General features: G+C 32.3%; 3 protein-coding genes across 5 annotated transcripts; 2 read left to right on the top strand and 1 right to left on the bottom strand.

Annotated features, from left to right (window-relative positions):
• Positions 1-27,354: 27,354 nt before the first annotated feature.
• On the bottom strand, positions 27,355-80,414 carry Pgant5 (polypeptide N-acetylgalactosaminyltransferase 5). Of its 2 annotated transcripts, none has more exons than XM_072533867.1 (9): positions 79,886-80,414; positions 75,261-75,503; positions 61,790-61,956; positions 56,334-56,652; positions 55,505-55,682; positions 43,724-43,904; positions 39,589-39,728; positions 36,489-36,722; positions 27,355-36,381 (listed from the first exon to the last, which is right to left on the bottom strand). In XM_072533867.1, exons 1-9 carry the CDS (start codon positions 80,098-80,100, stop codon positions 36,217-36,219), a joined length of 1,842 nt encoding a protein of 613 aa, XP_072389968.1. In that variant the 5' UTR covers positions 80,101-80,414; the 3' UTR covers positions 27,355-36,216. The 2 variants fall into 2 exon arrangements, with proteins under 2 accessions (XP_072389968.1, XP_072389962.1); XM_072533861.1 differs by lacking the exon at positions 43,724-43,904 and adding an exon at positions 52,129-52,309 and having other exon boundaries at positions 79,886-80,413.
• Positions 80,415-81,207: 793 nt separating this feature from the next.
• LOC140442916 (serine/threonine-protein kinase RIO3-like) lies at positions 81,208-87,351 on the top strand. The gene is made up of 6 exons (XM_072533879.1): positions 81,208-81,699; positions 81,827-82,091; positions 82,209-82,375; positions 82,935-83,311; positions 86,209-86,388; positions 86,923-87,351. Exons 1-6 carry the CDS (start codon positions 81,351-81,353, stop codon positions 87,217-87,219), a joined length of 1,635 nt encoding a protein of 544 aa, XP_072389980.1. The 5' UTR covers positions 81,208-81,350; the 3' UTR covers positions 87,220-87,351.
• A 4,012-nt stretch (positions 87,352-91,363) lies between these two features.
• LOC140442925 (serine/threonine-protein kinase RIO3-like) lies at positions 91,364-95,584 on the top strand. 2 transcript variants are annotated; one of them, XM_072533889.1, is made up of 5 exons: positions 91,364-92,016; positions 92,112-92,432; positions 94,170-94,666; positions 95,057-95,236; positions 95,332-95,584. In XM_072533889.1, the coding sequence occupies exons 1-5, from the start codon at positions 91,686-91,688 to the stop codon at positions 95,458-95,460; spliced, it is 1,458 nt and encodes a 485-aa protein (XP_072389990.1). In that variant the 5' UTR covers positions 91,364-91,685; the 3' UTR covers positions 95,461-95,584. The 2 variants fall into 2 exon arrangements, with proteins under 2 accessions (XP_072389990.1, XP_072389998.1); XM_072533897.1 differs by having other exon boundaries at positions 92,151-92,432.
• The last annotated feature ends 7,379 nt before the right edge of the window (positions 95,585-102,963 follow it).

Genomic DNA, 102,963 nt, shown 5'->3' on the forward strand with positions numbered 1-102,963 from the left:
ACCTAACCTAACCTAACCTAACCTAACCTAACCTAACCTAACCTAACCTAACCTAACCTAACCTAACCTAACCTAACCTAACCTAACCTAACCTAACCTAACCTAACCTAACCTAACCTAACCTAACCTAACCTAACCTAACCTAACCTAACCTAACCTAACCTAACCTAACCTAACCTAACCTAACCTAACCTAACCTAACCTAACCTAACCTAACCTAACCTAACCTAACCTAACCTAACCTAACCTAACCTAACCTAACCTAACCTAACCTAACCTAACCTAACCTAACCTAACCTAACCTAACCTAACCTAACCTAACCTAACCTAACCTAACCTAACCTAACCTAACCTAACCTAACCTAACCTAACCTAACCTAACCTAACCTAACCTAACCTAACCTAACCTAACCTAACCTAACCTAACCTAACCTAACCTAACCTAACCTAACCTAACCTAACCTAACCTAACCTAACCTAACCTAACCTAACCTAACCTAACCTAACCTAACCTAACCTAACCTAACCTAACCTAACCTAACCTAACCTAACCTAACCTAACCTAACCTAACCTAACCTAACCTAACCTAACCTAACCTAACCTAACCTAACCTAACCTAACCTAACCTAACCTAACCTAACCTAACCTAACCTAACCTAACCTAACCTAACCTAACCTAACCTAACCTAACCTAACCTAACCTAACCTAACCTAACCTAACCTAACCTAACCTAACCTAACCTAACCTAACCTAACCTAACCTAACCTAACCTAACCTAACCTAACCTAACCTAACCTAACCTAACCTAACCTAACCTAACCTAACCTAACCTAACCTAACCTAACCTAACCTAACCTAACCTAACCTAACCTAACCTAACCTAACCTAACCTAACCTAACCTAACCTAACCTAACCTAACCTAACCTAACCTAACCTAACCTAACCTAACCTAACCTAACCTAACCTAACCTAACCTAACCTAACCTAACCTAACCTAACCTAACCTAACCTAACCTAACCTAACCTAACCTAACCTAACCTAACCTAACCTAACCTAACCTAACCTAACCTAACCTAACCTAACCTAACCTAACCTAACCTAACCTAACCTAACCTAACCTAACCTAACCTAACCTAACCTAACCTAACCTAACCTAACCTAACCTAACCTAACCTAACCTAACCTAACCTAACCTAACCTAACCTAACCTAACCTAACCTAACCTAACCTAACCTAACCTAACCTAACCTAACCTAACCTAACCTAACCTAACCTAACCTAACCTAACCTAACCTAACCTAACCTAACCTAACCTAACCTAACCTAACCTAACCTAACCTAACCTAACCTAACCTAACCTAACCTAACCTAACCTAACCTAACCTAACCTAACCTAACCTAACCTAACCTAACCTAACCTAACCTAACCTAACCTAACCTAACCTAACCTAACCTAACCTAACCTAACCTAACCTAACCTAACCTAACCTAACCTAACCTAACCTAACCTAACCTAACCTAACCTAACCTAACCTAACCTAACCTAACCTAACCTAACCTAACCTAACCTAACCTAACCTAACCTAACCTAACCTAACCTAACCTAACCTAACCTAACCTAACCTAACCTAACCTAACCTAACCTAACCTAACCTAACCTAACCTAACCTAACCTAACCTAACCTAACCTAACCTAACCTAACCTAACCTAACCTAACCTAACCTAACCTAACCTAACCTAACCTAACCTAACCTAACCTAACCTAACCTAACCTAACCTAACCTAACCTAACCTAACCTAACCTAACCTAACCTAACCTAACCTAACCTAACCTAACCTAACCTAACCTAACCTAACCTAACCTAACCTAACCTAACCTAACCTAACCTAACCTAACCTAACCTAACCTAACCTAACCTAACCTAACCTAACCTAACCTAACCTAACCTAACCTAACCTAACCTAACCTAACCTAACCTAACCTAACCTAACCTAACCTAACCTAACCTAACCTAACCTAACCTAACCTAACCTAACCTAACCTAACCTAACCTAACCTAACCTAACCTAACCTAACCTAACCTAACCTAACCTAACCTAACCTAACCTAACCTAACCTAACCTAACCTAACCTAACCTAACCTAACCTAACCTAACCTAACCTAACCTAACCTAACCTAACCTAACCTAACCTAACCTAACCTAACCTAACCTAACCTAACCTAACCTAACCTAACCTAACCTAACCTAACCTAACCTAACCTAACCTAACCTAACCTAACCTAACCTAACCTAACCTAACCTAACCTAACCTAACCTAACCTAACCTAACCTAACCTAACCTAACCTAACCTAACCTAACCTAACCTAACCTAACCTAACCTAACCTAACCTAACCTAACCTAACCTAACCTAACCTAACCTAACCTAACCTAACCTAACCTAACCTAACCTAACCTAACCTAACCTAACCTAACCTAACCTAACCTAACCTAACCTAACCTAACCTAACCTAACCTAACCTAACCTAACCTAACCTAACCTAACCTAACCTAACCTAACCTAACCTAACCTAACCTAACCTAACCTAACCTAACCTAACCTAACCTAACCTAACCTAACCTAACCTAACCTAACCTAACCTAACCTAACCTAACCTAACCTAACCTAACCTAACCTAACCTAACCTAACCTAACCTAACCTAACCTAACCTAACCTAACCTAACCTAACCTAACCTAACCTAACCTAACCTAACCTAACCTAACCTAACCTAACCTAACCTAACCTAACCTAACCTAACCTAACCTAACCTAACCTAACCTAACCTAACCTAACCTAACCTAACCTAACCTAACCTAACCTAACCTAACCTAACCTAACCTAACCTAACCTAACCTAACCTAACCTAACCTAACCTAACCTAACCTAACCTAACCTAACCTAACCTAACCTAACCTAACCTAACCTAACCTAACCTAACCTAACCTAACCTAACCTAACCTAACCTAACCTAACCTAACCTAACCTAACCTAACCTAACCTAACCTAACCTAACCTAACCTAACCTAACCTAACCTAACCTAACCTAACCTAACCTAACCTAACCTAACCTAACCTAACCTAACCTAACCTAACCTAACCTAACCTAACCTAACCTAACCTAACCTAACCTAACCTAACCTAACCTAACCTAACCTAACCTAACCTAACCTAACCTAACCTAACCTAACCTAACCTAACCTAACCTAACCTAACCTAACCTAACCTAACCTAACCTAACCTAACCTAACCTAACCTAACCTAACCTAACCTAACCTAACCTAACCTAACCTAACCTAACCTAACCTAACCTAACCTAACCTAACCTAACCTAACCTAACCTAACCTAACCTAACCTAACCTAACCTAACCTAACCTAACCTAACCTAACCTAACCTAACCTAACCTAACCTAACCTAACCTAACCTAACCTAACCTAACCTAACCTAACCTAACCTAACCTAACCTAACCTAACCTAACCTAACCTAACCTAACCTAACCTAACCTAACCTAACCTAACCTAACCTAACCTAACCTAACCTAACCTAACCTAACCTAACCTAACCTAACCTAACCTAACCTAACCTAACCTAACCTAACCTAACCTAACCTAACCTAACCTAACCTAACCTAACCTAACCTAACCTAACCTAACCTAACCTAACCTAACCTAACCTAACCTAACCTAACCTAACCTAACCTAACCTAACCTAACCTAACCTAACCTAACCTAACCTAACCTAACCTAACCTAACCTAACCTAACCTAACCTAACCTAACCTAACCTAACCTAACCTAACCTAACCTAACCTAACCTAACCTAACCTAACCTAACCTAACCTAACCTAACCTAACCTAACCTAACCTAACCTAACCTAACCTAACCTAACCTAACCTAACCTAACCTAACCTAACCTAACCTAACCTAACCTAACCTAACCTAACCTAACCTAACCTAACCTAACCTAACCTAACCTAACCTAACCTAACCTAACCTAACCTAACCTAACCTAAAAGTTTGGTTATTTTTTAAGTTTGTTATTTCTTTGTTTTTTTGGGTTTTTTTAGGTTTTTTAATAATTTTTTATTATTCTTTTATGCACTGTACATCGTACGGGTAAGCTATGTTATATTGCCATATATCATTTGAAAGGTCTTTTTATTGTCTATTCAACCGTGGTAAAATTTTTCTTCTACTAAACATACCTTTTTTAAAGCAATCGGTTTTAAAAAATTTTATTTTTTTTTTCTTCTTTTTTGCACTGCACCTCGTACACATACGCCATGTTATAGTGTTATATATCATTTGAAAGGTATTTTTATGGTCTATCCGACCGCGTAAAAATTTTTCGGATTTTCCCAAAAAAAAAATTTTCGAGTGCCGTAGGGGCCACACCGAGGGCGCGAAAAAAAAAACGGAAAATTGCTTTGTACTTCTACTTGCTAACCTAATAGATGTGTGAAAGAAGCGCCCCCCTAAGTCTAGCCGTTTCCGAGATCGCCGTTTTCAGTTTTGGTTTTTCTTGTGTCATTTTTACACTTCACCCCGTAAAATTATATTTTTTGAAGTGGTTGAAACATTTTTGTGCCCTGCGTCGCTCTGTGAAAGAATTTTTGCCCTACGTCCAGTAGTTTGCAAAATATCGAATTTTTAATTTTATTTTTGGTCCCTCCCATGTTTTTTCTGCTTTTCCAAGGTTTTTCCGAATTACGGAACAACTTTTGTATACCATTATGTAATCAATTTGATTCCTTGTTATGTTACCTAGTAGACTATGCTATGGTTTTTCCGAAAACAGCGTTGTTCATAAGTTTCTATAAGTTTTTCTCAAAAGTTTGTTTAATTCTACTGCCGTTCATTTTGCTCGATGCCGTAATTTTATATCATTGTGAGCGAATATTGTTTAAAATGCCACTCGTTCCAACTGATGCTGCTAGGGCAGTGGCTTTAGTTGATGTTGGTTACAGTCAACGTCATATCGCTGGTATCCTCGATGTACCCCCAGAACTACGGTACAAAATGCCATCAGACGATTTCGGGAGACAGGAGCGTACAACCGCAGGCCAGGTCAAGGCCGAAAACGATGTACTTCAGTTCGAGATGACCGCTTCATTGTCACTAAAGTATTGAGAAATCGCTTTTGTACCGCTCCTAAAGCTCGTTGGTCTCTTCTTGAGGTGAGAAACGTTAGTGTGAGTAGACAAACGATTAGAAGAAGACTGTCAGAAATAAACTTGAGGGCTTTTCGTCCAGCTCGCGCACCACAACTGCTTCCACAACACCGTAGGGCTAGACTTCATTTTGAGCGAGAATATGCTAACTGAAGAGAATATAGCCGATTAACGAAAATTGATAAAAATCCAATGATCTACAGTTTTTTCGATTTTCCGGCAAAACGGTGCATAATTTCTAGCAACATGTTAAGATTTTTTTAATCAGCAGGCCACCCTTAATCGAAATAATTAAAATTTTCAACAAAATATACACTTTTAATTTTCACGAAATTTTCAGCAAATACGGACATCCAAGTGGAAATTTTTCTCACGAACCTTTAGATGTAGGAAAATTCTGAGTATGGCAGAAGAACAAGCGTTAAATTTTTAATAAGGAAATGTTCATTCGCTTGACTCTCGGACCAAAATTGAAGCCAATATAGCCGATTAACGAAACTAACTTGATAAAAATCCAATGATCTACAGTTTTTTCGATTTTCCGGCAAAACGGTGCATAATTTCTAGCAACGTGTTGAGATTTTTTTATTCAGCAGGCCATCCTTAATCGAAATAATTAAAATTTTCAACAAAATATACACTTTTAATTTTCACGAAATTTTCAGCAAATACGGACATCCAAGTGGAAATTTTTCTCACGAACCGATAGATGTAGAAAAATTCTGAGTATGGCAGAAGAACAAGCGTCCAATTTTATGTAGGAAATGTTCATTCGCTTGACTCTCGGACCAAAATTGACGCCAATATAGCCGATTAACGAAACTTGATAAAAATCCAATGATCTACAGTTTTTTCGATTTTCCGGCAAAACGGTTCATAATTTCTAGCAACGTGTTTAGATTTTTTTAATCACCAAGCCACCCTTAATCGAAAAAATTCAAATTTTAAACAAAATATACACTTTTAATTTTTACGAAATTTTCAGCAAATACAGACGTTCAAGTGGAAATTTTTCTCACGAACCGTTAGATGTAGGAAAATTCTGAGTATGGCAGAAGAACAAGCGTCCAATTTTATGTGGGAAATGTGTATTTGCTTGACTCTCGGACCAAAATTGACGCCAATATAGCCGATTAACCAAATTCGATAAAAATCCAAGGGTACCCCCTTGAAACATTTTTTCCAAATTTTCAAAAAAAAAAATTTGTTTATTGTTTCGGTACATGCATTTGGTCCAGCTTATTCCAAGCATGTGCTTTTTTCTGTTCCCTTGACCCCAGTTTGCCGGAAAAGAGGAAAAATCGAATTAAAAAATTACAGTTTTTTCCATTTTTCGGAAAAACCGTGCATAATTTTTATCCATATGTGTAGATTTTTTTAATCAGCAAGTCACCCTTAATCGAAATAATTAAAAATTTTCAACAAAATATACACTTTTAATTTTCACGAAATTTTCAGCAAATACGGACATCCAAGTGGAAATTTTTCTCACGAACCGTTAGATGTAGGAAAATTCTGAGTATGGCAGAAGAACAAGCGTCCAATTTTATGTGGGAAATGTGTATTTGCTTGACTCTCGGACCAAAATTGACGCCAATATAGCCGATTAACCAAATTCGATAAAAATCCAAGGGTACCCCCTTGAAACATTTTTTCCAAATTTTCAAAAAAAAAAATTTGTTTATTGTTTCGGTACATGCATTTGGTCCAGCTTATTCCAAGCATGTGCTTTTTTCTGTTCCCTTGACCCCAGTTTGCCGGAAAAGAGGAAAAATCGAATTAAAAAATTACAGTTTTTTCCATTTTTCGGCAAAACCGTGCATAATTTTTAGCCATATGTGTAGATTTTTTTAATCAGCAAGTCACCCTTAATCGAAATAATTAAAAATTTCAACAAAATATACACTTTTAATTTTCACGAAATTTTCAGCAAATACGGACATCCAAGTGGAAATTTTTCTCACGAACCGTTAGATGTAGGAAAATTCTGAGTATGGCAGAAGAACAAGCGTCCAATTTTATGTGGGAAATGTGTATTTGCTTGACTCTCGGACCAAAATTGACGCCAATATAGCCGATTAACCAAATTCGATAAAAATCCAAGGGTACCCCCTTGGAACATTTTTTCCAAATTTTCCAAAAAAAAAATTTTGTTTATTGTTTCGGTACATGCATTTGGTCCAGCTTATTCCAAGCATGTGCTTTTTTCTGTTCCCTTGACCCCAGTTTGCTGGAAAAGAGGAAAACTCGAATTAAAAAATTACAGTTTTTTCCATTTTTCGGCAAACCCGTGCATAATTTTTAGCCATATGTGTAGATTTTTTTAATCAGCAAGTCACCCTTAATCGAAATAATTAAAATTTTCAACAAAATATACACTTTTAATTTTCACGAAATTTTCAGCAAATACGGACATCCAAGTGGAAATTTTTCTCACGAACCGATAGATGTAGAAAAATTCTGATAATGGCAGAAGTACAAGCGGCCAATTTTATGTGGGAAATGTGTATTTGCTTGACTCTCGGACCAAAATTGACGCCAATATAGCCGATTAACCAAATTCGATAAAAACCCAAGGGTACCCCCTTGGAACATTTTTTCCAAATTTTCCAAAAAAAAAATTTTGTTTATTGTTTCGGTACATGCACTTGGTCCAGCTTATTCCAAGCATGTGATTTTTTCTGCTCCCTTAACCCCAGTTTGCCGGAAAAGAGGAAAAATCGAATTAAAAAATTTACAGTTTTTTTCATTTTCCGGCAAAACGGTGCATAATTTTTAGCCACATGTTTAGATTTTTTTAATCAGCAAGTCACCCTTAATCGAAAGAATTCAAATTTTAAACAAAATATACACTTTTAATTTTCACGAAATTTTCAGCAAATACAGACATCCTGTAATATCACATAAGCCTTGTAAGTCAGTTGGTCGAGTTACCATGGAAACGAATTAACAGTCGTTATTTTGACAGACTGTAAATTATTATTCTGCCAGTGTAAATATAGTGGTAATTTAAATACAGATAAATAAAATGAGTTCATCGAATAGTGAAGATGAATTTAGTAGCACACCCCCCAATATTATGCAGTTAGCTGCGAACACTACCGAGAACCTATTACCAGAAAAATCTAGAGGAAGATAAATAAAAAGGTCTATCAGCAATTTATGGATTGGCGTACAACAAATAATGTAAATTCATTTTCTGAAAACGTACTCTTGGCTTATTTTGGAGAAATCGCTAAGAAATTTAAACCATCCTCTTTATGGGCAATATATTATATGCTAAGAAGTGTTATAACTTTGAAAAATAATGTTAATATTGAAAATTACCCGAAATTGCGAGCTTATCTAAAACAGCAATCAGAAAGTTTTAAAAACAAAAAATCTAAAATGTTTCATCCTGATGAAATAAAACTTTTTTAAATGGAGCTCCTGATGTACAGTACTTGTTAATAAAGGTATGTTATTTAAAAGTATAACATAAATGTGTCTACTTATACTACTTTTATTTTAAGGTTATTGTAATTATTGGAATATGTGGAACTTGTAGGAAACAAGATTTAAAAAATCTTAAAATTTGTGACATTGATGATTTAAGTACCATGTTATTGGTTAAAATTCCTGATACGAAAACCAAAATATGTAGTTCTTTCGTGATTTCCCAAAATTTCTATAAAATCTGCAAACAATATATAGAAATTAAACTACATATTAGCGATCCGCAAATAAATCAATTTTTTCTTAATTATCAAAGAGGTAAATGTACGAAACAGGTGGTAGGATAAAACAAAATAGGCGGTGTTCCTAAACAAATAGCCGAATAACCCTAAGTTACCAGATCCCAAAATGTACACTGGTCACTGTTTAAGACTAACTTCTGTCACTATTTTGGTAGATGTCGGTGGTGATTTAATGGCTCTTAAACGACGTGACGGATGGAAATCTTCAAAAACGGCCGAAGGATATGTCGATGAATCAATAAATAATAAGACGTCAACAGCCAATAGAATTATAAATTCCATTGAAAGTAATTTACAGACTTTTACATACACTGAAAATACCAATGTTCAAAAAGAACACAACGTACAGTTTACGTCATCTCACCCACTCACCATGTATTATTAAACAACCGCCAAACTCAGCTAAGGGTATAGTAGTTATAAATAATTGCCAAAATTTTACAATTATTATAAATAAATGTTTAATTTAAATTGTCCCCGAATTTTGTTAAATAAAAAAAAATTACTTGTTATATTTTTTATTTTTATAAGTGAAAATAATCGTAGAAAAAGTATAATTAATATTTAAATGGGAATAAGCCACAATTAAAGGTTAAAATACATTTATTGACGTTTCAATTTCCACTTCGGAAATCGTTCTCAAAATACAAACATTAATATATATAAATATAAAAAAAAGTATAGTACACAACTTGAGTTGTAAGCTTGTTATATGCTTGTAAAATTACTGCGCTCGCCGCTACGCGGCTAGCGCCAACTTTTTTACTCGCATGTAATAAGCTTCTTACAACTCTCGTTATGTAATATACTATATTGACCGACTAAAAACTAGTTTATTAAAGCTCTAAGCATTCTCTATATCTCTCCGGGAAAATACTATTTTTGGAGAAAATAGTACTGTTTGATTATGAACTTACCTTAAATTTATAAATGTGAAACCATATTTTCTAGGCTACAACCACATCTTCTCGTCTGTCCCCAAAAAATATCATTTCTCGTAGAATGTAGGTGGTTCAACATCCAGGTCGATTCTCAAACGCGCAAACCATTCCGGACATCTTCTGAACCCGGCGGCGACCAACTTATTCTGACATAATATCCACACCATCACAAAACAGTTCCTATGGGCGTTCCCTTTAGTCATTTAAAAATTTAAATTTTGATGATGGAAATATGGATTATTGGTCACTTTAAGTCAAAGTACTTTACCAAAGGTGAAAATGGACAGTCTGGTGAAGATTGTATGAAAAAAGCAATAAAACATGGTATAATTTGTTTAATTTCAGTCATTTTCCTCTTGTTTCCTCTTATAATTTTCCACTTTTTCTTCTTCTAACCTCTTCTTTTTTCTTTCTTAATTTTGAAATTCATATTTTAGACAACTATAGGGTTATTACCTGGATCAGCCTCGAAGAACTTATCCAGAGTCCCAAAAGACCCATAGATTAGTCATCCTTATTGACCCAGAAACTGTTTGTGATCTCATTTAAAAATCACATACCACATGTACTCTCACTCTTACTCTGTGGAGTTCCTAAGAATTCTAAATATTTAATATTTTATTTTAATACGAAATAACGACAATTTTTGAATTTGACATCAATAAATATTATTATTAAGTGAATCAAATCATTGGTGCAAAAAGTGTTAACTTATTTTAATTCAATAATGTCTTGTTTAATTTTTGACTTGAAATTTTAGTAAAATTTTAACAGGGTGCAGGGTAATACTGTTACTGTGCAGTTTGCTTGCAGTGGTAGGATATTTGCTAAACCGTGCGAGGGATGATGATTTTTATCATCATTTATGCATCAAATACCAAGAAATATTTTCAGAAAATTACAATAAGAAATCTCAGATATAACAAATGTTTCACTGAAAAAGTACTATTCCCTGAGATAAAATATTACGAAAGCAAACTGAGCTTACAAGTAAACTGAGTCTAGATAAATGTATGCAATTGATAACGCATATAAAGAAAAGCAAATTTAAGATGCAAAAAAATGACGAAAGACGAAACAACTAGGTGAAATATAGAGAAAAGTAATAATAGGTATGAACTTCGGATTACTGCTGATTGGAGAATAAAATAGAACATAGAGGAAGTAAGAATATCAGTAAAATTTGAACTTGATAAGGAAGAGTTTTATATTGTGTATATTTAGCTACAAATGTATTAATAGTCATTAGAATAACTAAAAAGGCACAAGCCAAAAAAACAGGAAGCCAAAGCAGTCTTATGCTTGGAGAATGTTCCTGGAGAAGTATGAACAGCATTAAAAAAGATTTTGGATAAAGAGAAAGAAAGTAACTGAATATTAATGCACAAAACCAATGTAGATGACAATGCACGATATAGAATGGTGAGTGGAGTAACAAAAAAAGAAAAAATTGACGGCAATAATTAATACCAAAATAAATGAATATGTTCAACGTCAAGATGCTAATCAACCAATACAATGAATTGTTATACTACAAGCTCCTGGAAGAAGTAAGAGATGAAAAATTAAGAACATCTGGTTGCAGATGTGAATCAATTGTGAATGGAACAATATTGGTATCATCTAAAGGGATGCACCCACTCTTCAAAATTTAACAACAAAAATCATGGAAACGGAAAAACAGGACAGGTATGGAAAAATTGTTACAAATGATGATGCAAAAAAATGGATGAAAATCAGCAAGAAAATAACAGAAAAATTGATGAAAATCAGCGTGACACGAAACAGACAATAGAAGAAAATAACAGGAAAATGGAAAAGCGTCTGGACAAATATGAAAAGGAAGTAAAATGTTGTTCAGAAAATGTTAGGAAAGAAATGGCAGAGCAAGATAACAAATTAATGAAGGAATTAGAAAATTTAGAAAATAAATTAGAGACAAAATTTGAAAATTCTCTTCAAGAAGACAAGAAAAAGATAGAAGAAAAATGCCGAAATAATGAAAAACTAATTGATGATATCAGAAAACAACGAGAGACGGGAGACAAGAGAGAAATACTCATCCAAAGTTCCGGTGATATAAAAAAAATCGGTTGCCTGTAAAGTCGGTTTTACGGGCGAAGATTTTACGTGACAACGTCTTTTTCTCGGTAGAATATTTATTGATATGAATATTATTAAATTGCACAATAGGAACAAGGAATTGAATGAAAATAAGAATTGCATTACCGATTTATTAGGTATTTTATATATTATTTATATTTTATATATTATATTTTTATATATTATTTTATATATTATTTATTTTATATTATATTATTGATCTTATTATTTTCTACAAAATTTATTTGAAAATTTTTTCGATATATCAATTAGTTGCGGAGATATCGATCATTGAAGTTATTGTTTGCTACCAGTATTTTATATATTTATTTTTTTCAGTTATAAAAAATTACTATTTCCAATTGTGTCTACCAAGTATGGTCACATGTATTTGCCTACATATTAAATAATAATAAGTACAGATAATGTTATGTGACGTTCACTTCTGATTATATATATTTTAATATTTTTAATTTTAAAGAATCAATTTGAAAATCAAAACACTTATTCAGATCGAAGGTTCAAATTTTTGCTAAATAAATTTGAAATTAATTAAAATTTGTAAATGTAAATGGTAAAGTTGAAAATTAAAACATTTACTAAAATTGGAATTTGAAATTCTTGCTAAACACAGTTAAATTCTAACTCCGCGCGTGGTGATTGGTCGGTTTAGTTCGTTTGTTTGGTCGCCCTGTTTTGACAGGTTAGAAGTTATAATTTGTTATTTTAAATGTTTGACTAGCAATACGCGCTGTTTCTTCTCAATCGACTGAATTAAGATTGATTGCAGAGTGATTTAAACTAATAATTTACTTAACACTATCAACATTTGTCAATAGTATGACATAACCTATAAACTCAGTTTCTCAACTTTTGTGTCAATCTAACAATTAATCAATCAATCATAGTTTACGATAATGAAATATTAGTGTACAATTATTTACCTTTATTGTTGTAGTTGTTGTAAATGACGAATCTAAGCACTCCACATTTTCACTACAGACACAGCTGACGATACTTTCAACGATTTTCAACTTTAGCGATTCAACGCGCCTAATTCTCTAGTGCCGCGCGCAGCGGACCGATCATGTTTGAGTGGGAGAGATACGCAAGGCATTCGCCGGTCCGGCGGGCCTCTCTCTCGTTCGGCGACTCACTGTAACAGACGTGAGCGGGCGTTACACTTTTTCTTAAATGACTCCGAGCCACAACCTAATTTAAGATATGGTCACGTCAAAATACAGTTTAAATATGGTACGGTTTAAATACAGTAAAAATGTTACACCCAGTAATATTCATAAATAATTTAAAAAACAAAATACAATACATCGGTAGCTTCTAAATAGCAAAAGAAACGATAAAGAACCATCTTAAAGATGAGGCGAATTTATGGCTTGACAGCAAAGAAGAAGAATTTGACAATTGGCATAAATTCGAACAAAAGTTTTTGAATTATTTCTGGGTGAAAATACAACAGCTAGAAATAAACAAAGAATTGCAAAATGGGAGATACCATGATAGAATGGATATTTCAGAAAAAACATACGCTCTACAATTATACAACTATGCAAAACACCTGCAATACAATTATTCTTCCGAACAGCTAGTAGAACTGATAGACAGACATTTTGAAGATACCCTAGAAGATCACATAACTTTACAAAACTACAAAGATATCGACAGTTTATGCCAATTCCTACAAATACGAGAAGCAAAAATGAGAGAAGGAAAAAAAGAAGATCGCAAGAAAATTATAGACAACACGAAAATCAAGACTATAGAAATCGAGGACAAACTTTAGGAGAGATTACACAAAAAGAGAATTTATTCCCAGAGGGGAAAACGAACATTGAGACAACGGAAGAGGAAATTATGAACAAAGAAATCGGCACGATAAAATGTGGAACGAGAGATAGATCAAAGTTGAGAAGTCGAATATCTGCTGGATTCTATAAAGTCCAAGTGAGTAAGTCACAAAAACCATAACTATAAAAAATATTTGCGACACCAAGTAAAAGCAATGTTACTTGGATCTCATTAGATTGTTAGTGTATGAAAGAGAGGAGAGAATTTTGGAGTTTGTTGAACGAGTAATGGTAAAAGAGGGCTGCTCATGTTTTTGAAGAAAGAGTTGCTGGTATGCTGATAGATTGATACTTAGAACGGAGAAGGCTTTGATTGGTAACCTAACATAATTAACAAGGGGGGGCTGTTCTGGTCGAAAGGAGACATCGTCGTGTGTGAATTAAAAGGTCAGTCAATAATTTTTATATTAGAATTTTTTTTGCATGTTTCAAATAAAAGACTCTATACCATCAGAAGAACAAAAATTATTGCTATTTTAAGATAACATAAATTTTATAAAAGTCTTTTTAACGTCAAAGGATAATTATTAATATTGCGTAGTAAATTTAAAAAGTTTCTTTTTATACTATTCAGAATTTTTTTGTACAAAAACATATGAACAAAGATTCCAATATTTCAAAATTTTAATATTATTTCTTTTGATAATAAAAGATATTTGTATTATTTGTATTTTTGTTATTTCTATTTATTTCCTTTCCTATTTTATCCCGAGAAGAAACAATTAAGATATGCTGGAAGCCACGAGAAAATATAAATAGAACCTAAGCTGATTTATTATTTTTATAAAATGGCACCCTGAGATTGTTTGTTTTATGTATGATTTGCGACATTTAGATGATTAATTAAATAATTAATTAAAGTAATTAAATAAATAAAAAGTTAATATAAAAGTAATAAAAAGCAGATCATAATAATCCATAACTATTAATCTGATTTAAAAAACATTGAATTCTCACAAATAAACAAATATTAAGTTAATAACCTGTTGCACCATTGAATTCATTTATTTCCAGTATAATAAATTAAAAACCTATCTAATATCTCCACCAGATTTATACTCTTACCTTTGCCCGTTGATAACAACCCGATAACAACGCCCAACGTGACACTGGATGCTGAAATAAAAAGAAATTTTGTTAGTAATTGATAAAATTTCCTTGTACTTGTAGTATTTAAAAAACCAACTCGTGAAACAGTCATTTATAAGAAATTTTAAAGGAAAGTTATTCTAACAAGATACGTCAAAGACAGACTACCTTAAAAAACGTAAATTCATAGTATACAATAATAAAATAAACAAGAAAAAATTTAATTATCGACGAAATAATTCTTATCTGGGATATAGACCAGGGAGGATCTGTGAAAAAACGATATTATTTGGAAGTCAGTGGTGGCATTCTGATTTTTGCAGAAAAAGTTGTGTGATTTCTTCAGTAATAATAATTGATTTATCCTCCCTCTCAAATAGGTCTTAAAAATTACTAGTTTTTTTTAAATGCTATTTTAAAGCTATATTTTCTTGGGGCATCTTAAAGCCATTAACATTTTCGTTGAAAATAAGCCACAATTGGATTTCGACTGATAAACTTAGCAGCAGCACTAAATATGACAGTCGCTCACACCTATTTTGAACATAAGAACATACACAAGGTAACATGGACCTCTCCAGATAGGAAAACAACGAGTCAGATTGATCACATCTTAATAGATTCAAGGCATGGAACAGTAGACGACTTTAAAATGATATTGCCAATATTGTTGAGTTGCGTTCCTGGGACGACTTAACTTATAAGATAGTTTATTCGATTACATGAAATCAACTTTAACTTAAGAATATCCGTCAGAAAAGATCATAACATGTAATTCGTCTTTAAAAAGACAAATACCTGCCATGATGACAGTAAAATTCTCCTGTTAGTGATTCCATAGTAAATTATGAGGGAAAAACCAGGAAAAAAAACCTCATAATGCTATCCCGACATGGTAAGTATTTGATCGTGCATTTAGTTTACCTTCAATAAACACCAAATTCCGATTTTATATGTTTGTTATTTAAAAAAAAACATAAATGATGTATCCTCTATATGTTACTGACTTACCAATACTGGTATTTTCCTTTTAATGACTTCCTCTTTCAATATGGGTAACCAGATCCTACTACATTCTGCCGAGGAACTCGCGATATAATTGGCAATATCATTTTAAAGTCGTCTACTTTAAAATGTATAATGTATGTCTGAATTGTCAATATAGATGAGTCAGACAAAATTAAATTATTAGAAGAATTTTTCACTAAATAACAAAAAAACAAAATTTGTTTAATTTACTGTTTGTATTTTGAGAACGATTTCCGAAGTAGAAATTGAAACGTCAGTAAACGTACTTTAACCTTTAATTGTGGCTTATTCCCATATAAATGGTAATTACTTCAAAATACCACAAGAAAATAGCTTCAAAACAATATTAAAAAATTAAGGGGATTAAAAATGGAAGAAAATATCTTGTTCATACCAAAGAAATCAAATAGACTCCTTTTCTGCGTTAAGAGGATGTTTTGTACTAAATTTGAGGACTCTTTGATATTTTCTTCAGGACTTATCTTTGTAACGAATATATTTTGCCTACCTCAGGGTAAGATCATGGGGGTAGATAAATTTGGGGCAGAAGCTATGGGAGCGAAGATAGGGCAAGCAAAACAATCGTTACTTATGCGAACGGCACTCAGGGGGTTGCTGGAGAGCTGGGGTCGTGGTTAAGTGAAAGATAAAGGGTCGGATTGGGGAAGCTACAAAAAAATGAAACAAAGGGGTACTTACTCAAATCTCCTGGGCAACTGGGCAGATAAAACAACAAGGAAGGGCTTCTAGCAATTTAGAATAAGGGCGCCGCTTTGAAGGATCCTAAACTTGCTGGAGGAAAGAAGAAAAGGGGTATTCCTTCCTAAAAAGTAAACACACAAAAAAAGGTTAGGAGATTTTTCTAAACTAAATAAAAAATGTATCAGAGAAACAAATCAAAACGTTTATTTTTGTCTCATACAAACAGTTATCAACACATAAATGGCATAAAAAATATACTATATAAATAGTTGCCAAATACAGAATAAAAAAAACTTACATGTGTCCGTTTACAAACTCCAGGTGTTGGAGATACTACAAAAACTTACAAATGTTACCGCACAGAGATTAATCTTTTTTTAAAACAAACAAAACAAATTAATATCGAAACAAATGAAGCTAGCTGTCATATGTTAACATTAAATTTAAAAAAAAAAACAATTAAAATGACAGCTTAGTTAAACCATAAAATTTACAATTTATTAAATATTACAATTCCTTTAGATTTTAATGAAAGCAATTATTAATAATTATCAAAAAAAATTGTCTGTCTACTTTAAAATTTAAAAGGTTAATTGTTACCTTAATTTCACTTGTTTCACTTAACTTTGAAAAAACTTGTTAAACATCTATGGGATTGGAGCTGCAAAGGACATAACTCTCAACTTGAATAAAAATAAACCATTTCCATACGCAGGCAGGAACGATTGAAACAGGAACTTAGTGGAGGAAATCAAGCTATCGACGGGGACATTCTATATAATACTTATTTTACAAAATTTCTTCAGTGCCGGTGCACAAATCTTATAGTGATTACTCTGTTTTAGACTGCCATATTGCAAAGAGTATTATCACCTTAACCGGTCTTAAAACATAACACAAAGAAATTGAATCAATTCGCGATTCAACATCGCCTAAACATATCTTCCCTCTGAGATCTATCGCTTGACTCCCATTGTAGCACGTCTGCTCTGCTTGGGGCTTAAATGTCGACTCCTTGATGCCTTACATTTTACAAATTTCAACGCAAAAATAAATTTCCCTTTACGTCTTACAGCTAGTTTTTGCCTACAAACTTAAAACAAACAATCTACCCTTTTTTGACCTCGTTCTTAGCAACGAACCGACAAAAAACTTCTTGATTATTTACTTTTAAATTAGGGGACTCAAATGTAAACATCAGCGACAAAAACAACTTTTTACCAAAACTTGATATTTAGAATCTCAACTTAAAATGCCATAATATAGGTATTGATCGTTTTAAAATTCATTTGCAAACAGAAAAACGAAAATATTCCACCAAATTTAACACGCTACATCTTTCAAGGAAAACAAAGGACATGAGAATAAAACATTTACAAGAAAGAGAAACCGATCTATTGACCCCAAATTCAATAAAATTTGTTTCTTGCATTAAGAAAAATTTATCTATTAAATTAGATTTTGAAGACTGTATTACTTTCCTTTAGAAACCTTCCTCTAATAAAATTAAATTGTAGGATAATATAATAAGGAGAACAAGAAAAAGAAAATACCGATGTGTTCCTTATGCAGTTAAGTCCCTTTCTACATTAAAAGGTTTTTTTGTACCAAATTTTAAGAATTTATTGCATTCTATAAGACTTATTTTTCAAGAAAAATAAATGACATGAGGATATTAGCAGCAGAAGACGATGAAAAGGACCTATAGAAGGACTTAAAATGTAACACAAGTATTTCCTAGAATAAAAGGAAGTCACGTACTAAATCTAAAGACCTGAATTTTTTTGTTATGACAACCTTTAAGAAAAAGAAACTACATGAAAATATGAGAATGAAAAGTCGGAGAAGAAGAGTTATTGATCCTAAATTTAATTGAGTACTTCCTTTCATTAAAATAAAGTTTTGAACCAAATCTAAAGATTTCAGAATATTTCTTTAAACGTTAACTTTCGAAGAGAAGAAATAAAATGGGAAAATCAGAAGAATAAGATAAAAAAGAGAAGACTCCAAATTCAATACATTTATTTTCTAAATTAAAAGAAAAACAACACCTGTTGACCTTTTAATTTGTAATGTCGAAGATAGTAAAACTGACAATATTGAAAACATTACAGGTGATCCAATTTGAATAATAACTTATAAAGATTTGTATATCTGATAATAAAATAGCAATTTTTAAGACAGATATAAAATATATATGGAATATGTATAAATATCTACATATTTGTGGCATATTTGTGTCAATTTCAAACATATTTACGTACTTTGATAATAAAAATGATATACCTGTTAATACCTACTAGTTAAATTAAATAATTTACCTGATTTAAACTAAAAATTGACTTTTTAAACACTCACTCACTTTCTTACGGCGTTATACAACCTATGCGTTTATTCGTATATTTTATACTAATGCCGAAAAACTTACAAAAAACCTAGGTATGCCCTATCATCAGCATATTTTATGTGTGCCTCACAACGCGTTTTTTGGAAATGGCGAGTGCGCGCGCATGGTCTACCTTGACATAACTGAAGCAGCCGTTGATTGTTCGATTTTAAATTGATTTTTATAATATTTAAGAATATGAACAGGGGCGTGACATAAATTATTTAATATTGGTAGATACTTATTGGCGGCATTAAGTTATAGATATAAAATAATATAAATAACACCATAGTATTCGGTGATTTTAATACTGATACAAAATAATAAGTTTCTGATGTAAACAAACTAAAAAATGTCCTTGTTTCTTTTAATATAAAATTTTTAATCTGATTAAGTGACCTACTATGGTCACGGATACGAGCTTTACGGCGATTTTATATTGTTTTAAAATGTTAAATTAAGTTTGATTTGGGACAGGTGAGTCAAAAGTTGTCTACAAAAAAAAAATTATTGGACTCCAGAAAGGACAGGAATCAAGTGTCTGGTGTTTTAGATATAAATATGACTTTTAACACTTTTTTAAATATTTTCCTTCTCCGTATATGACGCATCAACCACGCAGGGTTATTAGCGTGTATGAATTGTGATAAACAGTTAGAACTTACCAATAGAATATTAAAAGTTACAAAACATAATTAGAAATAAACCTAACTCTGTACAAAGTAAAATATTGGATTTTTGATAACAGCTTGCAGTCTTTGAGAAAGGCGAAAATATTTTTAGTTTCACTCTCTTTAATGTTGATTGTATTTTATATATTTTGCGTTGCACATCATACTTGGGGCACTGCTATAAACAATGTTTTACCGTTAATATACTTTTACACATGTCACACACAGGTTTATTAGCATGTTTTAGTAGGTAGTCGTGTGTCAACTGAGTATGACTAATCCGAAGGCGAGTGAAGGTTACTTGTTCTCTTCTATTGTTAAATTTTGGGAGTTTTTGATGATTAATATCAACTTAGGCGAATGAAGGTTACTTGTTCTCTTCTATTGTTAAAGCTTGATTGGGGAGTTCTTTCATGTATCCTGCCATACTGAATTAATGTTTTCTTTAAATAATGCTTTCATGTCGGTGTGAAGAGATTTCGTATTCTCTATTGCTTTTGGGTTAGTAGGTGCATTTTTTGCTATTTTGACTACAACCTCTTTTCCTTTGATTCCAGTATGTGGGTACCTATATAAAATTAACTTTATTTTCTACATATTTTAGTTCCTATTTAATAAGGAGTAGAGGATGATTACTGTAGAGTTGGTTTAATGCCATTACTGAGCTGAGAGAATCTGTAATAATGATATTTCTCTTTTTATTTTTGTTAACTATCAGAACTAGTGCATTTAGTATCGCATACAGTTCAGCAGAGAACGCTATTGTATATGAAGGTAATTTGTAAGCTTCTGTATAATCTGGTGAGTAGATTGCTGCCCCAGTTTCGTCTTCGTTTTTGGGGGAATCGGTGTAAACTTTGAAACAGCTACCATATTTGCTTAATATGTTAAGAAATTCTTGATTAATTTGACTTGCTGGCGTTTCTGATTTGTTTAGGCGCAATAAGCTGGTGTCAGTAGAAGGAAGTCGAATTGTCCAAGGAGAAGGGGTTTGAATTGCGGAGATATCGTAAGTGTCTGGAAATCGGATACCTATTGTTAACAAGTAGGTATGTAGGCGGTAATAGAAAGGGTGATCAGTTCCATTTGAAGTTTGAAAACAACTTTTAAAGCGGTCAGCGTATACGTTATGTATAACTGGATTATCTTGGTTAGACGATACTGCCGCGGTTTACGAAAGACTTAGATACTGTCTTCTAAACTTGTTTGTATTGGACTTGTGTGGTGTGCTCCTAAAGAAATTCGAAGACCTGTATTTTGAATAACATCTATTGTTTTTAAGTACGTTTTTTTGGAGGAGTTATAAACAATTCAGCCGTAGTCCAGTTTGGAGGAGCGTACTAGGGCCTTGTAGATATGTAGTAACGTAGAAGAGTCGGCGCCCCATTTTTGTTTGCGAGTGATCGTACCAAATTTATTCCAGGCTGCCATGTCTTTTTTAAATATTCTAAATGTATCTTCCAAGTTAGTTTTTGGTCAAAGATCATACCAAGAAATCTAACTTTGTCTACATATTTAAGCTGTCCTCCATTTAAATATAAGTTCTTCGGTTGTATTTGGTGACTTTTCGTACAACATACTGCTTTGGTTTTGAGGGTATTGAACTGGAGACTACTTGTGAATGACCATTCTTCAATATGATTTATGACATGGTTATGGATGGTTGTTTTGTTCTTTTCTCTACAAAGTATAACTAAATCATCTGCATGCCTAGCTTTTACAGGATGTTTAATTTTTGCGGTAATAGAATTCATAGCTACAAGAAACAGAGTAGTGCTAAGGTTCGAGCCCTGTGGTATACCATTTCCTTGATTTTTTGTTGAGGAATATACGCCGTCTACTCTGACTTGAAATTGTCTATTTTTTAATGAATTTGATATGTATTTGAGTATACTACCTCTTATTTTCCATTCGCTGAGCGTTTTTAAAACTGAATATTTCCAAACTGAATCGTAGGCTTTACTAATATTGAAAAATATTCCAATACAATGTTGTTTTATTGCGAAAGCCTCATGTATTTCCGATTCTACATCAATAAGGTTGTCTACAGTAGAACGACGCTTTCGGAAGCCCCTTTGTTCTGGTATAATTAGTTTCTTTGATTCCAAATACCACATGAGACTGTTATTTATTACTTTCTCTAGCATTTTGCACATACTATAAGTAACAGATATTGGCCTATATGTTTTAGGATCTGATTTTGATTTACTTTGTTTAGGAATAGGAATTATTATTGAATATCTCCAGGATTCTGGAAATATATTTTTCGAGAAAATTAGGTTGTACATGCTGAGTAAGTATTCTTTAGACGGGTAGGTGAGCTTTTTTAGAAAAATAGTGGGTATATTATCTGGCCCAGGGTATGAGTTCTTACAGTTTTTCATTACCGTTTCTAATTCATCCATCGATATTGAAAAGTTTATTTCGCTGTTATTTTGATCTTCATAGTCTATGGTAAATTTCTCTTGATTTATTTTGTCTCTTAAGAAATTTGGTGAATAGTTTCCATCGCTTGAGTTTTTTTTATAACCTAATGCCAGTATATTTGATATTTCCTTTTGAGATTTATATATTACATTATTTTGCTCTAACAATTTATCGACTTGAGTGATTTAGTACCAGATAGTTTTTTTACTTTTTTCCCTACAGTTCATTGGAGAAGAACTGTCAATTGTTGAAACGTATGTTATACAAGATTCGCGCTTTGCTTTTTTGATAATAAATCTGGCTATAGCTCGTAGTCGTTTGAATTCTAAAGAGTTTTGTTCATTTTTCTGTCGTTTGAATTTATTAAACGCTTTTTTTCATTGTTGTATTGCTTGTTTGCATTCATGGTTCCACCAAGGAACTTTATGGAATTTACTGGCGAAGTTAATTTTCCCAATATTTTTATCTGCTGAATCTATTATCAGTTTTGTAATAAAATCTACTTCTTCATTCACATTACTGTTTTGATTTATGACATGCAAGTTGTGTTGGATATGGTTTTGAAATTTCTTCCAATCCGCATTTTTTAAGTTCCATTTTACTTCTGGTATAGCTGTAGATGATTCTTCGTTATGAATTATAATAGAAATTACTATCGTAAGGCTCCTGTAATACATCCCATGAAAGTATATGAATTACTGATGGTTCGCATATAGATAAGTCAATAGCAGAACCTTCACCCGATCTTATGTCGAAACGGGTGTCTTGTCCATCATTAAGTAGATTGAGGTTAAATTTTTCCAGAAGGGATTCTATTTTTCTACCGAGACTCGTTAATTTTTTTGAACCCCATAAAGGGTTATGTGCGTTGAAGTCTCCGACAATTAGTCGTGGAGTAGGTATTTGATCCAAGAGGTCCGATATTTCGTTATAGTTAAGTTCTTGGTTGGGGAGAATATATATGTTGCATACGGAAAAGGTAGTTACGTCTTTGATTCTGACTGCAATTGCCTCGAGGTTTGTTTCTAATGGTATTTCTGTACTATCAATGTCGTTCTTTATGTATATCGCTACTCCTCCGCTGGCTATTTTAGCATGTTGTCGATTTTTAAAGAAACAATTAAAGTTTTTTAGTTTATGTACAGTGTTGCTTTTAAAATTAGTTTTTTGTAGACATAAAATCAGTGGTCTGTATTTTAAGATTAGTATTTGTAACATTTCTAAATGGGTGTAATACCCATTTAGATCCCATTGAATTGAACTGCTAAATGTTATTATTATGTTAGTATGTGTCTATAGAGGTATCGCTGTCTTCCTCGATATGGAAGTTTGGATCAATTTGTCGAAGAATTTTATTTCTTATTCGGGTGCATCAACTTTTAATTTTTCTGTCATTTAGTTTAGAGTAAATTTTTGTCAGTAGATCTGTGTCTTCAGAAATTTCATTGTTATATATTTTTGCGATACTTAGTGGGTCCGAAGTTCCTGTGCAGTTTTCGAAGAAATCTATTAGTTGTTCATAGCTTAAGGGATAATTGGAATTTTGGTCGCTAAATAAATCTTCTGTTGGATTCAGCATTTCCTCTAGCGTCTTTTTTGGTTTCTTTTCTTGGTTTAATTTAGTCTTTTTCTCTTTGTTTTTTGGTAATTCAAAGATGTGTTCTGATGAAGGAATTGGGGACGGTGTAAAACGCTCAGAAACTGTGCTTTTTTGTGGTACTGGATCTGTTTCGATTTGATTAATTAGGAGTTTTGTACTTGGTGTTTCATGTTGCACAGTTTATTCATTCAGTTGGGTTTGCTTTTGTTGGATGGTACTAGTAACTTCTTTAGTAACCTGATTGTTACCATTTTCAATTGAGTTCTGACCGACTTCCATATTGTGAGTATAGATCAGGTTATTGATGAGGAAAAAAGACCTGTCGCTGAGAAAGTGAGAAACCAATTGGCAAACGCAAAGAGCACTTTAATTACATTAAATGAAATATGCATTACAACCTATCATGATACATATATATATTCGTACCGCAGAAACAAGACAATTAATAAACACGTTAAGAGAATCCTAATAATAACCAAAATTTAACTTTTAATACACAGAAGAAATAATTATATACAGAAGAGACACAGGATAAACATTAAAATAGCTACAAGAAAGAGAAAATAATGAATCAGTCATATTAATGTAGAATAGCAGAGGATAGGGTGTTTGTCATAGCCTTGAACAAGTGCTCACTTGAAAAAAGAACACAGGTCGTTCAAAAAGGACGGAACTCTAGAAAGAAAATAGTATAGATTTAAAAAAATAGAAGCATAAGCATGTCTTTTCCTACTCTTTAATATTGAAAATAGGTAAATAGAACCTTGAATTAAAATGTAACCTTTGATATCTGTGATAAACCCATCACCTGAACAATGGCGCCGTTGTATGTATGTAGTTGAAATTTTTTACACTTATTTTACCTGTTTATTTTTTTATTATCTATATATGAGTTGCGATCGATATTATAAACTCACTTTCTTTTCACAAACTTATTTATTTTCCATAAAGAGGCTCTTTAATACCTAAAATGATTACTTTACAAATCTGATTCAAAATATCGTCAAAAGTAATACACGGTATGTAAAATTTAAATTTGTAATAAAAAATAAAAGATTAGACATTACTTACGGGATTCAAAGAACGAGCCTTTACGAAGATTGAAGTACTAATAAGACCACCGCAATCGGGCATACCCCGGATAATGATTACTTAATTAATCGGCTAATTCTTCAGTCACCCCTTTAATATGATTTTGTCAAATTGGTCCTTTTTAGGAACAACTATTCTAATAACATATGTCCATAACTGTTAAGTGCATATCTAGAGATATCTTTACTTAAACTTATCAGACATATGCGCTCAATACGAATCTGACTTATTTCTAGTGCAAGAAACACATATAGGGCATAACCTAGTGTATTTGGTATAAGCTGATCGTTAAAAACCACATTATAAATATCGAAATATCTCTGTCGGAAAAAAAGCAAAGAAAAACTCAAAGTAAGAAAGGACAAAACCAGTCAGCTGAGAGAACCTTTCAACGATGTTGAGCTTGGATCCACCATCTACAAATTAAATGAAACTAATACTATATATAAAATTAAACTACCGACATTGAGGATCTGAGCACAAAGCTAATTACGAAATTTGGACCATAAACACTACAATGGCTTATCCGGATGATGAACAACTGTATTCAAATTATGCACATACCCAAAGTCTAGAGACAAGCCAAAGTTGTTACCGTGCTTAAACCTAGCAAAAACTCTAATAATTTTTAAAGCTCTATCGAATGACACCAAAAACTACCACCCGACATCACCTCCGTGATAAATAACGTCTCAATTGCAAAAAAAACAAACATCGAATTGGAAATAATCTGATATTATAAATTAGTTTTTAAAACCGATTTACCGAATGTGATCGGCAGTGGACTTTATGAATAGGGTTTAATATCTCGAGAAATACACTTCCAAATGAAAAAACCGATAAAACACTTGTGTGATAACTTTTAAAGCTCTATCGAAAGACACCAAAAATTACCACCCAATATCACCCCCTGGAGGTGAAAGGGGGTGCAACTTTGAAGTTTTAAATGGGCACCCCTATTTTTTGTTACAGATTTTCTTTACTCATTAAAAAAGTAAGTAACTCCATACCAATTTTTTTTCAAATCGTCGATAAACGGCGCTACAATAAAAAAAAAAGATTTATCGTATTACCGTAGAAAAATTATGAATAGGATTTTTTTAATCAGCAAGTCACCCTTAATCGAAATAATTCCAATTTTAAACAAAATATTCACTTTTAATTTTCACGAAATTTTCAGCAAATACAGACATACAAGTGGAAATTTTTCTCACGAACCGTTAGATGTAGCAAAATTCTGAGTGTGGCAGAAGAACTAGCGGCCAATTTTATGTAAGAAATGTCCATTCACTTGACTCTCGGACCAAAATTGACGCCAATATAGATGATTAACGAAATTTGATAAAAATCCAAGGGTCCCCACTTGGAAAATTTTTGCCATTTTTTGCGGCCAAACGGTGCATATTTTCATAACCACATGTATATATTATTTTAATGAGCAAGTCACCTTTAATCGAAATAAATCAAATTTCAAACAAAATATTCACTTTTAATTTTCACGAAATTTTCAGCAAATACAGACATCCAAGTGGGAATTTTTCTCACGAACCGTTAGATGTAGGAAAATTCCGAGTATGGCAGAAGAACACGCGGCCAATTTTATGTAAAAAATGTCCATTATCTTGACTCTTGGACCAAAATTGACGCCAATATAGCCGATTAACGAAATTTGATAAAAATCACAAAAGCAGGTGTTGGTAAAGATTCCGGAAATTACTTTTATTTTAATTTGAATTTTTATGATTTGAAGGATTGGACAGGAAAAAAAAAGGAAAAAAAAAAAGAAAAAAGGCAAAAAAAAAGAAAAAAAAAAGTAAAAAGAGAAATAAAGGAAAAAAGAAAAAAATAAAACACGAACACATAGAAAAGAGGAAAAAAAGAAAAATAGGAAAAACGAAAAAAAAAAAAAAGAAAAATAGGAAAAACGAAAAAAAAAGGGAAAAAAAGAAAAGGAAAAAAAGGAAAGGATGAGGTTAGATGGTTTTGTTGGGTCAGAATGATGTAGTAAAACCGGAAAAAATAATTAAGAAGAGAAAAAAAAAAGAAATGTTCGTTAGGTTAGTTAGATGGTTTTGTTGGGTTAGATGGTTTGGTTAGGTTAGGTGGTTTCGTTGGGTCTTTATTATTATTAATTAAGTTTATTATTTATTATAAATCAATTATATGGTGCAAATAATTAATTATTGATTATCGGGTAATTTGTAAAATTCTAATTTCTTTACGTTTGTTTACTATAAATATTGCTTATGAGCACGTGTGCTTGATTGTATAGTAATTTCCAGCCACTTCTAGTCTGTCAAAATATAACTAACTTCGCAAAAAAATAATTATTAAATTCATTAGACAGTTCGGACTAAGAATAGCGAACCGACTATACTAGGGATACTACTGATTTAATAAAAAATTACCACTCAATTGTATGTTTGTACCAAATCAGTATGTGATTTATGCAACATGCGATTTCTACTTCTACATAGGAAAAAACAACAGTACTTTCATTAAAAAAGTTTATTTAACTTAATTGTCATAAAGCTGGATTGCACCACCACCTTAGCCTTTAAAATTGATTTAAATACAATAAAAAAATTTCCAAATATACAAAAACAAGATACTACATAAAATTTTAAAAGAATAAACAAGGCTAAAAACTTGTACGATATGTTCCCGAAAGGCAAACTATACTTAGGTCATATATACAAAAAAAAATGATTTCTTTTAAGTTCGTAACACTTCCTACAGCTGGTTGTAGTAGGATACAGAGTTTTCTTACAAAATAAATACAAAATAAACTATCCTCATGAATTCAACAGTTTTCATAAATATTTAAAATTCGAAATAATTCCTTTCATTTATTCCCTTAAGTTCGCAACTAAAATTCAATTTAAAGTATTGTATCTCCACGAATTATTTCGAACTTTCAAATATTTAACGTTTCTATAGACCTCCCAAAAATTAAAATAATTCCATTCGTTTTGTTTCAAGTATAAAGGACTTCTGCATAAACGAATAATTGAAAATATTTTAACATTTTGTGATTTTACAAGAAATTTGTTCAAATTTATTAAGATGTTACAAGAAAATAGCTTCAGAACAGTATTTAGTTCTTTTAAAGTTCAATTTTAACTATGAAAACATTAGAGTACATTTAACCAGCTTACAACTCTAAACGAATAATGGAATTTGCAGAAAACCTTTCGATGTAGTAATGTAGTAAAAGGCACGGTAAACTGCACTGGTAGGTGTTCTCCATAATGTTAAAAACTTTGCAAAATTGTCGTGGAACGTACCGAGAATAAAAAATTTGTTAGTTAAAAATAATATCCAACAGTTTATATAGTTGACCAAATTGTATTAAGTTATGGGCATCAAGTACTACGGTTACCGCCATATCACTGCCAGTTTAATCCCATCGAACACATCTGGGGTATATGTAAAACGTATCATGATAATGACGGTGGATGCAGCGGATACAGTGAAGATTCAGTTAGGGAAATGTGGCAAGAAACTCATAAAACTGCAACTCCAGAATGGACCAAAGCTGTAAATAAATATGGAAAATTAATAGAAGAATGGTGGAGCCGGGAAAATAAAATTAGTGAAATTAATTCAATGATTATAGATTTAATATGATAGTGATTATAGAATGATAGAGGTAGTAAATTTAGTGACGATGATGATGATTTATAAATTAAAATAAGCAGTAAGTACACTATTATAATGTTATTTACAAAATAATTGTACAGCAGATTAACCATTATATTTATACATTCATTATTAGCCAAATAAAATAATATTTAAAATTCCATTTGAATTTTTGCTCCTCATTTTATACAAATTGATTCTAACTGATAATACAGGCAAAAATATTCTAAACAAAGCAAGTAATTAAAAAGATTATGGAGAAGTTCAGTGCAGTTTACCGTGCCTTTTACTACAACGAAAGGTTTTCTGCGAATTCCATTAATTGTTTAGAGGTGTAAGTTGGTTGATTGTACTGTACTAAAAATGTTTTAAAAATAAAGCATTTAGCAGAATCTCGCGGAACTTCAAAATGCTGTCAAATATGGTCAATAAAGGACTTAAGAGAAGAAGGAAACATCTCCCAGCCTTCTGTATTGCAGTTTAAATGACTCTACCTTTAAAATTGTATTACTTTGTCTTCCAACTTTTTTAAAAATACTATCACGATAATTTGTTAATTCATCAATAATTTTAAACTAATCTTTATTTTTCACGGCACATTTTTATCTTTTATGATAAATTTGCCTATTATTTAACAATATTTTCGTTCAAGCCATTTTTTTGTTACAAATTATCCCGAATGTACTCCAATATATAAATTACTGACAACACTACTAAAATTTTTAAGTTTGGAAATAGAAGAAAAATCATATTCATATTCATATCTCAAAGTGATTATTTTAATAAATTTTTCTAGCCAAAAAGATCAGGCAATGCCTTCCACTTTTATCATAATCTATAAAATTAAGTACCCTGTATTTAATAGTTGATTCCATCTAAAACCTAATTAGTTATACTGTTTATAGCTAAAAAAAATTACTGGAATATATAGTTATTACATTTTTAGTATAGTAGAATTGATATAAATTGAAAATTACTCAACATCCTTGGCTTACTGGAAAACGATTCAAGTGTAAAAACCGTGTGATAATGATCGGACATGTTTCACTGACATATTTTTGAGACACGCTATGCATAAACTTTACAAAATTATATATATATATATATATATATATATATATATATATATATACAGTATACTCCCTCTATAACGAACACGGTTATTACGAGTTTTCGCTTATAACGAGATACATTAGATGTCCCGTCAAATTTCTATTGAACTATAACCGTCTATAGCGAGGCAAATTTGGTTATAACGAGAGAAAATAATATCCAAAAACGTGTTTTTTACGTTTTTGGTCGGGTCGTGGCTATAAATAAATACCTTTTCAAACAGCCCCTCAATAAACTTAACTGCAGCCCGCAATAAACTTCTTTACAATGAATAAATACAACTGTTTCACATCTTTAGAAAATATACTGGACCATTTAAGGCAGTTAAAAATGACAGAGTTTTTAAAATTGCAGAAGCAATAATTTATGTTATCCTTGAAAATACGCTTTATACATTTGGAAAAAAATATAAGTACAGATTTTTTGTTTTAACGTATATCATTGATAATAAATGTTTTAATATATTTCATTGAAAATAAAAGTAAATAACTTTTTTTCAAAAACGCCATTCAAACAATATTTATTAGCATCTTATATTGCTCCGAATGGCTTCACTATAGGAAGTTAATGGTTTAGAAAACTACAGATTCATATGTATGCACAGTATTATTATTGTCTGATATAACGAGGTAATTAGTCTGTCATTTCAGTTCTCGTTATAGAGGGAGTCTACTGTATATATACTATCAAAACTTACAAAATCATTGAAACGAAAAAGGTGGAATTGAATGTTCTGAGGAGTGTTTCTGTACATAATTTTTGGAATAGATGGTATAACAACATAAAACATTTCGTAGCATTTTAACGTCAATATAATGTATAACCTAATGTTCAACGTTGATCGAATATGAAGCGACAGCGTTTTGAAGTAATTTCGTCTATTATTTTTGATACAACTTGCATATAATCTTCCCGATATGTACTTTACATCACCTGATCTTTTTAGTAAAAATATCTGTAGATCCCATTAGTCTAAAAAGATACAAAATTGCTATATAAATACTAAAAAACTAAAATATAAATGAGCAAAATAACACATAAATTCATGCTTGTTTTTTTGTAATCGTTGCTGCTATTGTCTAGAATTGATTGTATAAATCAGTTATATTACTTATTCATCGTAAATAAACGATGAACCACAATTAAAACAAATGTATAAGAAATGCAAATTGCTATATAAAGTAGTCTTTATTTATAATGATTCCCTATATAACAATAATTCCCCTATAACGACGAAAATAGTAAACCTTGTTTGGTTCATCATAAGAACAATGTATTAATTCTTTCTCTATACCGATATCGTTCTCTCTTTATAGCGATGAATTTTCAGCGTTCAATAGTGGATGGCAAATGTGTTATTGTGTTTAAAATCCAGACTACTTGAGTCAGGAGTGACAAGGGTTGAGTGACACGCTTTTATTGTTCGCGAGTGTTTCGCACATATGTTGTCATCTATGGACGACTTTTAACTCCTTTTCGCAGCGTAGGAGCGTTGTTGCAAGGTTGAATTAAGTCTGAACAGTTGGCGATTACAAATTAGGAACTTGATAACTTTTTCTTTAGTTGTAAGATATGAGCCGACCAGTTCAGTCGATTATCTATGTGTGTAACCATGTGCTAGAGTTATTAGAAACTTCCTCATGAGACATTTTTAAATTATCATTATTTTTTCCTGATATAACGTATGTCGTATCATCTGCGAATTGTATGGATTTGTACGGAGATATGAATTTAGGCAAATCGTGGACATAAATAATAAACAAAGGAGGTCCTAAGACCGAACCTTGTGGGACTTCATGTTTTACGGACAGAAAATAGGAGATATGACTTTTAGACACTACCGTCTGGTGTCTGCCACATAGATAAGAAGTTATAAGCTTAAGAGGGATACCTCAGATTCCATAGTAATTTAATTTGTGGAGCAACATGTGTGAAACGCAGACAAAGCCTTCGAAAATTCGCAAAGGGAAATTGCTATGCGATTGCTGCGTTGCCCCTCAATTACCTCGCTCACAACATTAAATACCGCGTTCGTAGTAGAACGAGCACTTCTGAATCCATATTGTATGTTGCTAAAGTAGTTATTTGACTCAAAATAGGAATAAAATTGTTGTTTGATAAACTTTTCAATCACTTTCCTAAAAGTAGAAACAATGCTTATGGATCTATAATTGTCAGTTTTTGAGGAATCACCTTTTTTGTAGATTGGTAGTACTTTTGAGTATTTCAGTACTTCTGAAAATACTCCAGTTGATATAATTAAATTAATACGATGAGTAAAAGGTGTTAAAACTATTTAGTAAGTTTCTTTTAAAATTTTGCTGTTAATTTCGTGAACGTCGCTACAATTAGAATTACTAAGAGACTTATTATTTGAGTGACCTCTTCTTCCACAATGGGACGAAAAAAAAGGACTTGCTCGGAGAAGGATAATTTCTATAATTGAAGAGAGGACATCGACATTAATAATGGGAAGAGATGTAATTATATTCTTTGCAATGGTTGTAAAAAATTTATATATTTCGTCTGGAGGTAGATCAGGTTGTACCTAATTGGATCTTGTGTTATTTCTTTCGAAATTTACTATTTTCCAGCAGTCTCTAGGTTTATTACTGGAATTAGTAATAAAACCACAGTAAGCTGACTTTTTAGCAATTTGTGATTGCCGATTATATTCAAATTTTTGTTGTTTATATACATACTTTAAATAAACCGGGATCCTTCCTTAGTAGCATCTGCAAGATTAGATCTGTAAGACCTTAATTCATTATTAAACCATTGCACGGGTGTTTTTTCAGCAGTTTGCCGTACTTTTCGACATAGAAAAAGTCCATTTTGTACTAGCTAGCGCACGTTTAAGCTTCTGTAAACCAGAAGAAGCTGAATGATCAGAAAAAAAGGTTCAAATATGCCTACTCTGTTCTCGGCCCTTGTTCATGAAAATATATAGTACAAAGCTAGTTTACATGGCAGCTGCGCATGCGCGCGTCAAATGATAAAAAGGCTTATTATACTTCTTTTTAGAGCTAGTAGCCGAAAAAAACCGTTCTAAAAATATCGAACCTAGAACAACACAGCAACGAATATTATATTGTCAAAATCAATAACTATCGCAACAATTCCTCTTATTTAAAAGGCTAGATCAAATCCTAGTCCCTCATTTGTATTCAATAAGCAAAATTATTTACAATGACAGCAACACAAATGAAGGAAACGAAATTTTGATAAAATGGTATTTACATTATTAAAACAATCTACAAACTATTTAACTGATTTATAGACAATTTTTTTAGTTTCTTTGATGAATTAAATGATAAAAATTATTAGTTAAATAACTTTTTAAATAATTTATTGAATGTTGAATAGTGACATACGATGAAGAGGGATTCGGAATTATTACTTTTTTGGCAAATGTTTTTTTTTAATAAAAGAAGTTCTTGAGTACGTACATATTAATCACTTGGAAAAGTTTTGATTGTTAAACCATATTGTTTTATTTAATTCATCAAAAACAGTATCGATATTTTTACTGTAATCTTCTTACAAAACATTATAATCCAATTCAAACGGAGTAGATATTTTTATTCGGCCCATATTGCCACTATTTCTTGATATAGTTTTCCAAATTTAGTATTTTTCTTTGATAGAAACGTTTAATTAATATTTTACGTTTTTAGAGTATCAAAATTGACCAGTAATAAAAACTTACATAAATTGTGTTGAAATTATTAGCAAGTAACTATCTATTTCGAATAAGAAGCAATATTATTGACGAAATTATCGTAACTTTTGTTTTATAAGAGCTTAGGCAACTACGTTGATACTAAAGGTCGCTGTAAGATAACTTTCTAGAATGTCTACTTTAAGAAATACAGTAATGAATGCAGTAAATGTTAGTAATGAAGGATTTTTTTCTTGACGCATCCGGCGGAGCTGGTAAGACCTGTTGGTTAGCTGCTACATTGTTAGAAGGTAGACATACATAATAAATATAGACAAATAAAGAATAACAGAACAAGACAATAAACTCGAAAGACAAAATTTTTGTTTTTTTTTTTTATATTAATACGAATTCTTGATTACGTTTATTTTTAGTCGATATAAACTCTTACAAAACAAAAATTATAAATTATAAAGTAATTCTGTCGAGTTATGTTATAGACATTATAGATATTTTCCCACATAATTTTTAATAAAACCCGCCTAAAGCCTGACACTCTACTGGAACTTCTCGATAAATAATAATCTTATAGTTATGGCTTTATTGTCTTGCATTACGACGTGAATATATTCCATAATGTCTGGATACTTCGCCTCTTCAACCATCGCGAGTTCTGATATGATTATTCTGTCTAATAACGCACACCCTAATTCAGTCAAAAGAATTTCTACTCTTCTTTATTTGTTGCTATGCCTTATTTACTGCTTTCCCACGCTGGTTTGTTACATTATTTTTCGACTAGTGGTGAATAGATGAAAAAGAGAACTTGTATTGAAGAATAAGAAGTATTGCAGATAATGATAGAGATGATTTCAACATTTATAATTATCATTGTAATATTTCTCGATTGGAATGTTTAATTTCTCATTTTCATTGATTATAAGATGTGTGAATATGTAAAAAGTCGACAAACGAGATCTATTGGGACAAATATATCAGAAGCAACAAAAGAAAAAACTGTATATTTATAATCCAGTCTACATGCAATTTGTTGCATTACAGCTGAAAGTGCTTTGATTTTTGTTAAAAAGATAAAAGAAAGAAAATAATAAAGCAATTAGATCAAATGTTCCTAGAATCGAAAGAATAGACGATCTAAATGACAAACGTTTAATCGGAGGAAGTGCTATGGAAATCAATTGGTAAAGGGCCTACTAGGGACAAAAAACTTAATGGTGGAATGTAGTACAACAGAATGATAGACAGAAGAAAGAGATTAGGTTAGGGAAAGGGGTAATGGAGATCTAAAAGAGAAGAAAGTAAGAAAACATACAATGTAGCAAAGAGAGTATCAAAGCGCGATGTAGCAACTGCTAAGGAAAGATCATCTGCAAAGTTCTATGAAGAGTTGGAAACACAAACGTGTTGTGATGATAAGTCATCAAAAGACTTGACTCACGTAGTTTTATAGTGTTACACATACTCACGAGTATGTGTGGTTGAGAGGAACAGGAATGATTGGGTACATCTAACTACGACTAAGGAAAACCTACGACGAGTAGGAGAATTTAAATACCTTGGCCCCTACAAAACAGAAAATGGGGCACTAGATCGAAGAATTTCCCACGGGATACAGTCTGGATGGTTTAACTGGAAGCTAATGAACGGAGTACTCTGTGATCGATAAATCGGGGAAGAGCTGAAAGTAAAGATATACAAGAGTGTGGTGAGACCTGCGTTGGTGTACGGGAGGGTTAGGGACAAGAAAATGGAGGTATCTAAACTGAAAAATGTTACGGTGGATGTTGGGTAAGACTAGAAGGGACATGATCAGGGACGACGTGATTATGGAAATGGCCGAGGTGACTAGGGTCTGACAAAAGTTTTAAAAACAAAAACAAAGGACGAGGAATATAGCGGTTAGAAGTTGGGGGAAAGAGAGGTAGAAGAAAACTGAGAAGAAGATGAAAGGACTATGTGGTAGAGAACTTGATAGAAAAATGGGTAAATGAAAAAGACACGATGGACAAAAATAAGGAATGAAAGAATAGTAAGGAGCAGCGACTCCTGAAAAGAGAAAAGCTGAGTAAGAAGAAGAATCAGGCAAATGAGTAAATCTGGAGACTACGAATTTAACACATTAGATTTGAAAATTATATAAACAGTTTTCTGTATATTTTTGTGGAACTTAGAACTATAGTAAAGTAAAATAAGGCATAGCATTGAATAAAAACTGTATAATGTATATATATATATATATATATATATATATATATATATATATATATATATATATATAATATATCTGTAAAGAAGATTTTGCAGCGTCCATCCATAGAACAACGTTATTTACACTGTAAAATCAAATTTACCTGATTGGTATTAACTATTTTTTTATCAATTTCATAGTCATTATCTAATCTACTATGACTTCTTGGTCTGTTCGCACCGATAAATCTATATGTACAAATGGCAGTCATATAAATTTTCACTCCCTAACGCCCTAAAAGTCTTATCAACAGGAAGATCTGCTAATCGCGTTAGCAATCTACGTAAGGAATGACGTAAACAAAAAAAATCTATAAATTAACTAATAAATAATCATTATGGTTAAAAAAATATATACTGTTTGTTCAAAAAATTCGGTTCGACTAATTCAAGATTGGGTCTTTAATAAATAGGAAAAATGTAACATTAGAAACGATAAAAACAAACTTGTAAGGCACAAGTCAAACGCCTTTTTGCGACCGACAAACTATCTTCAAAATATAATCACTTTTAGGTATGTAACGATTTCAAAAAGGCGTTTGACCTTTGAGTATGAGTCCTTTAGGAAGATCGATTGCTTATTGCAACTTGTCCTGACAGATGTGTTCCTCGACTAAATCGGAACATACTAACAAGAATATCACAAGACTTTTGTTGATATCAACAAAGGTTTATCTCGCTTCAATGTTATTCCTAGCTTGCCATTTGAAGTCGCTATTCATGATCCATTGCTGACCGAGGCCGAAGTTGCAGGCTTTGAGAAGAGGAAGATTCACATCGCTGGTATCTGGTTTGGTCAGGCAACTTCCCGTATTGACATGTTTTATAGTTTTTTCCTAAAAAAAAAGAAGCGTGAGTGAACCAATTTTTTTTAAATGTGAATCTTAATATACTTAACAAATTTCAATTCATTACTACATAACAATAAGGAAAAACTGCTTACTTCTTCGTCGTAGGCCCACGCTTGATTGCCACCCATTCCGTGGCATCTAACCAACTTCACGGGACCGGTCCTTGAACTGGCATCCAAACAATTGTCATCCGACATGATTTGTTGCCTTTTCGTGTACGCGAATACCTGGTTTCCTCCCAAATTATGACAGTACGTCATGCCCAAGTTTTCGCCTGACTTTCTACCCATTGTGTCCAAGCAGTTTCTAGTTTCGACGTTACGAATCTAAAAAAAATGACATTATAAAAATCATATGGACACATAAACATTACTTTAAATGTTATTAAACAAAAAAGATTGTTATTTAAAAAATAAGCTAGCTTCATTTACTTATTTGATACTTGGTGATTTTTTCATATCAATTTCATATATATGCACGTTATACACCGAGTTCCTTTTATAATATGACTTAAATATTGTAGGAAGTAGTGTGTATGGTAATAAAAACGGGTCGAAATAATATAGGAAAAAGAGAACATGATGAAAAGGAATTCGGTACAGCAAAAAGAAAGAAGCACACAAAATGTATATAACAATAAGAACACGGGAAAGACGAACATCATTTGAAGTCGCAAGACAGCAGACAAGATATGTAGAAATAAAAAAAAGAGTCCATAAAAATGGCCAAATAGACAAAAAGGAAGAAAATTTCAAAAACAACGAAATTAAAGGGGCTTACGAATACCCAAAAAAGAGAAAAAGTGGGTATAAAGCTCAAACAAGTCTATGTAAAGATAAAAGTGGGCAAATAATCAGTGGCCAACAGAAATTCACAGAAACCTGGACACATTATTTTCAGACCCTACTTGGTACACAAGTAGGCATGGAAGATTAAATGGGTACGAACTACGTAGAAGAGAATGAAGTAGAGAATGGAATAGAAGCTCCAACCATAGAGGAAGTTCTCGACGCTATTAAGGCCCAGAAAAACAATAAAGCCCCTGGAGTTGACGAAATATCAGCAGAATTGTATAAGGTAGGTGGTAACCACCTAGCAAGTCACATCCACGCGCTCATCAAAGACATATGGCAAGAAGAGAAAATACCCGACGACTGGAAGAGAAGTATAGTATGCCATATCTATAAAAAAGAAGACAAACTCCAGTGCAGAAACTACCGTGGAATTTCTCTATGTTCAGCATACAAAGTTCTCACGTATATTATAAACCAGCGGCTCCAACCACTAGCAGAAAATATTATTGGAGAGTATCAGACGGGCTTCCGACGTGGAAGATCGACACTGGATCAAATATTTACAGTTAAACAGATCTTGAGTAAATCATAGGAATTGATGACATAGACATTGATGTTCACAACGTGTTTTTAGACTTTAAACATGCATACGACTTAGTCAAAAGGAACAAACTCTACAATATATTGGCTGAATTGACAATAGCAAACAAGCTAATTAGACTCATTAAAGCCACAATGGATTAAACTCAGGCATATGTGCGAATACAAAACCACGGGACAGACTTTTTTAAAATTTCGCAGGGACTAAAGCGGGGAGATGGGCTGGCCCCAACTTTTTTTAACCTGGCACTGGAGTATGGTTAGGCAAATGCAAACTGGACGATGAAACCTACTGACCAACCGTAACGGTTCAACTGGCCGCTTATGTCGATAATATTATAATATTATGATTACAACATCAACAGGAGCACAGGAAACATACGCAGAGTTAAAAACGCAAACAAAAAGGCTAGGTCTGGAAATTGCAGAAAAAAAAAACAAAAATAATTATACAGACGAGAAGAAATATAGTCCCACAAAACATTATACATGAAGATGACATTGAACCGGTTGGGAATTTTACATACCTGGGAGTAGAAATATATGCCGACGGATCAGAAGATGAAGAAATACGGAAGAGAATAACACAGGCAAATAGAGCTTATTTTGCCTTCTCCCATATATGTATTTCGGTCTAAAAATGTCCACCGAAATACAAAGATGAGATTCTATAAAACCTTAAATTCTACCAATAGTATGCTATGGCAGTAAAGCATGGGTCCTGAAAGAAATATCTAAAAGCAAACTAGACACATTCAAAAGGAAAGTACTGAAGAGAATACTAGCACCTGTGAGGGAAAACGGAATCTTCAGAAGTCGATACAACAACGAGCTTTATCAACTTTATAAGGAAGCACAACTGTCAGACTTCATTAGAATACAAGATTGTAATGGACCGGACATGTGATAAGAATGAGAGAGGATAGGCTACCAAAAAGAGCACTGAATTCTAGAATAAAGGGAAAGAGAACGATTGAAAAGCCAAGACAGCGCTGGGAAGACATAGTAAACAGCGACGCAGAAGCCCTTTTAGAAGTCCGTGTATGGAGAAGATCAGCCACAGACAAGTAAGGTGGAGGCAAAAAATAAAGGAGGCCAAGGCTCAATTTGGGCTGTAGTGCCGTAGAAGAAGATTTATATTATATGTCTATGATAATAACCGTCAGTTTCGAAATTCGCTAACAACTTAGGTTATTTTTGTGAGGACGATTTCCAGAGTAGAAGTCGAAATGTCAAACAATAGTTTCAGAACCTTTTTTGAATTTAACCATATCAACAAAAAATTTTCATAATTGTGTCCAATTTATGACACGTCCATTTATGTCCGATTTATGACTTCGTGTGTCCACGAAGACACTCTGCCTAAACGACCAACGCAAAACCAACTAGACAAAATAAAGTGGTATAAACAAATTGACATTGTTTACTAAATTCTTTAATAAATTATTTAAAATCAGCAATTTAATATGGAGTAATTAGCAGTAATCTACTACCTAATATTCGTTTTTTTCTTCCAAGAGTATAAATTTTTTTCAATAACAAAAAATTTGTCCAAATTATGTCCAATTCTTTTCCAACAAAAACGAAATTAATATAGATAGTACCCTAAATTTTCAAAATCTATTTTAAAATAATAATAACCCATAAACAAATGCCGATAACACCCTCCATAGGCGCCCAATCCCAAACCAACTAAACAGACAAACAACACACTCGTATAAATAATTTCACAGTCACTGAAAATTTGTTTGGAAACTGGCCCAACAACAATCTTGTACAACGATTTGTTCCGACTTACATCTCCGAGGTAGTAATAATCTAAAGGCATCTGTGATTCGGGATAGATGTTTTCCAGATACCACCGGAAGCTCTTGCAATGCAGTTTTTCTCTGAGGTCCTTCCTCGCTGAGATGTCTCCTACAGGTACGTTCCTTGCTCCTGGAGAGAAAATAGATCAAAGATTAAAATATACTTTTTTCATGGTTTTAAATCTAGGTTATTGCAAAATATAAGAAAACCCAAAAAATATGTGCATAATAGAATTTTATCAATAGATAGTTGATGATTAAACTGTACATTATTCTCATTAAATCTACCGTGATAATATAATTTACTTTGACTTGAAGATAATTCTACCTTCCATTGTATATTAATGCAGATAAATATTATACAGAGTGCGGCAGGTAAACGACCAATTGGAAATATCTCGAGAAGGTAATTGAATCATGAAAATTGGAATGAAGAGTGAATTGAATTTGGAGAGTGGATTATTTAATGTAAATATTTTTATCTATTTTCTACTTCCGGTTATACCGGAAGTTGCTTATAACATCGTTTTTCTTTAATGGAACACTCTGTATACTTTTTAATTTTAGAAACATTCACGTTATTCTGAACATTTTTTGTTAATACTTCCCTATACCTATTGAGAACCGTTTTTGAGTTATAATGGTTTTTGTGTGAAAATTACACTTTTCTATCATGTATATAAAGGACACCCTGAATGTGATTCATTATTTAAAAAAATTTATGTTTTTCACTATCGATCTGTATTAGTATTCTCTATACCTATTTCTTGTAGTTTTCAAATAAATAAACTTTATACATTGTTGTCACAAAAAAAAATTTTTTTTTTTTTCGTAGACTATGTTACAACTGTCATATTTTAAGTTTAAACACTGAACAATTAAAAAGATGTTATCAACGAAACTAGGCACTAGCTTATTAATGTAATAAATGTTCAAAATGTTACCCATCAACATCCAATCATTTTCTTTTAATTAAATTTTCATTAGTAGCTCTTGATATTGATTCTTTATTTATTTCGTTAAGAACTTAAAGAACTTTTTTTATTATAACTTCCTCAGCAGTGACAGGTTCAGAGAACACCTTATTTTTAACATATCTACAAATATAGACTAGAGAAACAGATCTTTATTACCTATTCGTTTAACGCTAAATATTTCATCAAACATTCTGCGGACTCCTCGAATATTGTGAGCCGGTGCTCTATCTTGTTGAAATCAAGCCTCATTAGTCTTAATTAGGTAAAGCGTGCAGTGCTGGTACAATTACTTGCCGTAATAAATTTTTAAATCCGTTTAAATTTTCGTCGTTAATCATAAGAGCCACTAGAGATCTTATTATTTTTCACAGCACAAAAAACATTGAACGAAAAGAATGTTTGAAATTCGCAATCTCACGTGAGCTGAGAATTTTTGTCACTGCAGAAGTGACTGTTATGACGCTTAAATATACCGTTTTTTGTAAACTTCGAATCATCACACCAAATAATTTTTTTGTAAAATTTTTATCTTGGCATTTCATTAAAACCCCTTAACAAAATTCTACACGTCTTACATAATCTCCAGGATGTAAATGTTAAGCTAGTGTATACGAATAAAGGGTCCAATGATGTTTTTTAAAATTTTGTGAATTTATTTGAGTGGATACCTGTAATAATTGCTCACATTGCCGTAAGGATGAATTAGCTGCAAATTGGATTAGCTGCAAAATATCCCAAGATATCTATTTGTAAGTCTTTATTAGGCAAATTATTATTAGAACTGTCACCCACTGGCATACAACAAGCTTACTATTAAACATTAACAATAACTAATATTTTTGTCAGAATATTCCATAGGCTACTTGATAAATAAATTTTTTGTGACAAAAATGTATAAGTTAATTTATTTGAAAACTGCAAGAGATATGTATAGGGAAAACTGATACAGATCGATAATGAAAAACATATTTTTCTAAAATAATGAATAACATACAGGGTGTCCCATTTGAAAAAAAGGAATTAGGCTAAAATTTAGGATGCCAATTTTGACAGCACCTTGTATAATGAAAAAAGCAAGTTTATACTGTAAAGGATAATGTTGTATCTGGTTAATTAATAAGTTCCTAAAGGGTTTAAACTTTTATTCAAATTACATTATTAGAGGATATGGAACTTTATATACATGGTAGAAAAGTGTAAGTTTTCATATAAAAACTCAAAAACGGTTTACAATATGTATAGGGAAGTATTAACAAAAAATGATAAGAATAACGTGAATATTCCTAAAACTAAAAAATATACAGGGTGTCCCATTAAAAAAAACGATGTTATAAGCAACTTCCGGTATAACCGGAAGTAGCAAATAGATTAAATATTTTCATTAAATAGATCACTCCTCAAAACCCCTTTAATTTAAATTGCACGATTCAGTTACCTTTAGTCTCGAGATATTTCTAATTGGCCGTTCATCTGTCGCACCCTGTATAGACGTCAACATGGTACTGTATCTTATAATTTGCAAAGACCTATGATAAAGCATGCAATAGTGCAACTATGGCTGTATATTTTGCAAGAGGATTTTACAACATATACAGAGTGAGTTTTTAGTGTGACATTAGTCGATAATTACATTATGGTATAGAATATTCAAAAAAGTTGTTTATAAAAAATGTAGATAATGATATTCCTCAAGCTTGGATAATATAAAGAATTCTACAGGGTGGTTCATAACTACGTGGTAAAGCTAGCATACATATTTTTAAATAGGATACCCTGTATATTTTCTCCTATTTACATTCCTCTCCTAATTCCTGTTTTTATAATGTGAAGTTTCACACAACTGTACAAGCTATTTACCGAGTTATAACATTTGCCATTTTTCTTCTTACTGTGCCTATTCCGTTGTAAAAAAAAAGTTCAAACAGCGTTTATAGTATTGTTAGTGGCGATGAATCTTGAGTTGACTCCAAGGAACCAGAAAATAAACGCCAATCAAATGGTTGCAACTTTTGTGTCAAAATCTTTTCATGTTTTAATGTTTTCAATTGTTTTATAAGATCGATGAAGGGTTACTTCTGATTGGTATATAACCGTTTGTTTACCAGAAGTTATCGCGAAACTCCAACAAACAAGAGCGAATCATCCTACATCAGGACAAAGCAAGTGCTTACACTACCCAGAAGACAATAGAGTTTTTGGAGCTTCAAAACATCGAATTGTTAAACCTTTCACCTTTTAGCCCCGACATAAGTCCCAACGACTTCTTTACGTTACCAAAGATCAAGAATTCCTTTACAAACAGCGATTTTGCAGGTGTCAATTGAAGGCTGGAATAACTGTTTTACCAATTGTTTTGAACGAATGCAAAAGTGTATTGATCTTGGTGGGACATATTTTGAAAAGCAATAAAGTACTTTTAAGTTTATATAATTTTGTCTTTATGGCTGTATGCAAAACTAAAAAGACAAACCCCATATTGTGTACCATAATGGCATTATCCACCAATGTCGCACTAAAAACTCACTCTGGATATAGAATTTACTAACTGCATAAACTAAATTGACTATAAGTGACAAAATAGTGAAAATTGCATTGGTATAAAGGGCCGTGGCTATAAAATTTTTTTGCAGGAGATATAGGACGAGAGAAAAGAGAAAAATGTGAAAAAATACATGGTAGGGTAAAAACATTAGAGATATAACCTTGAAGAATGAAAAACATGAGAACGAAACTGAAGCAAAGAACATAAAAGTGCAAAGTTTTACACTTTTTCTTTGATTATTTTGAACAATACTTCAGTAAATAAATTTCAAGATAATTTTAAGATAAAAATAGCGATAAAGATTACTAGCATCCATTTTTAAATTAACAAAGGTAAAAAGAATAGAGCAGTCAAAAAATGAGTCTAAAATAAATCAAGAAAATTCATTCCATGCATAAATACATTGTATTACAGCTTTTGTTTGTTTTTACATATATACATGTCGCAGCAATAATTTTTACCATAACAATACAGCCAGAAGCCCTATAAACGTCATGCGCAAAGCCAAACCGTCGATACAACAACATACCCTCCACCAAACGCTAAGAATCAACACCACTGGCTAGCGAACATGCTGGCATGCTGTTAAAAAATCTCTTTCAAGACCTGGGTTAATGTTATAGTAGAACTCCTTCCACTGGTCGAGCCACACCTCAGCCAAACGGGCGTTGTTGTGGTTCACGATGCGGCTAGTACCACCCGGAAACGAGTACGGTGTGGATTTCCTGAAGACGTGGCCCACGTGCGAACAGGTCGCTATCTCCAATTGACCACCGCACATCCACACCTGGTTAACGGATCCCAAAGGTGAGGGAAAAACAACATGCGCCATGTTAGTTAACGGTTAATCGAGAACACATGTTATTTTATCAAACAAATAAATTTAAGTAAATGCCGAATCAGTCATTTAAGATCTTTCTTAAGTCATTTAAGAAGTAACAAACGTCAAATTTCAATGCCAAATATAATTAAAAGTCACTCATAGTCGTCATAATGGCATTTATTTACTAAAAAAACAGTAATATTTGCTTAATAAACTTTGAGTATATTTTTGGTGGATACAGATATTAAATAATACTAATATCTCATCTTAAATATTTTGAACAGCTTTAAAATTACTAGTGTGATCACAGCATATAAATTATACAGTTAAAGAAAAATTTATAGTTGGTATTACAAAATTAGCAAGAGATAGTAGAGGTAATGGATTTTGACAAGAGTCATGCCGATGCGGTCCACAAGTTTACCTGTTATTTACAAGGTCATAACTCTTGTCAAAATCCATTAAATACCTATAACAGAGATACTAACATTAGGTTTCCACTTAAGAGACAATGATTAAAATTATATTTTCTCCCGATTGAAACCCGAATGATTCCGATCGAATTTAAAATTTAAATAGCATCCCGCGTTGCCAGGTGTACGATAATTATGGGTTCGACCAAAATTTGTGAAATATGCATAGCGAAATCATTACAATGTATTAAGATATATTGCTTACTTACATGGAACCACAATATATGAGACAAACTAATGTTGAAACAATTGATCCTCAAGATATTACAAAGTTTGTCAACACTAACAACATGTATCTGAGAATGAGGGTGATGCAAAATATTAATGATTTAGATGATGAATTGAAACAGAATTTTCGCGAAAGATGCAGGTGATTCTTGATTACAGCTTGTATGGAAATAAAAAAAGAAATGTTTTTGCAGATCCTGTCATTCGTAAGATATAGATATAGTACGATAATAAAAGTAGCTGTAACAGTTGCCAAAGTCTTTTACCACTAATGTCAAAATTGCCCAGAATTTGTAATACAAACGATAGAAAGATCGAAGACGAATGGAGAAAAATTCAAAAATACCAGGATATTCAAAATTTTAAAGTTTGTCAAATAAAATCAAAATCCCGAGACACCTATAGAAGAATACGAAATTAAACAAAGCAGTTGGCAAGAAGAACAAAAAATGAACACTGGGAACAGTTTACAAAAGGATGGAAAGCGACTTTTACGGTACACAAAAACAAATATACAGATTCATAGGAAACCAACATACACAACGTAACCAACACATTAGTAAAATGACAGTGCGATAATTTAAACAATTTAGGAGGCTAATATTGAAGAAGAAACAGGCTTTAAAGCCTACATACAAGAAGGAAAGTAGAATAAGTCAAATAAAACATTTTGAGGGTAATCCTCTAATTGAGTGATTTTGCATTGTCTGTGTTAGAGATAGTGCAAACACTCCTGACCATGGAGCTGCGCGAAGGCGGAGTCAAAATTCACGTAAAGACAGAAAGGTTCTATTGTAAACCAAATTTCGTCTACAGCGCCGTGGTCAAGAGTATTTGCACTATCTCTAACTTTACCTCATTCAAATGCAAGTTGTGAAAGACAACTTTTAAAAGTAAATTTAAAATCTAAATCTAAAAGCGAATTGCACGAACCGTTTGGTAACAGACACATTGTATGGCATCATGCAGTCATACCAATTAGTTTATCTTCAAAGTGGTTGTTTCCATTTTACACTGTCAGAAATAATAGTTAAAACTATAAAAATAACCAATTTATACAATAAACTTGAGTTCACATTAACTAAATGATGAAGTTTTTTTCTTTTAAATAATTTGTTAATTTCTTGTTCAATATTCTGACTTTGATGGCCTGGCAATACTGCAGTCTTACAAAAATATATCTACGAAACGAATTTGTTTGGTAGCCCCGTCTACTAATCTTGCTATATCGTTTTAAATACGTTTCTCCCATTTCCTGCCGTTGAAAGTGCATACCCACCTTAAATTCGTTCCGATACAGTATAATAAAGACGTACATAAAATGAAAAAAAAAACAGTAGGCACACAGTGATGGGAGTACAGCAAACAAATCAAATATATTATAGCTTAATTGACTATTTTTAATGGGAATAAGCCACAATTTAAGTTTAACATAAATTTATTTTTGACGTTTCGATGACCATTTCGGAAATTTTATAGGAAATTTCCGAAGTAGAAATCGAAACGTCAAAAATGAACTTATTTTAAACTTAAATTGTGGCTTATTTCCAGTAAAAACAGTAAATTGTATTAAGACGCCACAAGAAAATATCTTCAGAATAATATGTTATAACTGCAGTATCGGTATAATGATCAATGTGGTCTTTACAGTTAATAAATGCTTATACGACTTTGATATTGACCGTTATTTAACCTTAAATGACTCAGACGATACATTATTAGTCAAAATAAATGAAATAACGTTCGTTTTTCAACTTAAAAATCACACAATACAATAATTATATCAACTTTACCGCAATAGGTTCCGAAAGTTAATTTTGCTCTTTTAATAATTATATTTTGATTACCACGTCCTGCTCATTATTGCCTTAAAAATCCTTTGGCATACTGACAACATTCAAATCAATGTCGCTCTACAAAATTTTCATTTCCTCAGAACTTTTTCTAAATATTAAATCATTTTATGTCAAGTAGTGCCATTTTTAAGTTAAAAGTCAACGAAACTATACAATTCGACATAAAAAACACCCTGTGTCTGTTACCTGGAACTTTTGGTACACATGAAAGATATTTATTGTGTTTTTTAGGATTTATTTTTATACACAGTGGAACAGCCAAATGGAATAAATTCGATAATAAATAAAAGGGCACGTGTGTTAAAAAAAATGGTTGTGAACTTCGACGGATATTTTTAGCTGCGTATTTTTTGTAACAAAAACTTTTCATACAGGGTGTGTCACATAACAGTGGCAAATAACAACTTTCTTATTTCAAATTTAACACACTGTATTTTTTTTTTAATTAATTAATGGCTTTGAATAATTTGATCCATGCAGCCACGATAATATATTTGACTACTTGAATTTGTTAATGATGTATTAACCTAGTGCATTTGTTAAAAAAAATAGTACTTCGCCTAGAGGTAAATTAAAAATATATTGTAAACAGTATCACAAGAATCAGTAGATTGTCAAGAAACCATACTTTCATTCGTTACATTCAGGGCCCTAACCAACTTAAAGTGAATATTTAGTATCAACAAGGGATTACATAATACAGGGACACTTTTCACGGTAAGGTTCCTTTCATAGCGACCTTATTACAACACAAGACAGGCAACGGCTAGAAGTTAAATATATAACATAAGGATAGACAGTGCTTTTCAAATATTCCCAAAAAATTTGGTTAAGCCTAATATTACGACGAGAGATATATAAAATAGAAGATTGACTCTGAGGAAGAGGTATTTTGTTCTCTTATCAGATTTTCCAATAAATACTTAATAACAACATTCTTATATCTGCACCCGAACAGCCAATGATTGATATCGTCAGTGTTACCATTAGAATCACAGAGATCTCTTTCACTTAAATTCTTTTGTGAAAGCCTGTGAATTTACTGTGAAAGCCTTTAGGCTAAAAGCCTAGATGGAGCCTAGAAAAGAACTAAAATTTTAAAAGTAATAATAAATTAGAAGATAAGTTTAGCAGATGAACAACAGGGTTTTCTTAGTGGAAGATCGTTTACAGATGCAATACTCGTTATAAAGCAAATTACTGAAAAATCACTCAAGTATAATAGACCAGCATTTCTGTGTCTGATTGACCTAAAGAAAGTTTTTGACAGAGTAAGACTCAAAGATATAATCAATCTTCTGTATAATAGAGAAGTTCCCATAAATATTACAAAAACTATCGAAAAGATCTACCAAAACAACAAAATGGAAGTCAGAATAATGGATAACTTACAGAACCTATGGAAATAGGCAGCGGAATAAGACAAGGGGGTTCATTGAGCCCCATGCTCTTCACTTTGATCATGGATGAAATTATCAAAAGCATTAACAAAGGTAGAGGATACAGAATGGGAAACAAAAATAAAAATACGCAGACGACGGAATATTGATAGCCTAAGATGAAGATAGTCTGCAAAGACTGGTCCACAGATTTAACATAAGAGCAAAAGAATTTAATATGACAATCTCATCTCAGAAAACTAAAACAATAGTAGTCAGCAAATAACCAACCAGATGTAAAATAAAAATTGATGGCATCCGTATTGAACAAGTAATGGAAATAAAATTATTGGGAATTACACTGTCCAGCTATGGAGACCTGTACAAAGAAGTGAGTGATAAAGTACAAAAAGCAAATAGACTTGCAGGATGGCTTATTAACAGTATATGGCGAAACAGACACATTAATACTGAGATGAAGTCAAGAATTTATAAAGCCAGTGTAAGAACAATAATGACATATGCCTCAGAAATAAGACCCGGCACAGCCACAACACAAAGGTTACTGGAAACGGCAGAGATGAGAGTACTGAGAAGAATTACAGGAAATACGCTGAGAGATCAAAAGAGAAGTGAAGACAGAAGAAAATTGTAACATACAGTTTATAAATGAATGGACACAAAATAGAACAATCAATGGAATAACCACATAAGCAGAATGGAGGAGACCAAATTGCTTATAAAGTGGAAGAAGAAGAAGTGATGGGAAAGATATAATTGAATTGGAAATAGTTGCGGCCAATTTTTGACTGGCATCCTATGGTCAATGTATTCTCCTAATTTTAAATGTATGTAAAAATGTAAGTTTGATGAACTACGTTATGAACGTAGTTAGCCTGCAGTGGGATCTTCTAAAAGAGATACATGGTGCCGTAGTCCCCCGTGTAGCGAATTAACAGTAAAAATATTTTTTTAATTACCTACATCTCTACACAATAATCACAGCACTACCGGCAATTAAAAGAAGAATTGCAACGTTTAAATGTTTTTGAACGACATATCTTCGTTTATTTTTCAGAACCAACTAATTATATAACGTTGCAAATTAGTTTGTTATTCATCATGTTATTCATCATAAATATTGGCAATATCATTTTAAAGTCTTCTACTTTAAAATGTATCATATATGTCTGAATTAAATAAATTATTAGAAGAAGAAGTTTTTTTACTAAGCAACAACATTTTTGTTTAATTCATTATTAATTTTTGTATTTTGACAACGACACCCGATTTGGGCGTCGAAACGTTAATAAAATCATTTTTTTAGGTCATAACTTGCTTACCTTTGATGGTAGAAACTTAACAATTTCACGTTGAAATATTCAACATGGAATTTGACGAATAAGAACCTATTTTTCAATAACTCTAAAAGTATTGACTTAATGAAAAAACTCTATAGAACGAAAGTTGCTTAGAATTACTGATTTTACTAGAGTGATACTGAACCATAAGGCAAAAGCATCATATTTTTTTTATTTGACATCTTAGCTAGGCGTAACCAAATTCCATGTCAATCCAAGCGATTCTTTAAAATTAGAAGGTTTTTCAATATTTGACCGTGAGTGAATGGACTAAATCTGGAAATAAATTCTGTATATTAGCTTGAAATATTTTAGTTTGGATAAATTCTGGAAATTAATTTGTTTGAAAAGTTACAAAAAAGTAATTTACATGAGATGTAATTTATCACTGCTAATTTTATTATGTATTTAGAGTATTATTATGTATTATAGAGAAAACCTCTACTGTTTTCATTAATCAATTTTTAGCGTTTTTTCTGAAGTAAAATCGGAATTCCATAATATAGATTACAAGCACGTTAAAATTATTTGTGAAAATGCTGAATGCCATCCTTATATTGTGGTCTATTGCACTGGACAATGACCGGAGCCAGCAACTCAAATTTATTTTTCAATCTTGGCAAAGATTTCAATTAATGTCGCCACCATACAGTCAGGTAGTACTTAGGCGTGAGGGGCAAAGAGATGTAAGTGGGCTGAATTTAACACTGAATTCGTTTTTACCTTAGAGTGAGGTATCTATGGGTGGTTTATAATCAATGTCCAGAGGTAGCTATGAAAAAATGACATCAAAACAATAATATTGTCAGTTAATGTCAAATGTATTTTGTAGAATTGTAAAGCTTTACCGTTTGTGGATTGTACAATGGGTCGAGGTAAAGTTATCGATGAGAAAATTTTTCAATCATTATTAGATTTTTTAATTCTAGAAAATCCAATTCGGAAATCGTGAATATGTTGCAATTGCCACGCTATAGTATAAGAAATATAGTCAGAAGATACAAAACTACAGGTTCGGTCGTCACAAAACCTAAAAAGTACAAAAAAGTAAAATAACCGAAGTAGATCGAAGGGCATTAAGACGCATTATAGGAAAAAATCGACGAGAAAAGTATATGGAGTTAAGCCTTTTATGGAGTGACGTTATTGGAAGACACGTTTCTAGATCAACATGTCACCGAGAGGCCCACAAATTATGATTTGGTCCTTACAAAGTAAGTTTTACAGTTGAAACAATTAGTACGAATTGTTATTTTAGGCTAACGAAAAGCCACTTTTAACATTACAACAAAAGAAAAATAGACTAAGATGGTAAAAAGAGCATAAAGATTGGACTCAGTCGCAATGGGATTCAATGCAATGGAGTGATGAGTCCAGATTTGAAGTGTGTGTTGGAGACAGTAGGAGTCGCGTAATTAGCAGGAAAAATGAAGCTTTCCATCCCGACTGTCTGAGGAGAAAAGTCAAATTTCCTGCATCTGTCATGATCTGGGGCAGCATGTCGTCTAAAGGTGTAATAGGGTTACATTTTATCGATGGAATTGTAAACACGGACAAATATTTGAATATTTTAGAACAATTTCTTTTACCGATTATGGAACACCGTTTAACATCAGCGGAAAATTTTGTCTCACAACAGGACGGCGCAGGTTGTCATACCTCAAAAAAGAGTTTAAAATGGATTGAAGATCATGGCATACCACCTCTGGAATGGGTTTTTAACAATCCCGACTTGTCCCCGATAGAGAATTTATGGCGCGAAATGAAAAAAGCTTTGAGAAAACATCCTGCCAGGTCCGTCAACGAATTGAAGGAAAAATTGCAAGAAATATGGGGTTCGTTTACATTAGAATTTTGTCAGAACTTGGTAAAAACTATTCCTGAAAGATTTGCGGATGTCATTAAAAATAAAGGGGATGTAACTCAATGGTAAACTTTCACATTTTTTGTTTGTTAATGTTACATATTCTATGCGTTTTTTTTTTAATTTATTTTTATTCTGTTTAATCAATAGTTTTCATTACGTTATAAAAAAAATTTTATAATTAGAAAATTCAAAAATTTTACATTAAAACTTCTAAAATTTACGCTGCACTTTTATTTTTGTTCTATAAAATTTAATTTTCTTATCAATCTAACGTTGGGCCAACTGATATGGGAAGGAGCTCGTAAATGTCATAGAAAATTATATGATTTAAATAAATCACTTTATTGCTTAATTTTAATTTATACAGACAAATAAATACATTCCATATTAGATCTGTCGGAATAATTAGATTATTAGTTTTACATAACAAAAATATGTACATATATTTGTTAATTACTAAAAGCTTGATTTAACGCAACGCTGGATTTTCTTACCGTAAGAGTGAGTAAAGTGAATATAAACGAAGCAGTTTTTCATTAAGTTTTCATTAAGTCAAAAATGTATTTTCCCCTATCCTGGCGCGATTTATGACATATTTTTTTAAAATCCACAAGCCCCAACACACAAAAAACTTACCCTAAAGCAGAAATACATAAAATATTATTACCCTGTCAAACATAAAAGCAGTGTTAAAGTTGTCTACTTTTACAAAGCTACTTGTTATTTTATTACGTCAAAGTACCAAAAGATCTATATAAAAAAGCAAAAATTAAACTTGTAAGAATTTACCAACTGCTTTTTTTGAAATCTATAGCAGAAAACGCCATATTATTTCCTCTATAGCAATTTCTTGTCATAGATCTAGTAGTAAAATGATTTAAAAAAACCAGATCAAATTCGAATCCTCATGATCTTGTCTTTTTGGGCATATTAGTGAGATACGAAAAACACAAAAGGAGTTAGTTATCTATTGTATAAGACGTCGTTAATAAACAACACTCCCAAAAAAATTTTCTAGTCAAACCTGGATTCATAGCATAATAGAAATCTCGCCATTCGTCCATCCAGACTTCAGCCACTCTGGCGGCGTTGTGCAGAACTATCTTTGTCACTCCGCCCGGGAAAGTGTAGGGCGACTTGTCTCTAAATACATGACCCACGTGAGAACAAGGGATGATCTCCAAGATGCCTCCGCACTGCCATACCTAGAGAATTTTTATTAGACTTTATTAATAGGTAAAATATCGATTGCGGACTAGGACATCTGTAAATAGGTATTAGTTAAGATTAGTTAAGATAGTTTTTTGTTAGACACAGGGTGGGAACAAAAAAAATGCTTAATTGTAAATTTCCGATTCAAATAAAGAAATTAAGTGGATTTATTAGCAAAATTAATAACATGTTTTTCATTGGTTGAAAAAACAACAAAAATTAAAAAAACTACGACATTGTCGTAGTTTTAGAAAAATGTGCACATAACCAGCAAATTAAATTAATTAATTATTATTTTCTATTGGATTAAAATCACAATTTATTGATCATATTAAGAAATAAATTTTATTTACATTTGCTTTGACGTTTCAGGTTGACTAGTAGATTGTGCTCAGTGTATTTATCGTGATCGTTTATGATTAAAAATGGATTCAAATAACGACGAATTTATCTGCATCATCATCTGATAATTATATACCTCCAGAACAACACTCGTCTGCAGAATCGGAAAGGTAAGTTTAAGTAGTTATGAATTTGATCAATTTATTTATTCTAACCTAATTTTCAATAGTGTGCTTTGTCAAGAGTTCGTAAATATAAGATTGTTTATTAATTTTTACGATGTAATTAGGGGTTGCATTACATTGGTGACAAGGCGTTGTTGAAAGATCTATTTATAATATTTATATTTAGATATTTTTAATATAGAATAGAAGACCGGCGTTTACTATAAATCATTGAGTAAATGTGAATTAGGTTGTTTGCATACGTTTTTATCTTAAAATTTGTGTGGCGCTTTCGACACCGAACCTTAATTATGTTTATTGTTTACATTGGACACCCCACAAGAATAAGGAGAACAATCTGCAGCTACCCCTATAATGCTTCCAACTGCGAGTATGCATCCACAATTATAACCAAACGAAAATCGCTGAAGAAAACGTGCTAAAAATCAAGACTGTTGGATAAAGAACACTAGAAAACGTCTGAGGAATAAAGGTCGTGGCATATTATCATGCACGTTGCGTTTCCAGCACAAAGCGTTTAGTTTCCAAAAAATATCATTTAAATGGTTTTAAATATGAACAACGCACACTGGCCGGAACATAGCGTTTCAGGCACTTAACGCTTCCGTTCAGTATATTCGAAAACAATATTTTACTGATGCCGACGGCTACGTAACGAGCCGTAACCGGTTGGTAAGGATAATGTGCATTAGATGTTCGTCGTTTTCCCCTTGTTTATTTAGGTATTTGTTTGATTTTGATACAGAGTATGTATTTAAAAAAATAAGTTTCGAGGCTATTTTGTCATTTATGCATGTGTTTTTATTGCTTTGTGACAATTAATCACGGAAGTGATAAACAATTAGGACTTTTGTACGGAAGTGATACCTCTTCTTTCCAAAAATAGTTTTTGGTTTGATATGTACTTCTCGTTAAATGTAGTATTTTGTTTTTTAACTGAAGGTGAAATTAAATTTAAAACATATTTAAACTGAATCCTATTCATTCTAAAATATCCATAATATTTTTCATCGTCATCAATTAATTCTCTGTATAAAGTCCAGTATTCACATTCCTTCTTCCTTTCTTTTAGCAAACCTTCTTTTTAACACAGTTTTTCATTCTTCATCGTTAAGTAGAAGAGCAATTGCACATAATTTTTGTCGAGAAAATCGAGAACATATCTTCACCGAACCAAACTGAAACGTTCTATGTATGAAAATGTGAACGCGCAGCCCAATTCCTGGAGTGGAAACGCTACGTGCCCGAAACGCTACGTGCCCGAAACGCTACGTGCACGATAATATGCCGCGACCTTAAAGGCGAAGCGTATCGTTCAGTTACAGGCAAAAATTTACCGAAAAAAATTTTCACAAACATATACTGTGGTTGCAAAAAGAGGAAAGGAAACTTATATTTTAATCTTTCTGGAATTTGAACGACTGTTCTAAACAGAATATTTATATTCGGAGCTCTGTGTCGGCTGTGAATGTGAAACGTAAACGAACCAGGGATGGAACCGGTTAATGCAAAAACAATGTCATACGAATACATCTTACGAGATGGTAGCAAATCTGAAAAGGTTTGTAAAAAGTACTTCCTAGGCACGTTCCACCTTACGCACGGTAGAGTTTATTGGTCTTTCAAAGCTAGTCCTTTTTCCTAGGTAGGTAGGTAGTTTCTGAGCTAGTCGATTAATAAAATTGGCATCCCAAGTGTCTTTTTATCGTTACACGATTGAGATTTCATTTTATTGTTAAACGATTGTAGCATACATTGCTATTTTGTTACAACAGTTTGAAAATGAGAGATATGAATATGATAATAGTCGAAAATGAAGGTAATATATTTTTTATTGCAAAAAGGAAGGAAACGACAGCATGTAAGGATATTTATTTACGGAATAACGAATATATTTCTTTGTTTAATGATAAAAAAGCTAATTACTGTAGAAATTATTACATGCCATGCATCGTTAAAACTGGTGCATGCATTTTATCAGCAAATTTGGAATTTTTTTGAATAATATATATAGATAGTTAAATATTTCTGCGTTTCTGATAATTTTTTACAGTTACGTATGAATTATTTAGAATTTTTAACCGATATTTTTGTTTTATGGGAATAGAAATTTTGATAAAGGTGTTTCAGTACCTACAACATTTGCACTAGTTTGAAGCCTAAAACAACAATAAAGTGAACAATACGGAAACGCGATGAAAAAAATTAGCAATAAAATGATTTCTTTTAAAGCTTGTGGATTAGAAATGCTGTATGGCGGTGTTCTTAACACGATTTAAGTCATATAAAGTTACTAAATTAGTCAAAGCAAACATTTTCAACAAGAAACACTATAATTTAATAAAGAATAATGAAATATCTGTAATGAAACACTTAACATCCACATAATTTACTGTGTTTAAATGGTAGCATTATAATTTTTGAGCATTTTTTCTTCTTTGTTGATATTGATTATCTTTCTGAATTCCATTTTGACATAATACTCATATTGTTCTTATTTAAGTATCTCTGAGGTATACACTGCCTCTAGTTGATACAAGTTGTAAAAACATTGTCGTTGTCTGTTAGCTACTATAAACAAAAAAACAATCAATATCAAACGACAAATTCGTTAAATAATCAAACAGCACACTACTATTTTAATTATCTAAAATACTTTACCCTGAAACTCATCTCCAAGTTTTCTCCTCCCCAAATATCCATTCCTTCGTCATAAGACCCTAACTCGTAGAAGTAGTCCTTGTCGATAGAAAACAGACCTCCTGCCATGGTTGGCGTTCTTAAGGGAGCTGTCCGATCACCTCCTCTTCGATCCATTTCTCTTTGCGGCACACGGTACCTAAAAAATTGATATAGATGTAAAATGTTGGATATAATTTATAAAGACTTAACCAAATTAGTTTTTGGTTACGGCTATCATCATCATCAAGGCCTTTCATTGGCTTGCGTTATAATTTTCTTCCACTTATTTCGATCTGTGCATAAGTTCCTCAAGTTTCTTACTTCCAGGATTCTGATATCTCTTATGACCTGGTCCTCCCTTGGTCTTTTAGTTTCTGGCTTCGACCTGGTAACCTTCTTAATCAGTAGATCGTTTTTCCTTCTCTCTATGTATCCCAACCATCTCAGTTTCTCCGCTTTAGGTGCACTGCACGTTATCCTGTATCGATACTGCTTGCTATGTATATATTTTTTTTATTTATAACTACTATTTTTCTATTTTTCGTGGAAGCGAAATTATTTTCACGTATTATTACTTACACACACTGTTACCAAGTCGGATTACGGCTATAAACAAACAATATGTCAGGAAAAAAAACAATTGGAAACGTCTCAAAAAAGATCTTACTGTATAAAATATATTACACAGTAGGCATTTACTTTTTGCAGACTATTCCAAACAAACTGGTCTGTTGTATAAGTAACACTTAACCCATTAGGACATTGAAAAGTGTAATAAGATCAAATACTGTAAATAAAACTTGCTTACCATCTAAAATTCAATTTCCAATTGAATCCACCCCAAGTCATATCGGATGCGGTGATATACTCGAAAGTTTCGTCAGAAATGACGTCGATTATGGGACAGACCACTGTCTTGCGATCTTCCACTATTCTCGCCAACAACGGTTCCAGCCATCCTTCCGTGCATTCGCAATGAGCGTCCAGAAAAGTGATGACTTGTCCTTTGACGTGCTTGGCACCTAATAACCGAGCTCTTATCAAACCAGACCGACGCTCTGTACGGAGAACGTGAACGGGCACTGGAAGCTTTGCGACATAGTCCTCTAGTTTCTTGCCTAGATGCTCTAAACAGGAAAAAATAACAGAATTTAAAAATTTTTATTGTATCTATACAAAAATGCACATGTCTAATGTCGCATCAATACAGATTATGTTGATTTTAAAGGAAACTTGTAAGAAGATAATTACAATAGAATAATAATAATATAATAGAAATACAATAGATAATAGAAATAAACTATATAATCATAGAGCACAAATTAGAGAGATAAATAAAATTCAAAGGAAGGGTATAATCTTGAATAAACATAATTTGACAAACGAATTTTTACAAAAAATAGGAACATAAGATATTTTACCATGTAACGTTATAAAAGTCACATGTTTGTTATGTTTCTTTAAATAATTATTTGATTTCAATTTCTTTTGATTTCATTTTACTATTTTTTTTTCCAAAAATAGTTGCTCAACCCATCTATTTACTAAATATTCTGTCATCTAAATTCCAATTTTCATTTTCACTAAATATTCTAATTCCTTTATTCAGACCCTATTATGTTCTATGAAATAATAAAACATATATATTATTGTAAATAAATAAAGGCAGAGAATGCAGATGCATATATGCATCTTGGATATATATTTGTAAGCTTTTGTAAAGAGTGCATCTGAGATTAACAGCGAGGTACAAGAAATATTTGGAAGAAGTCGAGAATTTGTAGTTCCTAGAAAATGGTAAAGTACTTACGACTGAAAATTTGAAGACGTTGAAATGAAGGAAGAGAAGGAAGATTTGTCTCTTGGTATTCGTACTATTCTATTTTCTGTCATTCATTCGATGTGTTGATTCCATTCCACTTTTCTTATTTTGGTCCACGCGTTTATTTCCTCTATACCACATCTCGCTCGTATTTCCTCACTTCTTACTCTGTCTCTTAGAGTTTGGTTTGTTATTTTTTGTAAGACTTTCATTTCTGTTGTTTCCAGTAGTCTTTGTGTTTTTGCCGTATCTGCTTTTGTTTCCGCTGTGTACGTCATTATGCGTCTGATTATTGATTTATATATCCTGGTTTTCGTTTCCGTTGTGAGGTATTTGTTTTCTCCAGATTGTGTTGTTGAGACATCCTGCTGCTCTGTTTGCCATGTTCACTTGTTTTTGTACTTCTTCTTCCACTTTTCCGTAGCTTGACAGTTTTATTTTTAAGTATTCAGTTTTTATCACTTACATCGTTTACATCGTCTCGGTCCGCTGATATCACTATCGCTTTAGTTTTCTCTGTTAAGATCTCCATGTTGTATATGAGCGCCGTATCTTCGAATTCTTTAATTAATCTTTGTAGGTCATCTTCATTTTCGGCTGTTATTATGGCGTCGTCGGCGTAGCATATTTTTTTTTCCTTTTCTCCCATTCTATATCCTCTTCTTTTTTTAACTTTCTTTATGATTTCATCCATTATCAGATTAAATATTAATGAGTTCAGCGAATCTCCTTGTCTAATGCCAGTTTCATATTTGATAGGTTGCGATAGTTTTCCTTTACATCTTACCATAGCTATGTTATCTTTATATATATTCTTAACGGTTTTTACTAAATCCACTGATATTCCCTTTTCATATAATAAATGTAACGCGTCCCGAATTCTCACTCTATCAAACGCTTTCTTCAAATCTATCAGACATATGCTGGTTTGTTGTATTCCAGCGACTTTTCTTTTATTTGTCTTATTAGAAAAACTGCATCCGTGCATGATCTTCCTGTCCGAAATCCTTGCTGTTCCTCTTGTAGAGATATTCGTTCGTTTATTTTTGTCGCTATTATTCGTTTGTCGATATTTGTTTTGACCGATGAAAATGAAGGAATGTGATAGATGGAAGGGGATGTGGAGCCAAGAGAATTTTTGGCAAAGAAAAAAAAAAGGCAGTGGATTCCCTATAGCTGAAAGGAGCAGTTGTGTGCATAAAAAAAAACAAAAAGGAAAAAAGTGTCGGTTTTCTTTAACCTAAGCCTTGCAGGCATCCGTTAAAGTAAAAAGTAATTTTTTTGAGTAAAAAATAAATTCAGTGATAAGTGATAGCAGTTGTAAGTACTCAAATGATAGTATCCGACATCATAAATGAAAATTGTTCCTAGGTATACAGATATACCTATATTTCTTTCTCACAATATTCTCCGTTTCGAGGATTTCGGCTTTTGGGCTCCATCGAAGTCCACATAAAGACTCCAGTGTAATTTGGCATAAACTTTGACATAAAAAATTTCGTAATTTTTTAAAATTATTTCTTGCAACCAGTTATAATTCATTATTGTATCTATACTGGGTAACTTTCTATTTTAAAATAACTTGCGGTATTTTTTATATTCTTTTTACATTTATTTATATACTGGTTTCATAGAATTGTTTGTTTTTACATTTTGTTCTAGTATTAAAAATTTGTGTTTATTTCTTTGGTATAAACAATTTTTCTTAATATACGGTTATATTTTATTTATCCACGAGCTTCCTCTGAGTATTGGTTTTGCATTTTTGTGATTGGATGACGTAAAACCCTGAGATTATTTATCAATTTGAGCTAGTCTTTAAAAAAAATTAATAAAGCTTTGATTCACTGATAGTTGAAAATAAATATAATTTTTTTTAAATAACTATATTAAGAACGTAAGTAGAATAAAAACAATATAAATTTCTATGCCTCACTTCAATAGACGGTATACCTGTCATTTGGCAACTCTGCCCTGTCATGTCACTTCAATGCTGAAGTATGGATAATTCAATAGAAAGGGAGATTAGATTTTATAATTCTAGAGTCTTTTGCTTATTTAAGTTTTATCCTTGTATCTTCAGTTCCTTAACTTTTCCTCGTCACCCCGTATCATTTTTATCTCTTAATCGTATTGATAAATTTATCCATCTCCTTTCAGCGCTTCGATGGCTCATTTAAGTTATTATTTCAACAAATAGTTCAATATATAAAAAATATAATAGTGGCTGCAGCTGGCCAATTCATTACACAGTCCAGGGAACCTGCAACCGCCGAAGAAACAAAACGTCTGTGACCACTGATTTTAATTTCTTGCTCTGATTTATCTGTGAACTTGTTAAACGGATATTTACGTTGAATGACGTGACTGCGAATTTGAGACTTTAAAAAATAAGAGGATAGAAACCGGTGGGACGTTACACAAGGGTAGCAGCGTGAAAAAGGATGAAAATTACATTGACAGCTTTATGAAGAAACTAAAAGTACAGTTACAGTAGGAAATATAAGCAAAGTTACAGTTATGTAACACTTTTATTTCTTACTAGAGATAGTTAAATTAATGCGCATCGCTAAGTTTTTGTATCATTTATTTAGGATTAATAATTGTTGAAAAAATTGTTAGTCGTAGCCCTTGAAGTCTAAGATCCTACTGCAGGATCACTACGTTCATAACGTAGTTAATCAAACTCATATTTTTACATACATTTCAAAATTAGGAGAATACATTGAAAATAGTCCAAAAGTAGTCGCAAATATTTTTAGTTAAATTAGTAGTAATTAGTTTTTGAACAAAAATGTTATTTCTTTCATTTAATTATTTATAAAGCTGGTTCCTAAAAAATGATATGACTCTTCAATCATATTTTGTAGAGAATTGAGCAGTTTATTTTGAAGGATACTTATTACTTACATACTATCACTGTAACGGCCAAATCTTAAAATTTGTCAGATAACTTATTCTGTTCAACCTCAAAAAATAGCTCCACATGCTAGAAAAAAAAACTAAAAGCAAGAATTGTAACGAAATTAGAAGATGGTTGGTCACTATCTGCCGTAGCGAACCATTTTAATGTAAGCAGAACAGTTTTTAATATTAATAAAAGATGGAGAGAACAAGAAACTCTCGAAAGCAAGCAATGTTCTGGAAGACCAAACATATCTACCGCTCATGAAGATCGTACGCTTTTGAAGAGATTAGAAGAGAATACTTTTGAAGATGCGAAAACTGCAAGAATTATGACACAGTTTCCGGAAGGAAAGACAACAACTTAAAGGCGCAGAATTAGAGCATCGCGTCTTAGGTACCGAACTGCAGCAAAAAAACAAGCTCTTACACCACAACAGAAGCAATCAAGACTTATATTTGCTTTAAACCATCAGCTACAAAATCAAGATTTTTGGGATAGGGTAATATTTACAGATGAAAAAAATCTTCTAAAAAGGGCAAAATTGGGGTGTATAGACCAAATAATATATTTAATCCTCTACATGTTGATCAATATCGAGCAGCTGGTCATTTTAGCGCCAATGTATGGGGATGGAATTCATCTAGAGGAATGGGAATGGTATGGCGTATTGATGGCAGGTTTGTTGGGCAGACTTATCTGAACATTCTGGAAAACGTCATGTTTCCCAGTGTGGAACAGTTGTATCCAGAAAATAATTTTATCCTCCAACAAGATAATTGTCCTGTTCACACTGCAAATATAATAAACCAGTGGCTCCACAATAACAACATCCAAACGTTACCATGGCCCAGCTTCAGTCCAGATTTAAACGCAATAAAGAATGTGTCGGGGTTATTATAAAACAGTTGTATCAGCGTAATTTTATACCTCAAAATGCTGAAGAGCTGTGGCACGGTATACAACAGGTTTGGGAAGAACTCTCTGATTCACGCATATGGACCGAAGACTACAAGCTGTTATCAATGCTGATGGAGATATTACAAAATATTGTATGTATATTACAAATACACTGCTCAAAATGATCAAATCTTACTAAGAATCGTATCAGTTTATTTAGGAACCAGCTGTATATGCATTTTTATGTCAAATAAAGCTAATTTTTTTTCTTAATATGATGATAAGGTTACCTGAGAAAAACTAATCAGCGCTTAAAAACGTCAAGTATCAAACATAAAATAAAATAGAGCTAGCGCGCAACGCCACTGGTTTGAAGTGTCAGTTGTGTGAGTTTTTAAAGCATGCGTCGATAGATATATAATAATAATACATATTATCACTTATCAAACCAGTGTTGTTGTGCGCTAACTCTATTTTACTGTATCTTTGGTATCTCGCGTTTTTAACAGCTGGTAAATTTATGAAAAAATGTGAGTTTGATTAAGTAACTACGTTATGAAAATAGTGATCTTACAGTGGAATCTTGTACTTTAAATATACGTTATTAAATGGAAAAACATTATAGCCAAATACTTACTTCCTTCACTGGCGTCATCTACGAGGATGATCTCCTTCAAGAGAGGTCTGGGCGATCTGTTAATCACACTCCATACTGTTCGTAGCAGAGTAGACCAGGCTTCGTTGTGAAAAACTATAACAATTGACGTTGTAGGAAGAAGATTGGGATAAGTTTTACTACGGCATCTGAAAAAATAAAAAAAAATGATTAAGTACTATGTTTTATGCTAATACACTGCGCGTCACGAAAAAGAGTCCACCTAAAATTTTTGCCATTTTTTAATTTTTACGAATCATACCACAAAGTGATTGTCATTAGATGTTTTTGTAATGTTTAAGAATATGTTCTAAAGCAGTATGCAATAGTACCACCTCTATTGTGAATTACACTCCTCATTCGATTTGGCACTGAATTGATCAAATTCTGGATGTCGTTTTGGGGGAAAAGCTTCCCATTCTTCCATGAGCGCCAATCGAAGCTGCTCACGATTTATTGGAGCAGGTATTCTGTTTCTTACCCGTCGTTTAAGGTGTTCCCAAACATGTTCAATCGGGTTCAAATCTGAACTTTGAGCCGGCCAGTTCATTTGTGGCACACCGACAGTTTCCAGATATTGCGTATTACCATCCTAGATACGTGTGGCCGCGCGTTGTCTTGCATAAAAATAAAGTTTTGGACAAACCCAGCAAAAGGCATTACATGCTCATCTAGAATTTCGGTAATGTATCAGTGTGCATTCAAGGCTCCTCTATCAATAAATACGAGATCAGTACGACCCCCGAATGAAATGTCTGTCCAAAACATTACCGAACCTTCTCCAAAAGCAACACGTACTCGTCGAATACAAGCAGCATATCGTTCCCCACGTCTTCTGTATGTTTTGATACGACCATCTGAGCCATAAAGAACCATCCTGGATTCATCACTAAACAAAACATTTTTCCAATCTTCTATCATCCAATGCTCGTGGTCTCTAGGAAACTGTAGTCGGCGTTGTCGATGTGCTGCTGTTAACAAAGGTCCTGTTGCTGGACAGCGAGCCCTTAGACCAAATTCCCTCAACCTTATTCTCACGGTAGAAGTGCTTAAAGTCCACCCGTGAGCATTTTGAAAACGGTTTTGGATTGATCTAGCCGTAAAGAACTGATTTTGCAAAGAAGTCCGTTGTAAAGAACGGTCTTCTCTGGCCGTCGTGATTCTTCTCGGGCCTGATCCTGGTCGTCCTTCGTGAGATCCAGTCTCTACGAATCGTTGGTAAATTTTTTTGCAAGCTGTCTGGCCACTTCTCTTTGACTCATTCCATTACCAATCAAAGTAACAATTTGAACAGATCTAGCAAATTTCTCAACCATAAAGTCGTAAAACTGATATCAATTCTGCAAACTTATTACCCTTAACTGACCTGTCGGCACGGTTTGTCGGCGCCTAAAAGACGCTAAAAGTGTTTCTGCATTGTGGGAATTTGGTTACAACAGAATAAATTATATAAACTTAATTATTGAAAAAGTCTTACAAAATTCTAGGTGGCCTCTTTTTCGTGACGCGCAGTGTATGAAACTGAACTGACAAGAAGGTAAAAGGACTTTTTATCCTATCGGGACTTTAAATTGGCTGAAATATGTAATTAAACAGAAAGGCTCTTGGCAATCCAGGTTGGAAGGTTGGGAAGGAGGCCAACAACGTAAAAATTATACGTTAGGAAACATATAATTAGAAATCCAGCTCGAAATATCCTACCGAGCTGTAGAACTAGAGTTTCTGAAACTGTTTTCTTGTGCCATGTCTACATTAAATATTATATTTATATGTTAATAAGCCATAATTGATTGTATTGATAATTATATTTCACATATAATATAAGTGGCTTAATCTAGTAGTAATCTATGGTAAAAAACTGCTGGTAATAAACATCAATAAAACGAAATATATAAAAATAATGAGGGATCTAAGGTTCCTAACAAAAATAAACCGCAGAATTTTCACGACCAACAGGTCGTGGGCCCAATACCTTTTTCAATCCTCAAATATATCGAAAAATATAAAGATAAACTGTTTTTTACGACAGCCCTTGCTCTGTGCCTGATCGAACATAAGGTCGGCGCTCGATGAAGATCTACGGCTGTTTTGGGGTAGAGATTCCACTGGATCTGAATTCGAAGTTATGGAGATATTGTTACAGTATTTAAAATTTTTATTATATCTACAGGATTAACGATATAATGTTTTATTATGTATTCTGACAGGTTTTACGGTTGTCGATCAAATTGTTAGTATCGCTAAAACTGAATTAAGATTATCGTAAGTCGTAAATAAAATGGAATATCATTTTAAAAATCGTAAAATTGAATTGCCTGAATTAGAAAATACGTATTAATCATAATCTATTATGGCTTTTATAAGTATAATAACCTACGCCTACAGAAGATAAGCAACGGTATTAAAAAATATATAACACTCTAAATCTAAATGCATATAAATAGCTTTGACGAAAACCAAAATCTCAGACAGTGGCACTTACGGTATTAAATATTTGTTTAGTTTATTTTTTGTATGAATGACAAAATGTTAAGAACACTGAAGTATCACGTAAATACAATCATAAGAGAAGATCACTACTAAAGATAAGATCTTAAAAATATGCTGAATTAAAATGGAAGGGAGACATTTGTCTAACGATGAATGACAAAACAAGTGCACAACTGATGACGAAAATATTGAAGTGGAAAATAAAAAAATGAAGAAAAACAAATCATAAAAAATATGTAAATATTCATTGAAAGATACACTGAATAATGAAAGATTTCATTCCTCAACATATCAGGTATATTTCGGAAAGTATCTAATTCATAAAAACTCAAAGCTGTTTCATCACACTTTTAATGCGATATTTCCGTCTTTTTATCAACAAAAGTTATCGAAAAAACATTTTCGATAACTTCTAGTGGTTTGGGTGCGATAAAGAAGACTGTTGCAATAACAAAGTGATAAAGAAACACAGAAACTGATTAAGCGTTTCAAAATTACTTATGAAACTAAAAATACTGAACTTTATTAAGAAGTCTACTGAATGGATCTGCATACGAGCGGTTGTTATGTAAGTATTGATATGGCAATTTCAAATTTGACAACGGCATCAAAATGTTTAATAGAATCGGACATATGCTCCGATCACAACCCGGTTATTTTGTCGACAAGAGTGAAATTAAAGACTGTCAAGAGCCCTAGTTCCAAGAAAATTATGGATACAAGGCGGCTCAAACAAGAAAACGCATATGTGGAATCGAAATTTATAATTAATAAGAACTTAAGAAAAGTTAAAAAAAAACTCTAGCTATTGGTCATACATGGGGAAAATGTTAGAAAAGAAACTCTCAAACTACTTGGAGAAAAAAGAAAACCTTGGATGAGAGCCGAAATTCTTGAACTTGTGGAAGAAAGAAAAAAAACATAAAACAAAAGAGATGAATAAAAGAAATAAATTCAGGAAAACATCAGAAAGAAAATTCGAGAGGCAAAAGAGAGGTCGCTCACCGGAATATGCAACGAAATAGAAGATCTAGGTAAAAAGTATGAAAGCTGTAATTTACAAAAAAAACGACGCACTTGTGGCACTTAAGGAGTGCCGACAGAAGTGAATACTTCTTTTAAGGCGTTATTACTATATGTGGGTTAATGAACCATGAATGAGCACCAATATTGCCGTTTAAAGAGCAAAGTTCCTTCGTACATATGGAAAATCTTAATAAAATGAATCCAACAGACCTTGTTTTTTGAACGAAACGGTAATTTATTCAAAGGGAAATTAAACAATTTCCTGGTAAGATACCAATGTTAAAAGTGTGCGTAAATTAGAAGGGTAAGATGGTAAATATTTTATAATGATTCACGCTGGTTCATCGAGAGGATTTGTTACTGCAACAAGTTTATTTAGTTTCAATCTAAGATTTAGATCAAGTATGGCGCAAAACGCACAAAACCTGAATTATTACAAATTGCAAAAATGAACAGAAAACAGAATGTAAATTGACAAAAGCCTATCTATCTGAAAGACCATATTATTCAGTAGAAGAGTTTCTGAACGAATAACTAAGAAATTACAGTACGTTTAAATACAAGCAACTAAAGTATTTTTATATATATTTGGGTATCACATGCAGCAACTTAAACTTCCTAAGGTTTTATTATGCAATTTGCAATTTAGTTAAATTTTGCAATGGATTGTATATTTTATTATCTTTTATTTTGTGATATTGAATTTTAGTAAATTTTAATTGTTATTGTTATTTGTTTGACGTTTTGTAAGCTTTGTCCATAAAATTGTATAATTTTCAGTGACAATGAAGCATATTTCTATTATATTCTAAATTTTACTAAACTAATGTAACACAGAAATTTGGGAAAAATGTGTGAAACATACTCATGAAATTGCTAAAAGTGGTACTTATATCCGAGAAAAAAATATGGTTGACATTAACATTAAACCTATCATAATGTAATACACTGGTAATAATGAGTAGCTCAGATTCTGACAGTGAAGAAATTCTAAATTTATGATTATCGATGCTTAAAATAAATAAATATTTAAAATAAATTGTTTTTTTACCCAGCTCAAAAATTTCCTATTTATCAATTTATTTATTATACATAGATTTATTATTTGAATTTTATTGTGTTAATTTTTGTATGTACATTTTTCATTCAACTTCGTTTGATAACCCGTTACTTACATACCCGTTACGAGGCTCAAAGCTCTTCGATCAATCTCCTCAACAGTAGTAAAAACAAAGTGATTAATTACTTCTGAAAACCGTATTTAACACTGAATAAACAAAAATATCAAAATGATGGAGCCCTAAAGTAGATTTCTATTCAGTTTTTTAGATAACCCATACATTTGCTTATATGCAACGAAAACACTTTTATTTCTGATTACTAAGGTTTAAATATTTATTTACTGTATATGTTATAGATGTTAATCGACAACCTGTAGGTTTCCAAAAATTGGAAAATCACGTTCACAAATAGGTATATACCCAGTTTTCAAAGTGGCAGTGCAATAGATGAAATAAAAGAGAAGTATAAAAACGTCCATTGTAATATTGGCCATTTTCTAATTCTTATATAAATCGTTTGATATATTAATAAAATTTTATCGATCAATTTTAAACGTCAAATGAAAATTTAACAAAATATACTTCAAATACATCTTTAAATAACGATTTTATTAAAATTATTGATGTAATTCGACTATGAATACTTGGGTCAATAATGTAATTATTTGTGGGTCAATACACTGTATAACTTTAATTGAAAATACCAAGCATCAGCAGTTAAAACAATTTATTTAATAATAAGGATTTGCTTACAAAATATGCCCCAATTTATTTATTTGACCTTGTTTTTTTCTTGGTAAAAGATAAAGTAAGCAATACCTGTAACATAAACAAAAAAATAGATCGTTTCACAATGTAAAATAAATTAAAAATTAAAAAATATTAACAAACATGAATTATTGACTTTTTATCTAAATAATTTTATTAATATGTTAAAGTTCGACATTATACTCCAGTTATTAAAGACGAAAATGACACTAAACCTCTAATCATAGAGTTTTGCTGAGAATGTTAATTTTAGGACCTCTAAAAATACGCCAAAAAGTTTACTACTCCTACTACCCCCGAACCCCTCGGCTTTCTCCTAAAACCACCTACCCCTCAAGTAGGAGGGAAAAACGGAAAAAATTGATTTTCCAAGAATCTGTATCGTAGAAAAAAAATGTTTTAAACAAGAAATGTAGCTGCGATAATTTTGAACTAATGTTTATTGGTTTTTCTTTCTCTCAGAAACAACGCTTGAAGTGACTGGAGATTTTGAATGTCTAGTTATACGTGCGATATCAATTTTTTTTAAAATTGGTATCAACTTTCGTCGTAAAAATTCGATATACGAGCCCCTTCCCATATCAGTTGGCCCATCTATGGAATTTGCAGTTTAAGTCGATTACCATAAACAAATTATACTCTACATGTTTTTATAATATGTTTTCATATTAATGAATATGGCATTTTTATTAATACTTATTAAAAACATTACCCTTATGGTTTTTTATTTACTTTCAACAATAAAACAAAATTCACTAAACCCTGGTTATGCATTTACTTTATCGATGAGAAAATTTGTTCAATCATTATTAGATTTTTAATTCTGGAAAATCCAATTCGAAAATCGCGAATATGTTGCAACTGTCACGCTATAGTGTAAGAAATATAGTCAAAAGCAGTAGGCGCACCTAGAATTTTCCTGTGGGGGGTTTAGGTTGGGCACCGAAATTTTTGTTATGCTACCTCCATTTTGAGTCCTTAAAATTTGTGTCGGAATAGTGCCCTGGAGGGGGGGGGGTTATCCCCCAATCCACCTCACCCCCTGGGTGCGCCACTTAGAAGATACAAAACTGCAGGTTCGGTCGTCACAAAACCTAGAAAAGTACGAAAAAGTAAAATAATCGAAGCAGATCGAAGGTCATTAAGACGCATTATAGTGAAAAATCGACGAGCAAATTATATGGAGTTAAGCCTTTTATGGAGTGACGTTATTGGAAGACACGTTTCTAGATCAACCTGTCACCGAGAGGCCCACAAATTAGGATTTGATACTAACAAAGTAAGTTTTATAGTTGAAAAAATTAGTACGGATTGTTTTTAATAAATTTTATTTTATTTTAGGCTAAGGAAAAGCCACTTTTAACATTACAACAAAAGAAAAATAGACTAAGATGGTCAAAAGAGCATAAAGATTGGACTCAGTCGCAATGTGATTCAATACAATGGAGTGATGAGTCCAGATTTGAAGTGTGTGTTGGAGACAGTAGGTCATTCGTCATTCCCAGTAAAAATGAAGCTTTCCATCACGACTGTCTGAAGAGAAAAGTCAAATTTCCTGCATCTGTCATGATCTAAGACAGCTTATCGTCTAAAGGTGTGGGAAAGTTACATTTTATCGATGGGATTGTAAACACGGACAAATATTTGAATATTTTAGAAGAATCTCTTTTACCGAGTATGGAACACCGTTGAACATCAGCGGAAAATTTTGTCTTCCAACAGGACGAAGCAGGTTGTCATACCTCAAAAAAGAGTTTAAAATGGACTGAAGGCATACCACTTCTGGAATGGGTTTCTAACAGTCCCGACTTGTCCCCGATAGAGAATTTGTGGCGCGAAATGAAAAAAGCTTTGAGAAAACATCCTGCCAGGTCCATCAACGAATTTTAAGGAAAAATTGCAAGAAAGAGGGGATTCGTTTACATTAGAATTTTATCAGAACTTGGTAAAAACTATTCCTCAAAGAATTGTGGATGTCATTAAAAATAAAGGGGATGTAACTCAGTGGTAAACTTTCACATTTTTTTTTGTTAATATTACATATTCTATGCGTTTTTTTAAATTTATTATTATTCTGTTTAATCAAAAGTTTTCATTACGTTATAAAATATTTTCTATAATTAGGAAATTCAAAAATGTTGTTCGATGCATTAAAACTTGTCCCAACTAATATGGGAAGGGGCTCGTACACACATCAAAAATGTATAAGGAACACAATTTTTTTTTTATCTCATATATACATCAGATTTTATTGTATTGTAAAAAGTGACATACCGTTATAATGTCTGATTAAGATAAGCGCGCTCTGGGTCGGAACGGTACGATACAGACAGTACGCACGCTCAGTACATTTTTAGGGGACTGAACGCACTGATTCGGTCGGTAGGAACAGATCTCTTCCGAGCTTTGTGCTAAGAGTGTTGGAAGAAGAGTTGCTGAGTCTTGGCAAAAAATGTTAAGAAGAAATTATTGTAAATTTCATGTTAATGGGAAAAGAAGAAGTAAAGGCAAAAAGTGAAAGGAAAGCCAGATTTGGGATTCGAAAAATAAATAGTAAGAGATTGAAACTAGGGGAGTTTCATACTCTATTTCCAAGTTCTTCCAGTATTTTCAGGAAATATATCCAGAGGATGACCCACATGAAATTCGAAGAATTCGGAGAATTCATCTCAACTTCAGTTTAATATGATTCCTCCATGATGAAATAATCAAACAAAACTCCACCGTACATCGTAGAATCCGTTCAATGTGCTCCGATCATTAAATTATTTGCAAATTTAATTCGTAAACACACACTATTTACAAAATCACTCAAGCCGGTCCTGTTTAAACTACCGAATGAAACAATATTACTTCCTAAACCGGTGTTTGACACAATTAGTAAGTTAATACATTCACTAAACAAGTTCCGAATTTTTTCGTATATATGGGTACTGTTAAATAGATACAATTTCAGCAATAATAGGTCAGAGTTTAAAAAAATCTTATACCTACAGGTTTTTAAAGGTTCTAACTCTAACTTCTAAAAGGTATAAGTATTATGAAATTATAATGGATAGAATGATGACAAATCCTTGAACACGTACAACTGATTTTTTTAACAATCATTAAAAGTTTAAAAATCATTTTTTGCCTATAAAACATTTTATAGAAAAATGGTTCAAATAAGTTGCAGATCTTAAAAAGGTCTTTAATTTGTGAGTTTCTAAATTAAAATATATAAACAATTGGCCGAAATAATTGCAAAAACCCCTTAAACCTTTTTGCTGAAAATTTGCACAGTTCATCTTTATACAGGGATCGGCACAAAAATCATTACTTCTATTTTTTAAGCTTACTCTGTCGATTTTTCACTTATCCATTTATAGCATTGCAAAACATTAAAATATTTAAATTATCTTTTAAAGTAAGATAACTTAAAACCCCAAAAATTGGAGTTACCTAATTATAGTACTGAGCCCACGATATGATAGATCACGTGATTATCAATTCAAAAAGGAGGGCAAATGTAGGTTATGATATGTTTGAAAGTATAATAAGGGTCAGAATATTAAATTTCAACAAAGAAATAGGGTCCAAATATGGAAGGTAGCATATAGAAGGGCTCGAAGATAAAAAAAAATAAAGAATACACAAGGAAGTTAAATGTGTCGATAGCAATTAAAGTAAACTGTATACCCAAGCTTAATAAAGTCATTCAGAGCGATGCTGGGAATATTTATATTCCACTATGCATCAACAATTTACCCATATAAATTACCATCATTCTTGTACTTATTGTGTCAAATACAAAAGAACCTTCACCAGCAAACTATAAAACAAAGCAGGGCATGAAAACAGAAATGAGGAATGGGAAACCTGTATATATATTTAGGGATTCTACAGTATTCACTGCCTTCCCTCGCTCAACCGTTTCCATCTCTCTCTGTTGTTCCATTCTCCATCGTTTAGTCCTCTCTTACTCATGGCGTCGTCTACTTCGTTCCTCCAGGATTTTCGGGGTCGTCCTCTTTTCCTCCTTCCTATGGGGCTCCATTCGGTTATTCTTTTTATCCATCTGCTGTCGCTAGCTCTTCTTACATGTCCATACCACTTTAGTCTTTTTTGTTCTATATATGTTAGTATGTCTGTTTCTATTGATGTTCTTTGCTTTATTTCGTCATTACTTCTCCTATCCATTCTTGTTACTCTGCAGCATCTTCGCAGGCATTCCATCTCTGTTGCTATTATCTTACTGCTGTTTTTCTTGTTTATGATCCAATTTTCGGCCCCATATGTCATAATACTTCGCACTAATGTTTTATAAATCTGCGTTTTTGTCTTCATATTTAGGTGTCTATCCCACCATACTGAGTTAAGTTGTCGGATTGCTGTTCTTGTTTGTCCTAATCTTTGTGTAATTTCTTCCTCTGTTGTTGCCTTTTTCGTGATTATGAACCCTAGGTATTTGAATTTATCCTTTCCTTTGATTGTTACGTTGTCATCAATCTGTAGATTTTCTATGTCTTCTTCACTTGTAGATAGGTACTCTGTTTTCGCGAGGTTAATATCTAGGCCAGCCTTGGTATATTCTTCTTGTAGTTTCTTCATCATGTAGCTGAGGAAACCTGTACAAAGCCATAAAATATGCATCCAAAGAAGTACTAGGCAAGGAGAATAAACAAAAAGTGAATAATGGTTTGATGAAGAATAATTGAAAGAAAAAACAAAGCATAGGGACATGAGACCAGGTAAGTAAAAGCAGAAGACAAACAGCTATGAAAGGAAGAGGAACAAGTCCATAAAAAAAAGGGGAGAATATATACAGAGAACTTTAAGAGTTACAAAATCTATGTAAAAGAGCAACAGTGACAAGAAAATCCTACAAGAAAATAAGCAAATGATGATTGGAATACCATTACAAAAAGGGGGAGACTATTTGGAATACAGAAACTACCACAGAATCATCTTTCTGACCACAGCATATAAGATACTGAGCAACATAATTCATGGGAGTTAAGACCATATGCAGCAAAAGTTATAAGCAAGTACAAATGTGATTTCTGTCAATAATAGACCAGATATTTTTTCTACAGTAAATTTTGAAAAAAAAAATCGAATGAAATATAAACACACACACAATCTCTAAAGTCTAACACAGAAAAAAAAAATATGGATTCAAAATGAAGTAACAGAGTCAATAGATGTGAAAAAGGAATTATGATAAGGAGGTATAGATGAGACGGAGATAAAATGAATTCAAAGAAATTACAAAAGGGATTCGAAAACGGATTACTGTAAGTGTTTAAATTGATGCCCACCTTGATCTATGCATTAACTGCAACTTTTTGCAACGGAGAGATCCGTTTTGTCCGATTTTCAAATTCTTCTTTAATTACAGTTTGGAGGTCGGAAAGAGTGAGTGGTTCTCTTGCAAATACGTGGTGCTTGACAAGGCCCCACAGGAAGAAATCATAATGGTGTCAGGTCACATGGCCGTGCGTGCCACTCAACGATTCCTCGTCTGCCTATTCATTCTCCAAAATGAACATTAAGGTACTCCCGCACACATATGCCGCGTAATGTGGCGAAGCTCCATCCTGCATGAAATGATAGATGTTCGCAAGTTTTGGATCGTTGTCCATTTCCCCAGGTAAATCTTCGGGCATTTCCAGATAACTTTGGCCCGTCAAGTTACCCTCAAAAAACTACGGCTTCGTTTCGAGAACGTTGACAGACTTATGCCGTTCCCCGTAATATTATTTCGTGATTGAACGAAGGAATTGAAGGAAGTGAAGAAAATGAAGTTTAAAGTTTTGAAATAAGTTTGAATGAACTGCCGTTTCATATTTTTTAGCATTTTTCTGATTCTCATCGTTTTTAAAACATTTTTTTCGCATAAAACAAGAATGAGTTGATCGATTCAATCGCGAAACAATACTATAAAGTTAAAGTGTGCAATGATTTCTCAAAAAATCGTGCCTACCGCAGTGAAAAATAAAGTTTCTGCAACTCTTCATGCAATTATAACTTCTGATCTACTTAAAATAAAAATCTGGTTCGACTCTAATTTACTCTCTTTTAACGTGGATAAGACAGTAGCATTATCCTATAAAGGAGCTCTTCAACCCTTGCTTCTTAATAACACCCAGATCAGTATCGTTGATTCTGTAAAATTTCTTGGTATTTTTATAGACAGCAACCTTAAATGGTCCCTTCATATCGATTTGTTAAGTAAGAAACTATCCTCAGCCTGCTATGCAATAAGATCTGTTTCGAAGGAAATGAATTTTCATCTTCCAAAATAGCATACTTTTCTTTGTTCGAGTCTCATCTTCGATATGACTTTCCTTTTTGGGGTTCTAGTACAGCTGTCCAATCTGATGTTATTTTTAAATTACAAAAAAGAGCAATACGGTATCTTTTTGGCCTTAGTAGAATAACACATTGCAAAAGTTACTTCAAAAATCACGGGATTTTAACTCTTCCGTCTCTATAAATATATTCTAGAAACTGTTTTTCCAGCAAGACCTAATCATGGCTACTCCACCAGAAATTCAAGCTTTGATGTGTACTTACCGATTCCATCCACTGAGTTAGTAAAGAAATCTATATTATATTCGACAAAAAAATTATACAACCATCTCCCTTTGCAACTTAAATCTACAACTTCTTTCCTAAAGTTCCGTAAATTTACAAAGGCCTATCTATCTGAAAGACCTTATTATTCAGTGGAAGAGTTTCTGAACGAATAAGTAAGAAATTACAGTACGTTTAGGTACAAGCAACTAAGTATTTTTATATATATTTGAGTATCACATGCAGCAGCTTAAACTTATTCGTAAACTAGATCGTAAGGTTTTATTATACAATTTGCAATTTAGTGAAATTTTGCAATGGATTGTATATTTTATTATGTTTTATTCTGTGATATTGACGATTTATGTAATTTTAGTAAATTTTAATTGTTATTGTTATTATTTTTTTTTACTTTTTGTAAGCTTTGTCCATAAAATTGTACAATTTTCATTGATAATAAAGCATATTTCTATTTTAGTCTAGTAAAACGCGTTTGAAATTTTTAAACTGAGCTCACTTACCGCGCGGTATTCAAACCTGTATAACTCCGGTAATATTGATCGAATTTACTTCAAATTTGGTGTGAATACTCTTGATGTAGTACCATATGTTTTTTTTAAGGATTTGTCATCAGCTATCCCTCATATACCTTTTAGAACCTTCAAAATACACAGATAGACTGTGGTATAACTTGAAGGATTTCTGTTAGTTTTCCATTTATTATAAGATATTTAAGCAACAGAACAATTTAACTAATAATATAGAAAATAAACTGTTATTTTGATTGTAACTAATAGTTCAACAATTCGCGTTGAAATCCAAATCTCTTGCACCGATAACCTCAACAGAAACCGACAACTTTTTAATCCACTCTCTGTAATTAATCCAAACAATAGGCTGATATTATGAATGAGTGACTTTGCAGGCAGAGGCCGATATTGCTACAGAATGCAGGTAGTTGGTTAATTCGTATGACCTTTATAATGCGTTGGATCATATAGTATCGACTTTCACTACCATGTTCAACCTCTAAAAAAAATCAGGTAATGCACAAATTGTTGGTTAAATCGAAATTCGCGTTGTTTGTTTTCAATCGGGACATTTAAATGGAAAATTGCTGCTATTAGGAACTCAAATGAGCGAGTGTGTATACAATAGGGTAATAATTCAAGTGGAAATAATAAAGCGCTTCAAGGTATAAGCTAATTTTTTGCAATGAAGTAGAAATCTTAAACCGAGGCGAATCTGGTATAAACACCAGTATTCGTAAGGTAGAGTTAAAAAAATATGTTTTTTTTTATCTTTTGAGCAGTGTATCTTGAACTGGCCCAAGAAATTGTTAATGATCGTCCTTGAACGTCCTACTACCTTGTCTTAAAAAAGAAAAGAGTACATTTGAATAAATATATATGTTGATAAAAACTGGTTTGTAATTAAACTATAAAAAAATCACCAGATCTTTTTTTCATACCTGCTATTAAACTCTTTTCTGTTATTATTTAAAACAACTAAAGGAGAATACTAATTTTGTAATGCAATTTTCTACTCACCCTTCTAATCTCACATCTGATAGCGATCTGTTTAGTGATATCATATCACTAGCTAATAAATTAAATTGATTTAATTTGAACTTCTCTTTCATTAGTGCTTCTTGCTCTGGGGGAACATGTACTGGTTTTCCCATTTCACCTACTCGACCTGAAACGGAAGGTACTACGGGTGCCGGCCGCCATCTTCGCAATGTTTTTACCGAGTATGTCCGGGATACCCCGCCAACACCGTTGTTGATGTTTCTGAAAAGAAAAAATCTGTTACATACAAGATGTACCTCATAGCATCAATAATCATATATCCTAGAGGCATTATTATACACAACATGTAAAAGTATATACTTAAAAGTTTGTAAAACAGTTATTCCAGTCTTCGGTTGTTTTAAAGGCATGGATGGCTTCTCCTGTTGACTGGAATCGCTGCCCACGCATTGAATTCTTGATCTTTGGTAACGTGAAGAAGTCGTTGGAACTTAGGTCGGAGATATACGGCGGATGGTTTAACAATTCGATGTTTTAAAGCTCCAAAAACTATATTGTCTTCTGGGCAATGTGAGCACTTGCATTGTCCTGATGTAGGATGATTCGCCGTTGTTTGTTGCTTTGTCGGAGTTTCGCGATAACTTCTGATAAACAAACGGTTATATACCAATCAGAAGTAACCGTTCTTTGATCTTCTAAGGCAATTGTTGCCACATGACCAGATTTTGACACAAAAGTTATGACCATTTTCTTTGACACACTTCGAGAACGGATCACTTTTGTTGGTTTTTCCTCATCGTGAAACACCCACACAGCGTATTGCCGTTTCTTTTCTGATTCGTTACTGATAAACGTTTTTTGAGCTTCCTTTGATAAATCGTTCCAATGTTTTTTAACACCAATTGACACGAACCCCTTTTTGCTCTTCTGTGAACAACTGATGGATCCAATGGAAAACTAACTTCGTAACACCCAGTTCTTCATGCAGGATCTTTTGGATCGAGGTCTTTGAAATGCCCAAAGTTGCCTCTATCTCTCGGTGTGTTACACAGTGGTCATCCTTAATTAGCTGACGAACCACATCAATGTTTTGCTGTGTGACTGCTGTTTTGGGTGGACCTGGCCTGGATTCGTCTCCGAGACTGGAGCGACCACTTTGAAATTCACAATACTAGTGGAAAATAGTTGACTGGTGTGATGCTTCATTCCTAAACACAGAATCCATTTGAGTGAGACATTGCTGTTGGGATAAAAATAATCATAAAGTACACTGAAAATTGAGTAAGTGTCTTTATGTTAAGTAGTATCTCTTTTTTACTATGTATATGTTATTATATGCCAATGACTGCATTACCTTGAATGAGTACTTATACCTTGGTCATCACGATGCTACAGCTCTTAAAGAGCTTCAATCTTCTCAAGAATTATGTGCTTTTCTGCTCTGTCCCTTGCATGTGTTTTTCAATTGGCAGCAATCTGTGTTCCTCCATCTATCTACCTTAGCTTTGGTATGCCCCATCTTCATATTCCCACTGGCTGAGCTATTAAAATCTTTTTTATCATGTTCTACTCTAGGGTCTGGGCTACATGTCCTGCAGATTGATTTGCTTGGTTATGTTGGTATGTTTGTAGATATTTTGTAGTTCAAAGTTATATCCACGCCTCCATATTCTGCTTTCACATACCGCTCCAAAGATTTTTTATAAAATACATATTATGTGAAACTGGGGTCTATCAATGTTCTAGAGTGTTATAAGAGTTTCTTGAGATAGGCATTTTTTATATACATACTTTGATACACTGTGATATCACCTATTTGCAATTATGATCCTCATTTTTAATTCCCCTAGATATATTAAGTATTTGACCATTTTGAAGTTTTGGTCATTAGCAATAAAATCTACTTCAACATTTCCTGCTCTCGTGTTTGGGTTAGTTTTCATCAATTTGATTTTATTTTGATTTATATGCAATCCCATTCATTCTTCTTACTCTGGTTTGTGTTATAATATCCATGTCATCAACATATGCTAAAATTTGGACTGATATATTAAATATGGTTCCCCTAGTGTCTATATTAGCATATCAAATGACTTTTTCAAGAATATGTTACAAATTGACACACTAGTGTGTCTGTCTCCCTGTCCCTTACTTATTTGTTTCAAATAAAGTTTTTTAACTGTATCTATAACCCCAATAACAGTAAAATGCAATAAAGAAAAAATCAGTTAGGTTCCAGGATACATAAATATAGACATAAATAATAAACTTATGAAACTTAGGTAAAATAGGTATCACAATTACAGGTATCTATGTTTTTTATTGTTTTCATTCAGAAGGTAAGAGAATATGACTATTCATAATTTTACAAATAAAAGCAGCTCCTGAAATATTCCACAAATACTAAATGGTGGTAATGATAGTAGTTTCTCAATATTAGTATAATCATGATTAACAACAATATTCTATGTGCACCTATGGTGAACAGCCTCTAATGTGTCAATATGACATTGAAAGTAGAGTGACCTAACTATACAACAATATTCAAAGATGGATCTTACAAGGCAACAATAAACTAAGCTAATTGCATTAATGGAAAAATACCTACAATGTCTTTATATGTCATTTTAATGGTGCCAAACCCATGTAATTTAGAAGCCTTTATGGATATTAAGTATATATATTCCACCAAGGAAAGTTTTTCATTTAAAGTAACTTCTAAGTCTTATGGAAGGGATATACTTAAGAGGTTGCTCATCAATGAAATAAGTTGTTCCAATCCTCTTCACATTTCAAGTGAAACTGATACAACAATACTTATTAACATTTAAATGAAGACCATTCCTACAACTCCAATTATTGTATAAACAATCAAGATCAGCTTGTAAGACAATTGATCTCTAAAATCACCAACAAACACCCAGAATTTCAAGTCATCAGCGAAAACTTAACACTGACCACTTAAAAAACAGCTCACGATATCATTAATTAATAAGTTAAAAAAAATACATGATGTGTGTCCTCTCTGAGGAACACCTAAAGTGACCATTACCAGTAGACCTGGTGAAAGATTACCAGTAACCTTAACTCTGACTATGATCTGAAAACAAATTTTTGATCCATTAAAAAAACTGAACATGAAATGCCACAGAAAATAATTTTACAACAAGAATTTGATGATCAACATGATCAAATGCTTTACTGTAATTGGTATATACAGTATCCACCTGCTTTTGACCCTCAATTTGCTTTATTAGTTCAGACTGACAGTAAACTAAATTAGTAGCTGTACACCTTTTTGCACAAAAACCATGATGAAACTCTGAGATAAGTCCACTGCACAAACAAGATAGCTATTAAGCTATCAAAGTATTGAATAATTTAAGTATTGCAATCTGAATGCATATACTTTGATAATTTTCAATGATTTCTCTCTAACTACATTTGAATATTGGCACAGCAAAACTCTCCTTTCAAACATCAAGAAATAGATATAAAGGTCCAAAGGTTTTTAAGAGAATTTAGGCAATCAAAAATATCAATGAGAGTGATTTCAGAGATATTATACTTTATGCCAACATTGTTATTAATGGGGATATTAGGAATCTGAAGGTTTTTAACCCCAGGGGTATACACAGTTTGAAAAACAAATTATGTGGCTGATCCCTGTAAAACATAGAATTTGGCAAACTGTGGCTAGAATGTTTATCATTAACATATTTCCAAAATTATTTAGGACTTTTTTTCAACACAGTATCTATACCTCTAACATATTGATTAATGCATTTAACTGACAAATGTTTTGAATTTTGTCCTAAGAAAATATTATAACAAATTTCATCAAATATAATAGTTGAAACATTAATATCATTGTGAGCCAAGCAATGCTGTCAATTAATAGAGAAGCTAGTCTTGAAGAATTAGATTTATTTGAGATTGTTAAACAAAATTCATAGGCAATATGACATAGACTTGAGTTCAATATAAGATCACTGGCTTTTAAAACATTTAGTTCCCTATAGCTGGAAAAATCCAAATTCAATTCCATTTCTCTCATTTGATATAGATTGACATTGATAACATTTTACATAACCAAGTGTTTGAGCAACAAAGACAGCTGGATGTTCTCCTGAACAATGAACCAATACACCCTACTCATCATTATGAAACCCATGAACCTGTCACAAAATGTAAAGCTATTCAATACAATCTTCAATCATAGAAAAGTAAGTTGATGTTTGGTCTATATATCTACTAATATTAAAACAATGACTATATTACTGGTTAAATAAAAATTAAATGTGGAACACAAGAAAGTCTAAAGTAGAATCCAAACTTGTAGGTCTGTTGAAGGTTAATATTATCTTCAACTTGGCCAGTGAACATGGCATAAGCCTAGTTGAGAAAACTACAATTGGATACACTGAAAAATAAAATAAAGACAAAAAGCTATGTGAAACAAGTTGGAAGATCAGAAAGCAACGAAAAATAAAAAGTGAAATAAAATTGATAGAAAATTAAGAACTACAATAACAACCTTATTACTCAAAAGGTGCGAATATAAGAACTAGGAGGACATCGCTTCTTTAAGAAATCATGTCGAAAGACTTTAAGATCAAAATATGAGGAAGTAAAGTACTCACCCTTCTTGAGGTTCATTTAAAGTATCTTCCTGCTCTTTTTCATTGAAAATAGGATCTTCTACTAAAGCTTCTGCATGTATATTATCAACCTTTTTACAACCACCTCCTATACAGTCGGAATAAAAGGAGAGTACCACTACATCTACCAAAAACCAGACTAAGGAGGTTATGAGGATAACCCTGCATGTATGGATTCTTAGTTTGCCGTATAACATTTTTTATTAACTTATTCAGTCCTGCACATCACACTTTTTTCCGTTAAGAAGTATCACAGATTCTGTTATTAAAAAGAAAAAAAATGTACTTAACGTCAAGAAAATGTAACATAAACATCCACGAAAAATTATTGTTTATATAAAAGTATATTTAAATGCACTTGTACATAGTCTATCAACTAAAAATGAGATCGTTTATGTTAGTTATTTGTTTAATTATCGCTCGCTTCATTTTCACATACGACCTAACATTTTACTCGGAAAAATTGTACATTTACACGTCGCACATTCTGCGAAACCACATACCTGACATCTGTCAGAAATTAAGAATGCTAAAAATTCAGGGAAGGGATATGGATTGGTCTTCTGGGTCGTGTGCTTTGACAAGTTGAAAAAATAGTGGGTTTATGGTAAACTAATAATGGTTGTTATTCAATTATATATTAGTTAAAAAGATAAGTGTATTCTAATTTTCATAAAATTGTTTGCTCGTTTAATTGATTATTCCAAAGTATTATTCAATATTTACGGTAAATACTTACCCTATTAGCACGCAACCAATATTACTTTATGTCAAATAGTATAATACCAATGAAAAAACCATGGAGTTAGAATTTAAACTCGATGGAAAAAACTCTTTATTTTATCGAATACAACTTGTTATAATTAGCATGAAATAAATAATATGATTAACTAGCTGCAAAATGCGAATAATATTAAACTTCGCACTTTTATATAACAGTGTTATAATAATATAATAAGTAATCATATTGGAGTGTATGTAATAGGAGGTAGATGAGGGTAATAATAGTCGATCTGTATCAGGTAATATATATTCTTTATGTCGATAATATATATTCTTTATCTATGATCTGTATATTAAATGTAGGCAGACAAGTAAAATTCTATTCTATACTATTCAGACACGTAACCAACAAAATTATAATTGCCAGAATGATTTCCAATCTCCGATAGGAGCGGAACATGAAAAAGAAGAAAAAGTAAAATTTTTATTAATGTTCTAATGTTTTTAGAAATGTTAACTATCTGTTCAATTTGGACTGGCTAAATACCATTGACGAGACCTTCACGATTGACAACTACAGAAGAAGCTTTGAAAAGGGTACAGTTGATCTGTCAAAACTACACAACTTGCTTTATATTGCACAAGATTAATTAATTTTTTTGAAAACAGCTTTAATACAGTATTTTATTCTTATCACAACCAAAGTAACATTACACAAAACAACATGTCGTGTCCATGGGCAAAAATTGAGAAACCAGAACCAGTAAATTTGGAAGAAATAATGTCTGAAGAAGTCGCCAGAGAACTGCAAGCCAAAGAAGACAAAAAACTTAATCGAGAAGTTAACGAACAGTTAGAAAATGCTGAACAATTACCTACTGATATTCCTTCTGATATTTTAAAAGCTCTGTCTGATGATGCGTTTGATAGCGATGAAACTATCGCAAAGATGCTCCAGATGCAGTATGATAAGGAGTATGATGATCAATTGAAGAGAACGGAAGAAAAGTTTAACGGGTCTTCGAAAGTGTCGATATCATTTGATAATTATAGAAGAGCTCCTCTCAATGAGGGTAAGTTGTCATAGTCTATTTATGCCTATAAAGATGTATCTAGCATAAACCATTTTTTTGATACAAACAGTTGTATTTATGTGAGATAAATATTAATATAATTTAGGTTTTATTTGTTGATTTGCAGATTTCATTAGTGATTCGGAAGAAGAAGAAATTGTAGATGTCAGGGAAAGGAAATGCTGGGATCGATTTGAAAGTTTAGAACGTGAATTTGCTTCCATACCACAGTGTGGTTATAAAGTTCAACCAGATGGACAGATGGTAACAAAACACGATGTAGTGATGAGTGGAAGGAAGAATGCTTGTAAGCTGTTGTCATTTCCACCTGAATTTCAAACAGGGGATGGAGAAAATTTTGATTTGAAGTTATCTAATAAAGTTTTTAATAGGTACATATATATTTTTATCTAACTTTCTTATTCTTTATGGCATAAGAAAATGTTTAAGCTTTTTATGATTGCTGTAATTGTTTTTTCAATATTCAATATTATTGTATAATTTTTTAGTTTAAAGATGTACTCTAAGCATGAACAGGCTAGAAGACACAAGGTGCATGATAAAAAAGAAGACCAAGCCACTGCCGAATTTGGTGTGGATGAGTTTACTCGTCTTCTACTGTATAAGATGATCAACAATCAACTTTTAGAAAGGGTCAATGGTGTCATTAGTATAGGTAAGTTTAATACCAAACATTTGGCTCTATAAGAAACATATTTGTTTTTTTTTTTTTATTCACTTATGTTCATGTTCACAAAGTTGTATCTGCAAATAAAAAATGGTTTTTTCTTCACATTTTCATCTTTTAGTGATAGCACTATAGTATTAGTACAGTTTTCTATAATGTTCTGTACCAAGGCTTTATATTTCTCACAAATTGTGCTGTTTATTATTCATATTATAATCTTTTATTGAGTTCAAGCAACATACTATATGATTAAATTTAAAGTGGGCATTTCATTGTTAATGAGTTTGGTAGACTTGCACATATCTGCATATCTGTTTAGATCAAAAAATTGGCTAGAAACCTCGGCCAAAGTCATTTTTACTGATAATATTAATTTTCCTGAAATTCTTGGTTCATACAGCTTTATATTTTACATGACAATGTTGTAAAATGTTTCTTCTAAATTCGTTTTAATAGCTTTATCCAATTTTGGTAGTGTTGCATTAACAATTCTCATTTTAAAATGTCAATTATAAACTTTAAAGCTTTAAAAACTTATGATTTGTAGGTAAAGAAGCAGTAATTCTCCATGCAGATTCAGACCCTTCATTTCCATTTGACAGTAACTTGCCAAAAGAATGTGTGATAAAAATCTTTAAGACTACACTGTCTGAATTCAAACAAAGGGATAAGTACATCAAAGATGACCACAGATTCAAGGACAGGATAGGAAAACAAACTGCTAGGAAGACTGTCTATATTTGGGCTGAAAAGGAAATGGCCAACTTGATGAGACTTCAGAAAGCAGAAATACCTTGCCCAAAAGTAGTGACACTTAAGAATCATTTGTTAGTGATGTCTTTTATAGGAGAAAACCACAGGCCTGCTCCAAAATTGAAGGATGCTGTCATGTCAGATGCTGATTACATAATTGCGTATGAACAGGTACTATATTTTTGCATAATACAAATGAATCCTATCAAATTAATATTTAGGAATAGTATAAAATGATCATAGCTATTAAAAAATAGACAAAAGGTATGAAAAGTTACAAGATGAAATAAAGGTTATATAACAAAAGATAGTTTAAATTGTTTAGCTTCATGTGCACCACACTGATGCACAAAATGTTTTTATTACTGATCATGTGTACCAATTTGGCCCACAGTTTTATTGTGTTTAAATGTGGCCCCTGTATGTTTGGTCTGAGACAAAAGAAGTGTATCAATGCTTTGGGGCTAAATATGTTAATATATTGTCTAACAACATCTTGAGATGCAAGGGCATCTCAAACTTATTTGTACTGTGCCACCCTTGGAACTTTGTCATTATTTTATGACGCCCCTCAATCTAGCATCCAAAAATACTGACCAATTCTAGTTTTTATTTAAATATTTATCTAACTGGCTGACTAATGAGAAGTATGTGTTTACTTTTCTGAGCATAACTTCTTGTTGTTTATTACTGCAACTGTGGAAAAACTTGTTTTGCACAAATACGAAGTTGCAAAATGTTTAATACAGTGCTGATGGTATGATATTTATGGGAAATTGAGCTCCAAAATTCAAACAGTTGGTCCTTAACATATTGAATTTTTAGGCTGGAATCACAGTCAACTCTATTAGTTGTTCTTATTCCTTTGTTGAAGGTGTCGATGGTGTGAGTGACTAGAAATCCAGTCATATAGCTCCAGATTATTAGGAAAATATTTTTATAGTGTTCTCTTAACATTATTAAAGGGAGATCGAGGATATCTATGAATTTTTCTTATAAAGCAGGTAAACAGTCAATTACTTGATTTTATAATTTTCTCTTTCATAAGAGCAATTGCTGAAACAAAACTTTAAATTCTTCACAAAGCTTATGGAAATGTTTTGATTTCACAGGTAGTGTCTTAAGGTAGTTCTCCACTTTAATAATGCTATCTTGAGAAACCTAATTGGGGTGTAATGTTCTTTGCTGCTTAGGACCCTGTATGTATAATAAATGTGTTCATTTTTTACTTGTAGCCTTGGTTTTTGTACAAGAGCTTTTAATCCTCCATGCTGTCCAGACATCACTTGGGCATTTGAATTGAAAATCTTAAATAAATCAGTAGCTTTACCAGTTTAGCATACTTTTTTGCAAAGCAACAAATGTTCACATACATTTGTTTCTTGTATGTAACATATCAATTGAGCATCGTCCTTACTATCAGTAGCCTTATCCAGTTGAATGGCAAATAAATCTGAAAGTTCCCCCACAATTTGCTCACTAATATCTTCTATCATTTCGTGAATATGGCAACTAATTGTATTGTTTGAAAGAGGTACATTTTTTATTTCTTTAGCTGTCGATTATCTAATCATTACTGATACAATACAACTGTTAGAAGTAAGATGAGTTCCTCAGTAATAAGATGTGGTTTCTTACATTTGGCAACACAATGAGCTATGTAGGAGGTGAGCAATGCCTTTTTTACAAAAGTCTTTCTGCTTACCTTTTAAATGAGTGTGCATTGATTCTAAATGCCATTTTAGTTCATTAGGAAGCATACTTTCAGTTGCCAGCGCTTTGTGACAAACAACACATTGGGGAAGTTTTACATCCCCTTTAGTAATGCAGATAAATCCAAAATTCAAATAGTCATCATATTTCCTATAATTCATCTGTTACTTAAAGTTACACTCCTGCTTTCACCTGAGTCTTTATTTCATTTTCTATTTTTTTTTTAATATCCGTAGTCAATATCAAAACTCCGCTTTTGTAATTAAACAAAACAAAAGCTTGACTGCGACGGTCCTGAGACAATGCGGCGGCGCCACAGGGCGTCGCGACGCACAATTTGGGAAGCTGTGTCTTAGATAATATTTTAAAGATCTAGTTTTTTTACCATCCGAGTTAGTTAAGTTGACTCAACTAACAATGCAAAACATAAGCTCATGCTTTAGAATTGGAGGAGAAAACTCTACATTATTTGACATTAACAATGGTCTAAGATAGGGGGATGCTTGTTGGAAATATATGTTGGCTTCTAAGAACCTCTGAAATATCTAACAAAGAATTCACATATCTTGGATCGCTAGTAAACGTAACAAACACGACAAACAACAAAATAAAAAGACCATAGCCATAGCAAACAGAACTGTTCATGGTCTCCAGAAACATTTAAAAAATAGGAATATAAAATGTGAAGTAAAGCTTAATATATACAAGACCTTAATAAAACTGTCTTTGATATATGGGGCTGAAACGTGGACCTTATCTCAAAATGATAAAAGACTGCTAGGTATTATTATTAAATGGACTGGACACATTGCTAGGATGTCAGATCGCGAATACAAGAAGAGATTAACATTTTCAAAACCAGAGGGCACAAGAAGTAGAGGATGACCATGAAGGAGATGGATTGATGCTGTGGAAAAAGACCTACAGATTCTAAGGGTCAGAAGATGAAGGGAAGTTGAAAGAAATCGACAGGTGTGGCGACTTATTTGTGAGCAGGCCAAGGTCCACAATGGATTGTCGAGCTACATATGATCTTGATGAATATTTTTGTTATTTTACCTCCTTATATATCTTGACATTGTAAAACCAGCAGCAGAAAATGACAATTGTTAATCACATTTTGTTCTTTATACAAAAAGTACATTTTTTAAGTTTTACAGCACAGGTTTTTTAAAATCTACATAAAATATATTCTGTTTTGATATTTCAAAACAAAAGTTTGTTAGCGATTCATTTTTATTTCTGGTATATTATTTTATTTTATTTACTTAAATAATATCTGTCCATGTTTGGTTGATGCTATAATAATTACTGCACTTTTAACTTATTGAAGCAACTTCTGTTTAATTTTTTAGGTTACCGGAAATATGAAGGCTCTCTATGACAAGGCAAATTTAATACATGCTGATCTATCAGAATATAACATCTTATGGTACCAAGACCAATGTTATTTTATTGATGTTAGTCAATCTGTAGAACCTAGCCATGAAAATGCATTCCACTTTTTGTACAGAGATTGTACGAATGTGACAAAAGTATGTAATATGTTTATTATTTTTTGTAAATCTAAAATACTCTATTTGATAGTTGTGACTGTATACATTCAGCACCTTTTATCTGTTGTTCTCCCTTGATGGACAAATGCAGTGATGCAATGATGTTAATATCATGGAAAAATGTAATTTACTAGTAGCTCAAAATAAGTACACTAAAAACGAAATTGCACATAGACATACTAATTTTAAATGACTATGCCCTGAATGTGTCTCTTCCTTATTTATAATAAAACTTTTGAAATTTCATTGCAATAGGCTCGACCTACGTTAATTTTAAATTATCTGTTTAGAAGGGAAAAAATTAAGTTAATGTGTTAACAAATTAGGTTAACTAATGGCATCAGAAAAACAAGATCTGTATAGGTACTTCTAATATGTTTGCTCAATCCTAATTGTTGTGCTATATTATGTTTTGATATTGTTGATACTTATTTTTCTTCTATTTCTGACTATTTCATTGCTTTTCGGCTTTTCTGCTTTTGGCATAAGTAAATATTTTGTTTTTTGTTTTAGTTCTTTTCAAAGAAAGATGTACCAGATGTTGCTACCCCTGACGAATTATTTACTTCCATAACAGGCTGTGATTTTAGAGACCAAATTGCTCTTGCTAATATAAGAGAATCCTTCAAAATGAAACCACATCTAGTTGATAAACCCGGAATAGAACTAAGTTACAATTTTAACACTGCTTGGGAGAAGACGAAAGTAGGAGAAATTTCTCCTGTAGTATCTGAAGTAGATTTGAATATTAAGAAGGTCATATCTGCTATACCAGATGATATATCTTTGGTGGAACCACCTAAAGCGTAATTTTTGATTTGGTTCAGGGAGGAAATAGAAAAAACAAAAAGGAATTTACCATCTAGACGTTGATACATATTTTTAAATATTGTGTGAATACTCATTTGTGTTTTTTATGCAATAAAAGGGATTTTACCAATAGTCGTTTTTTCCAACAGTTGTTACATATTTTGCCTGGCAAATAGGTCCCGGGTCTAACCAAGAGTAATGAATTATTCACATGACTTTGCGATAGTGTTAACCTTCAAAAGGATACTGTCAAAATGTCATGTCGCTCAGATTATTATTTACCGAGTTACATTCGTTAAAGTGACGCTACTTTTGTGACTTTTATAAACAATGGATTCAAAGTAATTTGGTGTGTTGACTTATCACTGTTATTAGATGGAAACAAATACCGTCCAAACTGAGCAATGGCCCAAAAAATGTTACCGGGACTCTTCTTCATCTATTACAGTTATTAAACGATGGTTTGCAAAATTTAAACGCAGTCGTACCGACACCTGTTGATTTATTGTCATGTTTTATGTTATATATTATTGTTTTATATATTTTAATAAGTGTAGATACTGTATTTTAAGTGTAATTGTTATTTTTATCATATATGAATGTTATAAATTGAGTAATTTTGTATGTATTAGGGCTTTCCCTATTTTTGAATCAATAAACTTCTTCTTCTTCTTCCTAATGTAATGCTGAATGTTCTGAAAGGCCATATGAAAATCGAAAAGCTGAAAGTTATGGAAAACCACAAAGTGAAGTTGCATTTATCTATTTTTTTCGAACAGACATTAGTCTGTTAGGTTAGTAATATAAATAATATAGATAATTAATATAAAAAAAATACCAAAGAAAGTCTATTTATTGAAATAGATTATATAAATTATAATTTTAAAAAGAAATATTGGACACATTTGGTTCCAGTGAAGATAGCCTCAAACCTCAAATGAGTTTGACAGAAGGTAATATCGGTGCCTCGGTGCAAAGAATATAGAAGAAGCGTCTATATTCTTTGATCGGTGTTTGGCAGTGTTGAAATTTACATTACAAATGAAACATATGCAATCAAAAGCAATAAGATATTTAAAAATTAATGCTTTAGAATTACCAAATAAAAAAGAAAAAGTAAATAGTTTTAAAAGAGTTTTTAAAACTACATAGTAAAATGCATTGAGTTAGATTCTAACTCGATGGTAAAATGTCAGTATAAATAAGTTAAAAAGACAACACAATCTGGCAACTGGTGGTTTAACCAAGAATGTAGACCAATGAGGTATATTCGCGAGGAACCGCAAAGTGGGCGACGCCTGGTGGTAGATTTCAAAAGCATCCACTTTGGGAAAACCTTGAAATTGTCATTATTTTGTATATATATTAGCGACCGGTTTATACTGTAATTAACAATGACTTCGGGTTCAAAAACCTATTGTAGTGTTCCTCAATGTTCCTCCTATTATAATTCACAAAAAAAATTCCATACATAAGTTTCCGCTGGACGAGAATATGAGAAAAGTTTGGCAATGCATTTTGCGAATTGACAAACTTATAACCAAGTACATGACTGTGTGCAGTTACATTTTACTGAGAACGATTACTTTCCAAGTGTTATGTTTTAATATATTTATACTTAATTTACTTTATAGTAACACCTGAAACTAAATTTAGAAGACTAAAGACAAATGCTGTTCCATTAGCTAAATTGCCCCTACGGTCTCATGAAGTTATTAGTAGAAAACGTAAGGTGTAATTTACAAAATATAACGTGGCCAGCTCCAAAAACTGCCTCACCCTAAACTAAAGATCTCTGCCGATCTTGCAACCATAATTAAGATAATGTAAATTTTACTTCCCGTGTTTCAGACATACTGTAGAAAAAAAATATATTATTTTTATTCAGGTTTGGGAGTCAATTGCCGTATGTATAAAGTCGAATCACAAACAAATAAACTTTGAAGAACGTACTCCAACTTTTACTTTGGCAAAACACACGTGTAAATGATTTATATTAAACGTTTTATAGCTTAGAGATCAAATGACAAAATGATTTGTTTTCCCGAAGTTATCGTCCATCTTTGAAATCTTCAGAGCTCACTGTCGGAATTGGCTATTGCGAGTAGGAATAGACGCAAATTGCTAACCTATCAAAAAAGAAGAAGATTGCCAAAAAAAATTTCTATTAATTAACTGCAAATAATATCAAAAGAAACAAATATTAATTCATTCGTGTTTTATATAAATTGTAAAATTGCAGAATCCATAAAATAATATAATAAAAAACAGGTGTGGCAGTCCAGTGGGACTGCCGGTAGAAGTTATACTTCTATACACGCGTTCGCTGTTACAAATTTTTATGGGAGTCAATCTGCACAATCATTACATATGTAATGCTATAGGTAAGAGAGAGCAGAAAGAGAAACGGAATAAGGTATATGGTGCATCTTTTGCTGTATATAAACAACGTTTGACTTGTAATAGGAGGATTTCATCAAAATATAATATTTTGATGAAAATGTATATTTTAATTTTCATATATGTATGAAAAGAGTTGAATGCAAAAAAATTTTTTTACACATACTCTGCAGTAAAATTCATTGTTTATTTTGTTATTAATATAAAAATACAATACACTGCAACATAATAATTCAATATAATAATACAATACAAATTAAAATGCAATAGTCATAAGTATTTAAAAATGACAATATACATAACTTACTTACGCATATAACTTCAAAAACTGAGCAATGAATCATCATCATCATCATTTTGGCTTTACAACCCTGTGTGGGTCCTAGCCTCCCCAAGAATTTTTCTCCAGTCGTCCCTATCCATCGCCTTCCTCCGCCAAGCACATATTTCCATATTTCTCATGTCTTCATCGATGTTATCTAGGAATCTTGTTCTGGGTCTTCCTCTTCTTCTTTGACCAATAGGTCTATCAAGGAGCGTTTTTCTAGCTGGGTCGGTTTGCTCCATCCGCATTACATGGCCTACCCACCTCAGACGTCCTATCTTTATGTGTTTTACGATATCTGGTTCCTGGTATATCCTATAGAGTTCGAAGTTGTATCGTCTTCTCCAGACACCATTTTCATTTACCGCTCCATAGATGCGCCTTAGTATTTTTCTTTCGAAACATCCTAACATGTTTTCATTGCTTTTTGTTAAAGTCCAGGTTTCTGAACCATATGTTAGGACTGGGCGTATTATTGTTTTGTAGAGTTTTACTTTTGTATTTCTTGATATTGAGCAATGAATCGCTGTTGTAAAATTTTTATTCTAAACTCCATTAAAAATTTGTAAAATCGTTATTTTTATATAGATAAACAAAAGTATCATTTTTAATCCTACCCTATTATCGAATTTTTCGTTTCCAACAATAATTTTTTCAAAACAATTTTTTTTTTTTTTTTTGGAACGGGTTAGAGTATTTTTTATATACACCTGTTTGTAAAAATCTGTTCAAAATACATTTTATTGTTTTAAACACAGTAATTAATATTTATATCGCAGTGCTCATGCCAACTTCGGGTTTCATGCAGACCACGGTTCTAAATCATCTGCAAAGTGTCTACTGCATGCACAATATGTATTCTTAATTCTTTTTTGTCTTATGTCAATAGCGTGCTTCTTATTCTAGGTCAGAGCCGGACTAGGTTACTACATTGTTATATAAAGGCTTTACATGTTCAAAACTGACTTAACAATAGCTGAATAAAAGAAAATTTAAACAAAAAGATACATCAATCTTACTTGCAAAAAATATTTTTTAACTCTTAAAGTTTAGCTCTTGAAGTTAAAAAATAAAAAACTAGTTTACGAAAAAATATATCGAAAACAATAGAATAAAAATTGGAACAATAGAGGCAAGTTCTTGGAGAAAAATAATTAAAACTTAGTAGGACAAAAACAGTGTAACTAGAATGTTCATTTAAAGATAGAGTTACTACTAAAAATAAGAGGATAATTTTGGATCATGAAATGAATAGCGAAAAATTCCAAATATATCATATCTCTGGAGTTTTGTATTCTTGTGTACTCTGGTGACGTAACTCAAGCATCCCCACCCCAGTCGGAAGAGGTAACCGTAGTAAGTCTACGAACCGTGAACTCAACCCATATAACATATACATTATAAAGAAATGGCAACACTGCCAACGCAATATTTCGTTTTGTGAAACCAAGTCATAAGATAAGCACAAAATATTGCTTTATGATATGAATTTATATTTATGAATTTCAAAATTTCTTTATATTGCACAACAATGAACAATGCCTAATCATATAATATTTCTATTTCTATGAAAACGATTCGAACGCGGTATAGAGGTGTGTGATGTGAACATACTATTTATTGCCTTAAAACTTGATTGTTCTTAGTTTAGTATTAGGTAGCTTAGCCACCGAACAACTGGCTTAGCTTAGTAAATTAGCATAGTATTTGATAGTATATTCAAAGCATATATTCTTTATCTATGATTCAAAGTATTAGTGCCCAAAGCAATATGACGTCTCCATGGGCAAAAATTGAGCAACCTGATCCAGTAAATCTGGAAGAAATCCTATCTGAAGAGGTAGCCAGACAACTGCAAATCAAAAAATACAAAAAAATGACTCAAAAGAATAATGAAGACTTAAAAACTGCAGTAGAATTACCTGATTGTCTAAAAACTGTGTTTGATAATATTTGTGATAGTGAAGAAGCTTTGGTCAGGATGCCGCAGACCCATTATGATGACCATAAAGTAAAATTAAATAAATCTTCTACATTGCTTTATAATTCTGGAGAAGATTCTATTAATGATGGTAAGTTGTAAATTACTTAATACTCAATCTATTAATTGCTATTAAGCCAGGATACCACTTTAAAAGTTGCTGTAATGCTTTTCCTTTATTACTAGATTTCGTTAGTGATTCTGATAATGAAGAAGAAATTTTAGATGCTAATGAAAGAAAATTCTGGGATAGATTTGAAAATTTAGAACCCGAATTGGATTTAAAACTACAGTGTCTTAACAAAGTTCCACATAAAAGACATACGAATGATTATGAAGTGATGAGTGAAATACAAAGAGTCTCAAGATTGAAAATATTTCCACGTAAGCATTCAGGGAAAACCAGTAAAACTATCGAATGCTGCCCAGAAAAGTTAACATATGCTATACTTTATAAAATGATAGAAAAACAACTTTTGAAAAGCATTAATGGTATTATTGGTGAGGGTAAGTTTAGTATGACAAATTTCGATTTTCAAAAAACAATTTTATTCAAATTTACTGATTAGTTGAATATTTAATGTACAATATTCTAAGTACTAATTAAGTTAAAAAGTTATTTTTAATCTTACATCATATACAATTATTCATTATTTTGTCATATTTTTTTATTCTTATAATCTATCTTTGATAAATTTATGTTTAGGTTAGGTTTTGCAGCTGTTAACACTTTCAAATAATAACACTGATTTGACAAGTAATAATATGTATAGTTCTATATAATATATTGGGGCATGCTTTAAAAACTCACACAACTGACACTTATTTATTTAAATTATTACTTTGAAAAATCATGACAATACATAGTTTTCATGAATTTGGGGGTTTGCCAGAACATTTCAAACAATATTTTCAACCCAAAACCTCATATTTAAATCTAAAAATGGCCAATTTTTGAATTATGACATTTAACCCTAGATATATTCCAGATATTCAAATATGAAGCATATTTTATATGTGGTGTCACCAGGGTATTATAGAGTTTTATAATTGTGCTTATTCTGAAACTTTTGCTATTTCTAATGACAAAACCGAAAGCATGATAAGCTCTGTTAGTTATTTCATAAAAGTGTATATTCAACTTCATGTTGATTTGGAATTTAAGATCCTTCATAACACTCACTCTCTCAACTTGATCATCATTAATATAATAATGTTCAATAACACTATTGAGTTTTCGCGTATATGAAACTGCTGCACACTTTTTAACATTAAGAGTCATTTTTGAATTGTTAAACCATTGAATAACTGATCTTAGATCATTTTGCAATTTGACTGCATCTTTCTTATTAGAGATTGTTTTAAAAAGTTTAAAATCATCGGCATACATTAAGCTGTTACAAGATTTAATACAGTCTGGCAAGTCGTTAATAAATAAAATAAAGAGCAATAGTCCTGGTTTGCTCCCCTGTGGGACTCCTGAGGATGACACATATTGGTGAGAAAAGCAATTACCTACTTTTACTGTATTCTTTCTATCTTACAAATAAGATTTTAATAAATTAATAGCTTTTCTTGAGAAACCAACCTGTACTAGTTTATTTAAAAGAATACAGTGATTTACCTTATCAAATGCTTTTTCACAATCAGTATACAGAACGTCCAACTATTATCCTGCCTCAATAGCATTAGCAATATGTTCAGAGAGAAGACAGAGATTAGTTACTGTTGACTTGTCTCTTACAAAACCATGCTGGAATTTACTGATTTTACTCTTAACATGCTCATATATATCATCATAAAAAATACTTTCAAAAATCTTAGCAATACTATTTAACAGGCTGATAGGCCTGTAGTTTTGAATGCCATTTTTTTTATCTTTTTTATATATTGGAGAAATTGTTGCCACTTTTAAAATATCTGGAAAATATTCCTGTTCAATCGACATATTAAACAAAAACGCTAGAGGTTTAGTAAGTTTTTTAATACTATTTACATCTAATTCTGTGATATATTTAAAGGTAAAAGAACCCCACTCAGTACTTTGAGAATGACAATGTGTGCAGTCAAATGTATCATACACTCATGCAGAATATATAGCAAAGGCACTCGCAAATATATTATGGACTAGCTTACCCAGCAAACTTCAAATGGCCTTAAAATTAATCAATATTCTGTAAAAAGTTCAATAACAATCGAGCTAATACATGTGGCAAAAGCTATAATCTAACAAATGATTTTTAGGTAGGGAATCAATAATCCTTCATGCCAATTCAGATCCCTCATCCTTTTTGGATTCTAACTTGCCTCAAGAATTTGCCATAAAAGTCTATAAAACAATCCTATCTGACTTCAAAGAATGTGAAAAATTTGACGAATCAGATCATATATTTCCGCACAGAAAAGGAGGACGAGCTTCTGAAAGGATTAGAAGTATTTGGGCTGAGAAGGAAATGATCAACCTGATGCTAACGCAAGAGGCTGTAATACCCTGCCCAAAAGTAGTAACACTTCGAAACCATGGAAGACAAGTTTCCACAAGGAATATAAGTATTTGGGCTGAGAAGGAAATGACCAACTGGATGCTAATGCAAGAGGCTGGAATACCTTGCCCAAAAGTAGTAACACTTCGAAAACATGTATTGGTGATGGAGTTTATTGGAAAAAACCAAATACCTGCTCCAACATTAAAGCATGCTAGAAATTTGAAAGGCATTGATTGGAGAAATGCTTATAATCAGGTAATGTATTGCTATATATTGTAACATATAATCAATTTTAGCTTTAATTTAATAAATAATAATAAATATAATATATCAATGGTTAACTATAAAAACCTTATAAGTCAAAATTTACAACTTTAGGAGAGCAAAAAAACTTCTAGTACCTACATATTTTTTCTTTCTGAGGATATATTTAAATATTACTTTGGAAAAAACATACCAAAACATAGTTTTCATGAATTTGGGTTTTCCCAGAACATTTGGAACAATATTTTCAACCCCAATCCTCATTAATAATGTCCAATTTTTGACTTATTAAATTTTGACATTTAACTGTCAAAGTACAAATTTGAAAAATTGTGTGTAATGTTACTTAATTTTATTGTAAGTCTAACAATATTCTTTTAGGTGATTGAATATATGAAAATTCTTTTTAACAAGGTAAATTTGGTACATGCAGATCTAACCGAAGATAATATATTATGGTACGAAGACAAATGCTATTTTATTGATGCCAGTAAATGTGTAGAGAGTAGCCATAAAAAAGCAATATTATGTTTATATAGAGATTGTATCAATATAACAGACGTAAGTAGTGGTAATTTTCCTCACTGTTTGTGGGAAAAAACTGCATAGTTTACACAAAAATAACATAATCACCAAAAATAATGTTTTTTTTTTAGTTTTTTTCCAAGAAAGATGTGGCCAGAAAGATACCAGATGTGGCCACACCAAATGAGCTGTTTTGTTTTATAACAGACTTTAATTTTCACGACAGGGTTGCTCTTCCTGAAATAAAAGAATCTTTATAGTAACGTTAGAAGTGTCTTTAAATTTTATTGTTTGGCTGTGAAAGTGCTGTTGTAATTATTTTTCACCTGAAAAGCTATTTATTAGGTTTAGTATAATTTTGTTCAATATATTTTGCATTTTTAATTTTGTGTATTTTATTTGACTTTGAATATTTCTATTAATATATGTATGTATATACAGGGATGAGTACCTAAGAACCGGCAAAATAACGCAAAAGATAGAAAACATAATACATTGTGAAATAAAAAGAGATGAAAGTAGTAGAGGTGAGAAATTATCGATATAAACCTATAATTTACTTTACATTACATTAGAATTATCGAAAATTTCCCACCTTTAGATGTTAGCTTATGAGCTGGTTGACTTCAGTCATAGTAATATGTATCACGTAATGTAAGTAAAAACAGTTTATAAGTATGAATATTTTTTTATCCAAAATTAAAGTATTGATCAATAATAAACTATGATTTGAGACGCCGCATACATTCTTCTCAATACAGAATTATCATAGCTTGTTATTCTGTAGTCGTCAACACAGAATTAATTATCAAATTACTACTAATTAAACTGTTTATTTACATTTCCTTTATTGCCTTCAATTAGTTTTTACTTTATGCGAAATTTAAAAAATGTTAAAGTTTTACGTCATACTTGTAATATTATGACTGAAGTCAACTAGCTCATAAGCTAACGTCTAAAGGTGGGAAACTATCGATAGTCCTAATATAATGTAATGTAACTTGGAGGTTTCTCCAAGTTACATTACATTAGACATGTTCAGATGACAATCCTGATAGCTACTGACCTACAAGAAATGCAAACCATGCTTTTAGAACTACATACCGAATCTTCTAAAATAGGACTGAAAATGAATTTAAACAAAACAAAAGTCATGCACACCGAAGACACCGTGACAATAATAAACGATAAAGTTATAGAAAAAGTTGAAGAATATATATACTTAGGACAAAAAATAATACTAAATAGGGAAATTCAAACTGAAGAAATAAAAAGAAGAAGAAAGTTAGCTTGGGCAGCATTCGGTAAACTGAACTATATACTCAGAAATCAACAAATTCAATTACATCTTAGATCTAAAGTTTTTGATGCATGCATTATTCCGATATTAACTTATGCGGCACAAACATGGACAATCACAAAAAAGAATATGAATATACTTAGAGTCACTCAACACGCGATGGAAAGAGCAATGCTACGTATATCACTTAAGGACAAGAAAACAAACACATGGATAAGACAGAAAACCAAAGTCACCGATGTGGTGCAAAAATCATTAAAGTTGAAATGGGGATAAGCTGGACATGTAGCTAGGAGCGATCTAAACAAATGGCACAGATCAATTTTAACCTGGAGACCATACCAACACAAAAGACCCAGAGGCAGACCTCCTATGAGATGGACAGATGATCTGAAAAGGACTGCCGGGAAAAATTGGCTACAAGTAGCGTACAATAAAAAACAATGGACAGGAAGACTTGAAGAGGCTTATGTTCAGATGTGGACGTGAATGACTAGACGAAGAAGAAGAAGAACTTGGAGGTTTCTATCGATAGTTTCCCACCTCTACTACTTTCATCTCTTTTTATTTCACAACGTATTATGTTTTCTATCTTTTGCGTTATTTTGCCGGTTCTTAAGGCACTCATCACTGTATATATTGTCATACTTTTTCTTTCCCAACCAAAGAAAAATAAATAAAATATCCATCGGAATAAAATTTTAAGAAATCATAAACAAAAATGTATATATTAATTTAAGATAAGATTTAGTGTAGATAAGAATAGAAATTTGTTTGGCAAACGACCTGTTTCCGTTGCAAACAAAAATTATCAAAAAACCTTTGTTTAGAATTAGAAGACATTTTACCTGCAAGTTAATAATCTTTTCATTGTTTGTATAGTCGAGTATTAAATGACCGTATTTTAATCTTTTGAAATATGTATAAATGATGTATTGAAAAAAAACCAATTTTAAAGTAAGCTATTTAGTTTTCTCTGAAACCGAAATTAGGCTTTTCCAAAATCATAGTAAACACAATTTAAGCTTTTTGATTGGACGGTCGTTTTTAAAATGGGAATTTGGGAGTCGATGATGAGAGAGGAGAGGTCAGTCATTTTTTGGTCATCGAAAGGAAACAGTCGTGTGTCTCAAGATAGGGTGTAGTTCGTGGAGTTTGGATACCGGCGTAACGAAAAGAAGTGAATAGTTTGAAGAAGGAGATAATAAGTAGATTAAAAGAGGTCCTTGTATCTACCGTGGGCATTTTATAAAGGATATGTGAAAATATTCTTACGGCATCAAGTTGACAAAAGGAGGTCCTAGTGTCGTAAATAAGTAGCGGAGTTTGGAGAAGTGAATCAGGTGTTTTTTGTGTAGTCTGAAGGAGGTTTGCAGAGACGTAAAGAAGGAGCCGAGGTGACAAAGAGGGGAGATCACATCTTTGAGGAGACTGGACTTTTCTGGGTATGTTCTAACATACAACTCAAGAAGAAAATAAACTGTAAGTGTTTGTACCATTGAATTTTATATCTGTGAAGGATCGTTTCGGCATCATGGTCATTAGCATTAAAATTTAAGAACTGAGGTTTTGTTAGGCTAATCAAAAGTTTAAAGTTTTGTGGTTTCTTTTTTTCAAGTAAAGAAAATTTTAAGTAAAATTGGTTTTTCACGTAATATAAATGTATATAGCTTTAAAATCTTATTATCATAATAATTTGATTTATTTTCTTGTATGCTGATTGATAAGATAACGACAGAATTTAATAATTGTTTTATTCGTTCATATAAAATAAAGAAACGTAAATCTTTGTAATATAATATATTTGTATTATTATCCTTTTCGTCTCTCTCCCGATAAAAGACAACTAGAAAATCTTTTGAATCCATCGAACACAGGTAATATAAGGATTATTTTACCTTTGATAACAAATAAGTTATAATTCTTTTTTATTGGCTCAATAAACTAAGTTTGAACTCAAAATAAACAATCATAACAATATATATATATATATATATATATATATATATATATATATATATATATATATATATATATATATATATATATATATATATATATATATATTTATATATATATATTAATATGTTAACCCAGCCACATCTTTGCTGTGGCTAGGAATTAAAATCTTTTACATAATTCAAAAATACTTCCACACACACACACACAAAGTTACTTCAGGTGCCATGGATAATGAAACACCCTCTGTTCCTCATGACTGTGATAAGGCCACATATCTGTAGGGATAACACACATATCGACTTTTCTCCCTCTTTACATTAGTGACTTTATAGAAATTACTCTAGCATTATTTCGGGACTCTTCATCCAAACTTTGTGTGTGCTCAGTCACTCAGCCGATTTGGCAAAATAAATTTTGTTCTCGTCAGCTGGGCATTCGAGTGGTCTGGCCACCAAGACTATGTTTGTCGTACATGGTCTCGATGGTACAGGTTCCCCGATAGTGTCTATGTGATCTGCCATAAGGGCCTACACCTAAGCGGCTGCGTAAAAGGTCTGACGGGCCTTTTATGCTTATTCGTTTAGTTTTAGTGAAAGCATTGGTATTTAGTCCAATTTGTACAAAGAATTTGGTGCGATGGCTGAAGGTGTTTTTTTTAATGGGGAATGTAATCCCAGGTGTATATTGTCATCACACAAATACTTCCCTTTTCCATCTTTTGAGCTATAAATATATAATATTTATGGAATCCTTCTTCTTGATGTGCCTATCCGTTACGAATGTTGGCGATCATCATGGTAAACTTTATCTTATCTCAGAAGCGCGGAAAAGCTGCACAGATGTATTGAACCAGATTCTGAGGTTCTTTAAACAAGATGTTCTTCCTGGACCTCGTTTTCCAAATATTTTTCCTTGAAGGGGACCATATCTGGATTCATTTAGCATAATATGTCCGAAGAATTGTAACTTTCGAGATTTGATGGTGGTCAGTACCTTTCGGTTCTTATTTATTCTTCTGAGGACCTCCTCATTTGTGACTCGGTCAGTCCACGGGATCTTAAGTATTCTCCGATATAACGACATCTCAAATGCTTCCAGTTTTCTGCACTTATCTTCGTTCAAGGTCCATGATTCAACACTATAAAAAAGGACAGAGAAGACGTAGCATCGCAGCATTCTTACTTTTGTATCAAGAGAGAGGTTGTGACTCTTGAAGAAGGTCCCCATCCGATTGAAGGTAGATCTAGCTTTTCCGATGCGTGCTCTAATTTCCTGGTTGTTGGTCCATTCTTCATTTATTATGGTGCCGAGGTAGTTGTAGTGCGTCACTCTTTCTACAGGGGATTGGTTGACATAGAGTTGACCTTCTGTTATCCTTTTTTGTTTAATATACCCTCTTTCCAGGGGAACATTTTGGTTAAAAATCCTTGGCGCTTAACCTGTTTACAGCTTTCTCTCTTTATATTTAAAGCATATATAACATATAAATTATAAGAACATGGCAACACTGCCAAAACAATATTTCGTTTTGTGAAACCAAGTCATAAGCACACAAGGTATGATATTGCGCATGACATTTGACAGCTGGCCCAGGAGTGTGACGTAGTTAAGATCGCCTGAACCACCTCGAACCCATTATTACAGCTTAATGTACACATTAATTTTGAAATTATGGTTAAAAAGTGATCTAATTTTTTTTTAATGATTTGTTTTGGTTATAATTGAATAAAAAATATATTTTCAGTAGCGTAAAACCTTTACTTCTCCTAGAGATTCAGGCGAAATATTTATTTTTGTTTTCATACATATACTAATAATATAAGTACTCTTTTTGTATGCAAATCCCTTAAAATTTAAAAAAAAATCGGTTGCCTGTAAAGTCGGTTTTACGGGCGAAGATTTTACGTGGCAACGTCTTTTTCTCGGTAGAATATTTATTGATATGAATATTATTAAATTGCACAATAGGAACAAGGAATTGAATGAAAATAAGAATTGCACAAATTTTAACTATAGAAATATATTTTGTTTACTAAAACATTGTACATGTAAACTTAAACTTAACTAATTTCTATTTGAGTGATTTTGTTGAGGATAGGACGATGATAGGAGAAATATGAAATGAAAGGAAGTGTTTCTGCTGTAATGTGTCTTGAACGCCAAGAACGCTCGAGAAAGACAGAGACACAAGCACGGAAGCATGCACCGATTCAACGCGCCTAATTCTCTAGTGCTGCGCGCGCAGCGGACCGATCATGTTTGAGTGGGAGAGAGACGCAAGGCATTCGCCGGTCCGGCGGGCCTCTCTCTCGTTCGGTGACTCACTGTAACAGACGTGAGCGGGCGTTACACTTTTTCATGAATGACTCCGAGCCACAACCTAATTTAAGACGTTGTCACGTCAAAATTTTCTGCAGAGGAAATACTGTGAATAGGTAAATAGTAGTAGATTTGCTTATTCTGATTCACTGTCACTCACTTCCAAGCAGTTTTACTGAAATAAAAACAAAATAGAGTACAATAGAGAAAAATCTGTTTTACAATTCAATATGGTATTTTAGATGAGTTATAATGAAATTTAGTAAAATAAAAAATATACACATTACTATAACCTACCGATTATTATATGCAAAATTTACTTATCAAACAATATAATAATATGAAAATAAGACACAAATTAGTTCAAACGCAAAACACAATAAATATAGACTTCAGACGACTTTACACCGGCAAGACAGAAAGCTTGTATAAAAACAAAAGTTCAACAATAATATCGGTTATCAATGGTGACTATTGCAAATTGCAAGTTATGAGATAATAAATATATTTTGAAGTATCTCAATACTGACTGAGTCATCTATTTTATAATAGAAAAATAATTTAGATATATGCTTATATATGTGTCTTTATACAAATGGTGTTTAGTTACTATTTATTTATACTGTATAGTATTTTTTTGTAAAACTGAAAGTTTTTATTTGCCATTGTATATCTGGTTTTGTACCTTTTTCAAAGTACGCTGTGCAATTGCTTGTTGCAATAGTGACAATGAAGATAAAATCTTTAGGTTTCATACATTTCCTAAAGATAGCGTGACCAGAAAACTGTGGATTATATCTTGTTGTAGATAGGATAATTTTAATTGTAATACTGCAAGAATTTGTTATACACATTTTAAAACTGAAGATTACCAAACAAATCTACAACAGGAACTTTTAAATTACGTTTCTAAGAAGGGTCTAAAACTCAAACCTGAGGCAGTACCTAGTCTTTATTTGCCTAAATCAACATCGGGTACCCTTTTAACCAACCAAAAGAAACGCGTACAAGGAGGCGAACACAGAGAGTCCAAAAAGTATGTTGAGCAGCTTCTTACTACTTCTAGGTCAACGACGTAAGTCTAAACCTTTATTTTTATTAATTATTAGTCATGAAATCTTAAATGGTTTTTTCATATCGATTTGTTAAGTAAGAAACTAGCCTCAGCCTGCTATGTAATTTGCAATAAGAACTGTTTCGGAGGAAATCAATTTAGCATCTTCCAAAATAACATATTTTTCTTTGTTAAATCATGTTATCATTATTAAAATATACAATGTTATCATTATTATAAACAATACCAAATAATTTTATGTGTGAATATTACAAAAATGTCATTTTAAATGTTGTGCAATATTGTGTGCCCTCACTACACTCATATTCGATGGCCAGCTAGCTCATTCGATATAAATAAAGTTGACTTTGTCATTATTTATTTTGATTTTGTGTTTAGTTCAGTAGGTATATATACGTACAAATTTTGTGTACCTCCATTACCACTTTTTTGTATCTTTTTAAACATCTGAAATATCGAACTCTGGAGTATAAGTTAATTAACCTGTACCTACGTGTAATAAAAGATAATTAAAACTTGTCTTATAAAGGATATCTATGTTTTATAAAGGATAAATATTATAATAACATAATTTTATCATCTCTTTATAATTACTATAATTAAATTAGCCAAATTATATAAAAAAACTTAAAATTAAAAATCTTTCCTATACAACTACATTCAAAAGTTGCGGGAATAAGCGATCTTGACTACGTCATGCGCGAAAGCGAATCGATTTTGTATGTATGTATCATACCTTATAAGCACGAAAGAACGGTCATACATATAACGGTTTATAGTCCGATTAGGACGATTTTCACATTTGGTCCCATTGAAGATAGCTATAAGTGAGCTGTCAATTAAAGTTCATAGAACGAAATGTTGGCGCTTGACTGTGTTGCCATGTTTTTTTAATAAATCGGGAAATAGCATGTGATTTATAATTAATAAAAATCCAATAGAACGTTAACAAACTAACAGTAAAAAAGAAATTCTTTCAAAGAATAATAAGAATACTATTCAGGTACTTTCTACAGACATCTGGTGACCATCTGTAACAATCTGGCAACTGGTGGTTTGAGGATTGCCAAATCTATTAGCTTATTATCAAAGGCAAATGCCAAAAAA

This window comes from Diabrotica undecimpunctata, chromosome 1, assembly GCF_040954645.1.
Source record: "Diabrotica undecimpunctata isolate CICGRU chromosome 1, icDiaUnde3, whole genome shotgun sequence".
Lineage (NCBI taxonomy): Eukaryota > Metazoa > Arthropoda > Insecta > Coleoptera > Chrysomelidae > Diabrotica > Diabrotica undecimpunctata.

Bases quoted from the DNA above. Each gene is read 5' to 3' on its own strand.
- LOC140442916 (XM_072533879.1), top strand. From the start codon at position 81,351: ATGTCGTGTCCATGGGCAAAAATTGAGAAACCAGAACCAGTAAATTTG. The intron at 81,700-81,826 runs GTAAGTTGTCAT...GTTGATTTGCAG, and splicing joins AAGAGCTCCTCTCAATGAGG to ATTTCATTAGTGATTCGGAA. The intron at 82,092-82,208 runs GTACATATATAT...ATAATTTTTTAG, and splicing joins TCTAATAAAGTTTTTAATAG to TTTAAAGATGTACTCTAAGC.
- Pgant5 (XM_072533867.1), bottom strand. From the start codon at position 80,100: ATGTTATACGGCAAACTAAGAATCCATACATGCAGGGTTATCCTCATA. The intron at 75,504-79,885 runs GTGAGTACTTTA...TTTTCTTTTCAG, and splicing joins TTAAATGAACCTCAAGAAGG to AAACATCAACAACGGTGTTG. The intron at 43,905-55,504 runs GTAAAGTATTTT...TCCGTTAACCAG, and splicing joins ACTTGGAGATGAGTTTCAGG to GTGTGGATGTGCGGTGGTCA.
- LOC140442925 (XM_072533889.1), top strand. From the start codon at position 91,686: ATGATTCAAAGTATTAGTGCCCAAAGCAATATGACGTCTCCATGGGCA. The intron at 92,017-92,111 runs GTAAGTTGTAAA...CTTTATTACTAG, and splicing joins AGAAGATTCTATTAATGATG to ATTTCGTTAGTGATTCTGAT. The intron at 92,433-94,169 runs GTAAGTTTAGTA...AATGATTTTTAG, and splicing joins TAATGGTATTATTGGTGAGG to GTAGGGAATCAATAATCCTT.